This window comes from Cygnus atratus, chromosome 1 (genome assembly GCF_013377495.2).
Source record: "Cygnus atratus isolate AKBS03 ecotype Queensland, Australia chromosome 1, CAtr_DNAZoo_HiC_assembly, whole genome shotgun sequence".
NCBI classification, from domain to species: domain Eukaryota; kingdom Metazoa; phylum Chordata; class Aves; order Anseriformes; family Anatidae; genus Cygnus; species Cygnus atratus.
Window position 1 is genome coordinate 89,788,107 of NC_066362.1, and position 144,179 is coordinate 89,932,285.

The following is a 144,179-nucleotide window of genomic DNA, read 5'->3' on the forward strand; positions in this document are numbered from 1 at the left end:
TTTCTAGGCAAGGGGTAATGCAGAAGTGAGAAATGTACAGTGCTGTAGTTATGTGGAAAGGAATAGAGGCTGTATGAGCTAAACCCTGCCAGAAAAATTCTGGCATCATAATCCTTAATGTTGTCTTGGATGGCATTTGAAAACAACAGAAAATAATTGGGGTTGAAAACAGAGTGAAGTGTACTTTCCACCTGCCCCATGCTGCTTCTTGTCTCTCAGTCTACTCCTTGAAAAATGCCCTCACCTAACCAGAAGTACTACAAAGAAACTTCAAAAGCCAAAAAAAACCCACAAACAACAATCCACAACTTGTTGCAGGGCAGAAACAGAGGGATGTGTTTGGGCACAGCCTGTGGTTTTTTAAATCTTATCAAGTGATCTATATATGGGGGTTTTGAAAGTTTGAAAGAGGGCACTGGATCTCTCAGTTCTACCCCAGCACCAACCACGAGGTCAACCCAGAGACACCTTGGTCCCAGGGCCAGAGACCCCTCTGCTCACCCACACCAGGGCATCTGTAAGTCAGAGGCCATCCTGAGGGATATAGACGTTGCTTTCTTGGTTATCAACAGAGTCTTTTCCCAGGCTCCCACCAATCACATCTAACAGCAGCAGCCCACAGCCAAAGAAGCCAAATATTAGTCTTTGGAAGTAATATCTTCTAAAGGGTAGAGGCAACAGATGTCCTTGTGTTACAGTTCTAATATAAATATCAAGCCCATTGCTTCTGTTGCCAGGCATTTGGATTGTGACTTCAGTTTTCCCACAAAGGGAATGCATAAGCAAAGCACAGATGGGGAAATATTAGTTGAGCTACCAAAAAAGTCACTGCATTCCCTCCTGCCACCCCCCCCCCCCCCCAAAAAAAAAAAAAAAAGCATTTTGGAAAAACACAAATGTGGCTCAAAATTAACTGGTAAGTATATTTAATAATTCAAATAGAGGAAATTTGTAATTAAGATTTTCAAGGATGTAGGCCATGTGGCTTCTGTAATGCCTTTTTTTTTTCTAATCAAAATATACTTTTACATTATTAAATATGACTTGATTCCTAGAATGAAAACTGAACCTAACCTATTCCCACTTTTCTGGACATATCTAGCACTCTGCAGAATCACTCTGCTGACATCTAAGCAGCAACTATTATTTTTACTCCATTCCAAGAGAGGAATGAACCATGTTCCGAATGTTTTCAAGACTAAAAGGAGGATTTTCAACATATTTAAAATTTTTATTTTTTTCTTGCTTTAATAAGAGATTTAAATTCCCTTGTATGCTCAGTCTTCAAATTTATATATGCACTGCTAAAAATCTTCTCAAAGTACGTATTAGAAATTAAAATAATTCAGTTGGAAGGAACCAATGAAGATCATTGAGTCCAACTGACTCACCTTTTCAGGGCTAACCAACAGTTAACACATTATTGAGGGCACTGTCCAAATGTCTCTTGAACACTGACAGGCATGGGGCATCAACCATCTCCCTAGAAAGCCTGTTCCAGTGTTTGACCACCCTCACAGTAAAGAAATATTTCCTAATGCCCATTGTGAACCTGTCCTGGCACAGCTTTGTGCCCTTCCCAGGAATCCTGCCAGTGGTGACCAGGGAGCAGAGGCCAGCACCTCCCTCTGCACTTCCCCACCTCAGGGCATAGCAGAGAGCAGCAGGGTCACCTCTCAGCCTCCTTCTCTCCCAGCTGGACAACCCAAGTGCCCTCAGCCTCTCCTCACACAACATGGCCTCAAGCCCTATTACCAGCTTTGTTGCCCTCCGCTGGATGCCTTCAAATACCTTCACATCCTTTTCATACTGTGGACTGGACTAGGGCAGGCAGCCTGAAACAGCACTGCCCTGTGCATATGATTTTCTTACATTCTACCATATCATTTGCAGCCTCAAGGCCTTCAATGTCTGCTGTTCATACATGGAAAAAAAGTGTTTTACAAGTTCTGTTGCCTTGACCACACAGGGCAAGAAATTCATGGTAAAGCAAAGGAAATTTATAGCTGCAAATTTATAGCCTCAAAGAACGAGTGGAATCAGGAATCCCGGCAAACATGGAAAAGTTTACAAGTAGCAATAAACATTTTTATTTTTTATTTTTTCCAAAAATTAGGATCCTTCAAGCTAGTCTCCGACATATCAAAACTTTTAAGAACTTTCTCAAGATCTGTCAACAAGATGCAATGAAGGCAAACTGAAATACAGAAAGTTACACTTAAACAGAAGAAAAACTTGTTTTACTGTGAGGGTGGCCTGAAAAAACTGTGGAGTGTCCACCTTGGGAGATTAAAAACCTGATTGAACACCATCCTGGACAACCTGCTCTAGTTAACTAAATGATCTATGATTCTATGATCTCCAGATGCTCTTTCCAACCTCAATTTTTCTCTGTATGATTCTGCATAATAGGCAAAATCATATGCACAGTGCGGTACCATTTTAGTCTGCTTGCCTTAGTCCACTGATTCTGGTACAAACAATAGAAATCCACATCTTTCAAAGCTTATTTGAACTGTGGCTCCCACCTTGTTTCTTGAAAAACAGCAAAAAAAAAAAAGCAAGTTTTTCCTTTCAGTTTAGTAAAATCTCACACTCTCAGCCAAAAACATCCATTTATTTTCAGAGTGAATAAAATATATCTATAATTCATTGTGCCAGACTTGGAAAGGGGTAAAGTTTTCAAGTCATCCATGTGACATTTTATTTCACCAATCACTCAAAAAAAAATCTTTGGCTACTCTGTGAGGTTGCTCATGAGCAGATTTATTAATACAAAACATAATACTAAACACTTCTTACATCACCCTTTAAAAACAGCTGGGCCTAATGCACATCCCAGAAGTCAAGCAGTAAATACTGTCTCTTTCTGCTGACTTGAGTCAGTTTTGGATCACTGATCAACTTGACGTTTTCATTTCACAAGAATTTAAGAAAAACAGAGTAAAATGAATCACACTAGGGGGTGTAGATAGTTCCTGAAAGCTATATTTATCAGAATGACAAAGCTCAGCCACTAGCAGCACACTTTACATCTAGATTTCATTCAAAAATGGCCTTCTGTCTGAACATGTCCCTGATAACCTACAGAAGTCAACTGAAAAGACTGTCTGAATGGGTAAAAATTAGGAGGTACTTTTTTTTATTGTTATTATTAAAGATGAAATATCAAAGCCTGGAAAGACACACTAGGTATCTCTTGTCAAATGTTCAGGACAGAAGTCTTACTCCCTTGAAGCCTTGAATCTAAACAACGATTTTATGAGCGTGATTTCAAAATATGTATCAGCACTCTTATTGCAAGTTTATATCTCAGGGCTTGAATCACCAGGAGAAAGGCACCCCAAGAGATTTTAGGGGAAGAAGCTGAAACTTCAGAGGTAATGCCAACTCACTGTGTACTCATGAACAAGAGCAGTAGAAACTAAAAACAAACAAACACACACAGCCCTCCAAAGCCTTTGCTTTCTGTTTCATGGCTTGATTGACTTTGCAGCAGATTAAAGCAATGGCCTGTATGATTGGCAACTTTATCCCATAGAATAAAGTCTTACTCTTTGAGGAGTTGTGTTCCCGATCTTTTTTTTTTTTCCCCACTAAATACCTCTTTTCATTGCAGGATGCTTGACCTGTAGTAGAGTGGAGTAGAAGGGGAGAAATAGAAATGAAGAAGAAACAAACTAGAGATGTCCAAGAACAACTGGCACTATTTGTTCAAGTGGAAGAAAATCATGCTAAATACAGTGTTTAGCAGATAGGATGTGTTCCTATGCATTAAGGAAGTACTCATTACAATGTTTTATTCAAAGATTGAATCCTTTTTATATCAAAACCAGTCTCTTGGCATTGCTCACAAACAATGACTAGATGAAGGCACTAGTGGCCATCAGTCTGATTTCAAAAGCCAGTGAACCATTTCCACCAACTTGCTATGTACATGTTTCAGTAAACTTTCTATTCCATTGGATCACTCTAGCTACTTTTAAGCTACAACTTCTCTATAGATCTTGGAAGACACATTCAAATTGCGTTACAAATGAGGACATACATACATAGGCTTTAGCAGCCCAGCTACTGAGGAGTATAGAAATACATGGTTATTCCACTTACATCAGTATGAAAAGATTTGAGATTCTCCACTAAGAATTTGCTACTCTAATACTCCACCTTTCTGCAGCTGTCTGCAAAGGATAACCCATTTATTGATCACTTCTACACCATCACAGCCAGCATGAGGGTCAAAGGATGAGTTTCTTATCAACAGATGAAACAGTGGCAGCACAAGGAATAAGTCACTTCCATCTTCCCTTGTGGCCCACATGAAAGCACTTAGACACTAGGGAAATCTCTATATAGTGCTCTTGCATGCTTTGACAACTTAGGATATGCAGAGATGATTTCCACCACCACTGCTAAGTAAACATGGAAGGTTTTAATTGCTGTGAAGGAGGTGCAAACTCCCATTTTAAAGAAGAGATATAAAATGCTTGTCTCCAGAAGAACAGTTGGATGATTCCTGGAAATATGTCTGATTCCACCAAAGAGTAAGAAACAATGCTTTTCAGTTCTAATTAAGAGAGAAAAACTACTTTCAATGGCCCAACAGCTAGGACAGGGATCACTCTGTCAAGATGCATCACTGCCTTTATGGGCTTGGAAATAACTTTTAGAGGCCAGAGGAAGGGCACGGGGAAGGCGGGCGCTGTCCAAGGTTCTGCCCGGTGCTCCCCAGCCGCAGGAGCCATACAGCACCAGTGGGCACAGGCAACAAAGGGTTCAACTGCAGACAGAGAAGGAAGCCCGGGAGTCAGACAGTCCTAAAATTAACAGCATTAACTGCCCTCCCTCCCCACACCCAATAGTCTTGCAGAGAGAGCATTCCTCTGCACTGCAGTACTAATCTGCCAAGAATACGCTCTGTTCATCCTCTGTACACAACATACAAACACTTATTCTGCTGGTTCTTGCAACAAAATTAATCATGCAATGCATTATTCTATCCCACTTTTCCATATTCAGTCTGCTTGTGGTCATGGCACCGAGCCTGTTGGAGTTCAAGAAGTGTTTGGACATGTGGTCTGATTTTTGGGTGGTCCTTTATGGACACAGGAGTTGGACTCAATGATCCTTGCGGGTCCCTTCCAACTCAGGATATTCTATGATTCTATGCTTTGTTAACCATCACACAAGATAAGCAGGAAGGGCAGGTGGGGAGGCAATCTTGATCCTTGTTTTCAAAAAAAAGAAATCCCCCCCTGAAAACAAAATGAAGAACACCACACAAATATCCCAGGCCAAAAACAGTCTGCTGATTCAAAGGCTGTGAACAGTTAATACACCATTTTGCCTTGGTCAGGACCCTAGTTTTGCCCCCAGTGGTGCAATGGCTGTGCTTGTGCCTGGCCCAAGGCTCCTTAGGCATCACCTTAGGGCCACTGAACAACTCTACCATTTTTCCCCCAGCTTGGGGTTGTCCTCACATCAAGAGCAGCCTTGCTCCTGTTTCAACTTCAGAGGTGGGTCACTGCTGCTCTCTGTGCCTTTCATCAGGTCACTGAATCAGGATCAGATCATCAGCGGAGAAGCAGATAGCTATAGTTACACTTAATCTTTCAGGAATCCCACTTCACTGTCTAAAGCATCACACTTTCATGAAGAAAACATTCATCCAGCTGAAATGGGCAGCCTACCCATGGAAAGAATTTTCTTGCTCTTCTGTCACATAAAAGCCATTCATGTCATGCTTCAGCATGTGGTTTTGTTCTGCTTCCAAATATTCCCAAAGACATCATTTCACACTCCTCTGCTTTCATCCATCCTCCCTATAATTTCTTCTGCATGACACCTTTCATTCCTTTCCTTCTATAAAGAAATAGAGCCAAATGGCATAAGCCCATTACATAAGACAACAGCCAACACCCCAAAGCATCTGTTATGACCTTCTTTCTGATTTGTCTTCCTCATCAACACCCCTGCGATATTCTCTGGATGACTACATTTTCAGACAAGAGCTATATTACTATCACTTTCCCCTAATGTAATGTCATGAGAACTACCTTGCCACATTGTCAATGGCAATCATTATAACAACAAATTCCAGAAGAATTATTTTGCAACTAAGTTAAATATCTAAAGTAAGAGCAAGTACAAGTGATGAATGCATAAGAGCTGTCAAATCCCTGTAATTAGTACCATATTCAGTGCTAAAAGAAAAGCCTGAAAAGCAGCACTGAATTCTAGAGTTTTATTATTGGGGAATAGGGGAGAGGAAACATCACACAAGAATGACTGACAAAGCTTCTGGGTGCAGTCATTACCTGAAATCTGAAGATTCAAAAATTTTCTTGCAGATTTACTGACAGCATTAGAATACAGGCAGTTTTTATTTCCATTGTAGTCACCTTGCAGAAAAACTCAAAATAATAACATACAATTCTGCCAAAATCAAGCCCAATTTATTTTTCCCCAATCTTCTGTTCCCTTCCCCACATTTAAAGCAAGAGCAAAAGGCCTTTAGCCAAGGCTTGGACATACATGCCCAACCACAAATTACATACTTTTCAGAGATGTACCAGTGAGTAGATAAAACTGTTTTTTTTAATATTTCCCCTAAGATGAACTTAAAGCAACATTTTCATGACTACATATAACCTCTAAACTGTCCAGGAAGTGGGATCCAAAGAAGTAGCAGAGAGAACTCTCCATCTTACAATGAACACAATCCCCAGTGACAAAACCTTTATTCAAAGACACATTTTTTCTCCTGCATAGAGGACTTGGTACAAGTGTGGCTCAGAAGTTAGTCTTTGCTTAAGGTGCAGCCAGACAAATAAATTGAATCACAAGAAAGCTTCACTGGCAGTCTTTACTCCTGTTTCACAATTAAGGCTGTGAAGGGGATGGAAAATCCCCCCTGGGATTGGAAACATTTGTCCATCAGATGCTTGTGCCAGCACAGAGGAAGTTGTGCCAAATGATGATACTGTGAGCACTGGATTCTACCTGCAGTTTGTCTCAAGTATGGGCTGTGTTTCTTTACCCTGCTACAAAGTGCTGTTTTGGCAGCGTCCTAATGGCCTGCAAATTAGGTAAATAATTCCTGTGATAGATAGCCTTAATTTTGAGGACCATCTTTCTGAACTAGAATCATGAGCAGTGAAATTACATAAAAAGAGGGGCTGCCAGCCTAGTCTTCGAGTATCATCATTGTTATTGACTTTTCTATATGGAATATAGAAAAAACCCTACGTGCTTAACACTTCGTACACCAATGCATTTATCAGATGATCAGTTTGAAACATTTTAAATGATTTTCAGGAGTGTCTTCAGTCTGCATGGACTCCTCTGGCTAGCCATTATTGGCTGGAGTTGGGAAATCCATATGCCAGGAAGCAACTAAGTAAGTATATTTAATTAAAAACAATCTTAAAAAGCATAGCTTTTAATAATTAGGATGTTATATAGGAAACTCAAATCCCTCAGGGAGATCAGAAATACCAAAAGCTGCAGCGGTGTTTGTCTGCAAGTCAACCCACAATTAGCCAGATTTAAAGGCTCCGGCTCCATACAAATTGATTGTCCATAAAAAGAATAACAGTTACTTCAGCACTTTTTGCTGTATCCTGAGCTTTGGCAGGTTGAAGAATTATGTCCCCCACAGAGCCACACTGCATGCGAGCACAGAGCCCACGTGGCCAAGTTGCATAGCTCTTTCTCACTCAATACAAATAAAACCACCTTCCTCTCATCTCTCAGCAATTTCTGAGTTCCATTTTTGTAAGCTTTTCAGCTATAATCTATCACTAACCAGAAAGAAACCCTGTAAAACCTGTCATCTCCATCCTTACTAGAAGCTCCTTCCACTCAAACAGCAAATTGATACCAGGACTCATAAGATACCTTTCAGATCAGATCTTTTTAATGAAAATGTGGCCCCCTACAAAAATTACTAGATTCTGTCTCACACTTTTCACCTGCACATTCAGGCCGTAGGCTCATTAGCATAAGGACTTCCTACAGGCTTTCATAACCTGCTAAAACTCCCACTATGCATTATGGCCTTCACATATTAGAGCTGCATAATATTACTAACAGAACATGAAGGGTAATTTACTGACAAATGACTGTAATTGAACACACAATCTACCAACCATGTTCTAACAGAAAAATACGTTCTATATAATGCAGAAATACCATATCAAATTTTAAAGGAGGGAATGAAGTCAGCAAGGCAGAGTTAATGACATCTATTAATTATAGATAGTCCAGACATACTCTTGCCTGGCTTGTTTTTAACTTTCATCAACATAGACTCCAAAAGCTGTGCCTCTGCATGCCACTTCCACTGCGGATTTTCTATCTTCATCATCAGCTAACTTTACTGGAGCCCATTCTGAATCACAGAATCATAGATTCTCCTCTGTTGCAGTACATGTTCTCACCTACCCACTCATGACATGGAATAAAAACGTATGTATATTCATTTACAAGGCAGTATCCTTTTACATATTTGAAGGTTGCTATTGCATTCCCTCTCAGTCAATTCTTCAAGGAGCTTGTGAATGGCCACAAGTTATCCAGACCTCGTCTTCTCATTTTCCCCCTCGAGGCTTCTTCCAATTGATCCTTCTCTTTCTGATGTGTGATGCTGAAATCCAAATGTGTTATGCTGCTTGAAGAGTAAACAGTACTAAGTAGAGAGGCAGATTAACATCAAGCATCTTTACAGGCAATACTTCTAGTTACACTGTGGAGTACACCATCTTTGCTGCAATTAGCACAGGTGAAGGTGCATAGCTACCTAATCTGAGATTGGATCTCACGCTATGAAAAACTAGATTAAAAAAAAAACAACAACTTATCCTCACACTTTAAAAGGACTCTCAGTATTTCAAAAAGCTGATTTATTAATGCTGTCTACTTGATAGGAGACATGACATCCAACAATGAAAACTTCCCAAATTTTATTCCCATTAGTTGTCACACCATTGGGAAGGAGTTATAACATGCATGTCTAATTTTTGAATACTTTTTCTTGCACCTATTTTAAAAGGAAATCCACATCATCAAGCACAACTCTGATTTAACATATCCCTGTAGGCCTCAAAGAAGCATGACTATTGCTTATTTGGCATTTTTGTCTTCAGAAGATGAAGTGGCAAAGACAGGCAGCCACAGCACTTCTAAGCAAAGCAGATTCTATTAAAAAATGGTAGTAATAATAAGAGGGGCAGCAATTAAACTGTGGATAACTGAACTACCTGTATATCCAGAAGGAATGAATCTCAAAAACAAAAAGAACAGAACAAAGACAAAGAGCAGAACAGACCTCATATGTCCCAGCTTCTTAGAAAATTAGAAAAAGACCAAGAAATTTAAAAATATCCAAGTTATTACTATAAGAAATGAAGGCATTTCCATTGACCTATGCCTATCTCTCAGGCACAGCGTCCTCTGGCTTCTTATAGAATTTGCTACTGTACTCAAACAGGACACTGTTTTGCAGTGACTGTAGATCATGCCAGATTCCCACTGCTCCCTCACAAATGCGCCCAGTAACTATCACCTGCTGGAATTTAAAGCCAAGGGTCATCCATGTATTGGACTGCACTTCATCTCAACTTCCAAAATCATCAGAACATAATCCTAACTTCCAAATACATCAGTGCTACCCCTCAAGCTGAAGACAAAGTTATACTTTATGGACTAACAATCTCCCTGTAAAGTAGACTTTCTTCCTCCAAGAAATTGTCTGTAGGGGGAATAGATACCTATGCCACTCCATCCTCCAAGTGCTGGTGAACACCAAGTTCATTTATTCCTGTCATGTTTTCAGGTATATTTTTCATCATGGTTCCTCCAGCATGTTAAAACCCTTCCTCTTGCTCGAATTCACTAGATAGATTACTGTGAGCCAAAGCTTTAAGAAAAACTCCAAAATCATTGTGAGAATATGTATTGACTTTTCACTTTGGAACAGAGGCTTTTTTATTTTTTTTGGTTTCTTGTTTTTTATGTTTGATTCAGTCATTCATCTCATCTGGCTACAGAAGAATTATTCAATGTCTACTTATAAATTCTAACAAATCTGTGAATAATTCATGCCATGGAGGAGACCAAATTACCACCTACCTGCACCTGTGAATGCCAAGGGATTAATAATCAGTTATAAAGTCCCTTTTCTCTTATACTGCATACCTGTAGCACCAAATAACACGCTCGATCAATGTGGCTGTCAACTTTGTCAAGTGAAACAGATGTATCACTGGAAGGTAGAATTCTTATATAGATTAAAGAAAATGAACAAGAAGGCCACCCTAGATCACCTCACCCCAGACGGAGGTCAGCATCTCATTTCATAGCAGAGGAGCACACGCTTACCTCACAGCTTTGGCACACAAGTCCACCTCTGCATTGGGGAGTTGGTGGGAGGACAATTCCTTTGTGCCTTAGGTAAACACCTGCTTTGTAGACCAAGAAGAGAGTTTTATATCCTAGTGGCCCCTCCAACTATGGAGCCTCAAGCTCCATACTCAACCCATGGAGATTTAATCCATGGAGTATGACCTACAGAACACGGGTCTTGGCTGGGTTTGTGTGTGAAACACCCATTTGCACTAGCAGTGTAATTATTATATTTTGGCAACGGCTGTTCCCTTTTGCAGAATCAGTGTTCAAAAGCCAACTAAGATGCTCACGCCCCTCCTGGGGGGGATGTTAGTGTCCCCCATCACTGAAGAATGATGCTCCTGGGACCTACCTCAAGCTTAGAGACTGCCACCGTGGAGAGGAGTGACACTTGGTCCTGCTCCCATTGGCTCCCCAAAAAGCCAATGACACTGGACAGCATGGTATGGGATTTATCCCACCTCAGCCTGCTACACATCTCTGAAAGCAAGCTGCTTCTCACCACAGGACAGCCAAGTGCTTCCCTCCAGATCCTCACCAGCTTCATATGCTGCTTATCCAGCAGTAGCAGTCAGGCCCCTGGATACTCCAAAGCCTACAAGAGCTAAGGCAGAACAAAGACATGAATCAGTTATCAGCCATGCAGGCCAAGAAGTAACAACTACATCTTAAGTATGAGCTCCCCAGGTCAACTCCAAAGTGAGGCCTGAAGCAACAGTCATGAAGAACACAATCTAAACCTGCTCCCCCCCCCATACTGGTATGCCATTGAAGAGCCATGGGAGCTTTCTGTACTATTTCCAACCTCTTTTCTCTTCCTGTCTGGTGGCTAGGTGATAGCTTGCTGTTATGCCTCCAGTGCTGCTAGCCTTTACTGAAACTCGAAGCTGTGAGCACTGTCACACTGAGTGGTTCCACTCACTGGTAACATGAGCAATATTTTTCTGGGGAGTGGACAGAAAACACAAATCTGAGCACTTATAAACATTTAACAAATTTTTCTTTTCCTAAAATTTCAAAAACCTTTCTTCTCCAATGTACTATGAAGAAAAAAATTTATATTAAGATTTTAGGAGTCAACATGAAATATATTTAACTGCAAGCACCAAGAAAATATCCATATGTATAAAAATACAATCCCAACTTTAGTTTTTTGCTTATCAGCCAATACATTATCATGTCTTTAGGTTATATATTTCTACTTGTTCCTTTTTGGTTTGAGGTTTTATTGTTGTTATTGTTTTGTTTACACCCTATGGATAAAGAAACCCCCAAATCCAAGATCAGATATTGAGAATATAAAGACTATTAGTTTCTAAATACTTGCAAGGTAAAGCAACCACCTTTCACCCCCTACGGCCTTCAGTAGGGATCATCAATTTCAGTTAAGTGTCTCAGTGAAAACCAGAAAAGCTATAAAGCATAAAACTAAGCTTCTCCAAAAAGTTTAATGCATTATTTTGCATCCAATTAACACAACAGGTAAGCTTTCATTGCTGTTTAGGAATCACCACAATATGTAGCTAAAAATTGTTTGATACAGTTGACTGATTACTCAGGTACCCAATACCCAGCACCAGCTATGCAGGGTCTAAATCATCCTAAAACATTGCAGCTATTTTAATTTGTTTACAGTAGTGCTTTCAGGAGAAAGACATGGTCTGGAGTTACAATACTCTCAAGAAGGTCAGAAACAGTGGAGACTGCATTGGTTGAGTCTCCTTCGCAATTCCTTACAATCTTATTGCACTGTTGCACCTAGTCTCAGTTGACTTTGATTAAATTTGTGGTTAGCACTATTTTATGCCAGCTTTGCAGCACCCTCCCAATTCCGTAACATTGCTGAAACTACCCAGCTGGAAAAAACTTACCAAGAAAGTACTGGGAACATTAAAGAATCAGGCCTTTAGCGCTTCCCCTCCTTGCAAATGGTATGAAGCAAATCAACTGTGAACTAAACTAGAAGCAGAAATTGGCATGGATTATACAAGCTATCTCAACTGAATATTTTTTCCCCTCATCATATCCCTGCTTTACCTAATGAAGGAAAATTCTTTCAGACAGCTGTTATTTCTTTTGGCATCTTTCATACATCACCAGAAACACCTCCCACTGGGTTTCTCAGGAGATTGCTAAAATAACCTAAGTAATACAGTGCAAGCATTCTATCATTAGTCATCAGGATTAAGATCATTCTGGCTTTGTCTATTTTTCTCCGTGTTTTCTTTCAGTGCATCAGCACAGTCCTGTGTTTTTCTGTGAACACAATCATTCTTCAATTCTTGTAGTACCTATGTGACAAGTTATTGCACTCAAAACCTTATTATGGGCAAAAGGGGAAATACTTCATTTAGAAAGCCAAGAATTTATTGTTAGACTAATTAAAATCTTAACAGCCTAACTAAAATACAATAAACTGTTATTACAGTTCAGTTACAACGATACTAACCTTCAGAGTCCAAATTACCTAAATAATTCAATGCACTTCTCAGTAATACAGTTAAGGACTGCTATACAAAAGCATTTTCTGGTGTTATGTTCTCCCTTCCCCTGCTCCTCCAGCTCCCAAGTATGGCAGTAAGTCATCCTCAAGAGTTAGCTGTGGGGATATGTTCTCCCTTCCCCTGCTCCTCCAGCTCCCAAGTATGGCAGTAAGTCATCCTCAAGAGTTAGCTGTGGGGAACACAACTTGCCAGCATCCTGAGTCCTTTGCCAGGAGGAGCACAATGCTTCTGACTGTTGTGTTGTTTTCATTTTCCTCCCTTTTATATTGTTGTATTTCTTCTTTCTATCTCCAGGACCTATACTCAAGTATTCTTACACGCTTTTTTAACAGTTTTACTCCTTAATCTTTCTTTGTTTAGGTAGAACTCAATATTATATCCTGACTTGCCATACATATGGAACTTCTTAAATGTTTGATACCTGTTCTTTTTCTTTGTTACCACTAAAACTGGCTTTGTTAAGCTCTGCAGTTCTTTAACCAAGTACATCTGAGTTGCTGATAGCTCTGAGGCTTCCAGAACCATCCTCTGACCTGTCATCTCCCTGTGCCTCTGCTTCCCTACACCACATCCTGCATCCTCTTTGGTGGCATCTCCTATTACACCACTACTACATTCCTCCATGCCACATTACACCATAGCCATAAATATTCCATTAATAACTATTTGTTATATGTGTCAATATAAAATAATGGTATTCCCACATGCTTATACAAAACTAAGCAAGAGCTTAGTAGTAGAGCTCCTATGAAGGGAGCAGCCTTGCAAAGCAAGTGGGCTATAATGATCAAGAGACCCCAGTCTTGCAGAAGACTAACTCAAGTCTCAGTGCCATCAAGTTTTGTGCAGTTGCAGCTGCTGAAAAATAGCATGCACTTCTGTGTTGCTTCCAGTCCCACAAGACCAATTACATCACTTCACAGGCAAAACAAATGTTTGAGAGCTAATTAAAAGATGATTTGGAAAAAAAAAAAAATACAGATTCAGCTATAAATGGATGTGAATGCACTGAGCGCTTCAATTAGCAACACTTGTTCCAGAGAATCACTGGGTTCATTTCTACAAACATAGGTCAGATTCAAAGTGATGGAGATCTTGCATTTAGCAGCTGGAAATGGGGAAATTGTGCCCCTTAGAAGTAGGTGTTCTGGAAACACCAAACATGGGACAGTCAGACATACGAATGTACACCTATTAGCCTTGTTAGTCAGCCAATTACTCGTTTTCTCTGCTGTTGGCTGGATTTATAATGCTGGAAGTGTCTAAGTATTTATCATGTGTGTTCATTACGACAAGGTTTTATCTACTGAAATTTTATCACCTTGTTGAGGCCACACTTTGCACAACTTTTCAACCAAATTTCAGTCAAAATTGCCATCATTTGTGTTGAAATGTACCAGGAAAAATTGAATTGCAACTTTAGTAGACTATAAAACAAAAGTTAGCGCCTCTTTTCAAGCATCTCCTCAATGTCCATCTCCAAGTATGAGTGGGAGGGGAAGCAGATGGTCTTGTTTGCTCTCCTGAATAGCCAGGTGCTTCCTGGGCAATAGTTGAAGTCTGGAAAGTACTTGCAGATTTCTCTTTTGCCTAAACTAACTGGCTGTCACACAGACTAAATATAGCGAATCTTAATCTACTAGGCTGTGAAAAAAAAGTCAAGTCCCGACAGCACAAGCCAAATAAAATAGTGGATTTTTTTTTTTATTATTATAACATAGTTTAGAGAATCAGATGTTAGCACCTTCTGGCAGAGAAAAATATGCATGTTCAGGCAAAACCAATCTTTCATACATATTGAATATGCACAGTAGAGTACTTGGTGCAACCCACAGAAGTCTAACTTGAGAAAGCACATACTTGCCTACAGCTATCTTTTGAGATCTTCGAAGAAAGAAGAAAGCCATTGAAGAACAAATCCTACGCCCAGCAGGGTTTGCACTGCTATAACCTCATGTCAATTACAACTGAGCACAACTTGTAGAATAATGAAGATTGTAAGGAAAAAAAAACAAAAACCTCTACTGTTGTATACATTCACAAAGCCAGAACTGTTTTGAGATAAGCCTATTACCCTTAATCCAAATTCTACTCAAATGAAGTTTTCCTCATTCAATTTTCTCTATTAGAGGCAACCCAACTCTTTTCACAGGACTGTTGAGATGGTAAAAAGTCACTAAAAATCATCTAGTCAATCCCTCTACTCAAGCATGGTCAGTTACAGCAGATTGCCCAGGACTATGTCCAGCCAGGTTTTGAACATCTCCAAGAATGGAGACTCTACAACCTCTTTGGTCAACCTGTTTCAGTATTCAACCACATTCACAGTAAAATAAAAAAGGGTTTTCTTATGGAACTGGGTGGAATTTTCACGTCTTCTGCCTTTTGTCCTGCCACCAGGCATCATTGAGAAGAGTCTGGCTCTCTTTTACTCCCCATCAGGTATTTATACAAATTGATGAGATCTTCCCAGAGCTTTCTCTTCTCCTGGCTGAACAGTCCCAGCTCTCTCAGCCTCTTCTCATCTGAAAGATGCTCCAATCCTTTAGACATCTTTGTCACCCTTTCCTGAGTTTGCTCCAATACGTTAGGGTAGACATGACTCCAGACGCAGGCTCAGTAGTGCTAAGCAGAGAAGGTTCACCTACCTCAACCTTGTCTACAACCTGCCTTCCAGCAGTCTGTGATTTAAACCTATGCACACACATTAGCATAGAGACATGGTCATTACTGTAAGCACTTTCAGTGATCACGCATGCCCAGAAGATGTGCAAGTGTCACATCTACCATGAGTGGATCAGCAGTTATGCTGTGCTATAACTGACACATGTTGATTGTCCTTCAGACATTCTGTATGATTTCCTTTCCTAAAAAGGATGGCATAAGGAGCAGCTGAAATCCTCCTTTCAACAAGTCCAAGAACACTCAGCTGTTTGCATGCCTGGATTACATACAATAATAGAATATAATAGTTCAGTTGGAAGGGACCTTCAAAGATCCTGTAGTCCAACTGTATTAACTCTGAAGAGGTCAGGCAAGTTAAAACATTATTGAGGATGTTATCCAACTGCCTCTTGAATACTGACAGGCAAGGGGCATCAACTATCTCTCTAGGAAGCTCGTTCCAGAGTTTGACCACCCTTGCAGTAAATTTTTTTCAGTGTCCACTCTGAACACAACACCCTCCCTACCCCAGCATGGCTTTGTGCCCTTCGTACACATCCTGCCATCTGTGACCAGGAGCAGAGAGCAGCACCTCCCTCCCCGCTTCCCCCTCCTCAGGACATAGCAGAGAGCAGTGGGGTCACCTCTCAGCCTCCTTCTCTCCAGACCAGACAACCCAAGTGCCCTCAGCCTCTCCTCAGAGGACATGCCTTCCAGCTCTCTTACCAGCTCTGTTGCCCTCTGGCCACTCTCAAGGACCTTAACATCCTTTTTATACTGTGGAAACCAGAACTGCACACAGTATTCAGTGCCAAATATAGCAGGAACCCTCTTGCTGCAGAACGTAGAATATAACTTCTTGCTTCAGAAACTGAGAGCATGTCTTGAAATTTCTAGCTGCACTACCTTGAGCCTCAACCTGGGAACCTGTGAGGGCCCACATTACAGCCAGACGCCTCCCTGCCTGGTACGGCCTTATGTCTACACTATGCTTAGTGCTTCAGGCTCAGACACAACAGCAGGCTGACAACATCCATTGCTGACAAAGAACAAAAAAAAGAACAATTATTCATTTTAACATGCACTTCCATCCCTTCCTCACCCTAACAGCCTCCAAATACTTCCCTAGTAATTTTTTTTCCAATTTTTATGGAGTCTTTGCTGATTCACAAGGGTGGAGGAGGCAAGTAATGGGGAAAACACACATGCTGTGATACGAAAAGAGACCTTAGTGTGAACAACCCAGCTGGAAAAAGCTAACTACAGCAACCTTATGAGACAGCTTGATCTTAAGTTTCCAGTCAAGCTGTGTGGGCCCTCCCACACACAGACACTACATACCCCCCAGGACCTCTTGCAATCAAGCTACAATCCGTCACATGCTGTGGTCCCGATCCCATGGTGCATGACCAACATGCACAAAGCTCAACAGTAGTCCTTATTTTAGCAGTTCCTGAGGGGAAAAAAAAAGTGCTCTCTACATCCTGGTTATGTTGAGCCACAGAAAAGCAAGGTGGAACATTGAGTGGCTTCCTGCTAATGAGCCAACGTTTCCAAAGTGGGCTCAGACAGATGCTGCTATAAAAGTACTGTAATTCCACATTATCGGCCCCTGGTGGAAATGAAGCAATGAATAAGACAGCTGCTTAACAGTGATCCAAGAAAGAAAATTATGATTAACATTTGTCTTATTGCCTTAACATCTTCCTTTTTCCTTTACAAGACAGCGTGTGCTGAAAGTAACACTCAAAGAAAATTTTGTATTAAATCTTCTCTATCTACAATGCTAAACATCACCTACAGCGAACAAATGTTTCTGACTTACAGGGGCACATGGCTATCCAATGAGTATCTTCTGTCTTCCTTCAGTGGAGCTCTGTTGTCAAAATTACTCCCTTTCTACCCACAAGTCCTTTGATCCTTTAACTTCGTATTATACCCATAGCATTTTTTCCATGGTCTAGAACAGCTTGGCAAGAGTTATCACCATTCCTCAACTCCCTCATACAGCCCACTGGTTTGCATAACGTGCCATGAAATAGCTACAATAAAACATCAACCCACTTGGAATACAACCCGTGGGCTGAGTGAGGAAACCTCCCATTGCTTTAGTGTCCAGGGCCCCGCTTCATCTGCTGTTTATAGTCACACACAGCACTTTCTTAATCAAGTCATCATCTACACTGGTGCCACAAGTTTTTCAGACAGTATGCTCTACCATTTAGAAGTGGCAACCTCTGAGCACCAGCCAGCTAATTGTACTCTGTGGTATCCTCCACAGCACCCACATTGATGTACTTAGATCATGCTCCTATTCACCAGTTGTTACAGAGAAACACCCTCTTTCTGGAAACAGGTTTACTTTAGACTGATTCATCTAGGATCCTGCTCATTTTTAAAAAATTTTTTTCAGATGCTATGTCTGAGGGAGGAAAGGCTTGGAAACAGCTTGGAAATAGCACTCTCAAGCAGTAGAAATGGAAGCACAAGTTCAGGAAAGCTCCGTTCTCTAGGTGAAGCTTAGAGGAACGCATCTTTCTTCCAGCACTCAAAGAACCATTGTTTTGTCAAATACTTACCTTAGAGTATTTTCTTGAAGCAGGGTGACTGCTTTGAGCTATCTCTGAGTGAGGCTGCACAAACTCTGGGCCCACGCAAGGCAACCTGAGCTAACACACACTCAAAGTCAAGTTTTTCAACAGCCACATTTCTCTTGCAGAGCCATACAAGCAAAACTGTTAAGGTACTGTCTGGTAACATTTTTACTTGCCAAGAACGTTTCAGATGTACACTTCTTTAGTGCATTAAAGTTTTGATTACTTTCTGATGTGGACTTTTCATACTTTTTTTTAAGTAAGTCCTAAATTTACATGGAAACTCATCTTCCACATTACTTTCTTGTCCTTTACAAAGTTGTAGCATATATGCATCCCTTTAAGAACTTAAAGCTGAAGTATTGACAGAAGTATTGGCTGTATGAACTCTACTGCAACTACAAGGCACTCAGGACATACTCCATTTTTTTTCCTCCATTATAACACTTACAGAACTATCAGCAGAGTACCTTGCACAAGGAATAAAGGACAGAACTTAAGAGCTGAAGGCATGACTCCAGAAGAGAGTTGGAAACCATCTTATATCTTTCATATATAGTGATGTAGAGGGGATTCCTAATACATTAAGCCAACAAGATACAAGAAGTTGTATAAGTGCATACTCAGGTGAATGCAGTAGAGAACATGCAGTAGAGAATACATTTAAAAAAAATCACAACAGCTCAAATTTTTAAGTGGGGGCACACAAAGCTCAGGAAAACACACATACACTGGGAGTTGTTAAATCACCAAACAAATTAGAAGCAGAACTCCTCTTGAAATTATTCCTGAAAACAAGGTTTCTCTGTGCTATTTATATAGCACCTAGCAAGCTGTCTCTATTCCAATGATTTCCAATGATGCCAGAGGTTGACAGACAGTAACAATATCCAAAGGAACTGTGCAATTAACTTTAAAAGCCATTTATTCATGCAGTTTCAAGAAAAAGGTTTCCATATCAGGTCCTCCACTTTTCTCCAAGACATTAAAGAACCAAAGGCAGCATCTGGATCCAGACAACCCCCTCACTTAAATAAAAAGTGAAAGCACAGTTAATAGATATAGCATTTTTTACATGTATTGATTTCTGTAATGTTGGGTCAGGTTGACAAATAGTGGGTTTGTTAAAGCTGTGCATTTCTCATGTTATAGCCTCTGGCTCCTTATTGCTTGTGCAGGGACACAGTAGTTATAGTCCTTCCACCACTATTTTTACCAGCTGGCACAGCAGCTCAGCTGTTCCTTCTCTGTAAACCAACTTACACTTGGATTTTTGTTTCTTCCAGGCTTTTGACTTCAATTTTTGTAGCTAGCACTTCTTACTTCCCTCTTAGTAAGAGGCTATTGTGTGTTTTGTGAAAGAACTATCAGCAGCCTCAGTCATTTGTGACCTACAACAACTAAGACATCTGTCTATACCTGGACCTTGTCACTGTGACACTATGGAGAGTTATCCAGATGTAGCACTACTTCTGAACTTCTAAGCCATGCCAAAGCCAGTGATGCCTCCTATACATTGCCTTTGCTCATGGCTGTACAACAAGATAACTGGATACATGCTCTGAGGTTGCAACATCTCAAATAAGCCTTTGTGACCCCTTCTACTAATGGTAAAAATGAAACAGAAGGAAAAGAGCAAAGAGAAAGTGAAGATTTTTAAGAAGCCAATCTGACCTTCAGCATAAAAAAAAATCACATACAGCAAGTGGACAAACCCTGACACTAATGTATATTACACAGGTAAAACGTGCTTGGTAAGAAGACACTTGTTAGATTCATCACTGTAAAGGGCAACGATAGGATTTTACTGACATTTTCGTACTGCACATGATTTCTATTACCATTCCCCATGTATTCCAATGGCTGTGCTAGCAATGCCCTTGGTAACGGGCTTCAAATTGTCCACTTTCTTTTTACCTCCTGTATTTAGATTTGTTTACATCTCTTGATCTGACTACTGGTCTGACTCGTCAATTGTCATTAACATATTATAACTAATCAGCATCTCCCAATTAGAGACAATAACCTCTGAATAAGACCAGTTTACTGGAATCCTTTTTGAGCCAGTCAGCAATAGCCATTAGAAAAAAAAAGCTTTACAGTGTCTAATTTAGTATTATTGATCTGAAAATGCAAGAGAGAAAGCACCGCTGGAAAACTTCCTGGAGATTATGTCAATATGCACTGGGTATTAATACAATCATTTTGAAGAAGCCAGACACAAAGACTCATCCCTTTCAAGATGTGCCTGGACTTTGGAATGACTTGTTATGATTTCTCTATCATTATTTACAGTAACTGAAACTTATCTTCCTTCCCCAGAAATTAATTCAAAGGTTTTACAGGAAAACTCATCCCAGCCTGAGCAACAGTTCACTGAATGGTTTCTCCGTGTCCAGTTCTGTTTGACTTCACAACGACATAGGCAACCACACGTATGAGCAATCAGATCTACAGTTTTGGCAAGTTTCCCTACACCGCCATTTGCTCCTGATATAGCTTCAGGATAGGGATCTGTCAAAGCAGCTTCTGGGCTTCGCTGCCATATCGCATGTGCCTGACAGACTGTGACAAGATTGAAGCGACACACAACACCAATGGAAGCTGTGGCATTTTGGGAGAGGCAGCAGCCTCCAGCTTTGAGCATGCTCTGAGCACAGGTTAGCCAGGAGCCCTGGCTTCGTTCAGAAGCAAGGCACTGCTGGTCACCTGCTGAGTGGCATTTTGCCTCTGAGACAGGATTTTCCAATTTCCAGTGCTGCCTACAGGCATGCTTCACTTGTAATTTGGCAAGGCAAAGATACCTGGCACACCAAAAAGGCCACTAACTACAGGTAGAAACTGTATTCGGATGCTGTTATGCCACTATTTTTTTTTCTGATTTCCAGTTCTACCAGGGAATGATTTTTTAGCTCAAATGGAAAGTATATCAACTTATCTTTTTAGATCAAGATTATTCAAATGGACTTAGACCATAATCGTATGAAGAACCCTCTATTTGCCAGCCCAGCATATAAGCAGTACCTTCAGAGTGTCAATGGAACTTAACTGACGGTATCACCTTTCCCAACAAGGCAGGAATCCTTTCGAAAAAACTGCAGGAAATATGAAGTAATCTGTCTTTTGACAGTTGCCATTTGACAAGGTTGACTATTAATGCCCTCATTTCTACTCCTACTCATGTAACAGAACGTGCCACAAACCTGCTTACACACTGTAGCTTCATCCACAAGCGCGCCAGGCACTCTAACAGCACAGCAACCCTGGCCTATCCCCAGCCCACCACTGTGGGCTGTCAGCCTGCAGACCGGCCTGCCTCAAACCTATGTCGTGAGATCACTGGAGTTTCAAACACATGCAACGGTCAGCCACGCTCAAATGACAACATGAAAACAATGAGAACATCGAGCCTGGTGTTCCTCCTCTTGATTTCTCTCCCCTGAGCCCCTCCAAACTACACCATTTAAGCTCTCATCTTCCTCTTGCCTTGGATGGTACTACAGAGCTCAGCATGAGGGAAATGAAAAGAAGGCACAGCTCATTCTTGGACCTACCTTACTATAAAATAGAGGAACAGGCCACAAAACACTACTCATTAGATCATCCACCAGGACCTCTTCCTGATGGTTTCACGCAGCAGTGTCACTTCCGTGAGAGGCTGTACACTTGGCTGTTTTGGGAGAATCACTATCCTTAGGGACTTAACGCATTTTAAAAAAATTCTCCTTCCTTGGAAATGGAAACAGAACAGACATGGCTGGCTCACAAGGACAACACATCACATTAACATTAGAAAATAGCAGGATCTGGAACTGACATTTAGGCTATTTAAATAATGCTTAAATGACAAAAAGAAAGAACAAAGCCAGAAATACAGTAAATGCATCTATATCAAGACAAACTTGCAGAAAACTAGAAAGCAGGTTCAGAGTTTAGACCAAAAACCTCTGGGGAAACCACTTAGTACAAAAGCACCAGAGAGCAGGATTCCCAACATCAGCAATTTTATCCCCAAAGGCTTTCCCATTACCCAGTATATCCCCAGAACCAGCCACAGGGTATTTTCATATGTCAGGCTTGTTCTTTCACGGCCATTCCTTTCCTGGCATTTCTACATAATTATTGTAATCACTCTACAAGAATATTGATGCACATGAATTTATCAGTGCCTTGGCCTCCTACGCTTGCCCAACTGCTATTTCCATTCTGACCCCAAGTCTGTCGCTCTTCTGTGCCAAATTTTCTGCTTGTTTTACTCAGCTTCCAAATCTAATTAAGAGGCCAAAGGGGGGGGGGGGGGAGGGGGAAGGAGGACTTTCTCTTCCATAACATCCTCTTTCCCAGGAAGAGGATGCTGCTGGCTATGGAGAGTCTGAGCATTTTCTCAGACTGAACAAAGACAGCTTTCCTTGATGAATACGTGACAGCACAGGATTTCAAATGAGCAAGTAGGTGCTGGAAGTGAATAAATAATTCAGTGGGAGAGATGACAAGTGTGCTGTTCACCTAAGATTTATTTAAATTAAAAAAATAAAAAGGCTCACTGGAGATTATAGGGAAACTTTTTGAAGGACAGCTAATTCACACTTCTAAAACATTGCACGGTTGCCATGGGTATCACCCATGGGGTCCACCATATCCTACACGCTAGCAATCACATATTGGGTTCCCTTGATTTAGCAGACTTCTGCTAAGCTTTAGGAGAGATAATGACTGTTACAGATTCAAGCCTACACAAATCAAAATAATAGATTTGTTTCTTTGGTAGGGAAGGAGATTTTAAATCAAGCTCCGAGGTAGCAGGCTCACGTTCAAACCCAACATCTACACAGACAATGCATTATCTGGTGACACTATTGTCCTCTAAAGCACTTTTCTGTAATTTCCAGTGAGCCTTTAACAGCTTCTTCATGGAGAATAAATCTGATCCACCAACACATGCTTAGCTTTTCTGCCACCCACCCTCTGAGAGGAAAGGAATGAAAACTTCTGAAAGGGTTCAGAACTGCCCACAGAAACTTGGTATTTCTCCATTTCTTTTTTTTTTTTTTCTAACCCTCTTCTGATTGCACTTAGTACGAGGCCTGGCATTTCTTGGCCAGATTCTGTCTTGCGTACAGCAACATAGAACCTGACAAACTACCACATCAATGACATTTCTGTACTTTGAGAGGCAGACCTGTTTTTAGCTCTACTCCATACGTCTGTAATTCTTTATTCTCTGATTCTAACAGATTAATTCCTGCCAGCTTAACTAGCTGAATTTAACTCTGTAGATATTTATTGCTCAAGCCCATGTTCTATTTCCTTCTTTGAGTAATTACTGGTCTCCCTGGAAGAAAGATTTTGTGGACCAGACATTCCACTGACAGTTAGTTAATTTGGGTCTGCTCTTTGTCAAGACAGCAGCAGTGAACTCTCTGCATTTATCCTATTGAGATGATTTTACTAAGTGTATCTTTTAATTCTTGGGTGAATATGAATATCAGGCCTAAGTTTTAATGGCTAGAGATTTCAGACTGAACATACCTAATACAGCCAAACAGAAGACTGATGCCAGACAGGTGATCCATCTTGCCTACTATGCCCATTCCTACCTAAACACCCTCATTAATGCCCAGTGAATGGATTGAGCAGTCAGGTGGCTGCAGTGCAAGTCTTTAAGCCAGCTGAAAGATAACTGCCCCCCCCAAAGCAAGCGTAACTAGACTGGAGTTGATTCATCGGTCAGACTCCTGACAGCAAGTAAGATGAACAGTTGGATTTGCTGTGTGTTGGAAGTAGCAGCTGGGAGACTAGTACAGCCTCTTTCAAAAACCAGCATCTATACCAAGAACTTAAAACTTTAACTTCTTATGGTGCCAAGTCACCAAATGGAGAGGAAGTTTACAGCTTCTTGTAGCAAAGGCTTGAGGTCTGGTCAGTGAAATAAAACCAATGATGCCTTGCATGAAAAAGCAACAAAACATGACAGTGATAAATGAACAAGTTGGATTGGCAAGAATATAACCTGATTAAGTTTGCCTTTTTTTTTTTTTCAGGGATAGGGATGGTGGTGAGAGCAGGAGGAGATATGAAAAAAGCTGAGTAAAGCAGGAGAATGAAAGAATCTATAACAAGCTGGTTAGCTACAGGAAGAAGTAAGAGTTAATTTCCATCTAAGCAGTTGACATCAAGCAGAAGCATTGGAGAAAAGACTTAAATCCTTAGTAGTCCCATGGAGGTGATCACAACTGTAGTCAAGAAATACGTGATGAATTCTGTATTACAAAAATGGCATCTTTTAAAAATGGATTAAATAGCACCTTTTTTCTCCTCAGTCAAAATAAACGTAGATATTTTGTCAAAAATGCAGCATCTGTAAACAGGATACTAATGGGTGAGCATCAGAACTCAAACATCCACTTCATTATAGAGACAAAGACCTCAGTGCTTCAGATTCAAGCTTATTAACAGACCACCTGAGTAGCTTTCTTCTAAGAAGTTTTCTTATTTTTCAAGAAAAAACGGTAAGGAAACACTGATTATAGTCAAATTAAGATGTAAAATGACTATAATTATGCCAAGAACAAAAAGTAATTATCTGTTAACAGGAGGGAAAAATCATCTTTACCTGACAGTATTTATGACTCCACTTGTTTCTGTGAGCAACTTCTTTCTGCTAATACAGACTAACCCAGTCCTGGTTTTCCTGCCTGCTAGTACAAGTCTACTTGGTTTTGAGAACAATCTTTTAGGAACTTATGATGCAAGGCCAAATCTAAGGGATTCCTGAGAACTTTCAGTTCACATTTCTGTGAGCCTGCTACCTGCCTGAACTGCTTTGAGACAAGGTGTAGCATCAGGGTAAGAGATGGAGGAAATCCAGGATCTCTCTGGTGTGTTAATGCAATTGTTTTATCCTCAAGAAGTCACAGTGGTACAAGCATCCCAGACAAGACAACAGCAGTGACAGCATCTTGCCATTGTTATCATTATCACATGAGGCTGTAGGACTTCTTTTGGATGAGGTTGTGTTCAACATTTCCATTACCTCACCTAGAACAGCTAATTTCTCATTTTCAACTCAGAGCTCTTCTGACAGCGTCAATGTGGTATCAGCAACTGGGGATATGCTTCCCAGCACTTCCACCTTGGTTGGAACCCTCAGATTTATTTGATGGTCAATAGAACCATTCAATCCTTCCAACCCACTGTTCAGCACAGGTGCACTGCAGTTTCCCCATTTCCTTATATCCATTTTCATAACATGCTGGTTTGACTTCTGTTACTGTTCTTTCTTTATCCATAAGCAGCTGCCTTTTGCAGATTTCCTCTTCGGTTATTTACTTATCTGCATTCACATGTAGTGGCTATGACTGAACTACCCCCAAAGTCTTTCTGTGACTCCACTCTCCACTGGTTTTTCCCTCAATCCCGAGCACCATCCTTCCTTGTGGTGTACCAGAAATTGCTGCTCTAATATTTGAGCTCATTGCTACAGATGATAAGTGACAGCAATCCTGAGCAAATGATCTTCCCTTGGCAGGGCTCCCTTCAGCACTATTTCAACAACTGGGTAAAAAAAAAGACAACTAGTAGAAATAGGCATTTGCTGTTCCTTATTTCAAGGTCAAAGCAATTTATTAGAAGCAGGATGACCTGCAATTTGGAGGATCTGCTGCTCCACAGATGCCATCTCTCCTCATGCGCCCCGTGGCTGCGCTTCACTACAAATGCACTATTTTTCAAGCACTAATATGATGAACAGTCTTGAGAGCAGCATTTTCCTCCCCTGGTTCAAACTGCTGGTTAATCCAGTCCAGTAACCTCACTACAATGACAGCCAGGCCTTCCCCTTGCAGAAAAGGGCAGGAGCACAACAGGTTTGCCACCTGAGACCCATCACTCTGCACACACAGGACCCAGGGCTCCCAGCTGCGGCCTAGCAGTACCACACATAGCAGGCCTACCCTTCCTGTTAAATACACTCCCCCCTGCCCCCCCCCCGCCCCATTACCACAGTCCAGCCAAGGCACCCGCTCAAGATGCTCTTCAGAAGGCTGTCCTCCTCCTTAAGGTTCAAGGGCTGCCCACAGCAGCCTTATCTGCAGGTCCACAGCAGCCTCCAGCATCCCACTACACATAGTTTCCCTTCCTCACCCACCCAAGGAGAGGGGGAACACAGCCAAGCCCCCTCATTAGTGCCCTGCTTTCCTCCTCAGAGCCATCAGAGAGCTGAGACAGGTCAGCTGTACTTGTAGCAGCACACGCAGCTGGAGAGCAGACAGATCTCATTAGGCATTTACAAATCCACCTTCTGAATTGGAAATGAAGCTTCAAGCACCTAAAGCAGCTGCTAAAATGCACTTTTGACAAGTGTGGGTAAACTCTTAGTTTATCCTGCACCTGGAAGAGCCTTACTCATGTCCCTCTTGACATGCCATGGCACTGTGAAAGACTTCTCACAGGTCTGATTAGTGGGAACTCTAAATTATTCAGAAATGCTAATTTCCCAATTCTTCCACATTGCAAAGCTACTGATTAGCATTTTTTACTGAGGTGCAGGGGATTTGACTAGGCCCAGCCAAGCACGACAAGTGCCTTTTTAGATTTATACCCAGAAAGAAAACATTCCTGGATCCTTTTAAGAAAGATTGTGTCTTCCTTTCAAAGGAGTCTCCAAACATTAGGTAACACAGGCTCTCTGCCCTTTTTGGCCCTGACTGATGAGGTTCCACATTGAGATGCACACAGTACACTGAAAGGGCATCCAATTCCTTTCTGATAGATACAATACTAATGTGCAGTTTATGGCATCTCCCACCTTCCTCTTCTCTCAGCCATCAGAGCCAGGAATGACACCTCTCATGCTGAATTGCTATATCCTTAGCAACTATAACTTTTTCAAATTGAAAACAACTTGATCTCTTTACCTCCTTCTCCAGCCTTTTGAGATTTCCACCATGCCCTTGATATGAGACTGATCAGTGACTTCATGCTAATAAGATTTAAAACCTTTAGAAGTCACACTTCATAAGCAGTTCCCCATACTAGTTGAATTTCTTTATGCATTTTCAGAACTGTTTTTCTTCCTTTCTTGTGAAGTAATGCCTCTATTTAAACATCTTAAAGGCTGCTGCTTAATATTACTCTTTTTCAAGCAGCTCAGAACAGGAAGACAGGACTATGGATTTCCTAGCCAAAACTGAATATGGTAAACAAGAAAGAGAGAGACATATAAAAAAAACAAAAACAAAAACACCATTGCAATCAAAGTTCCTTTCATTGAAATATTACATCTAGACCAATAACAAAGTATCAATGAAAGAACAGTTTTTACACACCTTCAGCTAAACAGTTTGTGACCCAAACTCATGCATGCACGTTTCTGGGCAAAATTGGACCTTTCCCCACACCTGTAAAAAAGGCAGAAGTCAGATGTGTCAGTTCACGCATAACTAGCTGGGCATCTGCATCATTGGTTACACACATTTCATGACCTAAACTTCCATTTGCCACAGTTGATCAGCCAGCGCTATAGCATATTCAAGGAAATACTGGTTCCCTGAAAATGCCCATTTGAATTTAATGGTAACTGTCCTGTGTCCCAGGGGTATCATCAGTGCTACAGTTGGATTTCTACAATTAATTAGTTCATCGTCTGCCCTTGATGATTACATGGCACTTCTCCATAGCAACATTGATTTGTGGAGCTTAGTTTCATAAAAAGAAACCCACAAACCCTCAGATTTCAAATTATCTGCCAACAGCAGCAGTGAGAGTGCTCAGGCTGCAATTTTTAGAAGACAGTAGCTGTTTGCCTAACTTCTGCTGTGCTTGAGCAATTCGCAGATTTTGTATTGACCAGTGCTTAGCTGGCCTTCTGCTAGTGGGCTTGTAGCTGATTAGTCACATGGTGACTCATTTCAAGCTTGCTAGAAAAGCATCTGAAATGAATGGCATGGGCTTGATAACAATCCAGGTTCCAGCCTCACTTAAACAGAGCTGGGTTGCTGTGGAGGTGCCGGTTATTCCTCATCATGCTACAACATGCTGTGTTTGTTTTTAAGTTTTCCCCTATGCCTGGTTTAATCATGCTTCTGGAACCTCCTACTTTGTAGTAATAAGAAACAGTAGCACCTAAGCCTTAAGATCTTCCAACATAGAAAACAGCCTAAGACATTCTGTACATTTTGTGAAGCACATTCAAGATATCTAATAACTCACCCAGCAGTGAAACACTGACACTTCAGAGCTGCAGAGCGATATGTGCTTATAAGCAGATGCTAAAACAGCCACCAAGTAACAACAAAATAAAGAAGAACTACCATGACTACACTTGGGCTGGAAAGATTTTTTGATGTTCAAGAAGTTTTAAGTTGCAAGTACCTTCTCATTCTTCAGTGAATCAGGGAAATATTGCTATTTTATAAGTTGGCAAGGCCTCAGGACAGTCAACTAGTAAGATGAGAGTACTTAATGGGGATTCCAAAGCAAATACCTGAAAAATAAGGAAATCCAAAATACCGGAACAACCCCAAATACCAATTTCAAACCCTATTTCACCCTCCTTGTACAGGGATGCTTCAACACTGGAATTAATAATGCTTACTCAGTCTTGCCCCAGCCTGGCTCTCAACACCCCCTAATGAAGTTTTTCTGCTCTGTGAAGTTAGCTGGTGCAGGGACAGAAACCTTGCTTTCTCCCCCCAACGCAGTTTAATGAGGGTACTGAGTTCTCTCCCTCATCTAGCAAACACCTTAATCTTTATATGAAGCAACATATCTCCATCAAGCGAATAATGATTTCAGAGCAGTCCTTGGCCTTGAGGCTCCTCTCTGACACTGCACCTTCTACCATAGACCCCATGAGCCTCACACAGAAGATGGGAGAAAGAACAGGTGACCATCTAGCAGACACAAGCAGAATTTGGAAGCCTTTGACTCTTCCCACCATCACATCAGAGCAACTTAAACCACAGCAGAGCACTGACAGCACCCATATCCAGCCCCCCTATCCCTGACAGTGTGAGTCACAGAAACCTGCAGACCTGTGCAATGCTGGATAACCCCTGTTCTTCAATGTATCTACATCTACTGCAGAAAATGCTAGCAACAATGGGAAGGAAAGCTCACTTGATTCCTCTCCATGCACTGTTAACAGCAGAGCTGTGTGAGTGAGTTACAGTACTATAGGGTTTCATTTTCTGTTATATGCTACTTAAATAACATCTCATCCAATGACACCATTGTTGTTAAAACCATTAGCTTCACATCCCTGTTGTTAGCGAACACCAAGTATTTATATCAGACACAAATAATTATTATTATTTTAAATCACAGGTCACTACTCACCACACAGCAGCACCCTTGTGAAGACCACAAAAGAGTAACAAGTAGCAGGTGGGAGCAAACAAGCAATTACATTCCCAGCAACACCTGCCTTAAATTTGAGGTGCTCTGTTCAACTAGCAGCTTACCAACCAGTGACACAAGCAATGCCCGAGAAGTTTAGAGCTCTAATTGCTAGGATTTCAAGTGCAATAGCAGTCCTTTCTTCAGGACTTCCGGGCCACTCTGATGTAATTAATTTCATCCTAATGCCTCAGTGTTCATATTATGTATCCTCCTTCAACAAAAATAGCATTTCAAGTAGTTGAAGCCAGGTTAATTATCCTGCCAGCCCCTAGGAACATGTACAATGCCACCGCATGTGACCAAGGAACTACATGCTGCTAAGGAACCACATGCTGTTTCCCATGTGTCTGAATGTAGGAAAAAAGCAACTCTTCTACAGTTTAACAACACTACTACCTTGGATATAGATATTGGGTGTGAGATTTGATGGGGGCTATTTGGTAAGTAATTTAAAAGCCTAAGCATTCAGGACAAAGTAGGAGAGAAGGTGGCTCAGAAGCTATTTGTCTCTTACAGTGGTTACATCCAATAGATAAGCATTACCAGCAAAGAGCACAATTTTTAATCCAGCACACTGAAGTACAAGGGAGAACTACAGGCATTGCGTATAGATGCACTCAGAGGATAACAGACACCAGAAAGGACAACTGCAAACTGACAGCAAATTCATCATAAGAGTAACTAGCGTGGATTTACCAAATACACCTGTAACCTGGAAATCAAGAGGTCCCTAGCCAATAGTTATCAGTGGCTTAGTCTTTCAATTAAAGCTATGGGCACAAAACAGCTTTACAGATGAAACAATGTCAGTCTGTGAATCTAAGAGCAACTAGATGTGACAGCAGGGAAAGTTATTTTCACAGCCTGATATATCCTGTTACTCTTACATTAAAGTAATATGTCCCAGAAGATTTCACTGGGGCATTTTTTACATGCCCACCTCCCCCAGTCAAATGTTTCAGAGTTCAAGCATTTGTTAAAACAGGGAAGTGGCTTTTAATCAACATATTACTTAAAATAGAAAGACAAAAGCATTTGAACTCTCTGGTAAGTGTGGCCACTACTTATATTTTCTACAGATAAAGCTATGACTACAAAAAAAAATCAAAGTTGTAATAAACATTTTGTAAAGCTTGAGAGGCACATAGTATAACAATCCTAAAGCAAAAAAGTAGCCTCTCTGCATTTATACCTTGGTTAATTCAGCAGACATCTTGATTTTGCTGCTGTCCATTCAGACAGCATTTTCCCCAGGTTCATAAAAATTACCTGATCTTCCAATATAGGTCTGTTTGTACATTATGATATTTAACCACTGATATAGAACTAATTGTCATTTTCCACCACTTACCATTATTATTTACAAGCTTCTTTGCATTGTCAGTTTTAGGCAAGCCTTAGTGAAGTTTGGCAGCTGCAGTCTTCCAAGTGTGAGCATTGCAAATGTGATGGAAGTTTCTACTACAGATTGTACTGAGATGCTAACCCTAAACAGCAAACAGCATTTAGGAACTTTCCTCATATGTCAAATCAAAAGAGTCTTCTGTTTCCAGAAACTGCAGAGTGAATCAACAGCTAAGAAAAAATACAAGAAGCACAATTTAAAGTGATATAGTTCTGAAGTAGATCATGTTTTCCCCCTTAAAGTGTTTCTGAAGCTAATAATTCATAATTTGTTACCAAATCCCACTATGCTGCTACCTGGGGCTGTTTTCTTTGAGGGGAGGATGAGGAGAAGGTGAGGTGGTGTGTGTTTAACACATTATTTCTTTTTCTTCTTAAATAAATTACACTTGTTACATATGAAGAGGTAGATCAGTCTTTATTCTGAAAAATAGCAAACTGTCTTCTTTTCAGTCATAACCCTTGGCCCTTCATATGGCTTCCCTTTTCCACAAAGCCTTAATCTGAGTGCTCCACTGATTCAGAGGGCAAAATCCATCTGTGGTTTAATCCAGTACAGATTGCATGAAATTCTTCCAGCAGACAAGGACACTTGCAGGACCGCAGAACTCACTGTGCCAGGCTGCCGTGTCTTTCAGATACCTTCCCCTTCCACCTCTGAACACAGCAGTTGGGCAGATCCCAGGATTCTGTGAGCAAAATGATTTTGTCATACAAGGAGCTGTACATACCTAACAAGTTACAGACACCTTCCTGAAAACTGGAGACACCAGTCCTATAAAAAGTGCTAGTTACAAATCAATTATCCAATACAAACCTGTGATAAAGGGAAATGAATTGTTAGATTCATAAATCAGTATCATTACAAGAAGTTATCCTGTTAGAGATGTGACAAAGACCCATACTATGTGATGACACACTAAAGTGATTTTGTCCTTACAAAGAATTTGTGAACAAACAGGAACAATATAGTGTGACTGCATCTTTGCTCCTTTATCTCCTATTTATTTTTTTGAAAATTAAATGTCTCAGCTAGAGAGGTCTCTGGAGTTAATTAAGTAGTTTTAAAGGCACAAAGAAAATAAGCTCATCTCCAGCTGCACCTACCACAGTTGTCTGGCTTGCAGGTAACCTTTGATTCATTACCATGGCAGCAAAGTGTGTCGCTTGCAATGTGACAGCAAGAAAACCGCAAATCCAGTGTAAACCAACACACAAAGCAACTTTTCCCCTTTATGAGAACCAACTCATTTTTTTAAAGTCAAGGTCAAAGTTTATGACAACTACATATCTTAACTATAGGCATGGTACACATGTTAAACCAAGTATATAATAGGATTCAATTCCTCAGCTACAGAAACTTAACTCAATTGTTGTCTTCAGAAAATGCAGGAACGGAGACAAAGCAGAGAGCAAGAGCTGGCCTCTGCAGAAGAGGATCTGGGAGTCCTGGTGAATAACAACTTGCATCAGCAGCATGCTCTTGCAGCAATGAAAGTAACTACCAATGGGGCTTTGTAACTACGAGTGTAGCCAGCAGGTCAAGGGAGATGATTGCTTCCCTATTTTTAGTGTTTGTGAGGCCTCACAGTGTACTGTCCAGCCTTAACCCTCCCAGTACAAGACAGATGTTGCTGAACTGGGACAATTCCTAGGGAGAGCCATGGAGAGATCAGGGGCTGTAGCACATCATGCACAGTGAACAGCTGAGGGCCCTGGGGCTGTTCAGATAGGAGTCGAGTCTGAAGGGTGTGGGAAGCTACCTGCTGTCTTCAGCTACTTAACAGGGGTGGGTGTTACAGCAAAGACTGAGCCAAGCTCTTCTCAGAGGTGTCTTCACTGTGCAGGAGGCAACAGAGAAGTTAGAGCAAGTGTTGTTCAACTAAGTTTTTCCCTATGATAGTAGTCATATACCAGGAAAGGTTGTACAGAGCTTGGAAAATCTCCATCCTCGAAGTTGCTCAAAGTTCATCTGGACAAGGCTCTGGGTAATCTGATACAACTCTGAGGCAAGTGGTAAATTGGACTAGATAATCTCCAGACATCCCTCCCAATTTAAATTATTCACGTAGTTTTCAAACCTGGGAACCTGGTAATCAGGAGGGTTTCTCCCTCCATTTAAATCATTACAGATTTTATAAATGCCTTTACAATATTAATTACAATAATTACAATATTAAGAATTAAAATGTACAACTTGAAAACAGATTCCACTGATCTGTTCTTTTTTTTTTCTAGGTCTTCCAGCTTTAAACCATCATTTTTTTTTTTAGCAACATTTTGAAGTAACAAAATCTCTGAAGCTTCCATTGCACTTACAGAGGTCCAAGAGACTAAAACTTCACACTACCACCATCAATCACCTGTTTGTTTTCTTGTATCTGGAAAATATAGATAAAAATTAGTTACTTGACAGAGAGAAGAGGGTCATGAAATCTATTAAGCAGTTGCAGAGAAACGGAAGCCCTATGAAGAAAATGTTTTTCTTCTCTCTGCTTAGCATGACAACATGCCTGTCAACTTCAAACAGCTTCTTTGAGTAGAAATTAGGTTGCCCCTGGCAAACCCACACTCAGACCCTTATCAAAAATCGCAGCTGTAACATCAGATAACTCTATTCAGAAAGACTGCAGAGGGAAGGCCACCCTACTGCAGTGGCTGCAAGGTTCCCCCGCTGCTATTCCAACACCAGGGCCTAGAACAGAAACCAAGCAAGTAAAGCTGGATGTGACCCTTATATCTCACATGTCCACAACTTCACTTCATATGGATCCAGTGCATGGTGAAATGGCTGGACTCAGTACCATAAACACATTTAGCTGGGTCATCAGTAACACAGGCCACGAAGACATCATTCATGGATCTCTGTGACATTTCTGACTTGTGAGATGAAGCAAGTACACTGTTCAAGCTGAAGTAGCACACTTCCCTCCCACCCATCCCTCTGAAAACACTCTAGTAACATACTAACCGAAAATACCTGCTGCCCTATCAATTTTGTGTGGAAACTAGGCTGACTCACAGCTACTATACCTGTGACAGACAGAAACTGCTGAGCATATTTCAATGCACAAAGTCTGTTGCGATATCATCTTCAGCTACTGAAGGCACCCCATTCTGATGCGACAAGACTCGTTCTCTTTCCTCAGTTCACCCTTGCATCCTAAGGCGCACATCACACAATCAAGCGGCGAGAAGTGGCATCATGAACAGATGTATAATTACGGAGACATCTATTCTCTGTCTAGACTATTACTTTCATTTATCACCAAAAGTCCACTGAAACGAAATTCAGAGACATGTCTGACTTATTACGAAACGTCACAGCTGAATACATTTCTGAGACACAGCTATTAAAGGGAAAAATGAATGAGTGACAATCCTGACGAAGAACAAATCTGAAACTGAACAGAAATAAAACAAACTTGTTGCTGGTTCCAGGACATTGTCTTGTAGTCTGATATGCAGAATTTGAGCAAGATCCTGACTGAGATGCACCAATACTTCACTTGCCAATTAAACTGTACATCTTTAGATTTCACAAAGGCTAGAAGAAAGTTTAGGCTCTCTTGTACAAGCTTAACAACAGATTACTTCAAGGCACATTAGAATTTCACCTGTGTTTTTTTCTTTTAAAGGTTGACAGTCTGGGATATAAAGTGTTTTAGGTTCTTTGGTCCCAAGCAGCTTCACAGTACATGCACTGTTCTCTTAAATAACTCATAAGCAAAAAGCAGGGAAAAGCTCTTCTCAGAGACCAAAGCCATTAACTTCAAGTTGTGAGCGGCTGTCAAGACTTGTGTAGTCCAAGTGTAGTCCTAACACTTTCTGTTACTCAGTGTATCTTGTAACTGAACACACAAATAGAAAACCCCTCCGTAGTTATACCAGACAATCAACAAACCATGAGGTAGCACTGACCACGTACCTGGCAGTAACCGTCAGCTTTTTGCAACTGCACAGGCCTACCGGAAAGACACCACAATTTTGTCCTAATATTTATTGTTTCAACTAAAGATGAGAAAAAACAGGTAGAGCAACTAGCTCCATATGTTCGCTTAATGTTTTACAAACAAAAAGCATTTTAGTAACAGCGAAGCATGTCACAGATGGGAACATAAAAAGCTACCTTTGGTAACTTCTTGTCTGTATCACAGATTTCAGTTTGGGGACTAGGCACAAGATAAAATTGTTGGTAGGGAAAATCCAGAAGACAGAGCAAACAACTATTAATTACTAATGCACCAAGAACTCAGAGTTAAACATATTACATTTCATATTACATTTAAGCTGAATTTCACCTCTTATCTTTTGACCAGTTTATTTCAAATAGTGACTTTCCCGATTTCCAGCCTTACAGAAGAGCTGGCCTTGTTTTGTGGGTCTGTATAGATATCTAGAAGTTTCCCCTCATCTGCACCTAGAAAACAAGCACACACTTGTTAGTATTAGAGGTCAACATGCTTGAAAAAAACTCAAGGCTGTCTTAGTCTGTTAATTTACAGGATTGATAGGAACACTCAGTAATTAAGACAATTATTTTAAAGTTATTTGAAAGGTTTCAAGAATACCTCTAATGAAGCGTGTCCAATTATATTTTAATTATTTACCGATACTAATCAGGATGAGATACTGAGATACAAGCTCTAGTAGAACTGAAGCAATCCTGAGAGAGGAAGTGCTATCCAGATGTACAGTAATTCCCAACAATCACTACCCTCTTTAGCATCACTTCACTACTCCAGTGAAGGGTAGTGGCACTTCAAAGAGAGCCTCAAATTGGGTTTTTGACTGTTGTGTGGACATATGCATCAGCTTCCTATTTGGTCAGTTTTGCTTTTCTCCCCTACCCCTTTTCTTGTCCTTTGGCACAAAATATGGCAGTATCTTCACCAAAAAAAAAATCAGGTACACCAATAAGTACAAATCAACTGTCATCCCAAAATCAATGGTTACTACACACCCAATCAAGAATCAACAAGTGATTTACACGCTCACACATTATCCCACTTAAATGCATACAACAAATGCAATTGTAAAATGCACAGATATATAGATAATTCAGAGCTCAGTAAATGGACTGCAGGCTCAAAGTTTAGTTCTCATCAAATACCATAACCCTCCTGTTAAATACAACAACTGTTGGCAGGACATCTCGCTTCAGCATCCAACACCACAGGTATTCAAAAGCAGTACTACTAGAAAAAGTCACATGCTGCACATACAGAACCAGAGAAAGAAACATGAAGAAATATATCATGCCAAGAAAATGGGTACATTTAATCTTAAATCTAAACATATAAAAACTTACATCTCATATGTTTATTCAAATCAAAATCCGAATACATTTAAAGATATACAAAAATAAAAAGACATTTTCTACACCTTAAAAAAGCAGATCAAACTCACTTCTACGTGTGCAATCTTCTGTGCAATCCTAATTAGCATTCTCCTGTTATCTTCAGAGAATTCTATGCAAAAATACCCTCCCCCCAACATCTAGCCACACTTAAGACTGTAGGCAACATTTCAGAAGACTTAATACTCTAAATGTCCCTGAATATATTACAAAAAAAAATCCTCTCACAGGTAACAATTACAGTAATACATTGCCTTAACTACTTTAGGGCAAAGTACATGCTGATGGAGAGCTTACAATTCAAACTTTTGACAAACATTTTGTTGTTTTGAGCAACATAGGCAGACTACATTTTTTTTTAAGCTAATCCTACATTTTTAGAAATATTTTTTAGAAATAACTAGAAAATGGACTTTTTTGCCAACATTCTCCCTCCCTTTCTCCTTCATCCCCATCTCAACTCCTCAAAACAAAATGCATCTGCAATTAAGAAAAAGGAAGTAGAATAATGTCTAAACTCAAGTTTTTTTTTTCATGTCATCATAATAGGAAGTTACTAGCTTTTCAGTATCATATTCAACTAATGAATTTACTGTAATCATTACTACAACAGCAGTTTTGAACCTCCCTGTAATGCACTTTCAACATTTTTTGCATTAAGTCTTGCTCAATAATATTGGTCTAATTACCAGAAGCAAGCTTACATTGGAAACAGTTTTGGGGTGTACAAGCCCTTCGTCAGGTCTCAAATACAGCAGCAGGCCTCAAAGTTGAAAAGAGCTGCTCAGAATTTAAATGAACATGCTCATCAGTCCACAAGAGAACAGCCAAAGAAAGCTCCCAAGAAACAGGTTCTTCCCAAAATTTTGCTTTGTCATACCTTCAGCTGTCAGCTTCACCCACATATAAAAGCAAGTTGCTTAGCAAGATAACAGTTAATGCCTGATTAGTGCCCAGAAAACGGGCATCTAAGCCATCAGCTTCTAGCTACTGCCTGTACCAAACTACAAGCGTTTACCTAACCCTATCATAGTGATGTCATTAACATTACTACAATTGAGATGAATACATATTTTTCTAAAAGCATTCTGCCTGCAGCACATTTAACTGTACAAGGTTTCAATTCTATTGCTTCTGCAATGGGGAGTCTTCTGTCTCAAAAATCAAATCATGTCTGCAGGAAAAAACACCGATATTACAGACATTATGTTCAATCTGTAACAAGTTAGTTCAGTGTGAAGTAGCCATACTTCATGTTTTGTCTTAAAGTCATCTGACCAAATCCTTACTCTGTACATGTGTACGTTTCTCCAAAGCAATTTCAGTCAGCATCTTATTTCTTGCTGCCTTAAACTTCAAGATTGTCCCATGAGCTCATTTTGGCATTGGTAAATGTATATATATATTTTTTTCTTTTTACTTGCTGAGTATTTTACTCTGAAAGAAAATTTACTTTAAGATCCTGAGCATGTTTTTCAACCATTACTCACACTCATAAGACTTGATCTGGAACACCTAGCACTGGTAACATGAGTACATTCACCAGTTATTTTACAGTACTGTTTAAGATGAAAGTACAGCACTGAAAACTACTTGAAGACTACTGAAGCTTTCCTTTTCTTGTCAAGACATAAGAATGTGTCACGGCAATAGTTTTATCACAAATTGAGAAGAAACCAAAGAACATGAAATACATTTATTGACAAGCGAGAGCAAACTCTGAAAAACTTAACTGAGAAAATGGCTAAATAGTCGTGAGTTTTATCAGTCTAAATCTACTTCCTGCAACTAAATTTCATGTAGACCTACTCTGAAACTATAACCAGAAAGTACATCAACTGACAGCCAGGATGAAAATAACATGGAACACAAAATTCCTGATATAAGAAAAATTATGTCTGTTTTTGCAAGGTGGGAAGACACCCAACATGTTATGAAACAGTAAATCAGTACTTGAGAGGTAGTCTAGTTGCTCATTTGACTGGGAGAGGTAGAGGTAGTGGAGAAATCAATTGCTAAGGCCAGTCAAAATAATTATCCCAGGCTTTCCAAGATGCAAAAAAACTGACTGATGGCCTATGACTACTTAGATCACCTGGAATTCAGTTCTCCTGCTGGCCTTTTACTCATTTTTACATAGGCAATTTTATAACATCTGTTTATTTATAACATCTGTTTAGGGAGAGAATACTCACTGATAACTGGGGCAACAGCCTAACCACACTCGGTCATGGGTCAACCTAACAAACTGTAGTATATACATCTTAAGGCTATGAAGGTTAATAAAGCTAGGTCGCACTCCTCGTTCGGCAGGCTGATGTTGTACTGTAACTACTAAAAGAAATACATACCAATGCTAGAATCAAGTTAAGTCACAAATTCCATAGGGTTTACTTACACAAAATTGCTATGCAATTTGCTTCCACAAGAAAAAAAAAAATAATCTTTTAGAGATGAAAGCCAACAAACCATATTGGTTGTATGGTCAACGAGTATGAAAAAACTCATATCTTAAAATTAGCATCTGCATGTGGAATCATACATAATGCTCCCTTGGATTGATGTAGACTCTCCCAGGCCCCAAGCTTTGAGGGTGTCTGCTGCTCCAATTTTTGTAATACGTGTGCTGATAAACAGGATATATATGCTGAAGACTCTGTTGTTCCTGTAGCTCTTCAGCTTCGCAGGTAAGTTGCTTTCCATTCATGACTTTCTAAGCACATACAAGAAATAAACAGTTTCATATTTCATGTATAGAACCCACAATTCCCATTCTTGTTAAACCTTTGATGAAAATGAAAGGTCTATAATCTCCAAAATAATCCTAGGTATAAAGAAACATGAACTTGAAAATTCCAATCACTAAGACTATTATACTGCAAATGTTAATAACTACTCAAAGTTGACCTCGTAACTTCTGCTTCAAAGTTAGAATTTAACTCAAATCTAAAAAGCAAAACAGACTATCAAAGTGTCTGTCAGCACTTCTGTGCTTTGTTATTTTATTCAACAAGAACTTTAAAGTTCTAGTGATTATGTGATTAAATTAGTCAGCAAAACTATTTAGGAAATACAGTATTTTCAAGTCCTATTGACTCATTCAACTTAATGGACAGCAAACCCACACATCCAACAGTTATTGACTTGGACAGACAAGTATTTTGTTCTTCGTACTATAAAACATCCTCACACTTATTTTAAGAAAGTGGAGTAAATCAGTTTTGCTTAGGAATTCAAGCCATCTTATTTACCATGTGCTGCAAGTTCCCAGTCTCTCTCTCTCCACACTGGCTTTGCAAAGCAAAATGTTCTTTCTGAAAGAAAAGTTAGTGGAAGCAAGTCAAAACTGCAGAACAGGTTTATTTTACACAAATACACTACTCATCACAAAAACGCATTCGGCATTTTCAAGTGTCTTAACTGACCACCTTTTAGAACACCCCTTACGAGCTAATCTCTGGTGTGAAGAAAAATGCTGTTGTCAACATACTAGTGTTATTTTCATGAATTTTACTTTGACTTTAAATATTAGCATATTTGAGTGAGATTAAGAAGCTTTTTAAATTTATGACATTGACTTTAGACAAGTCACACTTAAAACCAAGTCAAATCCAAAGTATAGTACAAGACTTCACAATCATCATTATCATCATATGGATAAATACAGTTCGATATTGCACAGAAGTATTTAACTGAGAAGGAATTTAATTGGATACTACTAACAGTAAAAGGGGATAACGTTGTTTTCTCCATTTGATGAAATTAAGTATTTCTTAATTTGATAAAAATTAAATAAAGCTGTTCCTTCTGAAAAAAATACGAATTTCTAAAGGCAATATCCAAAGCAAAAGTGCTTGTTATTTGATGCCTTCTACTTACAGAAGTAAGTCAATTCACTTATTTGGTTATTTGCCTTTGACTGGATTCCAAAGAACAGTTCCATGAGCAGAATCAATGTAGTTTTTACAGATCTCTTACTTTTCTAAACTTATTAGCACTACATGGCTATTATAGTAACAAAGAAGTCTTAAAGCTGACTCCAATCTACTGATCAAGCAGTACTCCAATCAAGCAGTAGATACTGATTAAGCAATACTATCCTACCCCAACAGTGTATCTGTAGTCTATTTCATGTCTTCAGGAAACTCAGTAATGAACACAGAGGTTCTCTGATAGCAGACAGAGCAGAGAACAAAGACTATCTGCATCTACTACATTTCATAAGCGAACTGAAACTATGTACATGGGCTGTGTCAGCTTTATGCGCCAATAGATTTAGCCCAAACATAAAGACCAAACACCGATGTTCCCAAGAGTGTGACTGATGCTGCCGTGCTCTGATCTAAGTGCTTGTGCTAAAACTAGAACAAAAGCATATCAATAAAATTACAAGTACATAAAAAGCTAAAACACAGATGTTATCCCTGTCCATCAGAATATTCAGTAAGGAACAAGTAGTAATGGATTAAGTTCAAGACTGAAGAAAAAACTTAGTGATAGAAAACAGTATTTTAGAAAGTTTCTGTATCTTGTCAACTCTATTGCTTTTGGAACATCTATGACTATTAGCACTACTGATACTGTAAGAAAGACATTGTGGCTTATTTAGGGTATGCATTACATATTGATGGCAACCAGAACCCATACTGAAGTACACAAATACTCCATAACCAACTACACTGAAATAATCCAACTTCAATGAAGTAATACCAGATGGAAATCCCCCTCACTGCAAACACTTGAAGAAAAATGAGCTAACTACAGCTAACTTATCTATGATTAATGTATCGTTAACATAGACAGAGAGAAACCAGTATTTATTGTTATATTCTGTTGTTAGAAAATCAGCATTACTGGCATATATAGAGCAGCATACATACTGTGCTCTTGAAAGTAAGCTAGAAAAGTATGGCAGGAAGGCACTTCCAGAGTTCATCCAGATGTCTGGTTTAAGTATAATCACCTTTCCAGCCTGAACAGTGGTTGTAAATGCTATTCAAAGATATGCTAGACAACAAGCAAGATGATAAGCTGCCTGGGAAAATTATTTCTCTTCTTTTCTATTAGCTCACAGAAAAATCTCATTTCTGTAGATTTTTGTCTTAATGAAAGGAGAGAGAACAGATTTTTTCTATTCTTCAGAACGGTTCTTCACTTGGTAGGTGAACACTTGTTCTTCAATATTTCTTTCAGAATGGCCAACTGTTTCCTTCAGTCATGACTTATGCTGCTCCAAGCATCAATTTTAAACATGGCTAAAGCACCCTGCATAACTTCTGATATTCTCAGTGTTTGAAGTGTAAGTTTGCTCCAATCTCAGAAGACAAACTACTGATAAATTCAGCAGCTGCTAAAAAACAAGAACAGATTTTATCTGAGCAATTTAACACACCAATCCAACAGGAGAAAAGAGGCATCTGTGTTTTGCTTGGGTCTCACCTAAGCAGGATCTTAGGACTTGTACTATTCAAATCATGATGTAATATCAGCATTTCGAGTAGTTAGTTCACCAAACCTTCATCCCCAAATTTAAACCTTACTCAGTCAAGCTCAAGATCTCCAATCCATTCTACTCTGTCAGTCATTTTCTATCTAAACAAAGAATCAATTCACTAAAAATAATGTAAACTTAATGGTTTTTGTTTTGTTGTTGTTTTGTTGTATTAGTTCCTGATAGCACTGTGGGAAGAATACAGAACAGTAACTATCTGTCCACTCCAGACCTTCAAGCATACGAGAGAGTAACTCTTCTCCCCTTTCTTTGTCAGCAGTGAAAAAAGTTTGATCAAGTAATAGTTTAAAGCCCTGTTCAACAGAAATAAATATTTTTCCTCAATACCAAGTGCAATGTCTAAAAATTGTATTGGTTAAATCTTTAAATTAAACAGGTCTTTTTTTTTTTCATTTTGTTTTCCAATTCAGAAACTACTGTCTCAAAGTACAATACTAATAATCACTGCATCTCTATGTTAAAAAGAAAGCTAAGGTAAAAGTTGCCAGTTCTACATTTAAAGACTTGCTTTAAGCAACACAGAGGACAGCGCCAAGCATGACAACATTCCACTCCTGTAAAAAGACAAGTCAAAATCTTGTTCTACTCTAACAGTCTACTCTAACACATTATGAACGAGTAAGAATATAAGAACATGTGGTTCAAGCACAGAACCATATAGCAAAGTAACAGCTTGTAATCATTCAAGATGACCTCTACACTAATTGGACATTTACATCTTAAACTGGAGCCAAGTGAAGGATCTCAGGAAACCAATGTTTCCTAAGGAACAACCAAGTCTTCAAACTGACAAAAGTGAGGAGTGTTTTTCTTCCAATTAAAACTTCATAATTTGAATGTCAGCTTATTCCAATGTCATAAATCTTCATGAATCTAATGTCTTGTTTCACTGTTTTTTGCTGCAAACTTGATATTTCCAAGTGTTGCTTTTCTTCTCCTATCTCCTTCCTAATGCTTTACTTTATGCATTTCAGTGTTTCCCAAGAGCACTGAATTTTACTTTCAACATGCTTCTTCTCAAACAGTCCTTTAAAAGGCTCAACCAATTATCTCAACAACCTCTTCATCTTACATTTTCTCATCCTTTCCAATTCACAAATCCCATTATAAATATGTCCTATCTACTCCCCATGTCTAAGAGATCTCATTTATAGGAATCCATCCCACAGAGTATATCATTGTCTTCATACATTCAAGGTCCATTAATAAAAAGTCAAGCCTCATTCTAGTCCCTATCAGGTTAATGTTTCCTTCCTGTTTTAAGATCCTTCATCAATATGGATGAGTTAATCTGCACACATTTTATGCTTCCTTCTACTCGATCCTGTTTGCCTAAACAACTTTGCAGTCTAAAGCAGTTTATAATAACGCTTCCTTTTCCATCAAGGAAGAGAAATTCCTACCTGTATTAAGATCATTAGGAAAACAAGTAGAAGAGTGCAGGAGCGCCATGAATGAATCAATATCAAGTGCCATAAATGAATCAGTATTTTCCTCTATTCAAGACTACTTTTTGCATATGGTCTAGAAATATCATTCAATAAAGGGGTGTTGCATAGCCTTATGTTTTTAACTAAGCTACTACAAGTTCACTTTTTTCCTGTTTTGGAAAGGAATACTTGTATTACCATTGAAGGGCTTTACCATTTGACAGGATAGTTTGCTTATAGATGTTAGGTGTTTGAAGTTTCAAGACTCAAGTCAGTCTTTTCTGGGCTAGAATTACCTACTTGACTGTATTTCCTTTCTCTGCTTTTCTTTCTGCTGCTACAAAAAAAAGTCCAAATAATTTGAGTGTTTCAAGAATCCTGAATATTCATGCATTACATTATATAAAATCACAGTTGAAGTATTATTATTTTTTCCATTTTCTTTGGAAAGGCTTGTCAAGCATGACATAATTCAATTTTTTCCCATAATATCAAAGAGCTCCTGTCTCAGTCATGTTTCTAAACAAGTCAACTTGGCTTCTTAGAAATATATTCCTTTGCAATATATTCTATGAAATAGTTAAGTAACTTGAATAATCAAATCATTTGCCTGGATTAGTGCCCCCCCTCCCACTCCTTTTATTAATATTATGCAACAGAGAAATTCCTCTTCAAGCTACTGGAATTCTTCCATTGCTCAACTTCTTGACTTGCCTCAAAACTCAGTTGCCAAGCAAAGATTGTGCCCTCACCAAGAATATAACCCTCAGGCTGCTCACTGCTCTTTCACATTGCATGTAAAAAGCAGTTCTGAGTAAACAAACAGTATTTCCATGACAATGATTAGGAAAAAAAGCATGAAAGCAAGAGCTCAGAGATAGACAGTTTTCACAGTAAAAGCTATTTACATGGTCATTTTTATATTTGTTCTGTTTCCTGTCTCTTTGATTTAGCCTACACCCTCACTCTTTTAGGGCCTTTTTTCCTCTCAATTGTTACATGAGTCACAGGAAAATGTAAGTTGGTATCCACAAATATCAGTATAAAAAATTAGGAGTGTTCAGTTACAACGTACTTCTACTTATGTGTTGAATGCTCAACATTAGTACAAACACCAACTACACTTAAAGCTTCCAAGTCTGAAAGAGTTACTATGAAAACATTTGTTTTCCACTATTATCAAATGCGTGTAACACTCCCCTTCCTTTTAATACCAACACTCATATGCTCACATATGCATTAAGATCTACTTAAAAATTGACTACTGCACACAAATGGGAGCATTTCAGCTTATTCAGTTACATCTGAAATAATTCACATGACCATAAAAACTACTGTGCTCTACTTGAGCACTAACTGTATCAACGATTAAAAATATTGCACACTACATGTATCAACAGAATCAGATTAAATTGCATTGCTCCTCAGCTACTGTAAACATGTAAAAGGTACCATTTAAGTTCATTCTCCTTTAGCTTTACTTTGTGCTTTTGTGCAGCTTATTTCTGCTCAGATTTAACGTGATCATCTGTTGCTGTTTTCAATACGGCAACGCTTCACCTGCTTTTCTTTTCAGCATAGCTATAAGCTTGTATCTGAACTATTTGGAAAGAAGCCTACCAACATGCTTCTCACTTCTGTCTAGACACTGCAGTTCAAACGGCATTTAGAACATAATTTACATGGCCACTACAGACACTTAGCCAAACAGGACAAGGCAGACACACTAAGTTGCTTCTCCTCCCTCTTTATAGCTATTCAAGTGTTGGCTTATTATGACAAAACAATACAACCAATCACTTCTTGACTAAAGGTAGTATTTTGACACTTACGTCTATTAGATTAAGCAGAAGCACTTGCCTCAAGCGTAACAGACAGTACGTGTGTATGGATAGTATCATTAGCAGATAGGAAGACAGCCTCCAGCTCCAGTTCTTTTCAGTTTTACAAAATTCCACAGAAGAAAAACAAAACAGGTATAATAACAATGTTATGCCAACATCCATTAGTTCTAAATAAAGAATAGTTAACATGTAGCTTGAAAGAGAATTTGATGTCTTCTCCGTTTCCCAAAACAACTTAGGAAGTATTTATCCAGCTTGAGGGAAATGAGTATTCAATTGAATCTGGTTTTGGTATTCAGTTTGTAAAATGCATTTAGATAAAACACTTTCTTCTTTGTTCAACAAAGATTACAGCCAACTTCAGCTTTTCTTAGTTCCCAAGTAGTCACTAACAGAAGCCACAGCAAGCAAAACCAGAGAGAATTCAAAGACAGTTCAGAAAAAGAAACCATGAACTTCAGCACTGGATATGTGGAGAGCAGACTTCAGGCTGCTCAGTGAATAGTTAGTAAGGGCCCCTGCAAAACTGCTTTTGAAGATAATGGGGTACAGCAGTGCTGGTCATTTTTTAAGTACCACCGCCTAAGAGAACAGGCAACAGCAATTCTAAAATGTGAGAAGTCAAGCAGGCATGGCAGAAGGGTGGCTTGGCTGAGCAGGGCTCTTCTTCTAGAGCTTAGGCAGAAAAAAGCATATGGCTGCTGGAAGCGAGGTCAGGTGACATGGGAAGAACTGCAGGGATGCTGTTTGCCTTTGTAGGGAGAAATTTTGTATGGCCAAAGCTCAATTAGAGTAGAAGCTGGACAGTACCGTGATGGACAATAAAAAGGGCTTGTTAAAAATATCTTAAGAGCAAAAGAAAAGCAAAAGGATGGAGAAAACACAGGCCCGTTACTTCATGTGGACAGTCACCTCACAAACAGGAACATAAAAAAAGCAGAGACATTTCATGCCTTCTTTTCCTCTGTCTTCAACACTAGCCATGGGCTCTGGGACTCCGGGTGCCCTGAGTTTGAGGACTGACTGCAGAACAATAAATTCCCAGCCAACCTCAATGTTGTGTGGGATCTGCTGTTCCACCTGGATGCATACAAGTCTGGGGAGCCCCTTGGGATTCAGCCTAGGGTACTCAGAGCTGTCTGATATCATCATGAGACCTCTTAATTCTTCTTCCATGGTCTTGGGAATCTGGAGAGGTCCCAGTTGACTAGAAGCTGACAAATATCGTTACAATTTTCAAGGACAAGAAAGATTACCCTGGTAATTACAGGCCTCTCAGTCTCACTTCAGTGCCTGGTAAAATTACAGAGAAGATTATTTTGGGAGCTACTGAAAAAACACCTGAAGGACAATGCAGTCACTGATCTTAACCAAAATGAGTTCATGACAGGGAAGGTCCTAACAAACTTACTTTCCTTTTAAGACAAGGTCACTCATCTAGCTGACCAAGGGAAGCCAGTTGATGTAACTTTGGATTTCAGTGAAACTTTCAATATTGCTTATCACGGTATCCTTCTGGAGAAAATGTCCAGCATACAGCTAGATAAAAACGTAACACGAAGGATGAACAGTTGTCTGAGGGCTCAGGCTCAATAAGTTATAGAAAGTGGGGTTGCATGAGGCTGATGACCAGTCACTAGTGTTGTTCCGCAGGGCTCCATTTTAGGATCAGTTCTCTAATGTTTTCACAAATGACTTGGATGTAGGACTAGAAGGTGCTTTAACCAAGTTTGCAGATGATACTATATTGGGAAGAGCTGCTGACATTCAAGATGCCTTGCAAAGACATCTTGACAAATTAGAGGGATGGGCAATCTACAATAATATTAAGTTCAAGAGTAAGTGCCAGATTCTGCACCTGGAAAAGGGGAACCCTGTGTATATGTACAGACTAGGGGATGAGAGGCTGGAGAACAGTCCAAATAGAAAGGAATCTGAGGATTTTGGTCAACAGCAAGGTAAACACAAGCCAGCAGTGTGCCCTGGCAGCCAGGAGGACCAACCTTATCCTGGGGTGCATCAAGCACAGTATTTTTGCTAGCTGGTCAAGGGAGTCATTGTTACACTCAACTCTGCACTGGTGTGGCATCACTTTGAGCACTGTGGGTGGTTTTGACCACCACAGTATAAAGAAAACATAAAACTATTAGAGCGTCCAAAAGAGGGCTACAGAGATGGGAAGGGTCTAGAGGAATGGCTGAGGTCCCTTATTTTTGTTCAGCCCAGAGCAGAGCAGGCTGAGGGGAGGCCTCATGGCGGCCTGCAGCTCCCTCATGAGGGGAGCGGAGGGGCAGGCACTGAGCTCTGCTCTCTGGGGACAGCGACAGGACCCGAGGGAACGGGAGTGGCATGGGGCTGGGACAGGGGAGGATCAGGCTGGGTGATAGGAAGAGGTTCTGCACCCAGAGGGTGGTTGGGCACTGGGACAGGCTCCTCAGGGCAGTGGTCACAGCACCGAGCCTGAGGGAGTTCAAGAAGTGTTTAGACAACACTCTCAGACACATGGTTTGATTTTTGGGTGGTCCTGTGCGAAGCCAAGAGCTGGACTTGATCCTTGCAGGTCCCTTCCAACTTAGGATATTCTGTGACTCTGAGATGCTTCCGAGTATCCCTGTAAAGGATAGCAAATTGCATTTCTTTCTGTTGTCTTTTTAACATTTGACAGCACTGTAGATGTACAACTACCTTACAATAGTACATACCTTCTGATTCAGTAAGCAAGATAATATTTTACCATAATATTTCAAGCATAGGACTGTATTAGCAGAAGTATGCTCCATTACTATTGCATTCACTAACTATGGTAATGCCAGAAGAGTTACTCCATAGTTAGCACAAGTATCAAACCCGAAGAACAAAAAACATTGCTTCCTTTGTGTCATCTTAGGTGTTACACTGCCTTCAAAAGCAGAAGACAACAATCTATTACACTTTTCGTCAATTACAATTTTTGTACATTCATAATATTAGAATCATCCAACTTCTAATAATAGTAGTGGGTCTTAGTTTCCTACTTCACTCAGGAACAAAACTAGCAACTGTTACTCAACATAATACCTGTAACACAATAATATTTTCATGCACTAATTGCTTTAAGAAGAGAAAAGGTTTTATTGTCAGCTTATATTTGGTAAGCTTTAGTAGCCAACAACCCCCTGAAGAAAATCTACAGAAGTATCTTCAGTGCTTTTAAGAAAATCTGTAACTAAGATCTCCACATCAGGTTACAACCAACCAACCACTAAACACCCAGCAGAAAACACATGCCAATCTTGTCTGAACAGCATTATTTTAGATCACATTAAGCTACCTATGCAAATGCACTAAAAATTCAAGTAATTGTCACAGAGCTAGTATAGAATATTTTGGTGCTGATGAAGGTATACTATATAAAAAAATATAAAAAAAGATAATTGCAGACAATTATTTAGCAGCCCTCACTAAGAATCAAAAAAGCATATTAAGTAAACCATGGAGCCAGAATTCCAATGTATTCCAACCAGTCCAACCACAATAACTTAAAAGAATGGCAATTGTTACCAGCAAAGATCACTATGCTGAAGTCTCTTGTTAAGTCTACCAAATATATCTGTTCCCAAAATGAAAAGCCTTTTATAAAGCTATGTATATTCTCTTAATCGCCATAATTTCAAATACCACTTCAACATCAAGAACAGCTGACTGTCAAACACTATTAAAGATACAAAAGAGATCTATTCACCAGTTGTCCAACCTTTAAGGATCCCATTAACACCAAGAACATAAGATCCAGATATCACATAGGTAGAGAAACCTTTTGGTTGTGAGTTAACAAATGAAAGCCTTGGTACTTTACCAGGAAGGCAAAATGAGACTGAAGTAACTCAATAGTTATCACTTCTACCTCTACTTATATATAACCCCTTACTCACCTGAAGCATAGCTTCTTTCTGTGGTACAGAGAATACTCTCTCCTCACAGGAAGATGGTTTTTGAGTGGGTGGAAGATCAATCCTATATTAAAATAGAACAAAGTATGACATACCATGTTTGTGAAGTCCAGTTGAAGGGTCATATATGTTTCTCCAGCTGCAAAGTCATCCAATGCTTACTTTCAAGAACACCCATTTCGGTCAGCAATAACCCAACTGTGGAACATTGTAATAACCTATCCACCACTGGAAATAATTCAACCAAGCACTTTTTGTAGGAGAGAACTGCCTTCCCACCCTCCATCTAAGTAGGATAGGGACTGCTGTAAGTGATAGGTAACTATCATCATTTTTATGTTATGAAATAGAGCTTGAGGAACGTTTACCCATACAAGTTTTCTTCAAAAAGCCTTACTAACAATTACATCCAAGACTTCTGTTATGAGCTCAGTGAAAGCAAATGGCTATAGAATACAAATGTGTAAATCTCTTCATATAAATATGCTTCAGCTACAGAATTTGAGAAACCAACATGAAAACAGTATTACTTCTAATAATGTTAGAAATTACTTAGTTCTAAGAAAAACACCTGACTTATTTTCCTAACTCAAGACATTCAAGTGCTGTAAGTTACTTTATGCTGAATGCTTTATTTTATTCAACTCTTCATTAAGCATTCAGGGAGATGACAGACATTTTCATTTCTTATTCCGTTTCAGCGTTAATTGTATATAGCATATTTGAAGGGACTTGTATTTACAAATATTCTAAGCCACTGTCACTTTTTATGCATGCTTTATGCACTCTCCAAACACGGTCTAGACATCAGCTACATTACCTGACAAAATCTGTTTAGACTGTTTGCTTGTTTCTGTTTGACCATATCAGAAGCTTAAAACTCAAGTGCATGTCAGCATCAGAAACTTGAACAGCCAACCAACACGCCAGAAAGCACATTAAGTCACTTGTTTCTAACCATGCAAGTCAGAGTGCTTGCTTCATTTCACACACATAGCAGGATAAATCCTACTGGACCTTTACTTCTGCAAAGCATGGCTAGTTTACTTTGATATTAAACCTACGGTTATGATAAACTAGTACCGGCAAAGTCAAGATAGGCCTCTCCCCATCCTCCTGTTTCAACTACAAGCAATTACAACAAAAAGCATAAAGCTAAAATCAACATATTAAGAATATGTACCACCTCTGAACCCAGTCTTAGCTTCTTCATTTATTTTTCAGAAATGCAAGCGATATCACATTTGACTACCTTGAAAATACAGCCCTGAAATTATGATAGCTATACAGTTTTTAAGGCAACTCAGTCATGTAAATTCCAATAAAACTATATTCTGTAAGTTGTTTTCAAATATAAAAAAATCCAATGCATACTTACACTTTGTCAAGATAAGATGGCCTTTTTTTCCTTGGGGTCAGCAGCACTGTCACAAAGATGGTAATGATAAAAAGAGCAAGGACTGCTCCAATCACAGCCCCTGCTACAGCAACAGAAGATGTCTGCTTATATGGCACATCTGCAATGTGATAGCACAGATTACACCTTTATGAAGTTCATGCACTTTCTATGCTCAAGTAAGCTATTTCACTGTCGCTCTGAGATGTCTCTTCCTTCCATCACCGAACAACAAAGCTTCTTCTTGCGCTAGCATTTGTAATCTTGGCTCCAGCCATCCATTTAAAAAATTGGTTAAATTAAGGGAGCTCATAAATCATTAATATCGATTCAAACATTTCATTGGATTCCATTGGCTACATTTAATGATTTTTAACTGCATGCTCTAATTTTCGTTTTCAAGGCAAAATGAAGTTACAGAACACATACTTTGCACTTACGTGAACGAACAAAGTGTTAGTTCAAAAAAGCTAGAAAACCATGGCTTCTTCAAAAGAGCTAGGAAACTATGGCTTTACCTGCAACCTGTCTTTAAAGTCACTTAACTCTGCACAAAGGAAAAAAATGAATCAAGGAAAGATATGCTACGAGGAGCAATGAACACAGAACTTACTAATACGTGGCTCGCTTAAAGCAACTCTTAAGACTACCTATCATCTCTAGCACTTAGCACTTAAAGCTATTGAGAAACATTCCTTTTGAAGTAAACTTTAACAAAGAATAAAAACTGTCTTGTGAAAGATGCATTTTTCATTTGAGCTCACTGGTGTCAAATCCTACATTTAACAACTCCCATATTGGATTAACACACTTGTCAGTCTTCAAAGATCACCCATTTCACTATGCTAGGAACCTAGTAAGTTTTAAACTAGTAAGTTTTAAATCTTATATAAGGCTAAGCATGAAACCTGCTAGCATACTTTAATTCAGTATTTGTCTGTTTCAAACTTGCACCAGGCTTTTTCAAACTTGCACCAGGCTTATCAAGAAGTTGCACAACAGGAGTAATTCACATCAGCTTCACCAAGACTGTTACCTGTGAAATGCAGGTAACAAACAAAAATAAGTGTTCTGGTGTATATTCATTATTGTGTCAGAAAGCTAACAGCACTAGAGTTTGAAGTTAACACAGCTCTATGCTTGTAACACATTTTTAAACACAGCATACTTTAGTTATGTCCCCTCAGAAATAATCATACTGTTTCTCTGAACACTGCATACCCCTCCTCCGTTTAGTCTCTTACCACAAGAGATTTTAGGAGCCTTTCAGCTATATATCCTACTCTAGCATCCAGAAACAAAGCAACTATCTAAGCTGTTTTATTAATTACTCTTACTTCAAATACCTGTTCCGACTGTAAACTGGACTAATTTTTTTTCCATCCCTCACTTTTTAAAGAGTACCTCATCCCCAATCTGAAAAAGGGATTCCTGTCCTCTTCTAGTATATGAAAGACCCTGTAGCAATACTCCCCTGAAATCACTCACATGTTCAAGTAGCCACTCACATGTTCAAGTAGCAGGTAAAATCTGTATTGAACAGCTTTTTTTTTTTTAATAGCTTCGTTAATTTATGACTTGATCCCTTAGTTTTAACCAACCTGTTCCAGAAGGCCAGTATCATATACCATTTTAGGTGACAACAATTTTGTTTTTACCATACATCTTTCCTGATATGAACTTGACTTGTTAACTTGCCCATCAGATACCAGTCTATACACAGAAGAACCCTAATTCCACTCTTCTCATGAGGAATAGGCATGTCAAATAGTTAACAGGGCACTTAACTACTGTATTTTAATTGGCTTTTAACTGGCTTAGGTTTAGTTTACATTGGGTTCCATCTTGCTTAGGTAAGAAAGCGGCTGGTAACTAACACACAGCCCTAGGTCCAGAATTCATAAAGATGCCGCTTTCGTCTTTCAACTGAAGTTGCCAGCAGAGGTACCTGCCTGCTTACAGGAACTGAAGTGCAATTATCAGGGTGCTCACTTAAATTGCTTTTTGAATTGCTCTGGCAAAGAAGTAGGCACACAGATTTTCACTCTAACCAGATGAAGAATCAGAAACCCGGAGTACTGTGCCAAGCTTAACAAGCTAAAGAGTACCTAAGCTGTATGGTGCAAGCAACATAGCTATTTAATGACCAGTTGGTCATAAGTAGATGAAAATTGATTCATTAAATATATACAGTTCAAGCAGAACTACAGCAGCTGAGAACAGGGGATTTTTTTTAATATTTTGAATTCTAGATAGTGTATCCTTCATGCTTAAACTGCATTTGTTTGGATAGCAACTACCGCTGTTCACGATTCCTAAAGTTCATCCACTTACATCATTTCTAAAGCCACTCATTTTATAAGGTAAGGATCTTCAGGAAGAGATGTTCAGAAGACCCTTTTAACAGCTTCATTACTGCAGCTCCTTCTAGCCATTTTCTTATACTTGTTTACCTTCACTTTTAATGATGTCTGTCAAACTTCAGTTTTTAACACTACCTACGTTTGAGAATGTAACAAATTTTTATTCACACAAGAGCCATTTGTACTTACAATCAATTTTTTTTTTTTTTTACAGCAGACAATGTACAAAACATTGCAACACTTGTAAGCCCTATATCTATTATCAGCTTCAACTCAAACATTTCAACTTCTTAACCCATTGGAATTAAATATATGTATTTCTTAAACAGCAAAAACAAAAAACAGAAACAAACTCCGCAGAGACAAGCAAGATATCCCATGTGGATAACAGGTTTATGGTTTTGTTTGTTTCCAAGTAACACCATCTTTTAAAGATGATATATCAAGTATTTTTATTTGAAGAGAGGTATAATCTCTTTATTCCAGAAAGAATTTGGATCAGAACCTTCAGCTAGAAACTTCACTCCTTTCCTCAAGTTTGCTCTCAAGCTACTGATACACACTATCATTTACTATTGTTTTTGAGACTTTGGTTAATTATGTATCAGTAATCCATTAATCAAAATGTGAACTTAAGTTCTTTAGGGAAGTTACTTTCCATTTGAATTTCAAATAAAGCTGTTGTTTTAATCTTTTCTGAAGACATGCAGTCATATGCAATCACAGTGTATTGTCTACAACACTTAATACAACTACTTTTGTCAAGCTCTAAATGCTGTAAGCTACTGAAAATCACGAGGACAGAAGAAACTCCAGCAAGATCCAGCAAGAAATTCCACTCACGAAGCAGTCATAAATATGCAGCCCATTTCATTTTGAATGTAGTGAAGGTTTTGCCCTTCTCAGGTTCCAAATCTCTATAGCCAGATCAGTTTCTTTTCTTCATGCTAAGCATTTGAAGATAACACTTGAACACCATTCTTTTTAATTCTGAGTTTATCATTTTTCTACAATTCATCTAATCCTATTTCAGCCCAATTTCTCTTTGTAGTCAGACTTAGTTTGGTGCAACCACTCAAGACAAAGAGCTACTTCAGATGTCAAATGAGATGTCCTACATACAATGTAATTTTAAAGAACAAGCACATTGTTAAAACGCTGAATTATTTGCAGGCAAAACAAATCCACTGCTGTACAGAGACTGCACAGTTTACCTAAACTGCTGTTTCTTAAATTTTAAATTCTGTAGTTGCATCATTGCATAGTAGGTTTTCAGTACATGAAGCAGCAATGCACACATCCACTTCCCTATTAATAATCTCAAGTTCCAGTTACCCTCTTCAAAGCAAGCCATGTAACTTATGCAGAAGTAGGGTAGAACGTCTGTTTTGACTTCTGGTCGTAAAAACTCAAGCACGAGTTTTGACACTTTTTAGCACACTTCATGTTTAATGGCATCCTGGAAAATGTTTAAGTTGGCTTTTGCCTTCAGCTTAGAAATTCATTGGAGTTTTCTTACTAGTTATGTCCAGTTCTCCAGCTTTCAAATTCAATGTTGCGATCCCTATAACACCTCAGAAAGCGGTCTTAAATTTTACTCTGTACTTGCAAGAAGGAGTCTTAAGTTCACTAATGACTTGACATCCTGACAAGTACAGGCCTAACAAAATACCATACTGTATACGTACACACAAGCTTTTAGAAATCAATGACTAAAAAAATAAATTTCTTATTCAAAGACAAGCCTTTTACTGGTTTATACTTACTCTTCAAAATCTTGCTCATAGATAAGTTACTTTCAGTGCAATGACTTCTTAAACACAGTTACAAGAAGGCTCATTAAAATGCTAAGAGGTATTCATTTTTGTGCAGAAAAACTAAGAATAAAGCTTTGATTCCACTGTAACTCATTTTAACTGGTACAGGATTTGCTATATAGAAGCATTAAGTTTACCATAGATAGTATCTAGATGTATAGTATCTAGATGTGGCTATTTGATTTACTAGATCTGAAAAGTACATGTCCCAAAATACCCGATCACTATCTTATGTGAACTTTTTTTTTTTTTGAATCAGAGACCCAAGGCAGTCACTTTTTATTCTTAAACAATTTTGAGTGGTAAGTTTAATTTAGCTTTTTCTTTAACCTCTGACATAAACCAATATAAGCACTCTGCATTAAAAATCAATCTTAAACAGTAGTACAGCATTGGGAAAATAAGCAGCTCAAATACATTTTCCCCGGATTAAATATTTGCATGTCAAGTCACAATATAAAAACCTTCAAAAAAAATCAGTTTCAAAAAGTTTATTCCTCCTCATGTTTAAGTATAAACAATCTGAAAGTGATCAGCCAATGAAATGAATTGTAGATACAAGTTTAGTTTTCAGTGGTTACTACACATACCACTCCCTCCGGGATATTACCGAGCCATCTATGTGAGAAACAAAGTCTTCTTCATTGTCATCATAACATTCACCACCCATATATTTCATCCCCAATGTTCCACCTTCATAGTAATCCATTGGTCTTTCATAACGTTCCTGGTACCTGTTAATATTGTCTAGATTGTTCCACTCTGGTTTTTCAGGGTCTTCTAAATAATCTTTAGATATTAAGCTGTTCATTGGATGCTTTATTTCCTTTTTTATACTGTCAGGGTAAGAATCCACATCATCTGACTGAAGAACATCTATTTGAGACTCTTTCTGCATATCTGATGGTGGAATGTAGTTCTTAGCAAAGTAGTCACCACGGAACGTCCGTCTTCTCCTATAGCAGATAATTCCAACCAGAACACTGACAAGTATGAGGAAGAGGGCCCCACCCACCGCACTACCGATGACAGTACCCCAAGTGTCTTCCTGCATTGCTGGCAAGGATGATGTTGGAAAATCTATTATTCTAGGTTCTGTTGCTAAACCTGTGATGCCATCAGTCGAAGGATGCCAGGGAACCGTGGGCAGTCGAGTGGTAGTAGTAGGAGGATCTAATGAAAAGAGCAAAGAGGTAGACAAGACACAGAAAAGGCACAGAATGTCAATGCAAGCTAAATCAGTTAAGGGTTTATAAGAAAGCAAAGTTGATGGGTACGTCCTACAAGAATAGTTTTTCATTCTCAAGTTCACATTACTACAGAAAATGTATTACACTTTGTACAGGCTTTGGACCAGCTTCAGTATATTGTTTTTAGTTATGTTGCAACAGCATAGGAAAGTTCCTTGATGAATTTCAAAAAAGGTCATGTATAAGTAGTCATCTGGCCCTCCTCAAAGTAAGCAGATGCCACTTTTCTGATCGTGTATGTTCACCATCCATAGTTCATGTTTAGCTCCATCATGGAGAAATGCTGTCTATTAAATAAAACCCAAGCAGACTCCTACCTTTCCAGACAGCAATTTGGAATACCGGATCAAATTGATTGATTATGCCATAGAGTAAATTACTCCACAAACTCCTCCTTCAGAAATTGTTTAGGACACTGAGTATTATAAGAATGAAAAACTATGTGTTGTGTGCTCAGTCAGCAGGACATGAACGACTGATTTTAAGCTATTCTCTCCAAAAACCATGTTGCATTAATACATCTTATTCAGCCTCACCTTAGGTTTAGTGAATGAAGCATAATTAAAAATACAATGTATTAGTTTCAAAATAACGCTATCATTAAGCAAGGAGCTTTCAGGGTTTAAAATTAAGAATGGAACATTTGAGTAAAAATGGTATCTTGCATTCCCCTAAAGGCAATTTGATCCCTCATGCACAAAGGAAATTCCATATTACTTCCATAAAACAGAATATCAATTGATTTCATGTCAGATTATGCAAGTAAGCAAGAGATTGCCAGATACCGAGCTTCTTCACTACTCAGCTTTCTCCTTTGTTCTTTAGATCTACTGGAGAAGATGCGTGCATCTGTATTGAAGACAAGGTTGCAAGTGATGGGCTGATGACAGATGCTTCCTGAGATTATCCCAATCAACTTCAGTGTGATATGCAACACCAGTTTCTACCTCAGTGCTGCACTGACTACAAAGATCTTTGCTTCACCCAATGCAAGGTAGTTGTTAAATTAAATCAGTGAATCAACATACTTTAAACATGTTATTATAGTTTGAATCTTTTAGAGAGAATATTACAGACAGCCAGGTAGATCACTAAGTTGTGTTATTATTTAAATGCCTATAAGCAAGATTCATTGAAGTACTACTATCATATTAGAGAGTAGAGAGGCACCCTGAATTTACCACCACAGAATAAAACAGGTCAAACTGGAGATTTGTTAGGCTTCCAGTTATGTGACAAATCTTAAGCTGAAAAAATCCATAGATATTTGTAATCTTACTATTCAGAGATGGTCATACAGTTCTCTCAAACTAGACAGAATTGCCACATTTGTCATCATCACTGCAAATCATACTTCAGACTGCAAAACTCATTTGAATTTAACATTTTAAGCTTGACAGAAGTTTTATACAGGTTTTCAAAGCACAAAATTTTATTACCTGATTATGTAAAAGAAGTGGTGATTTGTTAGGGAGGTATACATAAATGAAATTAATTTGACAGAAGACAGGAAACTGAACAAGGAAGATGCACTACCAAAATGAACAAGAGGAATTCAGATTATGATTTTAGTAAAAATGGATTTAAAGTGTATTTCATAATTTAAACAAAGAAGTAGAGATTAAGAAATCCAAATTTACCAGGGTTCCCATGTCCTATAAATCCAAAGGTCAAGAAGTTATTCAAGCCTCTCTTCCTTGAAAATGTACTTGCTTTAGATACAAGATTTGTTAGCTTAGCATACAATTTCAGGCAGCACCACCGACATTTATTTCCAGGATATAGATGTACACACAGATATATATATATATATATATATATACACACACACACACACACACACACACACACTTTTAACTGGCTTTGTATTTCTTCATCTACCTCCCTTTGGTACCAAGGTTTTATGTCTTACCCTCCACATTCTCAGCATAAAATACACATTCACAATTAGGTAGCAATATCACCTTGCAAAGTTCAATTGCCACATGTGAAACAACAGCAGCAATTACACTTATTATTATAAATATCAGTTTAAGAAAGCCTTTCCTTTAAAATATAGTTCATCTACTAGTTGTCAGGTTGGCCAACTGTATCATCTACAAACACTAATTAGCATATTGATCTTCAACTCACTACATATATACAATAAATTCAGCATTTATTTATATGCATTCCTAAAGCATATAATCATTAATACTTCTGTCATTTGTGTCAATATCTTTTATTGTTGGAGAATGACAATATTAAAACCAGCTCTCCTTGTTTATAAAGCTAATCAGAAGAACAGGTGAAGTTACCTGCTTATTTCAACCTGAACTTTCTGAGGGAAAATTAAATTCCCCCCCCCCACCCCCTGACTCCCCCCTCACTTCCTGCACTAGGGAAGTTTCCCAAATAGAAAATGCAATGAACCTTGCTATTCCTTTTCCCTAAATCTACTCCATAGCATTTCAGACATGTTTTGCTAATGTTATCTCCAAATAAAGACAACTCCCCTATGCTAAAAAATAGCCGAAACGGACCATGTCCTCTGAAAGCAGCCAATCAGCTGTTTTCATTATAGTAACATTTCAGGTCATCACCAGTATTTGTTTCTTAGCTTTCTTAATGTTTTCTACAAGAAGTCAGAATGTAGAATGCACCATTTTGACTTGAAGTTAATTGTTTTAGATAGCAATTTGTTTAAAAGCATCATTCCCTACCCATTTTTCCCCTTAACCTCTTAACTTATGACATAATGTTTAATATTATCTTATCTCTTTCACTGATGTAAGCTTCTGTTATTGTGCAAACCATAACAACATACCAAATTAAACATGCAGGCCAGGCAGCTGAAAGCAGAAATTCTGAAAAAAGTTATCTTTAGGTTAAGCATGTCTTGATTTCTGATTGTCTCTTACTGTGGGGCCCTGTTCATATCCCTGAGATAAGCATGCTGTACTAATAAGGATAAGTGAAGAAGCACAGAAATATTCTTCTACGATTATATAGCTACTATCCTCATTAAAATAAAATAGGAGTCATAACTGATTAAACTAGAAGAACACAAAAGCTTTTCTGCTATGGTAGAATAAATCCACCCATTCCCTTGGCACATAAACCAGAGCTGTTTGTCTTTTCATTTCAAAGCCTTTGTTCATTTTCTACTATGGAAAGTGAGATTTTGAGATTTGTTCTTTACATCAAGCGAAGCTCTGGTAGCTTTACAAAAACATATACTGGTACAGTATACTTAGTTTCTACTCTATTACTTCTTTCCCCCAGATATTTCCTATGACAATCAGTACCAGCTTTCAACAGTAGTTTTACTCTACTTCCGTCACATAATTTCACTCCTCCCTTCAGTGAAGGTTCCTGATACAGTTTTCCCAGCTCTTGAAGTACAAGCAACTTATCCGAGGCAGATTAAATCCACAATTAAGTTTAGTAGAAATATCCAACTGTATGATTCATCTCATATCCCCGTTGAGATCTGCCCTTCCCAATCTCCCTGCAATATTTCCGTGTTCAAATGTTCAGGACCTATCCTCTCTTCCCCAGAAGTTCAAAGCCGGTATAAGTTAAGCCTCAAAAGACATATGAGTAAGTAAATGGATGGGCCTTCTTTAGAAAGAGACAGAAAACCATCTTCAACAATTTCAGTTAAGCCCTATCTCAGTATCAACAAGCATACCACTGTAAAAATCAGCTACAGAACACAGTATCTTTCGACTGCAAACCAGTTCATATGTTGTCCTATCTGAAGCCCTTCAGGAGTACAGTGACCAACTGTATAATAAGGATAAGGTAAGATTAAATTCAATACTGGCAGACATACCTTTCAGCTAAAAGTTGTCACTTAGGCATCACTGAAAACGTTTTCAAGTGGAACGTAATTTGGCCTAATTGTGTATTAACAGTAACAGTCATAGGCTGCATAGTTTCAAATAGCACAATACAGTCTAGCTCTCCTTGTTAGAAAGAGACCCTACACAATTCAAGACCCCACATTTCCACTCGCACACCCCTTTCTTAGCCTTGCACAAGAGGATGACTTGGTCTCAACTATAATTGCAAGTCAGTTGTCTTGCACATACCTACTGCTCTGCAGTTCTAATTCTAGAAGTGAGACTGTGCGCCTGTACATGTATTACATGCATGTTTGAAGAGAATTATCCTTAGCTGTTCCTTCACCCACTGTTATTGCTAAATTTCCCTTACATGCTAAGTACCTAAACATTAGAGTACCTGACAGCTCTGTGTAGCCGGGCATCATAGAAAAAGCCCCTTCTCTGAACTGCCGAAAAGCTTACCATTCAACAGCCTTACTACAGCAGGGGAAGTAGCCTTCCTATGAAATATTTCTATTTTCTGAATGTCTGAGAATGTTTTTCAAAGTTAGCACTGTTTCTCCAACCATTGTGACTCCAGAGATCAGGTAGTGGGTAATGACAATGTAACCCTCTCCCTAGTCCTGTATACACAGCTCTACATCGGATTAAGGATTCAAGATTTCCCTTGGATTATCTTCAGTTTGTTTCCCCTTCCCAACTTGGAAAGGATAGATACAAAGATGATGTGAGACTGGCCTCAAAACAACTGATCATTTCTTTAATCAGACTCAATCATTCATTCTTCAAGGTTGAACATACTTTGGCAGTTTCAACCTTGGGTTTCCACAGAAAATGGAACATTTTGCCTTTTTTATGGTACACAGGAAAAGCCTGCCATCATGAACATTACCTGAATACCCCTTTCAGGTTGGAGGTTAAGACCTGTCTGGACGCCTACCTGTGCAACCTGGCCTTTGGCAGAGGAGTTGTACCCAATGATCTCTGTGAATCTGTGATATTCAGAAACAATGTTCTAAGTCCGAAGTCTGTTATATCAGATAGCATAAAAGCTCAGTTAGAAGAGAGGTTCTTGAGATATTCTACGTAAGAGAACAAAAAAGCTCATGATTTCCAGTTAACAATGCATTTCATTTCTGCCTGACAAATTAGGAGCAACGAATTCACTAGCCTTCATCCCACTTTAGTAGGATTAGGCGGGATCAGTCCCACATCTTCAAGCAGCGCCAGTGACTGCCTTTGTCTCTACCTGCTCTGGTGGTGTTGGTCATCTGCCTGCTGTTGTGAGCACATAGCTCTAAATGAGTTGGTAAATTCTTCCCACTTTTGTTTGAAATATATTTATTTTTACAGAATACAAGAATATTTGTACTCACAACACTCCCTGAAAGAAGAGGTCTATACAGGAAGAAAAAGCAAAAACAATGAACAAGCTGTTATGTTAATCCTTACAATATCCATCTTACAAGAAGGCAGCTCTGAATTTACAAGTCAGATCATCTTACAACTGCTAGGATTGCTGGCTAACAAAGTCTGGCTTTACTTTCAAAAAAAAACAGTCTTTTCTGAAGGCAGAGAAGATGACAAAGGAAGCAAATATGCTCCTATATCAATGCAAGTCTCACAGGTCACTTCTCTCTTTCCCAGGTGGAGAAAAACAAGGCCACAGCAGCAAAAGTGAGGCAGCAGAGAGCCAGGAAAATATAAGATTTGATTCCTTGTGTAAGCCACTGAGCAAATCTGTATTACACGGTTTGTCTGCTTGGCAAATCCAGCTGACAGCTAGTTTTGGAAAACTTTAACTTTTGGAATAAATTGGGAACTTCAACACTTGATCCCCTCTGAATCCCGAGAGGCATTACTCTTTCTGAACAAGTACATGAAGTAATAAGTTTACATCACCAAAACAATATACTAAGATATCTGTGCCTCTAAACAGTTATTAAAACACCTGTAGCTTTAAGTAACATTTCACTATTTCCCTATCCATCTAAAGACTTACTACTAACTTGAACTAAAACCTGGTCAATCATTTAATCCCTGTCAACTACTGTTATAGCTACCCATTTGACTTAGAGTATTAAGATAATTAAGATAAAGGTCAAAAGGAAAACAGTATTTTATAATACCTTTTTGGTCTCAACACGCATTAGCATTATAATATATTTTTGCTCAGGTTTTATTCCAATCCTGACACATTTCAAATTAATAGTTATTTATTTTCCAAAGCATTTAAATAGCTTTACAGCTACCAACACCATGACTGTTCAGTAACGCTAACTTCGTAAGTTTTCTTAGACAGGTTTGTAATTAAGATTTAAAAGATGGTGTGATCATATAGCTTGCCTGCTAGTTTCCAAATTTCATTTAATATTTTTGCATAATATTTTTAAATAAGGCTTTATACAGTGGGAAACAGCTAAGATACAAAAATAAGCTAATGTAATGATTGTTGCAGTCTTACGTGGTTTGAGTGACACGGATAACACTCATAGGAGTGCATGTTCACCATTACTAGACAATACCTGATCAGTTAAGTTGAGTATAAAGTTGGTAAGCAGTTTAAGTTTACTATTTGCCTTACTTTCTTATACTCTTAGCATCAGTCTGTTCCTTACATAGGAGCCAAAATGATAATTACATAACAATGGATATTTATTTCATATTCATTTACCTGTCCTACACCATTTTAAGTGCATCTCATTTAATGAGACAGTCAACACTGAACAGCTATAGTCTTAGAGTCAGTTAAAAGGTATTAATATTCATTTCTGAAAACAATACAGGTGCTACACTTTGTGAATACCTCAACTCATTTTAATCACACCTCCCATATACTGGCATTTAACAATGCTTTTACTCATTTTGTTACTCTACGTAGCTTAGGGAAGACTGCCAAGTGCTAGATACTTGTCTCAGTATTAAACTAATGTGTATGACTCATGTGAGCATTAGTTGCACTGGTGTGGTGCCAGATTGTCTTTGTCTGAAAGTCACCCATATTTTCTTAGATGTTCATGATGATATACACACAAGATTAACATGATGAAGCTTTCAAAACAAAGTTGATTTCAATTGATTACCTGTTATTACCGATTCCTATAATGTGTAGAGCCATAGCCCTTTATGAACTATCTAGCTACTGTTCAGTTTTGGATCTCCCTAAGAACAGCTAAGTATTTGCAATAAAGTTACTCCAAGAAAATAAAGTTATTGAACAAAGCTGAAAAGAAGCATGCATATCAAGAGCACCCATAAATCCACATCAGTAAAGAAATTACCACAGCTTAATTATCTTTGCTGTAAACTAGTCTAAGTTATATTGTACTTACCATAAGCTAGAACATAAGCTTTCAACTGTAATGCATTTCTACTTTTTCAAAAACTTGATCATTTTATGAAACCTTGACAATTCAGACTTAGCCCATTTCAGTCTGTTAGCAAAGGCTGCAAATGTAATTTGAATGATAGCCTTACGTTTTCATGCATAAGCATCATGAAAAGACTGACAGCAGATCGTATTCATAAAACTGACAACTTGAAGAATGATGGATTTGAAGTAAGTTCGCCCTTCTTTAAGGTTAGAACAGGGCTGAGGACATAGCTAAACTTCAAAAATACATTAAATATTTGAATGTTACACTCCAGAAGGATATTTCACCATATTTAATGATGCTTTTTTAGTTTGTCTGACTCAGTACTTCTTACAGTACAACAGTCTTTAATTGCTTTTAGACCATTACACACCCATGAGTTAAAATTTATGTAACTTAAGTTCTGTTTACAACTAATTCTACTGCCTCATAGTATTTAGAAATTTCCAGTAAACTAGCTCATTAGCTACTTAATTAGAACATACTAATTTTCTGCAATGGCTCTCAGCATGGTTATGTTAGTATGAGTAACTGAAACTGTCCCTTCTTCTATGCATGCAAGCATCTACCAAATAAGAATTGTGATTGACATGGCTTCAAGCATTCCGTATCTCCAGTTTTAGTCTTAAGTTTTCATTCTCATATCCATCTGAGTTTTCATACTTAGTTTTAGGTGTCTTCAGAGTAAGATCACGTGATTGCTTTCATGCATCATGTAACTGGTCAACTTGCACTCTGATGCTATTTTATATTGTAGAAGTAACATCAACTTACTGAACAGCTTGCAAGACCACACAAGAGAATGAAACAGAAATTTGTCTTATTTCCTTGAGAAGTAATAGTGTATTAGCACTTGATGATTTAGCTAGGTAGTAGTTAATTTAGGTAGTCTGTCACGGAAATTTGGAGTGTTGTTTTCTTTAAACATTTGTACAAGACTATTTGCATATACCTTGCTAAGTTACAGTTTTTTCTCAACAAAACTATCATAGTAAAACATTATATAGATGCACAGATGTTTTCCAACAGCACAGGTGCTAAACAAATGCACAAGTTTGCCACATTATACAAAGCTCATCAAATAGATGTTCTGTATGAGATACTTAGCTTTATGATTATTGGATACCTGCATCCTGAGAAAAGCAAACGACCAGTTAAGGGACTGCAATGCACACATAACTTAAGTTTCCTTGAAGGAAATCTGACTTCGCTAAAGCTGGTCATTCCTCTCCCACTAATAACTGCTGTTTTGATTATTATAGACAAGGTACTGTTTATTGTAGTATGTCTTGCCAAAACAGGTTAAGATTGGAAAAACAAAGTTCACCTACCAAGAAGTAGGTAACACTCTCAAGAGCTCTATGGAGACAACCTCAACCACAATAACTTGCGCTGTATGCTGCCGTTATGAAGAGTCAGTTTATTCCCAAGTTTTGCTGTAGGTCTGAACTCTGTATTTCTACTTCACTTTCATATAATGGAAAGGCTCACTCTATGCATCAACTGGCTCTTCAGTTTGCTATTTCAACTACTGACAGAAGTCAAAGTTAACACACTGTTGTTGCCAAGATGTAAGACTTACCTGATATGTAGATAGTCTTCTGATCACTTCTCTGACCAAGGGCATTAGTCACCTTACAGATATAAGTCCCAGTGTAGTTGTAAGTCAATGGGCTGGTAAACTGCAGAGTGTTGTTGACAGACAGCAGTCCTTCAGGCCATTGTCCATCCAACCTAAAATGAAACAGTTGGCCATACTTCAGCTGCAAGTCTTCAAGACTGAATTATTAATTTAACTGGGTTAAATGCTATTTGAAGTAAGCTGAAGTGAACTTGCACTGAACACTGATATTCTCAATAGGCCTTCACTGGATGTTCTCAGTCTGAGTATTTAGCATTTTAAGTTCTGTGTCAAGTCCTTTAAGCATCAAATCTGCTGGCAATAGTAAAACATCTACCTATTAACACTACTTTAAGTTCCTTCAGGTTCTTTTTGAGAATTTTTTTTTTTTTTTAATCTAAATCAAGCTGTAAAGACCATTAGTTCACCAAGGTGAACTTAAATTACTGTCAGGATTATCTATTTTCCAGACAGTTCAGCAGTCACAAAGAATATTTCTGGCAGTGCAAGATGAAGTTACAGGATAATTTCACTAGCATTTGTCAGCAGGAGTTCAAGCAGTTTCTTTCCTCTCAACCTGTCTTTTCTTACCCCCACCCCCACCCCATCACTTTCCCTTCTAAATTACAGCACTGCAACTGGATTTGATGCTTAGCAATGCATTTAGGAAAACAACTGGCTAGAAAAAAATTTTTCCTTACCTTTTGTAAACCTACTACTTACCTGAAACATTCTGCACAAGGTAACAGTAACAACTGTGTAATGACAATAGAAGGGGAAAGGGCAGAGGGACTGGAACTTTTTTTTAACATAGCTGCCAACTACCTACTGAAACCCCTGTATAGTTTAATGCCTATACCACCACTGCATTTTATTTTGCTTTTGTCTAGTGATCTGTTAAAAGCTAACAAGGACTAACTTAATATTCAAACAGGTGATCACCAGGTCTCCATACCATGGAAGCAGATTTTTGCTAAATGTTAAGTTGTATGAAAACACAAGAGCCACTCCAACACTACACTAGATATTCCATCAGCCTTTAGAGCCTTCCTTAACTTTCTTGGTTATTGCCCAGAACTGCTGGACAACATCAGCCATATGAAGCTGTGATTAACCTTGAAGCTTGATTAACCTTGTACTTCATAATATCAGTTATGTATTTCAAAGAAGATTATTAAACAGTGTTTGAAAGTTATATTGTAATGTTTAAATTTCCATATAAACAGCGTTTTTAAATCTTGTTTACCATGAGCATTTTACAATCCTAGCAAGTACAGTCATCTTCGCTTCCAACAGACCAAGCTTCCAGAACTACTAGAACAGTAAAAGAACTGTTATCATTTGCAAGTCAGTAAGTCAGTAAGATAGTACAGTTTCAATACATCTAGTTTCCATTTCCTTAAACATTCAAGCTTCCTTTCTTTCACACGGATTTCCCCTCCTCCCCCCCAAAGTTCCTCATTCATCAGTATTACAACTGCTTGGGTGGATTTTGTTTAAGCAAAGAGGTACACCCACTTGACTCCAGAAAGTTAAGCTTCTCTTGTAAAATTTGGTTCACATTAGCCTTAGGAAGTTTAATAGTGACTTCCAAAGCTTCAAGTGTTTAAGCGTTGAGTGTATTTTTACTGAAATTAGAATTGTATTGATCAGTTCCTATATGGATCTCCAAGTTCAAATAAAAGAAGTGAGAGGCTATAGTTCATCTGAAGAAACAAGCCGTATTGCTTTTGATAGCCTTGCATGCTTCTTTGAACACAAATTTCTTTGTCATTATTTCCATCACACTAAGTTCCAAATTAAGCAACGGGATGGCAGACTACTATAGCATATAGGTAAAGCATACATTTTAGTCTACCTATTTTAGGTGTAACCATACCATTACAACTAGTGTTAGCTGCAATACTGACTTAAGATTCCTATGCCCGCATCTAGGATAGAGTCAGTTATAGAAATGTTTTGGTTTCCTGTCAGACTGCCATCTTATCAAGACCACATTTTCCAACCACGTTATGACTGCTTCTGTAGGCTATTATAACTACCATTGGGAAAGCGGGGAAATGGATTACAACTTTAGACCAGTAAATATTCCTGTGATTTTACCAACAAAAGCACTGTAATATTGTGACTTACAAATTCATACCGTCCTCATGGAAGTTATTCCTTTAGTGCCAACACTGGTACCAAATCAACTTAAAGTAGCTGGCTTTCTTTCATAGTACAGATTTTTATTTGTTTGCTTTTTTGTCGTCTCGTGTCTCTTGCCCCACATACATACGTGACTTCAAAAAGCTACACAGAAAGTTTGAGTAGAGCCATCCAATCCTTACATTCATGTAATGAAGCTGTTATTTAAGAATCTCTACGCAATTTTGTTTATTCATTCTAGAGACAAAGCCTAGTTTACATTAAGTTGAACACTGCTTGAAAAACATGACAAGTTCCATAATTCAGAAAGTAGGAGTTGCCATCTCAACTGTAGTTTACAGATTTTAAAATGCAGATACTGAGAAGTGTCTATAATCTTCAAGTAATAATAAAACAGAACTAATGAAGTAATTGGATCCCTACTAGATGTATCATGCTTTGTGTATTATACTGCAACATACAGTTTATTCTAAAGCACTCTTCAGATAAAATCCTTCCAAGTTAATGACAAACTCTTCCAGGCTGGTAAACTTACAGGATATCCACCCACCCATATTCACACGTAAACCTCTTGTACCCCATTTTTAATGGAGACTTGGTAAGACAATTACATCTCAATACAAGTCACAATCATTTTCTTCAGTTTTTTTTTTTAACTAAGAGTTTATACCACCAGTATCATGTGGCATGCCCCGTTTTATAAATATTTACCTGGTCCACATCAATTCCATAGGTAATGGATTTGCATCAGCATTACACCTGAGCTGAACATTCTCTCTTCCGATGAACCAGTTACCATCATAGCCAGTTACTGAAACTTCTGGGGCATCTGCCAAAAAAGATATAACCCATCAATAACCACAGTATTTTCTTTAAACAAGCTCTGTATAACAATCGTTTTGGTGGAACAGAAGGTAGTGGTCTTAATTTTTAAATAAAAAACAGAGGAAAAACAGTTCCGAGCTATAGCATGATATGCAGCAGTAGATAAAGTGGGGAACAGTAGAGTTGTTAGAACTGGTGCAACTGTCCCACTGCATTTTCCATAAACAGCATTTGAGTGCAATGAAAGATCTTCAGAAGAGAAGAATCAGTTCAATGTTCTTCGGTAATTTAGAGCTACTTCTCACTAACAAGATATAGGTAAGAGATCAGAACAGTGTTTTGAGAAGCAAAGTAAAGTAATTACGAAAAAAAGGTCACAGATGCCAATTGAAAAGGTTAGCAGTCATCCACTGGCATTGTAATGTGGCAGGATATCGTTATGGCTCTGAAGAGCAAGAAGGTCACTTCAGATATGCCAGAGACACCTAGCTGAAATATTCAGAAAACCACATGAAGAACCACCACTAAGACTACATATAGTTGGTATAAGCTCCTACAGCCAAAGCGCAGGAATATTCCCAAAAGCTGCGAGTAGAAGGGAAAAATCAAGACTAGAGGAAAAAAAGTATCTGCTCTGCTCACTTGCTGCTGTGTTGCTTAGTATATGGTAGTGTTACAAGTTCTGAAACATGGCCTAGCACTACATTTCACATATTTTAGTATCAACCTGACCCATTTTCAAATATATAACTTCAATCTCATTCACTGTTAGAAGCAGAGGGAACTGGACATCTTTACCTGCATTTCTGTTTCCTCAACATCACTTCAATCTAGAACTTCAATTCAATACTGAAAATAAAAACTAGTACTAATCACTGCTTAGTACCCAAATGACTGATTTCTCAATTGTGAGAACAGAAAAGATGTTTGTACATATTTGGCAATAACCAAATGTTGATCCTTTAGAAGTTCAAAAGTATTAATCTTCCAAGTATTAACGTTCACATGCAGGAAAGTTGTCTCAAGTCCTAACCAGCATCGTAACTTCCAAAAGGAGAGAAATGAAGTACAGCTCCAAATGCCATCTCAGTTCAAAGCAGTATGCTTAAATGAACTAAGCTTCACTAAACAGAAAGAGTAACAAACCCACAATAGGTTTTCATCACACTGAAATAGCCAGGTTTGTTTTTTCTAGGCATTCCATTTCTTCTAATGAATTGACAAGCTTATGTGATTTAGGAACTTTAAAGCAGCACAAAGCTGAAACAAGATTATCAAAAGAAGAAACTGAACGTAACTCATTTTGGTCACACATTCATTGCTTAATAGAATACTGATCACATGCCTAAAGCTTACTTGCCTTAACACGTTTTATAAAGGAAGAGTTATAAGCCATCTTACTTCATATTCAGGTGTTTTAAAGATGCAAATTCATTAAACAAGCCTGGTACAGATTTGAATTATATGAGCAACAACTGTTAACACTATATTATATTTATGTTTCCTTATGCAAATTAGACTGGAAAAAGCTTAACATTTAATTTGAAAGTAACTTAATCCCCATGAACCATACTTTCCATTTGTCTTCATAACCACAAATCCTCATTAGAACTCTTTTTAATACTACTGAAATCACAGAACACTAAATAGTTTACATATCAACTTAGTTATTTTGTCTGTAATCTTTGTTATATTAAATACAAACATGAATAGGAAGTTCACCCATGAGTCAGTATCCAAAACAAATAGTGGAAGCAATAGTATTCTAGTTTTCTGACTAGACTTATTTAAAATTAAAACAGACCCCAGACTCCTACTCCTTGCTGATCTACCTATTGTCACGTCATTTTCTTTACGGTTTTCTTTTTCCAGAAGCTGTAACTGCTCATCTCCCTGTGGAAGGTATGCACTGATAAAGAATGTGGTTATAATACATAAATCAAGTAGCAACTACTCTAAAGTATACTTACACTGTATATCCAACACATGAGAGTATCTTATCTCCTTTTCCAAAGCTGGGTGCTTCACAATACAAGTTATACGTCTTCCTCTTGCAAATCGTGTAGGGACAATATTATACTGACTTACAACTGTCACTGTTTCATTTGGAAACAAAGTAGAGCTGGATTCCATTTCACCAAGACCTCCTTCCCAGTCAATCTCTGCAGCAGGTTTTCCAGTGGCTGCTGTACAAATTGCTGCTGTTGTTTGATTTGCACCATCTATTAGAGGGTTTGGTCCTTTTGTTAAGCTCACAACAGGTTCAACTAGGGAAGGGATAAAAAGTAAGTTTAAGCAACGACAACATTTCCAGAAGTGTCGGTATATACAAGAATTAAGCAGACATCTAAACCATTTGAAAAGCCCATGCTAATCAGGTGTCCTGGAAACAAATAACGTCAGCTATCAAGGGTGAAAGCTGTACAATAGTTTGGCCCACTGATACAAACTCACCTTTGCCCACCCACTGAAGCTTAAGGTTGTTCACTCACTGTTTAATATGGGGACAGGAAATTCCAGAGTGGTTAGGTTCAAAACACCACCTACAGTGCTTCATTTCCAGTGTCTGACAGATTAGCATATTAGATTGAAAATGTGCTGTTAATTTATAGAACGCTTGGGTTCTGCTGCACTTTGAAGTTTTATACTTAAACTATTTATCTATACTGTCAGTTTGTATCATTTGAAAGTTACTGGTCTGGGGTTAGAAAACTGACTTAAGAGTTTAAGCTTCATTCAGTTGGTCATTGCAATAGTACAAATGGATTCCAAGCTAAAAAGAAATGCAGTCAGGAATTACCTTTAAAAATGCATTTTAATATATGTACATACACAATCATTATGTTGATTATATACACAAATGTGCAAAAATATACCTGTCAAAAACTTATGCATTTAAGTTTAATGCAAACTTTAAATCTATATAAAATATATAAAGGCATTAAAATTGACATATAGACTGTCATTAGCTACAGATGTAAAAAACTTGACCCCAATACATTGGGCAACACTCAAGAAAAAAAACTCTACTCAAAGAACCTGACTTCCTTGTAAGCCTATTGCTTACTCCCAAGTTTAGAGCATGCTTGTTCTCAAGGTTAGGTTCCTTATGCACAGACCACTGCATTCTGAAAAGCCTTTAAAAAGGACTCCTTCCTGTTCCAGCAGTCTCTTCCAGCCCCATAAGACTCATCCACCAGTGATTGCCTAAGTCAGCCAGACCATCTGCTGTTTCTGACGCAAACTAAGATTTTGGTGTTTTGGACGGTCTGTTTCAATATCCAATACTGGCACATATGGGTTTCCCAGTAGCATACTAGCCTATTACAAGACCCTTGTCTTGTGATGCAATTAAACAATCTGAGCCCTCTGAAGTGAAGCCATCAGTATGTACTACAATGCTTCACAATCTACGTCAGTGGACCAGCCCTCAATAATTACAGGCCACTGGCAACTCTTGCCCCTTGCATATTTCAATATCCTTTAAGAAATACTGTGAACTAGACCTCTGCTTCTTACAAAAAAAAAAAAGCTAGCCTGCATGTTTTAAAACACAGAGCAGAGTTCACAAGAGCTGCCAGTATACTTCACCAAGCAACAATACCTGCAAGAGGCAACTAACTAATATGCTATTTCAGCTTGAGTGAGTTCAGTTTTAGGATCAGTTTGTCTGCCTTCTGCTCACTCTATACCACTCTTCAGTCACTGAAGTTGGTTTATTTGTTCAATTACATTAAAAAGAAAGGCAACTACTGAATGGAAAACCTTATAAAAAATCTGTTCTCTCCTACGCTTAGGATATATCTAGTGCTTGAAGAATATACCTTATAAATTGAGAGTTATTTGTCTTGGGGAGGAAACATTTAGAATGAATTGCTTTCTACTGTTTTTCTGAATGCCTACCCCTTTGTGATTTGTTAGTGACCCGACCATAAATAAGCCAACAGCAGGGTTATTCCATCAAGTACTACATCTACGGTTTTCAATTTGAACCATCTACCACAGAGCGTCTTTCAGAGTTTGATACTGCATACTCCAACACTACCAACAACTGAAGTGTTCTGTAATAAGCTTGGATATTCAAACTGATGTACATATGAAGCATTCCATTGTCTGAAATAGCTTTCAAAACCTAGCATAGATATCTCAACATTTTTAAAGTTTTACTATTTGGCAAACAATTTAATTTCCCTGATTTTACATAAGCATTACTCTCTCACCCTCCCCAAACCACCAGTAGTAACCTCTTCAATAGCTTTTGTAGAGGCTTTATCAGTAGCACTACTAAAACACAGAAGTAAACACCCAAAGTTACACTTATGTCTCACAAGCGTAAGGATACTTACTTTTGAGGTACCACCCACTAACCTCCCCCCAACCTCCAAGATTTCCATCACTACAAAAAAAACAGCTTAGCAGCTAGCATTAGCTTTTCACATCAGGACTTCCAGACATATTTTGAGCTAGAAGTAAAACCTTCAAATATTCTATTTCTTTGAACTTTCCTCAAAGATACAAATACACAGCTCCAGAGTTTTCCCCTCTACCCATTTATGAAGGAATACAAGGCTCAATTACAAGTCTTAACAAGCATAATTGAGATCTCCAGATCCAAAACAGACTACTCAGTATGCTGTTTCACTTACCATGCTTGTTACAGGAAGTTGTCTTCAAATATTAGGTGCCAGAAATGAGGATACATGCTTGTTTTAAAAGCTTAGTTTCTCCTCATTTTTATCATCATTTGAAGGAAAAAGTTAATTTAACATCCCTGAGTAACATCTGATATTTGTGAGATGGCCCAGCTTCAGTTGATCATTAGTCTTACACTCATCAGAAAGACACCAACTTCTACTATTCAAAAGTTATTCAACTACATAAAATACACATTTCTAGACTGAAGTGTTTTGGTGCTTTACTGTTTTATATTTCATAAGTATACGGCTTCTACTGTCGTATCTTCCTATAAATCATGGCTCTTGGACTACAACCAACCACAAGATAACCAAATAGCCACCTAACTCACTTTTATATCCTTAACAATTACTTCACCCCAGCAACTGAAGCAAAAACCAGCAACAGATAGCCAAATACTAATTGTATAACTTTTCTGGTTGTTTTATTCATGGATTAAGGAAAACATCTTGTGAATGAATCCTTAATTACAAGGGTTTGTTTGCTGTCATCGCCCAATCCTGCCTTTCACTGAAAGCTTTTTTCCTCCAGCATAGCTTTTATATACACAAGCAGCAGTCCACTTTTACCCCAGGACCATTAAGTGTGTGCTGTATGAGTAAGGGAATTGCACTACTTTCATTGCTCAGTGTTAACAGCGAAGAGGACATGACGTGGAATAGATTGGGATAACATTACAGAAGCTGCTTCAACCATCAGTTAAAACATTACATCCTGATCAAATGAAAACAAGAGGGTGGGGACAATACTTGCTGGGGAAATAAAAAGACCAGTCCTACAAATACCCAAAAGCAGAACAGGTCTGGTTCCGCAGTGGAAGGACAGTGGCAGCTTCCCCCAGTCCCCTTAAATAATCAGGAGAATAGGTAATCTCTATTCCTTAAGTGTATCAAAAGGTCAGTGCACATGGGCTATCTTGTTCATGTATCTTAGGAGAACAGTCATGCAAATCTGAAGCAGTTTCAAGTTTTAGTTACATTTGAGTTATAAGAGGTAGAAATAGTTGACCTAGGAAAGCTAGACATGCAGCTGTTTAGAAACCATGAACTAACTTGCACATACTGATTCACTACTATTTTACTGAAACTATTCCAGCCTCACCTTACATGCTTATGGACTATGAGATCTCATTACCCAAGTTCTTACACCTTACAGGAAGGAAACGATGCATCTAGAAAAAGAATAGCCTCTAATCACATTGCATTGAATTTCCAGGCTTCAAAAACGTTTAGTGTATTTCTAACTTTAACTACTTCATGAGCCTTTTTCAGCAGCTTGTGTTTTAAAATTTTTTCTTCTACCACTGAGCACCAGAGGTCTGGATGGAAATGGCAAGATTACAATGCCAACAGTATTATTTTCCTTTAACATGAAATTCACTGTGACACCGGGAATTATCAGTCCCTTTTCATCACAGGTGACATGTACTTCTATAACTTTTTCCAAAAACAGTATTTCTACTCTTCATTACCTCTCCCTCTCAAAACTAGTAACCTTATCCTTCTGTATAACAAGGAATCTGGCCTCCTAATGAACCCTTTGGCATTGATTTTTCTATATCAGTTAGTTTACTAATTTTTTATCGACTTTTCCTTACACCTGTATCCTGTGTTTCAAAAAACACAGTTAAAACTGTCTGACGAGGATCCATTCTGTGTACCAACATGCATCTTCCTTTAAATTCTCACTGTAAAAATCTGCACAATAGTGTGTATGGGATCAGTTCAGGGGAACAGACCTAAATTCACCATCACCAGCTCATTTGCTTCACAAGTTTTAAATCCTGTCTTGCATCGTTAAGTGCTAGCCTCTTGAAGAAGAAGATCTACTTTACCATTACCCAGGCTTAGAAATCTCGCTTAGCAAGACAGTAGGAGTAAAACCAAACCAAGTACTTAAATAGTCATATACAGCATTCAATGGAACAACAACATAGAGGTATGTTATCCCCTACAAGCTACCCTGTTGTATACCATATCTTCTTTCTTCAAAGACTATATTTGCTCGTTTAGTCAGTATCTTGGTAAAGAAACAGGCAGTTCGACATAACTTTTTAAGCTAGGGCAAAAAAAAAGTAACTTTGAAGAACCAAGATCTTAGACAAGATTAATTTACCTGTTTGACCCAAAAAGCATTTGCATGTCTTCATCATTATAGCCTCTGCTTTTACAGTGCACTTCCTCTTAAGAAGGCACAAAATACTAAGCTAACTGGGAATAAGAAAGTCAGCACGTGTGGTAACTCTCAATTTAAAGAGTGTAAGATAGGTCCTGAAGTGCCATCGATATACTGTGGTAAAACACACAACACTTTATCCTGTAGTTTTTTTCCCTCCATTTGTTTTCAGTGTCTCTGCTATACAGCATACAAGCACCTACTACACCATGGAGTTAAATGTACCCACTACGCATATTAAGGCAAATGCTTCCTTGCTAAATAAGATCCAAGAGTAGAAAAAGGAGACACTGATTGGATGGGAAATAATCAGCTTCAGCCCCAGGACATGAACTTCCCTCACTTATGGGAGAGATTTTTAGAATAAGGGAAAACCACAGTCCAGATAAAGCTGAGTAAGTCACACCAGGTTTTTGGGTTTTGATTGGAGCTATTCCATGCCTTAAGACTAAGCTTGTGGTTGCTGAGCTCAGGCTACTACAGCTCAAGAATTACTCTGTTACACGCATATTCTGAAGACCAGGCTGAATAGTATTACTCCCCTATTACTTTTACTACTTAACTCTAGATGTCAGTGCAGGAAAGAGTTCCCAGAAGGACAGAAGAACACTGAGACAGAGCAAGCCCAACAGAGTTATCCAGCTCTGCATGCAAGCCAAGCACCTGCTAACCAGGATGGAAAGGCAAGTTGTTTTAAGAACAACAATTTGAAGAAAAATACCTAGAAAGATGCCTAGAAAGACTGTCTTGTGACAGGAGACTCCACCCTCCCCCCCCCCACTCCTATCCACTTAGAGAGCTGTACCTAGTCTTTTGTGGTAGACGAACTACTCTCAAACATGCATATTTGTCACTGTTTTTAGTATGAGATGCATCCTTGCAAAGAATTGGACAAGTTTTAAAATTCAGAGGTAGGTACCACGTCACTGACAGGCTTACAGCTATCAGCAACCATCTACATCAACCATGAAAAAAGGCATTAACAAGATGACTGTATACCTGACATCTTACTTGATCTATTCGAACTAATTTTTGGTAATAGATAGCTCAAACACATTGCAGTGCTATCTTTTCAAATGCTAAACAATGAACACACAAGACATACATTTGCTTTCCAAGTTCCAGGGTCTCCCTACATTTTTCAGGAACCTAAGATTTGAAGGACAAAATGGCCAACTATTAGGAAGGTCTGAAAATATCCCAGAAATAAGGACTGACCAGAAGAGATGAGGGATACCAGTAAGAACCTCCCACTGTATACCAATGAAATTGAACCCTGAAGCCCAGAGATTTTAAGTAGCCATGGTCATTACTGCTTGTAATACAGACGGTATAGGGGTGGAAGAGAGAACCACAAGGCCACGTGCTTTGTATCACACAGAACTTCTTTGAAGTTAGTTGTTTCAAATTGGATCAAGTCACTTGCTTTGATGCATTTGTTTTGCCCCACCTTGTGGTGAAAAATACAGTTCACATACCACACTAAAGCCATCTGACTTACGTTGAATGGAATTCTACTACTGTGGAAGAGATCAGAGACCAAGAATATCCTAAAACACACATTTACTTACAAAAATAGAAGGGCAGCTCTGCTGAACAAAATAGCACTTAACTACTTGCAGCAGATGCAGAAACAACTTATTTTAAAATCAAATATTAGAAAGAACAGTTAAGTAATTAGGTTTTAAAGTTTTATGATAGTGATCATTTTATTTCATACCGTACAACTACCCAAGTCAGCCTAGAATTCAGTACTAGTCCTTCTGACAGCATTCCAATACAAAACCATCAAGAGGGACAAAAAGTAGTTTAATTAAATTAAATAAGGAATTTTATTTACGCTTCACATTATAGCTATCCATAACTAGGCAAGGATTTAAAATCCCTCTCTTCCCACAGTTCCCAACAGTAGTCTAGACAGCTCTGCTTTTATACTGCATAGGTAACATTGCCAACCCCAAGCAACTACATTAGCTTCCCGTATTATCAGCAAACTTGCAAGGGAATGTAGGCCAAGTGGTGGCTAACACTGCCTTCAACAGCTTCACAGCACACATGCAAGTCCCTAGTATCAGCACTGCCAGGTTAAAATTCTGAAGACCTGTCCGAGATGTCTAAAAAGGATTTCTAAGAAGGATCAGGACAATCAAATCAAAGTGTAAGTTCTAAAAAAATCAAGGCTCTAAAGACAACTTATCAATGAAGCTGTTAATATCAAGATACCTGTTCTGAAAGAGTAGCAAGTATATTTTTGCGTTGCCAGGGGGTTAAAGAGTAAAATGCAACATCGAAGTCTGCAGAGTTTTGCTAACAAGTTAGTGCTATTAATTCCATTTCCTTTCATGAATGTTACTTACCTAGTACTGTTACAGTTATTGATGACTGTGCATTTCCAAGTGGGAATGTAACTGCCTTGCAAATATATTCTCCTGCATCAGAAAAGCTTACATTTTTCAGGATGATTGTTGCATCGGTGAGCGAGTAGTTTTTAAATGACACTCTTCCTTGGTATTTTCCTTGAATAGAAATTCCATATTCAGGGTGATGAACAGCAATTGTCTCTGAAATTTTACCGTGCATCTTCTCCCAGGAAACTTGTGTTATTGTTTCATTTACATCAATTATGCATTTCAGTGCAACCTTCTTCCCCCAAACTGCTGTCACATGTGGATCAACAACTGGTCCAGCTAAGGTACCTAAAAACAAAACAATCATTAGTTTGTACACAAGAAGGTTATGCCTCCAAGTCTTCACATTAAGCCTTCTTCATCAGTTAGATTGCCTTTTACAAAGAAGTCCTACTTCTTCTGAGGAACCATATTCTAGCTGATTCACAGCAATGTACAAACACATATTGCTCTTACAAAAGAGATGCTTCAAGTAGCAACCAAACTAGATGTAGATCTATCATTCTTCAAAGAACACTAGGATCAATATGCAACGTTCTATAATGACAACCTGATGATCATATAACTGGTGCATCCATCTTTTTGGCAAGTGAACTAGGTATCAGATGATATCTAGATCCAGAGCAACAGGTAAAAAAAATAAAGAACTGGTTATTTCTAAACTTTAAATGATCTCTGTTAGGAGTCTTTTGATGAGAAATATATAAGTTAAGCCTCCTACCAGTCATAAATCAATTTTTTTTTTTTAGTGTGTACAGGTCACAGCAAAACCTGCCTCAAACTACTCCATCTCCAACACTGACCATCAACTTAAGAACTCAGGTTTAGCTTCAGTACCCCCTAGTTTCCAGTGAAGACATACCATCAGATAAACTTCCTGCTATAGTGCTGTCTCTTCATACTATATCTTTCCTCTGTATTAACACAGTAAAAACGCAAGAGTAGGGATGTTTACTCTTCACTTAAGATTCAATTTACTTCTATTCAAGACCTAAAATATTTTCCACAGTAGAAGTCTTATTCTGAGGTCAGCATTTTGCACTACCCCCTTCCAAGACAGGAAATCCACTAGACCAAGAAGTTTGTACCTGTTCATTAAACCACAAGTTCACAGCTTCTTCAGTGAAACAGATGTTCCAATAACTTCAATCATTCATTCTCCAATTAAGCTAACAATAAAAAAAGGTCTTAAAAAGGTCTTAAAGGTCTTAAAAAAATCAAGGTCTTAATCCACGCTGCATTTATTTTTACTGTGCTTAAGTTTTCAAGGTACTATTTCAACTGCTCTGATTTTTTCTTCAGTTGTCCAATTGGTACTTGAGCCGTTACTTATAAAATTCACCTGGGAACAGGACTTAGGTCCAAATTTTAGTAGCACAGCTTTCACATACATGAAGAGGTCATTCAACTGGAGACATTCAACTGGAGACATGAACCATATTTTTGGTCAGAAAGTCTCCGGAGAAAAAAAAATGTTTTCAGGAAAAATTCTCAATATACCTTTACATGAGTCCCTTGTTGAAAGCTTTACATTTCCCATCAATTGATTTTTCAGTGCTCAAACCATAACTAAGTCACTGAAGTCACTTAAACGAGTAATTTAAAGATCCAGATAAAGATTTAGTCTGTACAGAACTCCTGACTAATGCCAGTAGTATGAAAACACGAAGTAGCACAAATAAATCCAACTAAGGAGAACTTCATACCAAGACGCCTGATAGACCAGTAGGGGCTAGTAAGGGGAAAAAGGCCAGAAAACAAAAATAGGTGTAGTCAAAGAACACTTGCTAGCCTCTTCACACTTCTGCAACTAATATGTATTGAGACAGACACTCAAAATAAGGCAGCTATCTAAACACTTGATTGAAACAGGCAAAGTTCTGCCCAAATTTAGTCTCCACTTGCCATTGCTACATTTAAGCATGAGGTGGAGTGTTCCTTAGAAAAGCTAACTATTGCTTTCTACTTCACATATAAATAAGGTTCACAAGTTTTATTTGTGACATTTTCAATTATACAATGTACTGTGTTTCACAATGTTCATAATGTACACATTCTATGATGTTATAGACGCAACAGAATGATTTTTGTTCAGAAATCACCAATTGAGAATGTTAGGCCTATACAAAGTCTTCATCTGTACCAAACATTGATAGAATGATCAGCTGTATGAACTGCAACCAACTACTACTAAGTACAGAAAAGCCTTACAATCTTACACAACAGCAGCTTTGACTTCTGGGAAGGCAACAAACTGAATAGGAAAGTCATTCTACTTAGTAGCACAGCAAGTAATTTGTTTCCTTTTAAATTAGGGTTTTTCTTTTTGAAAAGTCCAATTCCAATAGTTACAGGCATCAGCTACATGAAGATAACCAAAGCACATTAAAAAATTTCAATACTCAACTAACAATTATTCCTGTTTTCTTCAGTTGTGAAAATCAAATCTTTTTCACTATGGAATACATTTAACAGCTCATTTGTGCCGTGAGACCATTGTGTTATTTCTTACGTAGACTGCATGGATATTTTCATCAGTCCAACTTTGTTGTTGCTACTTTTAAAGATTTACAGGCTGGAGTGAACAGGCCTCAAATACACCTGCTGCAGCTATATAACATTCATCAGCTACATTTTGTTCTTCATATACCTTTTCCATCACAGGAAACAGAGCCAACAGAACATTAAACCAAGTTTTACAAATTTATCTTTTCTTTGGAATTTGAATGTATCAGGAGACAAGATCAACTCACCTGTGTGTGTCATTTAACTTGCAGTTACACATTGTTTGCATAAAAGTAAATACAGGGGGCAGGAGATGCATAAAGGAAATTAATCTACTGTTAGCAAAGGATTAGCAGAATTATCCATAGTAATTTCGGGGATGGTGAAGTAAGTGGATGGTATTGGCTGTGTTTAATACAGGCTCTGAGGAGCCTCCCTCAAGTATATAGCAAGGCTTGTGAAAAGTCGAGTAAACCTAGTAGCTGCACTCTTTTAGTATTTAGAAAAACAAAAACACTGGGAAAAGAGCTCCTGAAGAAGCTGCCAGTACCTAGAACAAGTAGAAGCAGTAATGTTTAAGAAATCACTTGTCAACTGCAACCGCTAACTTACACCAAGAGTAGGAGCAAACACCTGCCCTACTTTTCTATAATGTCTCACAAAATTAGAAAAATTGCAGTTCCAAATGCTTGTACACCTTACACGTAAGTATGCAGATTCTTATCCAGGCACATTAAAAACAAAAGCTACAAACTCCTGTAAATATCAACTATTCTTTCCTGACGCTGATCAGTTCAGTATTTTCTCCTCACCACTCCGGAGTTTCCTGTGCACCTCACCTTTCAATCTCAAACCCAGAAATGGTTGTTCTATCTACACAGCTATAAAATTTGGGGAATTTGTGAAGCTTTGTTTTGTCAAACAGCATATAGAAGTCTGTCAACTACATGACCAATATCACTTCAGAAGCACTACTATCCTTAAGTATCCTTCGAAACAACCTCTGAGTAGCAACCAGAAAATTTCAGGATTCAGTCAGTCTACACAACAGCTTTCTCACACTAGTAGCTCTTCCAAAAATGTAAACCACTTGCTGCAGATATAGCTTCCATTATACAGGGGCTATTAACCTTATTGAAAGGTTACTCACTCATTCTTTGTATTCATCACCAATTTTTCAGCATCAGCATGAGGCTTAAGCCATAATTCATCTCCCAAAGCAACCCAAAACAAGCACACAAACAGAGAATATACACTAGACAGAACTTTAAAAGATCAAAATACCAGTGCCAGGCAATCATGGAAAACAAGTTGTCCTGGTTTGGGCTGGGATAATGTTCTTCAGAGTTGCTGATATGGCGCTATATTTTGGATTTAGGATAAGGATAAAAATAAAGTTGATAGTTCTTTTAGTTGTTGCTGAGCATTGTTATTCTATAAAGAATAATTTAGGCTTGATGGGACCTCTGAAAGTCATTTGAAAGTCATTTAGTCAATGAAAGCAAGAGCAATTTTGAACAGCTTGCTCACACCTGTCTGGTCATCTTCTGTGTTTCCACTAATAGAGATTTCACGAGACACCTGAGATTTTCTTTTTCCAGATTCTCCTTAACACAATGCTCAAGGGTCATCTAATACCGAGTCTTTTCTGCCTATTTCCATGTATATTAGCAAACAGCACAGTATTCTACTATCACTGCAAATGCTCATTCTCACTTCAACTGCAACCACTCATCTTACAATCAAATATCAACACAAAATCATTTTCGCCACACTCCATGTTTTCACAACTGAGAATACTAAGTAGGCCAACAGGCTTTCTTCCCTTATAACACAAGGTTTCATTCATTACAAACCAGCAACCTAAGACTCAATTTTGCATGATTTTAGGAACATATCTAGTAACTACTACTGCATGAACTAACCATATAGTTGCACTGAATGTCTTGAACCTCTCTTACTAGAAAACTGTTACAAGAAAAAGTATTTAATAATCTTGTTAGGCTTCAAGTGCTAGGTCAGAACAGAGCAAGACATACAAGCTATGACTGTGTGAAATGTGTTGCTCCAAACTAAATAACTCACACAAGAAAGCAAGACTTGAGTTACTTCATGGGGAGGAAGATGTTACATACAGGCAATTCTGTACTTCAACCACTGATAGTTTCCTCAAACAATGGTACACTTCTATTCATTTAATTGCCAAGATTTAAATTCTTACAATAGCTTTTAGAAGGCACTGATGTTTGGAAACATTAAGTTATATCATGCAGAACTTTTCCAAAGGCAGTGACTGTGGATGACTTAACTGCAAGTCCATACATCAAACACCTTTCTTCATTTCCTACTTTGTTCCATAAAGCAGTTATGATCCATTTATGATACTGTGGGCACACATTTAATGCTTAGTACTGAAAGACAAGTAGTAGTGGATAAAGAAAATTAAAAACCATAGATTCTGTCCTTGTTATTCAGTAACTTAAAGTTCTGGTCCACCTCACCTCCACTTGCCAGTGTTTTTATGACTGATGGCAGGTCTACACTCTCCTGCCAACAGTACTCTCCTTCCCACTACTTCCTCCCCATCCCCAAACCAAAAAAGCTCACATTGTTTTCACAACACAGCTTAAGTAGTCTACAGTAGCCTTTTCTGAAGCTCATTGTTCTGCAGCTCCTGCAGTTGGGTCCTATTTCAGTTTGGTGTTTGAAACCAAAACCACCTTCAAGTACATTTCTTGCTTTTGCATTAAGTTCTGATTGTAATGCCACCTTTATCCTAGTACCGTTCAGGACATTAGCCTGAATAATGCCAGAAATTAAATGTTTTTTCAACAAAACCTATGTTTTGTTGAAATAAAATTTAAGCTGTACCCTGAAAGATCTCAGAAAAGTTCATGTTCTAATACAAGGCTTTTTGTATGTTGAGCGCTACTTATCTGGACATACATACTATATGAAACTACTACTTACAGTTTGATTAACCAAAGGTAGTAAAGTCATGAGCTTTTAGTTGATGAGGTTCTACTGCCTACTAACAAGCAACTTGTGTTAACTACAAGAGCTCAGGCTTGTTGCTGCCTCAAGGATTTCTGCACACTTCTGACTCCCATTGAAGTCACCTGTTCCTCAATTCTAATTCAAGGAGAACCGTTTTACACACATTATTGCCAAAGAGAACAACTCAAACTCTCAGGGGCTCTTATTGTTCCCCTTAAATGTTTCCAGAAGGAATTAAAACAAAGCACACATAATGAAAACAGTTTATTGAAGCCATCTGAAAGATCCTCATGTTTAAAGTGTTACACTTCGACTACAGAGTTTGTTAAATATATGAGTAGGCTGCTTTTCCAAACAGCACAGGTAAAGGTAATGTAAGCCACGACTTAGCAAAGCTTATCAGAATTGATAAATCTGCTCTGTTTCAGTTCCTTCTACACCCAGAGAAGACTTTTTAGAAAAACCACTTGGATAGCTCTTAGCTCCATCCTGTAACCTTCACATCTACATGCCTACTACTCTGTCCCTCCTACAGTCAAGTGAAAACCACATCTTCCATTTGCAGAACTCTCTCTGGTTTTAGCCTTCAGCTAAGTTGCCGTTATTTAACTACTTATGGTTGCTGAACTAACTGTTCAAACTATGAAGTTGATTACTAAGCTGGTACTCAGAGCTCTCTAGTAAAGGAACCTGGAGTCATGAAGACTATTTCCTTGGACACAAATATTTCCATTCAAGAGCTTGTTTTGCTTGAAGACTATAGCTGAATAATAACTAAGTCACAAATCTACTTCAAAATCTGCTTTTAAAAGTTTATAATGCACAAGACACTTTACAACCACGTTATTCATCTCCTTAATTGATGGAAGATATCCACTTTGGATACATTGTTTTAATAAAGCTCAACTATCCTCCTCTTGAAATAGAGGACCTTCTTTGCACACAATAGTGGAATCCTTGTTTACCATCACTTTCAACTTCTGTGAAATAAACAGTTAGTATTCACTTACTAAGTGCGTAAATTTACTTGTAAACTCTCAGATCAAAAACACCATCAAGAACTTTTCATATATTTTCATTTATATTTAACAAAGCTGTTGCAGATCTATCTTTTCTGCTTGCTCACTTAGAGGTTGTCTGAAGGTAGTTGACACTACCAGGCATCTTCTACTGGTGAATTACAATAATTACTGAGTTAACGCATTGCGAAGTCACACCCAATCCTATTATTTTTTAAAGCTTTGAACCTGACTATATCATTCAGTTTGGACAGATGTTTCAGAACTCCTTGCCTACACCAGTCAGCTACTACAGCTCTGAGCCTGTTTCATACACAGCTATGGTAGTTGCATGTAGACACCAACAGTTTCCCAAATTGGTACAGTCCCTCTCTATTTCCAATTTTACCAGCATAGAGAACTTATAAAAAGCAGTCATTTAGTACTCTTGGCTCTGCACTTGCTCCAAGATGTCTCAAGATAAAATAGCATCACAGTTAGAGCTACGGACTTGACTCCTTTGTGGATGCAGGGATGGAAAGCATAAGCAGCTTGTTCCAATACCTCCATTGAAATACCTTCCAGGGGAACATGTTTTTTTGGCCCTGTGAGTTGACATCTCTTTCTTCGAATGAACTGTATCTCTCTTCATCCTTCCAATCATCTTTCGCATTACCACAGTTTAAATTGACACCAGATTTCGAGGCCTGGTATTGCAAATGCCTGTCAGTCCAAGCTAGTTGCATTTGTTTATTTTGAGGTAAAGACTAAAGTTTCACCTTGGTTTAAACAATCAACATTTTCTTTTTAAAATAACATTTACATTGGGTTCACTAACTCCCCAGTTTTAGACTGTTCCAATAATCTGATTTAAAACAGCAAGGCACTTAGCATTGTCATTTCACTCATCAAAAAGCACTTTAAAGATGAAATAAGAGGAAAAATCCCTAAAACTTGCTATGTTTTTTTTTTAATAAACAAAACACGGGACTATCAAATGTTGCCATGATAACAGAAGCGGTTCGCTGGTAATTCTTAATCAAAATTCTCATTAGTTGAAAAGAGATAGGGTCACAAAAACAGTGACCTTATTGCAGCAAAGCACTCATGCTATGAAAACAGAGTTTAGTCTCCACATGACCAACTTGGTTATTCACTGCAATAAACAGAATATTCAGAAATCTTTCTATAGGGAATGGTCATACATGTCTAATTACAATAGCAATCCATTTTCATTATCCATTATAGAACTGTGCCTACTTAGCAGTCCACCACTAACTAGTAAGGAAGAGGGACCACATGGCCACTTCCTACCCACTTATTTTGCACTAGCTGTCAACTGTTTCCACAAGACAATAGAGCCAAACAGCACAAGACCAGAAAAAAACAAGTTTTCCCCCACATCAGCAAGTTACTCAGCTTCTGGGTGTACCCTGCTTCAGTGCTAACACATGGAGCAGCTAAGGAGAAGAGTTCCAATCAAAGCGGAGCAGAACAAGAACATCCCATTTTGGTGGCAGCAAGTTGCTATGTCAGCACAACTTCCCACAGAAGAGTTTTAAGGTCAGGCTAAACATCATTACCTCAGTTTAATTTCAGCTGGCATCAGAAAGATAAGTATCATTCTTCTAGCCCTTCCTCCTCCTGCATCAGTGCTTATCAGGTGCCTTTGAGAGCTCACCCTACAAAATAATCACTTGATTTCTTCCTGAATTATCCTTCTGAGTTGGGTTCTCCCCTGTTAGTCAGTTACAAGTGGCAATGCAACAGAGACAGCAATAGCACAGCCACCCAGTCTGGTGGCATTTTCAGATTTGTTTAGCTAGAGAATAAAATCACTTAAGGACACATCAGAAAGCAGCCCTCAAACCACCACTTGAGGCTTTATAAAAATATATTCTTAAATTACTAGGAAGCAGTCAGTGTGCGTCTTCAGCAGAGAGCACAATTAAATTACTGTGTCAAGAAAAGATCACAACCAAGGAACAGAACAGACTCACGTAGCTCAAAATGCTTCAACATTAGCTTCCAATTAGAATTGCTAGCCAAGTCCTTAGGAGAAAACTGCACTTAAATCAGAGAGCAAGTATTATAGCATATTCCTCCTTTGTGATCACCTGCCTGGTCACAATCCCCAGCTCAAGCAGAATTCTAGTTTGTAAATCAAATTTTTTGGGGGGAGGTAGGTAATGAGAAACAAACAGAAGTTACCTTCTATAACATTTAGGTTTACTAACTCAGCTCAACTTTCCCTTTTAGGTAAATTATTTCTTTTTTTTTTTTTTTAATAAAACAAAGAAGGCAAGGAAACTAAGTATAACACTTCTGTCTTTGAAGAGCAATTCTTAAAACCTTGTTCAGTTTTTATTGCAACAGTATCACAGGCATGGAAAAGTCTATCAGAAGACAGTCTTGATAATTAGGAATAACAATTGAACAGTCTTTGGCTAAAGCAAGAGAAATCCTGTTGGCCTTATTCTGCATTACAGAGTAACAGAATCACAGAGTGGCTGAGGTGGGAAGAGACCTCTGGAGATCATCTAGTCCATCTCCCTGGCCAAGCAGGGTCACCTGTAACCCATTGTGCAGCCTCACATCCAGGCAGGTGTTGAACATCTCCAGAGAAGGAGACTCCACAGCCTCTCCGGGCAACCTGTTCCAGTGCTCCATCACCTTCACAGTAAAGAAGTGTTTTCTCATATTAATCTGGAACTTCCTGGGTGGCTGTTTGTGCCCGTTGCCTCTTATCACTGCGCACCACTGAAAAAGTCTGGCCCCATCATCTTGGTACTCTCCCTTCAGATATTTATACACATCCATTAGATGTCTTTTCAGTCTTCTGTTCTCTAAGCTAAACAGGCCCAGCCCTCTTAGCCTCTCCTTGTATAATATTAGCTAGCTATCAGTCTTTTTTTTTTATCCCCTCCCCCCCCTCAAATTTTACTAGTGTTCCAAGGACCCAACCCTTTGAATCAAGAGGTCAACTCGACCAGATTCCAGGAGAAAACCAGGAACGTTACAAAAACAATTCTGCAATGACATGTTCCTAGATTTATCCCACAGCACTGATATATTAGCCCCTCTGTGGCTGCTCACAAACTTTCTTCTCTTTGAAATATAGCTATTAACTTCTGAACATTCACTTGTTCCACCTGTAACCGGACCAAAACTAAGCTCCAGACTTAATTCCAAAAGAGAAACAGCAATTACATTTACAAAAGCAAATGTAACCCTTCTGTCCATTAAATGCAAACTTTGCTCATGGGAAGCAAGAAAAAGTATTAGCAAGTGCTCTTTTACTCCAGTGCAACACTAAGTAAAAATATATATTCAGCTCAGAGTTCAGCATTAACATAGCTTGATCCCAACTCCTGCACTAAAACTTCCAAGGTCCATATGTCTGAGCCCTTATGCTTATTTCACAATGCTGTTTCCTCCACATGTAACTAGAGCCGAAGCACAAGCTAACACTACCTCCACATACAGCAAAGACAGTACATACTCTGCTTCTTACCATGCTCCAAAGACCTTCAGCAACAGGCAGTAGAAAATTAAATGCAATCTAAGACAAGAGGAAAAAATTTTTTAAAGAAGGTTAGGCTCATGATTCAAATTGAGTAGTCAAGGACAATCTCAGAAAGCCAGTTTTATAAGGTTAAAGCTTTAAATCCAACTACTCAGAGAGAATGTTTACAAAGCCTTAGCAACTTAAAAACTTCCTCTGGAATTTCAACTTAAACCATGTTAGCATCACTGTGTTTTACATGTTCTTGAATTATAATCTTCTACACATGTTAACACACGGCAAATTAAAATACTTGTGTTTACCCCAATACTAAGCATTCAGATGTTTACAAGACATGTTGAACTAATGAGTGAAGTGATCTATAAGGCAGCTGAAAATTGTTCTGCAAACATTCCAATCCCCAGTTTAAACAGACAAACCTCTCAATCCCAACCCCTTTAAAAAAGAGCAAGCAAGACAACAAGGTGCTCTTTTTCCAGGAATTGGGTCAGGCTCAAAAGCAGGACTAGAGGAGAACATATCTTCAGTCTTACTCCTTCCAACACTAGTAGTAGTATACAAGATAGCTACAGATACATATACCACTTCCACCCAGAAGCACAAAATGCTTCCTATTCCTCTTTAAATGTATTTACCCCGAAATATCAAATGAATAGGTATTGATATACTTAAAGAAAAGCAAGGGAGATCAACAGGCAGTTGCTCAAGTTACCACTCAAACCTTTTGAAGGGAAGGTTTGTTTAAAAGTTCAAAATGATCTTCAAAGTCTTTCGAAACATAACGAGTAAATAGTCCTGACACACCGAGCTGGAAGAAAAGGCTAAAGTCCTCCTATGTGGCACCCAGTTTAAGTACTTAACAAAAATAGCTAGCTAACAGATACAGCAGGAGGTCAAAAGGAGCGCTGTGCTTCTGTTCTGCATCTTTGTTGAGCTGCTAACTGCATTATAGACAGAAAAAGAAGTTATACATAAGTCTTTCCCAGTCAGCCTGAAAAACAAAGGAAAACTTCAAGTTCTAATGGGACCAAATTAGAACAGTAGTCAGTATGAACCAGTACCAGATACAGGACACTACCAAACTGGTTAGAGAACAATGAAGGTTCTCAAAGTCACACGAAGTTTAAGTAGATGTTGATTATATTTCAACAATTCAAGGTCCCAGTCTAGAATACACCAGCAAAGAGAGAAGCTCGGTTCTAAGCCAACATCAGTAAGGTTGCATCTGGAGTTGTTCAACTGCAATACTGTACTTCACATACTAGCCACCTAGGGAATCTAGGTTTGAAAGAAAACAAAGCATGCTCAAAGGCCTTAAATATGGTCCACAAGGAAGGACTGGAAGAAGTCATCTTTATTCTCAGATATGACACCCCAGTAAAGGTCCTGATTTACATATACTACCAAGTACAACCACGTAAGAACCCTTCTGAGTATGCCTGTAGATGTTAAGCAGTAAATCACCAAGACCATCTCTGTAGCCTCACCTTTCAAAAATTGTTGAATAAGATGCTGCAAACATGAAGGACCTTTGATGAAGAAGGTAGTTCCATACTGAGATTTTTTCCCTTCACTCCCCATGACATGGCAACCTAATAGCTTAATTTGTCATAATAGGGAAACTGCATTTCTGCTCCCACAAGGGAAGTGATTAACAACAGCAGACTACAGTGGAAGCATAGGAAACAGCAAGAGAAAAGACTCAGGACAGTCATTTACTCCTAATACTTTCAGGTGGCCCAACCCTAACCTGACCTGTCAGTTTAATTCACTACTGTTTTTTCAGTACTGACCCATCTCCCATTGGCATCACAAGCTTTCTGCAACCACAGCATCCTCTGGCAACAAGTACCAACAGTCTTGCCATCAGTTCTAAAAACATCTGTGCTTGCACCTTCACCCCTTTTAGCTTCATTTGAGGAGCCCCTACTTTTTGCACTGTAAGAGTCTACACATTGTGTGCACACACATTTTAGACATAGCTCATGATTACATTGATGCCACCATACCCCTTCCTCTCCTCTCCCTCCTCCTAACAAATCAACTCTTTTCCTCAACTGAGAATTCTTTGCAGGCCACATATACAAGCCCACTTCCATACCATTGATCCTTGTCGCCCTCCTCTGATTTACTCAACCCGAGTTTTTTTTTTGTTGTTGTTTCAGTTTGGTTTTAAGATCAAGGAAGCAGAACTGAACACAGCATCTGAAGTATGGACAGACAACCTACTTACATATAAGCACATAACATGCTAAGTTCCCCCCTCCCCAACTGCAAAACTTGACTTGCCCCATATACTCTTTTAATAGGTCGGCTCCCTGAAAAAGGAACAGACCATTATGTACTCAAGATTTGGTCTCTAAGTACACAAATAGTTCAGAAGACACAGATATCTAAGTTAGTCCTCTCCTCCACAAAGAAGGCCTCATATACAAACATCTACACTAGTCAGATTGTTTTAATAATCAACCACTGTTTTGTAAGGTAATCTACCTTTATGCATATGGAACTTGTTGTTGCTGATAGCATGTTGAACAAGGTTTCTTACTCCAGAAAAAACACTAAACACAAGATTCTGCTCTCCACCAGCACCACCCAGAACTGTAGCTTTCACCACATGAATTCTCCCCAGAACAAGGTTTAGCAAGACCACAGTAACTACTAACTGAAGGTTTGGTCAGGTAAATACCCTCCTCACACTTCCTTTGAGAGGTCAAACCTCTCTCCTCCTTAGAAGATATTTAACGTTATTACAATACCTGCCAACTTTTTTTTTTATGGGAAGAGGAAAGGGGCTGTAGCAATAAGTATCACACGTCTGAAGAGTTATAGCCCATCACTCCTCCTTTATTTCAAGATCAGGAAATTATCAATGACTTTGCAGTGTAACCTACTCCACCTAGCCACGAACTTGCTAAAATGGGGGATGTTATTCCAGGATACACACTTATACTTAAATCTAACAAACAACCTCCCTTCCAAGTTACATAGCTGTTGTCTCAGCACTACCATATAATAAACTTGCCATTACCTACACAGAAATACAAGGCAACTGCAATCAGAACCCAAAATGAAATACACAGTCATCACTAAGGTTTTATCATTGCTGTTCGCTGCCTTTGACTGTAAGCTAAGACGACACTATCCTGCTACACAGTTATAACTAACACACTGCCATAGTAATTGCAATGGTAACTGCAATGCCCATCTTGCTAGATAAATAAAGAAACTAGTGTCTATTCCTGAGTATAAATTGCACCAACACGTTCTTCACCTGTTGCAGACTTAATCTGTCAGAACCAAGGCATGCAGAATGTCCACGTCCCAGGAAGCACTATTTATCGGTATCATCTCCTAGAGGAAATGCATGCACCAAGTCCATGGCATCTCGAGGGTCTTCAACAAATCATCTCTGACAGAGATGAGTTGTTGTCTTCATTTCCAGACAAGATACCTACCAGTTACCACAGACACAACAGAATTCCCAAGTACAGGTTTCTTTGTAATACATAGTTCACTGGCAAAGTCAAATAAGCTGTAGTATTGATATAAGAGAATAATGATATCATGTAGGTACAAAGGACCACAGGAAGCCACCTAGTCCTGCTCAAAGTAGGTCTGGTTATATCCTCCTGCATGGAGCCTCAACCAATCAAGTTTTGCGTATTGCCATAAAATTGCAGTCCTCAGCCAATTTGGGAACCCTCTCCAGTGTCTCATCTGCCTCAGAGAGGCATTCTTCCCTCCTTACATTGACCTGGAATTTCCCACAGTCCAGCTTACATATATTTCTTATATATTTCTTGTGCTGCACCTCTGAGGCTCCTGGCTCAGTCTTCTTGGCACATTCCCCTCAGGTAGCTGCAGGCAGCAGGGCTCCCTCCCCTCCTCCAGGCTGAACAAGCCCAGCTCCGTCAGTCTCTCCTACACTCTTGCTCCAGCCAGCGAGCACCATGGCCTGCCACAGGGCTCACTCTGGTACCTCAGCACCTTCGCTGTACTCACAAGTCCTGAGCTAAGCACTGTGCTCCAGTGCCAGAGGCAAAAAATCACTTCCCTTGACTTGCAGTCATGCTCGACAGCCCAGGACGTGGTTGTCTTGCTTTGCCGTGGGGGCAAACTGCTGACACATGCTGTATTTATTGTTCCCCGGGACCCCACATCTGTGCCTGCCAGGCTACCTTTGAGGAGCACTGGACCACAGCCCATGCTATTGCATGTTTTTTCCAGTCCAGATGTGGGACTTGGCACTTGCCATTGCTGAGCTCTGTGAGGTTGCAGTCAGCCCATTTCTCCAGCACACTGAGGTCCAAAGTAGCACTCCTGCCTTCTCCTGTAAATGGTACCCTGGGTTGGCATCTTCTGCAAACTTGCAGTAAACACTATCCTGTCTTCAAAGACAGGAAATTACATTTGCCCCAATACCAGTTAAGCCACCAGCTGGACACGGCTTAACTGAATACCACCCTTCAAGCCACTCCCAACCACCTTCTTGGCCACCACGTGCCTAAAAAGGCACGGAGGAGGGTTTGGTCTACAGTCTTTCCAGGGACTGAGACAAGACTGATCAGACTGTAGTTTTCAGTCTTCCTTACCTCAAGATGGATGTGATATTGTTTTTTCCACTTGCCAGGAACCTCCTCAACTCACAAAGAGTTTTCAAAGGCAACAGCAAGCAGTGACATAAACCAGCTCACTCAGCACCCTCAGAAGCAGACTTTTTGGTCCATGGTCTCAAATACATGCAATGACCTAAATATTCTTGAATATTATTTTTCTCTACAGTGGGTAATGCTACATGTCAACAACTCTACTAGTAGACTCAAGGAACTAGGAGACCAGAGGGCAGGACTCGCCAGTGAAAACCGAAACAAGATGTATTGTACATCTTGCTTTTTCCTCCCATATCCTTCCTCACTAAGTCCTCAACCCCACTGACCAGCAGGCACACATACCCTTTAATTTTTCTTTTGTTGCCAGTATAGTCATAGCAGCCCTTCCTGTCATCCTTTAGTAATTCCAGCTACACCAAGCTTGAGCTCTCCTTGTTCTGCACCTGTGCTCTCAGGAACTGCCTCCATGTTCCTTCTGCTTCAACCTTCCGTGGACTTGGCTTGTTTTGCTGAGCCTCAGCCATGAGTTCTCCTTTCTTCCAACAGGTCTGACAGACTATCAGCACTGATTTCCATCACATCGCAGCAGCCATTTCTTGTAGTTTGCAGCTTTTTTTTTTCCCCTTGAAGACAGTCAGCTGTCCTCAGATCATTTGCTCACTAGAGCAGTTTCCCCATGAGAACATGACAAGCACGTTTCTGAATAAGGTGAAGTCATCTCTCCCACAGTCCAGGATTATGACTATCAAGGCTGTTTAGTCCTCCCAGGATTTCAAACTTAGATCTCAAAACCACTGAAGTCAAGGCTGCCATTGACTGTTACAGCCAGTTCTTCATATATCTAACTACAGAATCTTGTGTAGTCAGCCCATGTTCACCTCCAACAACAAATTGACTTGAGTATATCCCAAGCACCTCCTGGATGGTTTGTGTGACACCACAATACTCTTTCAGCACGGATGTGCAATTCAGCCTGTTTGTTTGCCATGCTGGATGCACTTGCACATAGGCAGTACAGATAAGATTCCCATTTGTGCTGCCTTGACAACAGGAGTCAAAAAGCATCTCCCACCATGTCCCCTTTAGACACTTGTTCATCATTCCTCATGTTTTCACTTCGGCTTACAGAGAAGTGTGGGAGTATTCCAACATACTTGAAGCCCTCCTCAGAAGTTAACCAATCCGTTGGAAAAGAAACTCCCACCTTAATCTCCCAGATAGACCTAATCTCTGCCTCAGCAATCCTTGTTCCTCATGGAAAACAGTGGTCAGAGAAGTCAAAGCCCAATCTGCAACACCAGCCATGCAGCCAGGTGCTGACCTGCTAGATGCATTCACTGTTAACCCAAGTCTTTTTCCTTCATTCAGAAAGGCAACTAGTTTGTGGTCTCTGCACTTGCATCCTTCACTCTTGCCCTCACAGTTCTTTAGTCACTCTTAAAAATGCTTAGGGTTACCATCCTTGGTGGCTGCAAGGATATCTGCAAAGAGTAGACACTTAAAGATAAGTTACTCTCTCCACTACAACCTGGATCCAAAGGGGAAACATCTGAAGACTTCACATCAGGTCAGCAGATGGGGTGCCTCAAAGACCCAGAGTAAACTCTCTGGTAACTATTCCCTCCCTTTTCTTTCCAAGGGCACTAGGTCTTTTGCACACAACAGGAGACTATTAAGATGCACAGAACAAAGTGCAAACACACAATGAAACCACTAAGCAATTTTCATGTCTTCCATCTGATGATTAAAACTGCTAAGACCACAGTTTCAGTTACAACTCCATCAGGACAAACCCCAGCTAGCAAGTTAATAAGCTTCCTTAAACATGAGAAAAGCTGTCACAACACCTTTCAGTTGACATTTCTGTGAAGGTCAGTCAAGTTCCCACTACGCTGACAGGCCTAGTCAGTACTAATGGAGATGGCAACATGGGACACCTGGAGATCGCCAGCAGCATTTGGTGTTGATAGAGCGCACAGTCCTTACAGAAAGTTTAAGCATAAACTAGCAGAAAAGTTTCTACAGACAAGAAATCTGAGTTTAAGATAAGCACCCAAGCATTCTTTTTTTTCTATGAAACTGATTTTAAGGAAGAAACTGTGTCCTTGTAAACATACAGCAACAGCTTTAAGCATTCAGCATTCCCTGTCCCCACAAGTATACCTCCCACACAGATTACAGAACTGCTAAAAAACTTCTGAGGAACACTAGTGTGCAATGTTTTTCTAAATGAAGGGATGAAACTCACAACCCCCAGGAAAGCTCCGATTCCCTCAAGCATGAGGCTACTCCTCCAGTCCTTCCCTTTCTATACAGGGTCTTGTCCTCTCTCAGCTATTAGGCATATTCTAGAGACTTCTCCTGCTGTAAACCTCAGTTATGTTGTAATTTGCACTACAGATAGCAACAAAGTCACAAGTCCAGGAAGGCGGCTAAGCATTAGCTTTGCATTTCCATTTACTTGTACAGTTGGAATGCTATCTGTCAATAATTAACAACTGCAGCCATACCACGCAATACAGAGTGACCACATTCTGTCAGCAGCAAATCATGAAATATGATGACAAAATCTCAGCTGTCCATTGCAAGATCTGATGAATTTTAAGTTACATTACAGAGTTACAGGGATGTGTGCTGCTCCCTGCATTGCTGACACTGCAGCGGAGGGCAGCATTGCAAATCATTTCAGCAAGTTAACCCTTTTTTGTCAAGGATCTGCATCAGGACAGTAAGTCTGTTACTGATAGCGAAGCACAAGAAAGTTTTATAATAGCTGCTATTTTTACTGCCAAAATCCATTTTCCATATTTGTCACACTACCAGCATTGTGCTGTATCAGCTGTGTGCTGTAAGAGACTGGTCTCACTGGCTACATATTGAACTAACAGAAATTCTTAAGTTATTATTTATTGTAGGGGTTAACAACAAGAACCAGTTTTCAAGCAAGTTTTTAATCATTCTTAATCTAGAAGTCAAACCACTTTATAGGACAACCTTCACTTCTGTTTAAGCTTGAAACATCTAAGTAGTTCTACATTTCTTCCACAGCTAGCAACTACTAGCTATGCTAGCTCTTGCCTATCCATGCACAAAAGATGAGGCTCATTTTGACTGGAAGGAACTTCTGTAGGGTATCCAATCCAATCCCCAACCTAAAGCAGGACCAACTCTGGAGTCAGATCATGTTGCTCAGGGTCCTACCATCACCTAGTTCTGAATATCTTCAAGGACAGAAGCTCTACAACATGTTTCAGTGCTCCATTTGCCTTGTAGGAAGAAGCATTCTTAACACATTACTGGAATTTCCCTTGATGCAGCTTGTGTCTGTTCCTCTTCCCCTTTCTCTGGGGACCTCTAAGGAGATCCAGTCTTCATTTTCTCTCACCCTTTAAGTCACTGTAGCCAGGAATCTGGATTCCCCAGAACTGTGTGGCCATGCCTTCACCTTTTACCCCACAAAGGTGTGCTGCTGACCCACAAGGACCCCTAGCTTCTCTCCTGTAAAGGTTTTTGTTTTCTCCAGTTCACACCACATCGCTGCTGCTGCATGGGGTCATTCTGCCCAAGGAAGATCTGACATTTGCCTTGGTTGAATTTCATGATGTTTAAGCCTGCAGACCTCTGACTCAATTAGCCCTAGCCTCCCGAATATCCACTACCCCTCCCAATACAATACCATCCACAAGCTTAACGGCAGTTTGTTACTGATTTGTATGAATGATTGGTGTGAAGACAGACCGTCCCAGTACAGATCCCTGCAGAAACCTACCAGTAACAAGCCTCCAGCTGGACTTTGGACAGCTGATCCAAACCTCCTAAGGCCAGCTGCACACACAGCTTTTTTTTTAAACTCACTTTAGTCCACTTACTTAAACCGTATCTCATCAGTTTGGCTACAAGGACATTTTCAGAAATCTTGTTGAAAAATTGTTGAAGCCTTACTACTGTCATACTAAGTAACGCTGTTGGTCCTTTGCCCATAGCCACATCCTATGAATTCACAGAAATCACTTCAGGATCTCTTTTCAGACCAGCCTCAAATTGTGGAGACAACACAACTCATTTTTCTCACTCTACATTACTTACATATTTGCAGCCACATCAGTTTAACACACCTGAACTGTGCCTCCTGAGTCTCAGGAAACACAGCACCAGACTAGCTCTCAAAATTTATCAACCAAGAGAACTTTTGTTAACATTTCCAGAGTCCCACAGTTTTCACCTCTTTAAAAGAGAATACTCTCAGTAGTATTCTTATATGATCTTATATGAAGCTTACATAAAATTTCTTCTACACCTGAGTACACTCACATTTCTCAGGAGGTAATGTACACTATTAGATGTTTATGCGAAACCACTGACGTGTCAACTTCAATAATCAAGACACTTCACTATAGTCAAAAGCCTGTTTTACGGCCATTGAACTGAAGTTGCCTTAGACACATAAGCCATGTCCAGAAGCTTGAGCTATCTCCGATACCATCAAATGCCAAAATGCAGCTATGCAGAATGCCACCTAAACTTAGTATGCTCCTTCCTGTACAGGATATCCTGAACAAATTGGTATATAGCACTTCCTAGCTACCAGAAGCAGGCTGTTTTATGCTACCTCAGCTACCAACACCACATTGCAACAGTATGTGCTCCGATCTTGTAGGAAGTGATTAATGGTATGATTACAACCATCCAATTCCCATGTTTGTTTTCTTTAGCTATAGAGATAAATGCTACGGTACCTTAATGAAGTCATAACAATATTGTTCCTGTTTCAAGGAAATCTACCTTAGGAAGTCACAAGTGCACTGAAGTGTTTAAAGCACAGAAGTGGCACCACTGGAGAAGGGCTGTTTGGTCAGTTTTTATAGTACGAACACCAACCATCAGAAGCACATTCAGACACAGAATTAAGCTTCCCAGGCTTCACTGACCTCTAGTAATCATTTTTAGCAGAGTTGATAAAGCATATTTTTATTGTTGCAAAGGCTGATAGGAAGGTAGGAGAAATCAAAGGGCCATATGAGGAAGTCTCATTTAAGTAACTGAAAAAAAGAAACAGATTAACACAAGTCAAAAGTCAGTTCATCCGTTATCATGAAGAAGTTTCTTGCATTTGATGCCATTTACCTTATACTTGATTAAGGCAAGTACTGTTCCACCAGATCAAGTACACTGAAGAGAAATCAAGCAAAGCCGGTTACTTTGAAAAATAACCTCAGTTTTTCCCAGTTCTACCTCCAACAGCCATTCATCCAATCGGGTGTTCAGAAGCATACCTGTCTCAGCAATAATTATTTTCCAGCTTAATCACATGCAACATTGTATTCCAATTAAAGCAGCAACAGAAGTAGACAAAGACAGCCCACATAGAACTAGATTAAGAAATTAAGCCAAACTCTAGGTTGTAATCCTCTGACTCAAGGCTACGGAAGACAACAGGTCAGAAAGCAAGAAGTTCATCAAGCTAGTTCAGCTCATTGCCTCCACTCATCTTTATGCACATCCAACATGGAAACCTATTTGACTAGCCTTTATTTACCCTTCAGTACCTTTCTTGGCCACAGATTGCAACTGGGAGAACTTTAAATTCTGCACTTGCTACTACATTACAGTGATACTGCTAACATGCTAGGCATTTAGAACAGTCACTTAAGGAAAATACCCTGTCAGTTCAAACTAACCACAGGAAGATACTGAGGACAAGCTTAAACACTGTCATTTTTAGTAACAGACTCATTGAAAAGAGGAAAATGATGATCTCCTGTATCTTAAAAGAAAATCTCATATAGGAAGAACAAAAACAGCAAGAACCATCTACTGCTGCAAGTAATTCTAATACTCCACTCAGCTCTAGACAAACTAGACTTGACTGGGTTTCATGTGGCCGAGGCGAAGCCATGCTATTTAATTTTATGTACTGCAGTATTCGAATGGTTTTTACTTCCATATTGTACTTGAGAAAGCTCAAAAAACACAAAAATATTGAACAGAAGAACACAGAAGTGATTGAAGAGGTGAGTCTGGAAGCTTATTACTTTTCAGTACCTGAACTCATAGGGACCTTTTTGCTATCTTGCAGATGTACAACTTCATCAGATCAGTTTCCCACACTCAGGCAGACACAGGTAGGACAGAAGACAGAGACCCAGGTTTCGGCTCTTCAGAAGTACTTTATTCTTCCCGATATTTTTGTTCTGCTAGTAACTCATTGACAGAGACTTATTTATCAGTTGACATTTGAAACAGTCCCAAGTCTAAAAGTTAATTAGCTGAAAGGAATTAGATGGAGAACAATAACTTGAAGTACTCATCTGTTTGACAGCACGAGAAAGTTTTGTTTTTAAACTATGACTTGGAATTTATTGTGCTATGCCTTAAAGCTCTTTAACACAAGACTGAGTACTAAGTCATATAGCAACCCCTGGCCTTGCTTTCCCAAAGTCAAGGTAAATACTGGCCATGAGTCCCCTCTGGAGTCTTACTTGTACTTATCTATACCACATTTTAACCAGCTCTTTCACACTTGCATTGCCCCCCACACACATCCAGGGGAGCAAGATGAGCTCTCAACCAAGAACTTTTTCATCTCTCCTTCATTTGTAGACTGGAAACAATCACTTTCCCCATTGTTATCTTTTACTGCTTATTTTGCTTTTTAAATACTTTAACTATTCCCTTCCATTTTACCTATGTTCAGCTTTTCCCACCTTCTCCTTTTTAACTATTTCTGGGATTTCTTCCCAGACTTACTGGTACTCTTTCCTACACAACCTTTCTGCTTTCTAAGAAGGAGTCAAGAGTATGGCTGTTAAGCAGTAAATGGATTGTTAAAGTTTGATCGATGCATTCCATGCCTAATCCAATAATTCATCATTCTCTCAACAAAAAAATATATTATTTCACTTCCAATGGTTATGGTCTCTGAGGCACTGAATGCAACTGTCCTCCAAATTAGCACCTTGAAAAAAAAAAAAACAGGTTTAGATAAGCTAATCCTAAAAAAAAAAAAAACAAAACAAAACCCCTCTTCCCCCTCAAGAGAGGAAAAAAAAACAAAACATGACATAATGAAATAAGTAACAGTAGTTAAGTAATTGCATCTAGAGCTATTTTTCAAGTGTATTTAGGAAAATCTGGCCAGTGAGTATCCTTTGAAAAGTTCCTAAGAAAACTCCTCACAAGAGCTTCTGAATTAGTATCTGTATGCTACTAAGTTTAATGGTCATCAGAAGAAACCATACAAGTAGCACTGACTCCACACAATATGGCCATTCAAAGCTGTAAACAAGATGTCACATTACAAATACAGAGTTAAGAAAAAGCGATGGGTTACTACACAGCTCATCTTTGAGGAGTAATGTACCAGGACTACAACACCTGCACGCAATGCAACTGACATGAGCTCCCTCACTTCACTGCCAACTTGCCTAGTCAGTCAGTAGCCATGGATTATGGTGCAAACCAGGTCTGCACACAGGAGAAACTCAAGGTTGCCCTCAGTCCCAAGACAGAGGTGAGGACTACTTCCACGGCAACAACACAGTCTAAAATGGGGCAGCAGGCTGTTGGCAATCAGCGAGATTAATCTGCACCAGTCTGTACAGCAGGTATACTGCCCTACTTGCATTCACTACTGACTTTGAAACAAAGCACTGAGACTTAAACTTGAGATTGTAGGGCTCCTAACTGAGCTTTTCAACAGGCCCTAGAAATGTTCCTCATCAGTCCCACACATGGCTGGCTGATACAGCATATCCCTGGCTCCTTCTCCCAGCAAATGCATTTACATCCGTGATGTTGCATACCTTGAAAGCTTCGACTACCAACATCTAGAAGGTAATCAGCTGATTTAGATGCTCTGCAGAGACAGCACACTTTTGCTTCTCCTGCTGTAGAACAGTCCTGCTTTCCAGTATCATCCTGGGAGCCATACTACATAAAGGGGGTGGAAAAAGAAAAATCTACACCGATCATATATCTGAAAGAGACACATGGCACTGCAGTCTTACAAGAAATAAATTCTGCCTGAGTCCTCTTTTGCTCAAGATAAAACATTCACATTCCATGACATAAGACTATGTTATTTAAGACAGCAATAAAGAGAGGAACACATTGTTTAGATCAAGAAACAGCTCCATCTTTACATAGCATAAGTGGCTAACAAGTCACCACGATTTTTTATAATACCTAAAGTATTCAGATCTCAGCACCTCAAGGTAACATTATATTTCACTTCCATATGTATACAGGTGTTCTTGCACAACAGAAGCCAAAATGTTACAGCAATCATGAAGTTTAGTACGAATGAAACCTAAGGATGCCAATTAACACTGATGAATATAAAACCTACCACCTTTCACCCTCTCCATGCAAGTTTTATAACCACTTCCATCAGCTAGAGCAACTCAGCCACTATTTTTATTTACATGTTACATTGCATGTTAAAAAAGTCCTGTCCAATATTTAAATAGCAGTCAAGAACAAGCCTATACAATATATTTTATTAACTGTAGATGCTAACATTGTAGTTAGCCTGTATTTATTTTACATGAGCACCACAGTTTAACAGTGATCTTAAACACAAGAGACCTACCGCAATGAAACAGAATGAAGAACTGTTCCAAAACTGTAGACTATTTATTATTTTGAGTTAAATTGAAGTATGAGCTGGACAAACCTCTGGTTTCATTTTTTGCTGATTAACAAACAATCCATGTTTAACTCTTCATCTGTCAGAGGTTACTGTTATGTCTTCCAGTGCAGTTGCTCTGTTTCCCCACACAGATGCTCCACACACTGCTGTACCAGCCACATAACATACCAGTATTTCACTCTCCTCAAGTACTGAAATCCCTTCTACTCCTCCTCTTACTATCATCTTATTGAGTCTCCTAAAGCCTTTTCTAAGTGCATTTCTCTCCCTACCATCTTCTGAAAACGCATATTCAGACAGGAATTCCTAAGCCATTATCACTGTCCTTTTTCCTCCCTGTACACAAAAGGCTTGTATTGTCTTTCCAGTGCCCAGCTGTACTTCCTCTTCCCCCACGTAGTAATCTTGTTTGTTTGGCCTCATATTTTTGTCATGACTTAGCCTGAAAGTCATAATAAAATCCCCAGTCAACTAGACTGTTCTGGTCAATAGTTACACAGGAATTTCCTTAGCTTTATTCACAGTATCACTTCTGTATATGCTACACTGCATACTTGTATTTGTACAGTTTTCACACCTTTATAACCCAACCCATGTAGCTGTCCTTCCATCTCCACTACACTGTGGTGTTCTGTACTGCAGATTGTTTTAGTAGACTGTTTCTACCCCTCTGAATTTAAAAGGCTATGTCACACATATGCTTCTTTTTTTCTTGTTTTATAAAGAAGCTAAGCATAACCAACAACTCAAATTGCAAAATATATCTTCCCCTCAACAAAGTCACTGAAAAACACAGTGTACATTGTTCCTTTCTAGTCACCTTAAAATTCTGCCTGGTTTCTCTTTAATTCATGCTTACACTCCGAAAACAACATCATTATGAAAACTAATTGTGTACTGAAATTATGACCAGTTCATCATCCCATAGCTCACAAGTCCACCTACTCAGCATAGCTGAAAAATACTTGACAATACATACACTATTTCATGGATCAAGAGTTAAGGTAATGTTTGCTACACATGCCATACGTTTCCCCTACTTCCAAACTACACTAATTTTGATTGTATAAGCTTAGTACATACTTCATTGTATCGAGTGGTGTTTGATGGATAAGTAACTGGTAGAATTAATTGTACACATAATCTGAACTTGATAGCCCCATTTTACTGAAAAAAGCAGTATTTATTAACATAGCTCTGTCTTGATTCAAAAAAATCCAGAGGTTGCTGTTACTTTAGATTTCACATATGTTTTCTCTTCCTTCCCACTTCAGCTTTTTTGGGGTAATATTTCTCTGAGGAATTACAGATCAAATAAATCATCATTTCTAGCTGTCAGTCAAAAATGATTGAGTAAAGGTTTGATTTTATATTGAAGGTTTTCTGCTAGGGTTTTCTGGTGGCGCTGTTTTCAATTCTTCCTTTTGCTAGCATTATCAGCACTGACCAGCCAGCAGGAAAAACGGTGATGAAAAGTAATCAGCAGTCTTGGGTACTGTCAACATCTAATCACTCTCAGAACATATTTATGTGAGATGACACCAGCATTATTAAAAGCTACAGCCACTGTATATACATGTGTGTTCCCCCCCACACACACACACACTTATCTTTGACAGTTCCAGAGATAAGGAAAACAACTGTGGGAAATTTCAGGGCCAGGAAGAGAGTTAACTGAGCACTAAGATACTGACCAAAAACTCTTTTCCCCTGCTCCTGACCTCACAGTCCAGGAGTCATTTGTACTTTAAGATTTCCCCATTTTGTGCTTAGATTACACTTCAAAACTTCTGGCAGATGTTCTCAAGTGTTATCGGTCAAGTTCACATATGCCAAAAGCAATCTGGGAAGACTGACATCTGATTTACGCTCATCAAGACTGAAATAGAAAGCCACCACATGACACAGCACACGGATGCTCTGAACTTCGTTGTTACTATTATCTTTATATTTAGATGTAAAAATAGCTTAGCAAGGTTATGTCAAGTCTTGAACTACAAATTATTCACCTCTAAAGAGAAGCAATCTGAACCCTTTGTTTGATCCTGAGTGAGAAGTGTGCTACCACAGCAAGTTTGCCAACCCCACGTAAACTAAGTCTTCAAACCTTAGTTTTCAACTGTAACACCTCCTTAATCGTGAAGGATTCATTTTCACCAATTGTAAAGCCAAACTCTGCCTAATCAGTGTTTGTTATTGCCTAAGAGCTCCAAAGCCTTATGTGTGGAAATTAACTGCCGGATGAATTTACAAGGGGACGAAACTAGGTCTTCAACACTTCCTGCAGCGCTCAGCCAAGGAGCCGCAGAGAACACACACTAAGGCAATCGACCTTGTTTCAGCTGCTTTAACAGCGGCTTAGTTTAACGGCCGACAAACCGTCAAAAATAACAGTAACGCCATCAGTGCAGCCGCCCCTCCGCAGGGACAGGGGGCACGCCGGCCGTCCCGAGGCGGCTCCGTTTCGGCAGGCGCACGTTGCGCGGCTCCAGCGGGCAATAACCATCTTCCTGAGAGCCGCATCGTTGCCAGAGGGGGGAGACTATCACATGCAGGAGCGCAGCCTCGCAGCAAGCGGCTCGCTCCGTGCGGGAGCGCTTCCCCGCTCCCCTACCGCCGCCCCCCGCAGCCTGCCCACCCCCGGAGCCCCCGAGCCGTGGCCCCGGGAGGAGCAGGAAGGGCTCGGCGCTCCCTCACACCCGGCACACGGCGGCGGGACGGGGGCTGCCAGCACGCCCCCAGAAGGGGCGGAAGGAGGCGAGGGAAGCCCCGGGCAGGCCCGGGACACTCCCGCAGCCCCGGCCCAACTTCCCCGGCCCGCGGCCGCCCCCCCCACTAACAGAACTAACGGCACTAACGGTCCGCACCACAGCCCAACGGCTGCGAGCGCCGCGCCCCCTCTCTCCTCTCCCCCCTTCCCGCGAAGTTTCCCCGCCGCTCCCCCCGGCCTTACCGCAGCACAGGCGGGACACCAGCAGCCCCAGCAGCCCCAGCCCCGGCCCGCCGGGCGCCGCCGAGCCCAAACGCCGCCACCGCCGCCGCCAGGAGGCACCGGCCGCGGGGAAAAGTTCCCCGCGGGCTGCGGGAGCGGGAGCAGCAGCAGCGGCGGCCGCGGCCCCGGCCATACTCCGGGCTCGGCTCCCAGGCACTACGCTCCGTGCCCGGCTCGCTGCCCGGCTCCGGCTCCGTCCCGCTGCCACCGCCCCGCTCCCGGCTCCGGCCGCGTTTAGCAGCGAGCAGGGAGGCGCCGCGCCCGACTCCCCGCCCTCCGCCGAGCGGGCCGCACCACCCGCTGAGGGGGGGGGGGAGAAAGGGAGGGAGGCGTGCGCCGCGCCCCCCAGTCCCCGCCCCCGCCGTACCCCTCCCTCCCCGCGCCTCCCCCCCCTCGGGCAAATCGTCTCGCCCCCCCGTCCCCACTCCGGGTAAATCCAAACCCAACGGGGGGGTTCCCCGTGGCAACGCGGCGAGTGAAGCTGAGGGGGAGCGGGGGAGGGGGGGGGGGGGGGGGAACCACGGCATCCTCGCCCCCCCCCCCAACTGTGGGGCTGTTGGTATGTGCCGCCCCGCCCACTCCCCCCAGCCCCGCCCGCCCGGCCCGGGCCGGGGGCGCCGCGGCCCCCCGCCCCCTCGCCCCCTCCCGCCCCAGGGGAGGCAGGGACCCACTGAGGGGCCCAGAGCAGGGGCTGGGACACCCCGGGCCACAGGGCACGTGTGTCCATCTCGGGTGCTCTGTGCTTAGAAGAGTGACTGAAAAATACTCAATATACCATGAATATACCACGAATATACCATGAACATACCATGAATATACCACCAATATACCATAAACCATGAACATACCATGAATATACCACCAATATATCATATACCATGAATATACCATGTATACACCACCGATATACCATATACCACCATGAAGATACCATGTATATACCGCCAACATACCATGGGTTGTGATGCCATGCTGGGATACCCGCTGGTTAGGGGTTCCCCGATCAGCCCACGTTCTCCACACGGCAGTGCAATACTCACTAACTTCCCTCCATGCTGGGCACCAAAAGCAGCTCTCTCCCAGCCGTGCACGGCTAAGCTTATCAGAGGCTCGCAATGTTCATCCAGTCTTCAGCTACTCCAAATGTTTTCTAATTAGCTGCCTTCATTAACTTTTAGCTGTGGAACTAAACCAAAGTCAGGCAAAGAGTTCCTAAGGGCAAACTTAGCCATGATGGGTGTTTTACATTTGCCGCCATTTTGGAGGGCCATCAAACGTAACTGAGAGGACTCTAAAAGTTTTGTCAAATCTCTTCCATTCCATAAATCTAACCCTCAGACGATACAAAACTCTTCCCTTCCCAGTTTGCTCTGGGACAGGGAATCAGTGTTGCTCAGGTGGTGCATAGGATCTTGTCCCAAACTGCATAAACAACTTTTGGGGACAGTTTGTTCAGAGGAAAAAGGGGTATGCAGTGGCATGGTCTTCCCGCTCTGTTGATACTCTCAAAGCCTGACCCTTTACTCTGTGGTGCAATTTTTGCCATTTTGATTCCACGGAAATCTATATATCACCCCATGCCAATAAATCTGGATAAATGTAAGACTGAATTAATCATGAGAGTCCAAATTTATTTATACTTAGAGCCTTTAAAATGGGAAAATTGATGAGCATAGCGGTAAGAGAATATTTTAATATGGCTTTGCTGTTGTAACATTCCAGGCAGATGTATTAATTGTGCGTAATTATTCCATTTCCCCATATAGACGAGTCCTATATAGATAAATCCCCCTTCTACTTAAGAGTTGAAGCAAATTACATCTCATAATTACATTTACACCAAGTTCAAGGCAGTCTTTAGCTGGACTGGAAGTATAATGGGGCCATAGCGTAATTGAGAGTGCAACCCTTAAAATCCTATTTGTGACAACTATAATCAAATTGTCATATGCTATATTATTTTCAGTTCTTCTCATTCCCAAATAACAAAAGGCATTAATTGCATTAAAATGAAATGTTTTGAAGGTCTGGCACCAAAATATGTGCAACTATGCACCCGTGCTAAGGAAGCAAATGCGGTTTGTCATATTTAAAGCTGTGCCCAGTCTGTAGGTAACATCTTCTAGTGCCAAGTTCAGTGCTGTTGCAGGCAGGCATCCTGGAGACTATGTGATAGAAAAGGAAATTTGACTTCATGGTATCAAGGCTAAATTTGGCTCTCCGATGCTTACAACACTCCTGAAGGTATGATGCTCCAAACAATGAATCCCACATAATATTGAGCAAGTATATATAGGACACACTGGCTCAGTTTTTGTAATTCCATTGTTACAGGCATATTTTTCCATAAAAAGATGTGTTTTTTTTTTTCCAGAGTTGGCAGCAGTCCTGTTTGAACGCATCTTTGAGCTGCAGAGCTACAAAAGCCTGTGCTCTCCTTCCCGCCCGCATTTTCCTCCCCCTCTGGCCATTGTCCGCCCACCTGCCCTTCCCCCCCGTGAAAAAAAGCCCTTCCCCTTAATTTCAGCTTGGGGTTTTTGGCAATCCTTCACTTTGCAGTTCTTAACCCTTTTGGTCATTTGAAAACAAAGTTCTGAAGCAGTGTGAAATTAACTTATATGCATAACATTTGAAGTGACGGCACAAATTCCCACTGGAATGAAGGGCCATTCACTGCAGTGGGAATTTGTAAATAGATTTGTAACAGAACAATGCGCTTTTCTGAAAACTCACTTTCATTCGCATGGATGGGATGGGCCTCCCTAGCAATGTTTCTGCACCACCACCCATTATGACCTTTTAAAATAAAAATACAGTGAAACAGCCCGAAAGAAAAGCTGCCTTTTTCCACACACTCTCAGCCAGACGAGACGATCATACCACTGTTAGGTAGAGTTTCTGTGACTTGCTGACAGGTGCTTACATTTCTGCAGTGAGTGAAATCCTCGCTGCATCTTTCCTTCAGCTGAAGTCGGAGTCGTCATGTCTCTGTCCATGCTCCAGCAAAACTGCAACCAGAGTTAATATTGCTGTATGGAGAAAGGTGCCTGTCCGATTCCTTCTTGAGGAAGCCATGGAAAAGCATCTCTGTGGGCTGTGCAGGCGTGATTGACACCGATTCCAGCAGGGCCAAGGATGCAAAGAAACGTGGGCTGCATATTTATCTGCATGCGCCTCCTGTCCCTGCGGTGGGCTCGGTGCTCTGATTGTCTGTGAACTTGTATGCGAAGGGCTCAGACAACTCCTCGCCATGCACAAAGTTTGCTTTATTGCTGGCAAAGTATGTTTTTAATAGAGTTGGATACACTTAGGAATCTTTGGGTAAAGGATGCTTTACCACCATGACTCTTACTAAGAAACGACTAAGATTAGAAGTATGTCATTAAGTTGGATTGTTCTTATTTTTTTCCAAGCTTTTTGCATACAATATGATGCAAAATGATCTGGCTTGTCATCTCTTAGAAAAATCTATCACAATATTTTGATTTAAATCATAAGCTAGCCTAGCCAAGAATAACATGCATACAGTTGCATGGTATATGATATTTTTTAAAATCCATTTGCCAAATATTTTATTTATTAAAGATGACATTTAAATCTTGTTTCAATCAAAGACTGTCCCTTTAATGAGAAATTTGAGCGGCTCACTGCCTCTTTATTGCAAAGCGTGATTAAGAAAACTTTGGTTCTCTTGCACACAGAGCAGCCCCGCTCTCATGTGTTTGTGCAAGATCCTTGATGTGTCTCAGCAAAGTCCCAGAGCTCATGTTTTCTTTCACAAAGCAGTAATGCAGTCACCAACAATAGTCATCCCCAACCTTACGTTTCATACCTGTGGTCAGAAGTATATATCATCCCCTCTTCAATTAAATGGAGAGCCCTATCGTCTCAGCCAAGAGGTTTAGGAGTCCCAGCCAAGCAAGTAAATTCCTTATGCATTTCTGACAGGCAAAAAATAGTAGGCAAGGAAATGTCATGGTTTGCAGTAGGATCTCTGTGATTACCACTTACCTCTCTGAAAAAGAGGACAGAAAACTCAAGGATTCCTCTTGGAAGGACATTTGCAAGCCAGACAATGCTTCCTCTGTTTTCTCTCTGCTCTGCTTCCCTTTACAGTAGTCTTGTGCCCTCTTTCTGTATGCTTGTTTTCTGTACTTCCTCGCTTCCTCTTTAACTATTTAGGTATACTTACAGAGAGTTGTGATATTTTACACTAATAAATACAAAAACACCCTTGGTTTGTATGTATCTGCATGAACAAATGCAGTTTTTGCATTTTATTGTAAAAACAATTGCATTTCTCTCTAGGCACAGGCAAAAGATATTTAAGATGATCAAAAAGGTCTCTGTTGTGGCCACAGCGATGCCCCAGCCGCAGCTCCGTGGTCTCATCACTTTCCCCATGCAGAAGAGAGCTGCTGGCCTGCCTCCACGGGGCCGAGCTCCTTCCAGCCCTGCCTGGTGTGAGGTGTTGGAGGAAGAGCCCGGGGCTGTGGCCCAAGGCGGTCCTGATGCTGTGCTGTTCTTCCCATCCCTCTAGATGTTTCACTCATGGCTAAAGGAATGTCCTGTTCTACAGAGTCAAAAAGAACAAAGATAAGCTCCTGAAAAAATAATAATAGCCAAGTGAAGTCACAACTTCATAGTGCCTGCCTACCTGTCACGGCAATCTTTTCATTGTCTCTGTTCACTGACGTGATCCCAGCTCTGGCAAGAGCTTATTTCTTGATTCAAGGAAAAGGCGGTTTTAACATTCATTTTAAGCGGATCCTTTATTCATTTTTAGTATCATTATTGTTACACCAGCTTTACTTAATTATGAGAGAAGAAGCAGGCTTACAATTCCCCAGAGAAACTTGCTGTTTTTTCTTCTTAGACTTACAGTCTTTGTCTTCTCAGCTGCTCCTCCCTTAGTCTTTTAATTTTCCTTGAGAGTGCTTATACTTAGCCTTAGAAGTAAGCACATTTTGGGGGAGATTTTAACTGCTATAAGTGGTGTAATCTTATTACTTTCCTTTTCTTCTTTTCGATTGTCTTTTCCTCTCTGCATTGATTGTTAAATGCTGCAGGTATTCCTCAGGATGAGGAATGGAGTATGCAAACCCAAAGATTGTGCCTGCATGTGTCCTAGGAACACAGCTTGGATATGTAATATATGAAAGACAAATCAAGGTAAAGTCACAAGGCAACTGCAGTAACACACCATATTCCTGCTGCTTACATCCACATTTTGTACTTGAAACCATATTAACTTCTGTGAATTCAAAGACCTGTGAAAGACTGAAATATGCCATGGTTCAATGAGAAAAAATCACCGTATCATACCTGCAGGTTTCTGCTGTCTTAAGCCAGTGTACCTTGTGGTTTCTGTGATACTTTTGAATGTCTGTCCAAATTAGTGTTGACCTGAAACTAAATGAAGGCTTCAGTCTCTGAATGATTTTTAAGCGCATTTTAAATCCTTTGCAGATCAAGCCTTTTAAAACTTTGAGTGGGAAAGAGAAATGTGTATTAATTTTAGACAGCTATTTTTGCACTTGTACATGCATAATTGAATTCAGAATTTGCCCGTCTGCCTTCAACCTGAAAAGAGTAGCCTAGAATGTGCCTACATGCTTTTAATCCTTTGAAAAAGATTTGTAAACTGAAGAAACCTTATTAAACTTTAAAAACTAGCCTCTGTGCACTGAGTGCTTCATTTCTATACAGCTTTGTAATAAATGCCCTTGTAAGCATACTAATCTCCATATAATATAATGTAATATAATATAATATAATATAATATTAACATAACAATATTAACATAACATAACATATGTAATCTATAATAATATAAGGTCTGCTTAACATGAGCAAGCATGTCTCAAGGTGTGCCTTTGAACCAAGAGAAGTACACTGGTCCATATAGAAAATGCTACTGAAGTCTTTGTCTACATAAATATCTTGCACCACTTAAATTATTCCCATGTAGAAAAGAAAGATGCATTTATAGGGGTATGAATACCCTTTTTCCTGTAAGGAAAAAGTGTCTTTATTGATGATAACATCTAAATTGTGTTTATATAACACTTTTACCTAGAAATCTCATGATCAAAACTGTTATATAACAACAAAAAATCTATGTAGATTAAGGGCTCATAAACAGTGGATTTTTTCTTTGTTGGTCCAGCGAAAATATCAGGGAAAAAAGAAAAAAAGAAAAAGAAAAAGAAAAAGAAAAAGAAAAAGAAAAAGAAAGAAAAATTTAATTTGTGCCAAAAAAAAAAATGCTCAATTTTTTTGGCTTTTATAAGCATTTCTGACCCCTTCAAAGTAGGTCAATTTCTAAACAAAAGCACCCTTTAAATGTGAAGTATCGATGTTTCATTTTGGAAATATTTACTGTCTCATTGTTTCAGTTCTCCAGAACTAGACATTCTGCCATTTGCTGGAAACTATCCCAAATTCTCAAATGTTTTCAGATTCTGCAAAAATGAGGTTTGGAGTAATATTATTTTGTCAGGAGTGGGATGGGAGGAGGCAAGGGTACCTCTACACTACACTGTACTAAAGAGTTCACAAGGCCTTGGATTTTTTTTCCTTGAATTTATTGTAATCCATTCAGAGAGGATTAAGTAACCCAAAACAGGCCACCCTGCAATGGAAATTCAGAAGTGCTATTTTAAGCTTACACTAAAAAATCAGTTTGCAGGAATATTTTATGTGAGGTGTACAACATAGAGAGACCTGACTTTCTTAGGATTTGATTCTTTAAGAGCCACAACTGAGGAATAATACAGGCTTAACTGGTAAACTGCAGATGTGTAACTTTAGGTAGGAGAAGAATCTAATTAAAAGAAAGGAAACTTGCTCTTTGTTGTATGTCCCTGTAAATATCTTGCTAAACAAGGGCTATAAAACATATTTCTCCTTCCCACAAGCTCACACCTGCTAATACACCTCTTAAAATGAGCTGCATCTTCAATAATAACCTTCAGCAGTGAGTTCTGAGATCTAATTATATGTTTAATTATATATTTTCTGTCAGCTCATTTACATCCAACTACATTCAACAGCATGTCAGCTGGGATCAATTCTTCAACAGTGATTTTATTATAGTTTCTATATAATCTTAGTTTGGTATATCCACCCTGTTCCCACCCTTGAGCATATGGTGTCTCTTTTTTTATGCAGCTGAATTAGAGAAAAGCATCAGCATTAAATGTGAATCTTTTGGCTTTTGATGGCTGCCAATCCTAGAGTTGTTTGCAAATGTTTTTGATATCATTTTCACTTCTGTACCACAAGTGCTTTGTTAACATCTGCCCTGCAGCAGATGATCACTTTTATTTACTGATTTATTCGTGTATCTATATTTTGGTGTGAAAACACTCTTAACTCTTGGGCTTTAATCTGTGGAAGGAATATAATGTAACGAAACACAGCTATGCTTTGCACTTGAAAGGAAAAATACCAATATTTCTTTGTTTTTCAAGGTAATTCTAGATATAACAGGTAGGATAGTGATAATAAATTTAGGTCTTTATTGAAATTCTCCCTCCGTTGGCTAAAGAGCCATGCTTTCTCTCACGTATGTAGTCTGTCAAATGTTCTTGGAGGATCTTTTTGCACCAGCTGCTATCCTGTTTCACTTTTTGCTTCAGATTAGCTCTTTAAACGTTTTGATGAACACAAAGAACGATGCCAACTTGTAACTGACAAATCCTGTTTTTCAGATTTTTCTTCCAGAGTTGCCCAGTCGTGCAGAACCACAACAGAGGCTGTGTTCACTATGGCCTCAGCAAGAGCTTTAAGTCTCATAATCTTATGCTTTTCCAAGGCTAGAAACAAGTGTGTGGAATTGTATGATTTTCTGTTAGTCTCTTCATATGTTAGCTCTTTATAGTTAGATGAATGACACAAATGTGCTAGTATTTATGTCTTGGTTGTGTAAATGACTGCCTGTGGTTGAGGAAGGACAGCATCCAGTCCATGAGTTGTGTTTTCAGTGAAGTCTCCATGTTCCCACCAAAGACTGTGCCATTTGCCTTTAGCCTTGAGTGGGCTGGGTTTTTCACTTCATTGTTTCAAGCTGAAATGACCATTTTATATTAGTTTTAGAGACACTTTCATTTAATAGCTATGTTTTTCCTCTGCTTGCAAATCCATAAAATGGAACTCATGGTAAATAAGATAGATACAGAGAAGTATTAGATTGTTCCAATCACACATAACCCCCACCTCTGAGTCTGACTCTTTTGAATATTTCAGAAATTGACAGTTTTCCATGAGGTGAATAATGGTACAATGCTTTAGAAAGGTTTTACAAGCATGGGTTTTAAATAAGCTAAGTTTTAAATAAATAGTTGTGATTACATGAGTAATGTCGCGATTCTAACAGATACTGCGAGAATGGGGGTGTTCAAGAATAAATGCCAACTTAAAAATTAGCCCAAATAAACATATATAATTTCAATGAGATTAGAAAACAGTTTGCATTATGCAAGCAGAGACAGTTTTACTTGGACAGAAAATGTTCACACTTTGATAGCACAAAATGTTTACCCAATAGTAATCAAATTTTCCATGGATCCTTGGCTGAGACTAATCTAAAATACTCAGTCCCGAATCTGATAGCCATTTTTAGCCTGCATCATTTATTGGTTCTAGCACTTCAATTTCCCATGATTACCCCTCATTAAGGCTGTAAGCTCTCAGACAGAAGAAAAAGAGTCTCTAAAATCAGAATGACTTACATTCTTACTGATAACGCTCACCTTAGTAATCCTAGAAATGCCTATGAAAAGTGACTTAACCGAGGAACCATTTCACTTGTAAGGGTATACATCCTGTCTAAGAACTGGGATATTGTCATTTGGGTGGGTTGTATGAGAAGTGAAGGTGGCTTTGGTGCTGTCTCTGCCTGTTCTGTAGATAAGTGGAAGATATTGCTCTCTCTCATATGTGTGGAAAGCAGTATAAATTATAGACTGTGCAACTCCTTCCCAGAAAAAAAATGCTCTAGTACTTAATGTTGGTGTGTTATAAGCAAAGACTTATGCCCTTAATTTATAATAATAAATATTTATTTCCATGTCCCTGTCCAGTAATACATAAGTATATCTTTTGAGAGTTAAGGGCACAGAGTTAGAACACTAGGTAATTTATGCTTTTCTTGTTATGTATTACTAGAGGAACATTTTTTGTGTTCTAAGCAAAATAGAATTACAACTGAAACCCAGTCATCATTCTAATATGTGGCATTTATTTACCTATGTACGGACACATTTATCTAAATAGGTCTGTAAGTTGCAAGTTTTCTTGTGAATGACCTGATCCTGCAAAGACTTATGCATACTCTTTATTTTATAAGGTTAGTGAGACCAGGACAGCGTCACTCACACATGTAGAGTTCGGTCCATGTGTTAATCATAGTAATGGAGAAGCACTGATCTGTGTTAGTTAGAGTGAGTTGGGAAATTAAAAAAAAAAAACTGCATATTTTTTTAAATCAGAAAACGTAGGTGAGTTTAAATCAAATCTCCCAATGTGAGTATATGTGCTAGCTTGAAAAAGGCTGAAATTTCCAATGAGAGAGATCTGTAAGAAAAGTTAGCTAGATGTAAAACCACTGAAGTCACTGGAGTATTCACATGAGGATTCACATGAGGGTTTGCTACTTGAGACCCACATGCAGACTCTAGCTAGGGCAAAAAAGGCACTTGAGCCTGGGTGGTGAAGGAATGTGGAAAACAAGGGGCTGGAAGGCTGGCCTTTAGAGGCAGCTGTCTACCACTCACCACTGTTAAGTGTAGACATGTAGTAGAGAGCTTGACAAATGCCTACTAGGTTACGTCCATGAAAGAGAAATACTGTTTCTTATTCATCTGTTATGACTATGTCTATTGTTCCTGCTCCATTTTAAAGTGAATATTTTTACATCCTTTATTGTTATAACAGCAGGGATAGATAACTTTTTTTCTTTCAGTTACTGGAAAAGTCACTGAAAGTAGTTGTAAAGTGACCGAAATTGCTCACACCATTGAGTGTAATTTGGCAAATACTTACGACTGAAAAAATATGGAAGCAGTATAAAAAGACCTGAAATGTGTCATTTCAGAAACACCAACTGCTTATTTTGACATTTTTTAATGAATCATTTTGGCTTTTCTTTTCCATTGCAAACAACATTTCTCATTAGTGAGTTGTATGTATCTTTTAAAGAAGAAAGAATAAGAGGTACATACTCTGAGAACAAAATACAACATTTACATGAAAAACACACAAAATTCCATTTTGATTTCAATGGAACGGGAGTTTTTTTCCCTTATTTTTTAGTGTTATAAAAATACATAATTTGCTCTTCTGCATTATTAATGACTGTAGGTGTTAGTAACTCAATGTATGCACCTCAATTTAGATCTAGTTGCATTTTGGAAAGAAAACAAACAAACAAACAAAGAGAACTGTGTGTCAATGCCACTGTACATTTTTTCAGTGCTCATAGGCAACACAAAGAAGTAAAGGTGCTACACCGTGTGTAAATGCATGACAAGCCTAATGAGTTCCTGAGAGCTGAAGTATGTTAGCACAAGAGCTCTGAAGAGGCCTGCCTTAATTCACTCCATCCTTTGTAAGATGTGCAGAGGATGTCACAGCTTTGCAGGAACAACTGTCATAGTAAGGACCTCATCAAAAGTCCACAGGGTTCATTGCAAAACTGGCTTAAACTCATACGGTATATATGGTTATAAGGGAAGGCGTGGGCTTATTTATTTCCTCGAGTCTTGGAGATCTGCTGAAGAAGCAGAATGGAATAGATACAGGAGCAGAAAGCCTGATGTGCTCAGAAGTGAATCTCTGAAAGACGTGTTTGAAACACACCAGAGCCCACTTTAGAGCTTTGGCATGGAAGCATAACACGCAGATCTCATAAATTGGGCAAAGAAGAGTTAAGATGCATGGCACAATTCCAGGGTATACAAGTGTTAAGTATTAAAGAAGCTGTGCTGATGCAGAAGAAAAAAAGAAAAAGGGGTTGGAGCATGTTCTTTCACTTTTTTTTTTTTTTTTTTCTGAAATGATGTAAAGCGGATCCAGTGGAACTCCACCAAGCATCTGTTGGCTTCTGGAGGAGCACGGAAATCCTCTCTACAGAATTCTCCCCATGAAATGGTGGTGTTCAGGGACCTTGCATCAAGCCCTGGTGCAGAATGGCTGCGTTCCCCCTTTCAGCCAAGAGACACCACACTGCGAAGTTCAAACTCTCTCTCCTATATTACATCTGAAATATAACAGTTTTGTAACTGCTTATGCAAGCTCCTTTATGAGTTGAAATGCCTCTGTATCCCCCTGGGTTATTGGGAGTGAATTGAACTTTGCATGTGCCAACTTTTTCACATTTGTGTGAAAGGAAAACCAAGGGGACTAGTCCTAATCCCTCAGAGCTAAATAAATATTTACCAAGTTTAATTCTGCCATCATTTCTTGGCCAACGCTAAGTACAATGTGACTGCAGGACTGATGAAAATATACAAACTGCTAATCTGCTCATTTTTTCTCCATTTTCAAATGTACCATAGAATCCACTTTCATGGCATACTTTGATTTTGTATTTCTCCCTTTCCAGGTGAAATAGCCATTTTTTGGTCACTTGTGATGTTGTCATTTCTCATATATGTTTCTGAAATATAACGCCCAGTTTTGCCATTTAGATTGCCTTTATGTAAAAATACAGTAGAAATTTACTGCTGCAGCAGCTGCTTTCTGAGTGTGTCAGGCAGCCAGCTATCTTCTGCAAAACTGTTCCAGTTCTAGAGCTCCAAACTAAGCACAGATCACTCCAAACAAGAATATGAACATTCAAAACCAGCTCTCCTGCTAGCATAAAGAACAACTTTGGTGTTCTCCATAGAGGGTTCAACTGATAGCCAGAACCATTCAGAGTAGATCCTAATGGTATTAAAATATCTAAGTCTACATAAATGTGTAATTTTCTGATATCTCATATGAGCAAAATTCACAAACTTATTGAAGTACCAGGGAAAAATGATTTTTTATTGTTCACCTCCATGCAGGATTACTGTAATCTGGACCTTTATGTGAGGATGACAAATAAAATCCCTGTGTTGTAAAATGTAGCACCTTATGTTGACCAGTGTCAGACTTTTGCAAACAAAAGAGATTCGTGCCTCTTTCCTTCCTTTGGCTCCAAACTATTTCAAAAGTCAGCTGCAGGCCTTAGATGTACTCCTCGGGGTAATTAATGGATCAAACGCCAGCTACACAGCAGATCCCATTTCAGCCTTTGAATAGCTGGGACAGCTACTTCCTCTGGGGGTGAAGCGGGGCACTGAGCTAGAGAAACTGCATTCTCCCACCTATGGGACTATTTCCCTACAGCACATCCAGCTGCCACTAGGAAGCCTTGCTAAGGTGCTTGTCAATGCCATCGTAGTTTATGGATAACCTTCTTTTGGAGGATATGGCTTTATCAATGTCATGTACCAGGTGGTAACTTCTAACAAAAAAATCAGTAATTTAACAAAGCAGTGTCATTCCCCCTCCCTCCCCCCCCCCCCCATCTTTCCAGGAAAAAAGAAAAATCAATAACAAACAAACAAACAAACAAAAAACTAAGGCCACTATATTATCACATGGACTCTACATAAAGACCCCAAAGGTATTACACCTATGGACACCTAGAGGAAGTGTCTTGTATCATATATGAGGTGTTTGTGGACTTTAAAATAATGAGGGGATTCATCTAATGAAAAGTAAATATATTTTCCCCATCCTCAATTTTCTCGATGGATGCTGAACAGGAAAAAGCATTTCTGTGGTGGAGTTCATCTCATCATGATGTGGACATCTGAAGTAGGGTGGATGAACACACCCTTAATAGTGTCTGCTTCTTACTTGGAAAATTAGAAAGCCTGAACTATCTTAGTTGCAGGCATTTGCATTATAGGCATACAAATTAGGGAAAGGGAAGGCTTGCCCTTGTGAATATATTTTGGACTAAGACATCATAATTTATGCAAGTCATTTACATATGAAGTTTGTATCTTTTTTTTAAGAACAAATATGCCTCTGAGCAGACATTATGTGACTGGAGGCAGACAAGTGCCTTCTGTACAAGTGCGAAAAGGAGAGAGAAAAGTGTTTGAGCATACTTCAAGTAAAAGCTGGCACAATGACTTACAAGACAAAAGGAAGAGGCATTGAACACTGTGACTGAACTTTGTTACTACTCTATTTGGTCACTAGTACATACCTGCAATATTGACTGCATTACAGGGCCAGTTGCAGGTACCATGCGTGTTACCCAACCTGAGCTCAGGACAGCTCTGGAAAGAACAATGCAGGATTTTGTTCAGTATTGTTCTCAGCGCTACTCCGCACCGGAGCACTAACTCCGCTAACATTGCCAAAAGCGACTTCTGTTTTCTCAGCTGTAAAAGAAATGCAGTAAGTCTACCTTTTGTAAGCTGTGATCTCGCTTACTTATTTCCACTTAACTACAGTTAGACTCCTGGCAGATTTTTCTTTCTTTTCTGTCCCCCGAGAGCATATCATCAGTGCCAAGGGAAGCTGTTGAGACCGACAATTTCACGGACTACACAAGAAGTGACTAACAGCCTGATGTTGAAACCTCGGAGGCTCTAATAGCAATCAGTCTTCTTTCCATGCTCTGACATGAATCCCAAACATAACTGTATCTATGCAGCATTTGTATACGCATCTTTTAAAACGACACACCTTCAGGGGGTTGGGCTCTAAAGCACACAAGAGTTTGTTTGGATGTTGATGTAAGGGATGCTATCTGCTGGTTCTATTCTCTCCACGTTTATAAAGACATAAGCATACACATGGGTGACTTAAGGTCTGAAATCACTCCTTCCTGACATTTGCCCTTAACTGATTACAAAAATGGCACTACAAACCCATTCTCCACTCTAATAATTCTCCCTTCTGAGGCATCCATCTCAAATTTGAAATCTCATGCCTTTTAATTTTTTTTCCTGTTCTCTGGCACCCCACTAGGGAAGTAACTTACAAAACATACCCCTACATTTTTAATTCATGTGACAAACCCTTTAGTTCCAGTGGAGTGTGAAGCTCAGGAAAGATTAACATTTTGGAGACCTACACACACTGACATACAATCACAGTCATTTTTACTGATCTCCTACTAATTTATTTTCCAGCTTAGTGCTGTACATAAAGACTGCTGGCATGACACTGGGTTGTAGTTCCTGAACCTGAGCCATGTAACACACTTGTTTGGTTATCATGAAAACTTCATATCAATATCAAACAGTACTGATTCAGTATCAACTGACTTCACTGACTGTTTTAAAATCTTTTCTAGATTTGCCAGAAGGGAACATTTCGCCCATTTTACCACAATTAAGATTTATGTTGAGATGAACAGTGAAATGTCTTGACATTTTGATAGAGTGCAACCATGTTCTATTGAACAAAAGCTAACTACCAAAGAAAATAATAGAGAGTAAAACAGTAATAATAAAAAGCCTCACCAAACTAAAATCAAACCTGTTGAGGTTTCACAGGTGTTCAAGTCCTCATCAATCTTCCTGGGATGAGATCAACTTTGCAGTGTTAAAACCATGGCATTTAGAAGGGTTGGCATGGCTGCGCTGTTTTAAAAGAGGAAGTAAAATGTAAAAACCCAATGGAAAATCTGGAAGGACTTCAACTTCTGAAATAGTATTTGACCTGAATATTGAGATTTATACTTGCAATTAATTTATTAAGTACTTTTGTGGTCATTGGTGAACGGAGGCTTGAGTTCTTTGAGCAAGCTTCTCTGGAAAGTGTGGCTATTTGAATGGAAAAGATCTCCTGTTGCCATGATTAATAATTAATTAAATATTGGCTCAGAAAATGTCTTGGTTGGACTTTTATAGCTGCTTAAGTATGCTCTGAAATCTTTTATCCCATTACTAATTCTGGTCACTGCTTACTCATGAGACTAACAGGTAGACCTAGCCAAAAAAAAAAAAAAAAAAAGATATTTAAATAGATGTCATATTCCCCTCAGAATAAATCGCCTCGGCTAAATCAGTATCTTGATGAGGTATGCTAAAATCATTCTGTTACATGCACCACCCAAGATGCTTATTTTTGTTATTGCAGTTTGGGTCATTATACGTCATGCATAGCAGCTAAAATCTTTATTATTTTAATGATATTATTTTTCAAAACAATTTTTTAATGATCTCTTACTGTTCAAAGTACTGACCTATCGAATTACAAAATTCCACACAAAGATGGTAAGCAAAAATAAGAAAGTATTTAACCATAAATACTAAGATGAATACTTGTGTATGAACTCTGAGTCTGATTTATGTTCCTCATGATGAAGTAGTATGTGGCCAAATTACAAAATTATGAATTTGAAAATGAAATTCAGTGTCTAGTACTGCTTAACGGCCATATGTTTGAGAGAACTCAGTTTTCGCTCCCTTCAGAATCCTTGTGCTGAAAAGCCAGACCTAAAAAGAAATTGCAGGTATTAGAGTCTCAGATATTTATCATACTTCTGAGATGACGTTGATATAATTTCAAACCTACATCAGTAATAAGCATAATAGCTATCTCAGATTTTTGAGTTATATCCAAAATGTAATTTACATTGCCATCACCATCAATTATATCACAGTTCTGTCTAGGACTTCAGTATAAGTGCAGGAAATATAAGTGCACACTCAAGCACTCTGTAGAAAAATAATTTATTATCTCGCCATTTGCTGAGCCCCAGGAGAGGTACAAAACAGTGTGCGGTGCGCAGCTGCAATCGTATTTGCAATATTTCCTGTGACATGGAAGCATGGGAGTCGGTGGCAGGTCCCATCACAGTGGTGCTGGTGGGGAGGTGCAGGTGCCCAACACCCAAGGGCCCAAAGAAAGGCAAAGCTCAAAACTCCATGCTTTGAAATCCTTACAAGCTGCAATTTTTGGAACCAAGCAAAGTGGAGAGATCTAGAACCTCATCCCTACAACAGACCATATATTTGAAGCACTCCTACAACTTGCTATGGGCACAGAGAAGACAGTGGTTCACCCCATGCCACCAGTTATCATTCCAATGATGTATGTTGCAGAACTGGTGCCTGGGAAAGCAAACCTCTTACGTAAATTATTTGAGTGAAGGAAACCAGTTCTGTTTTTGCCATTAGGTGTAGTGAGAATAGGTTTTCATGATTAAACTTTCTTTTCCATCTTCCTATGGGGTGGGGCACAAGGTGACACAGAATAAGAAAAAATATAACTAAAAGGTATAAGAAAAAAAAAAATGTGTAAATTTTTGTCTCCTAGAGGTTGGGGGGAAGGATGCTACACTTGATGCATGTACACCCATATGCACATTTATTTACACAGAAAATGTTGATTTAATTCGAGATTTCTCTTTCACCTAGCAACATTTGTATATAATTCTCCCATTTTTTAGTATCCATGTCATTGTAATACCATGCTAATTCATACTTGGTCTCTGTATTATGAGTCACTTCATTACATCCTACTGAAAAGCAAGACTGACCCATGTTTTCATTCCCATGACTGAAATTGCTTTGAAATCTGCACGCAGACTGCTCATTCTCTGCTTGCTTGTGTGTCCTCAAACTCCTACTAAAGTAGATTTCTATAAAATGCCCATTGTATCCTCTGTGCCCACACAACATTGTACCAATATTACTCAAGTATTACAGACATCTTTTGTGGACGCATATGTACAGACCTCTAGGAATTTCTGATCTTTGTCTTCTGTTGCAATTTGAGCCTGTACAAGTTTGTCTGACATGTGAACTGTGCAAAATCTTTTCTGAGCTTTTTTTTAAGCTCTGGTTTTGTCCACGGGAATGCATGGCATTTTCTTACTTCAAATGGGAAGATGTTTGTTATAACAAGGACAGAAAAGCACAAGCTAATAACTTAGTAAAGGAATGTTAGTTAAGACAACTAGCTAGTTAGGAGACAGATCTCCTTCACGTTTACCAGTCTTCAGTGTAAATCATAGAATAATAAAGATAGAACACAAACATTACAATAATAATAATAATAAAAAAAGTCTTTTCAGATACACGGTCTGCTCTGTTTTACTGACACCATAGTTTTTCATTCCAGTAAACTTCATCGTGTCTGAAGTGATTTAATAAATCAGTGAATATACTTTCTTCATAGCAGGACAAACCTAGATGTGATTAGAACATGAGGTATATAGCTCTAACTGATTTCTCCATAAATCACTATGTTGCCAGTGATTAATATGATTTGCATTTTCAGTGATTTCTTGGATTTTATCATATGGTGCTGGCAATAAGTTAAAACAAGAAGCTGATGCGATGATCTGTGAAATTGCACAGAACAGCATACCCAGACTGTTGTACTGTACAGATTGCTGCAGGAAGAAGGAATAGAGCGGGCTTATTCCCTAAGAACAGTTTCAGGAATTTTTTCACCCCTTCAAAAGACATGCTCCTCCCCTAGATAATTCTTATTGCTTTTATTTTGAGTCCAGCAATTTAATACTTTATTAGCTATGCATAGAGGAAAATATCACTGATCTTCCAGGAAAGCTACAGGACATTCTGTCATATTTTGAATCTTCATGTAAAAAGACAAAGCTGTCTGAATACCTATGGTTAAGAATTTGTAAGCAAACATTTCATTTTGCTTTGATGCAAAACTATTATATAATTTGAAAACAGGCAATGCTCCTTGTCTTTAGCTGCATTATTAAAGTAGATTATTAAAATACTTCAACATTAAAACAAGGGACCTGATTCTGTGAATTGCATACCCTTTCCACCAGGGAACTGACAGAATCCGGATCCAAATTAAGATATTCATGTCATTTCCCATTCGCTGCATGTTTCCTGCTATGTTAGCAGGAACTGTCCCAAAGAACATTCACTGGAATATCTACAGAAGAGTTTAGTTATATGATTGCTGATCGCTTTCAGTAAACACTGCTGTTGTACAGTAGAAATCCTGTAAAGCTAGGATAAAAGCTTTGAAGATAAGAAAGATTACCATGTAAATGCCATTATTTGAAGAGGAAGAATTAAATGTACTACCAAGAAAACCTTTAAAGATTGTTTTATGTGCATATAAAAAGAGAAAGTGCCAGGATCAGCGGGTACTCAGCTATCTGAGCTTTTACATATTGATTCAGGTGGTAGATACAGGCTTAGATTCCCAGTTATAGTCACTTCAACTTAGATTCCTCTTCAGTGTGAAACAGTGTAGTTTTTCTGGAATAAGTGATACTACATTGAAATGTACAGCAAATGCCTTCTTCTCTCCCTCTTCCTCTGCTTCAATCCCCACTCTCCTCTGTTCAGACCATTTTCTGGGTGGCTCTTTTTAGAAATGCACTCATTAAGAAAAATGAGTATCAAGAGTAATAGACTTTATAGGATACTGTAACTCTCAAATATGAAGAAGCTAACTTCATCCTAATAAATCATATATCTAGCAGAATAATGATCAGACTGGATTTTTCTTCCAGTCTTGCTGAGAATTGAAAGATTCAATATATTTTCAATTAAAAGCAGACAAATGGAAGTCCAGATCATGCTTGCAATTCTCTCTTGCCTCAAATTGGAGGAGATAACAGGTATGATAGAACTGTGATAACAGGTATGCTAGAACTGGAATTTTACCTTTAAAGTACAGCAGAAGTCAGAAATTAAATTCCAGCTTGCAGCTCAGAGCTCAGTCCCCACCAGTATCTAGAAGGAGGGCAGACCTATCTGAGTGATCCCCCTCAGCTATTGCTGAAAAAATTATTTGCAAAAAAGACATTCTAATTCAGAAAAGGATTTATCATCAGAAGCAGAAAAACTTCTTCATGTCTTCATCATCCCACAACCGAGACAGCTAGATGTAGCAACTATAAGACTGAAGTTGTGAGTTATAAATAGGTAAATCAAGTTTGTTCTTTAGTTATAATTGTGGCATAGTTGGGTTGCAGGGCTGTGCCTGTATGCACACTGAGTGCTCTCAAATCATGAATTCCTTGGGTGTTAAGGAGTATCCCAACCATCTCATTGTAGATGAGATAACGGATTGGCTCGAGACAATGAAGCAACTTGAAACAAGGTGATTGACTGGCAAATTAATTGTTACAAGAGCCCATTGGATGGGAATATTTCTTCTAGAAATTGCCCCCAGAGCAACTCCTGCTGTGTCTAGTCTAATTTATATGCCCAATTGTGTTTATTAACATTTTGGATGGAGTGTCCCAAAGCGTCCCTGCTGCAGAAGTAATCAGACTGTACATAGATAAGGCATTTGTAAATAGTCAATAGAAATCATTCCTCCAGAAATGGCCATGTAGGACAGCCTGAAGTCTCTAGCTAGGACATTTAAGAGATTTTTTTAAATGTACTTAAGGCGTATGAGTAGGGATGAATTATTCATCACTACTGGGCTGGTCAAATAGGACTATGGCCTGCTGGATTGCAAGACCTGAGCAAAACAGTGGTTTGAGGGGTCTCCCCTGATCCTGTTGCAGATGCAGCTCCAAAGACTCTTGCAACAGACACCTCCATTACCACTGGACAGTGACTGAGTGCCCTGCTTGGAAGATTTGGTTCTTCCTGCAAGCCTGGCCCTGCCGAGTTTCCAGTACTTTTTTTTTTTTTTCCTCTTACTAAACACTTTATCCAATGCTCTGTCTTATGCTCTGTCTATGCATTAGTCCAGGTCTGAATAAAGAAGAAAAGAGATGATTTTCTGAAGTCTTCTAGCCAGGAAAGGCTAAGAAATCTGAAACAAGCATGGCTTGCAGCAGCACAGAAAGCAGCATGAGCGATCTTAAATCAGAGCTCCTCTGTTGCTTCTCTGCCTGCTCGGCTGCTTCCCTTCTCCCTCCCCTCCCACCGCCATGTCCCATTTCCAGAGTGCAATTCCAACAAACCCAACAAAAGCCCTCCCAACAAAGCCCTGCCTGCTGAGGTGACTTTGGAACCAACCATAAAGAAACGTGATTTGATTACACAGGATCCACTGGCTCGTAAATCTCAGACTTTACTCACTGAACAACTTCCCCATCTTAACATTTCCTTAGCTACTCTGATCTCTGAAGGCTTGGGATCCTTTTACTTAAGGAGCTAAGTTGTCTAGAGATGTATATCTGTAATGAAATCCGTTCTCAGTCTTCAAAATGAAGACACAAATGTGCTGTTTAATGCAACACAAAGCAGGGTTTTTCATTAAAGGAAAGAAAAGGTAAAAAGTTGAGAAGCTTAGGCAGTGAACACAGAAAAGAGATCCTAAGGCACAGCTGCTCTCAAACAAGCCTGATCTTTTGGTGCTCAGCACACACAGGTCCGAGTTGTAATGCCTGCGGCACGTGCTGCCTCTCTCAGGAGCCTTGCTACTGCAATTGCAGGCATTTGTAAAGAAGCACTGTGTGTGCTTTTTCACAACCAGGGGCAGAGTAGGCCGCCCTTGTAGATGGTGATTACAGGTTATGCAAAGCTGCATTTGTCAAGTAATTTGGGACCTTATGAAGTGCTGTTAAAGTCTACTTGAGGGCCATACTTTCCTTTCAGAGCAATCTCCAAAACACAGAAATATCAAATAGCCAAAATCAATAACAGGAATTGTTCTTCACAGAAACTGCAGCTTTGCAGAGATTAGCTCAGTTTGGCCTCTTTTTTTTTTCTTTTTTCTTTTTTTTTTTTTTTCCTGTGGGTATCGTAATACTGCAGTATATTACAGTGCTGAAAAGGTGACTGAAACTGAGAAGATTAAAACATCAGCATCCAGGCTGAATCCTGAGAAATACCACACATCTAAACATCTCATTTACTCCCTCTAGAAATATCTGTAGCCCCTGTGGGTTGTCCTGGACTTCAGTGCATTGTGTCGCTATGGGGAGAGGAGTCAACAGAAAGCTAGAAGGCTTGCTCTTTGGTCTGCTGGAATCTGTGGGCATGCTGCTTTTGAAGACATAGGAGTTCTGGCACTTATTGTAAGAGGAAGTAGAGCAATCATGAACTGTGGACCTAGGTCACAGGAGGAGCTCAAAGGAGACGCCAGACAGACATGAAGTAAAAGCAGTAGTGCTTCCTCTTGACCAGCTTTAGACACCGACACCATCTGTACTGGGGACATAGTAAAGTAATTGACATCATCTTCCAACAGTGATTTAAATTAAAAAGGAACTGAGGAATAAAATAGAAACAGAGTTTAAAAAAAAAAAAAAAGCTGGAGGAAAAATCAGAGGACCTGTGGACCTGATTTCCAGTCACGTGCAGACTCCATTCCTTTACAGTGTAAAAGGTCCTCAGAGCAAACAAGAGTTCAGAGTGAACAATGCATGCATCACAGCTCATGTGAAATATCTGAGAGCTGGTCATATGGTCTTCTCTGGCCAATTTAATAAACAGTGAACTACAGAATTCTTGGCATGCAAAGTAACACCATCTGTTCTCAAAGCATGGATCCTTGTCGCGGAGAAGGGAGCTGCTGTTGTTTTTCATGGGAAGGTAGTTGCCTCACCATAGGTGAGACTAATGGTGAGTTCTCAGAGTATCAAGTACAGTTAATTGTTTTATTATTCTCTTCACTGTTCCTCTTCTGATAAGCCCCAGAAGTTATTTACAGTTTAAATCATTCCAAGGTCGCTGGTTATTACAGTAGGAGAACACATTGTCAGGCAATGCAGATTACATGGCTTGGCTGCACGTTTTTACAAGTAAATAGAAATTTCTCCAGGTTGCTGTCCTGTATGGGACAGATTCATTAAAGGGAATGCTGGACCAAAATTCCTATGGGCAAGGGGTCATGAGCTGAATTCAGTAGCAGTATAAATAAAGTAGCATGTTTTCTTGGAGGACGCCTGCATTTATTCCATCTCAGCCCTGTTGAAAAAATCCTTTCCTACCACTACTCAAGTACGTATCTATTCTTGGGTACCGACGTAATATTTTGTAAAAGAAGTCCTTGACTACATTGACTCCCAAACATCTCCTCATTTGTCTGATCACCGTCAATTCTTCCTCTAACATCTCTCCTGACAATCTGTGCTGCACAAAAGTCAGAGAGAAATTTTGGCTCGCAAAGATCTCCTGAGCCTCAGGGATCTGTATGCTTCCTCCCGGCCACGTGGATGGACACCAGCCTGTCCGTACAGGCCACCATCAGTGCCTGCAGATTTCCTCCTCTCCCCCTGTTCACATCGGGTCTGACTCCAGCACTTTCTGTTTCTCACCTCATCAGGGTCATGTTCCTGGAACATACTTCATCTGCGCCAGTGGTGTAAAGCAGGCCACTTAATTTTTAGCTCTGTTTCCTATGGAAACCGGATAATGTAATTCCACCGCATTTTTCCCTCCATTGAGTAGATTTGAACTAGCCAGCCAATTTCAATAACCTTTGATAGAGAGGTACAGGTTTAAAAGATAGTTCAGTTCCTACAAATTTAAAGAAAATAAGTGGTCAGAGAGGTGAACAAGAGCCTTTTTGTGTCTTTTTATGGTAAATGTTACCATTAAAGCTCCCATCTTTTTATGTACCTGAGAATGCACACATCAGAGAGTGTGATAAATGCATGCCCATGGCAGAAATTTCACCTTGAGCTCAGAATGAAAAAGCCAGAGACAATCAACCACAAGTAAACTCTTCACAGAGAATGAAGGTTCATGAGGCTGGTGCTTGTGGGATATCCCATGTGAGGAATTGCTCACTGGGGGCTCTCTTCTACCTCTGTGAGTTGCATCTGATGTAAATAACAGTGAATAAATGTAAAGGCTGCGAGACAGCCAGCCCTATGTAAATGCTGATAACAACAGAACAATAGCTACTGCTGAAATGTATCAGTTCTCAAGTGTTTTAGTAAACCAGCTGCCAAGGCCTGGGCAGACTCCTGCTAATATGGCTCAGTGCTGCAGTCAGTACTGATGTGGTGTGAGTGAGTGGGACTTGTTTTGCCACCTAGAGTATCAGAGGGGCTGTGCATAATATTTTTTTTTTTAAGTGTTCAGAAATGTACCAATTGCTATGGTATCAATTGCACTAGAAGATTATCAAGAGCCTTCTATCCTGAAGTTTTTAGCAAAATAATTAAAGATTTGAACCCCCACGAGTCCAAAAATTCTTTATTGTTTAATACCATAATCTTCTTTGTTATAAATAAAGGGTCTAGTCATACAAAATAATCCAAAGCCTTTTGCAATGCATAATCCAGTGAAAAGACTCTGGTTTTAGTTCAGAGTTGGCTAAGCTATTTGTAGCAGGTAGGGACAATAGCAGGATTTTATAGCAGTCAGCAGTCTGAAAGATCCTCTGATAGAAATCTGTGAAGGAGAGCAGTAGTTCACTGTCTAGGGAGGACTTAGTGAAAGGCAAGTTGTTCCCATTTGTGTATTTAACAAGAATCATCTCTGGAATGAGGGGTTTTTAGGCTTCATGACAGGAACTGCAACTCCGTGTCCAATTTGCACCTGCATTTACTTGAGCTTAAATACAAATAAAATCCCAAATCATCATAACAGCAGCAACTGAGGATGCAGCGCAGATAAACCAGGGAAGGGATGACAATTGTCATTAGTATTCATGCGTTTGTTTTGCCAAATCACCACTTTTAAAATAAGGGTGGAAGGTCAAATGGAGATTTTTAATTGGACAAAGAACTTCAGTGCTGCCTTACACTGGTGAAATGAAATTCAAAGGTTTTCCAGGCACTAATGTTTTAATTAATCCAACGGAAATCCTTGGATGATGAGAAACAGTTTCAGAGCGGACCTCAGGGATTGCCTTGTGTAAATCGTAGGACTAACCCAGGGGCTGGTCTGTGGGTATCATGTCCTGGCTCACCGCCTCTTCAGCTGCTACTTAAACTCTTCCTGCAGCTCCTAAAGCTGAAGGATGCTCAGCTTGGCTGCGGATGCACTTGTGTGGACAATGTCTCTATCAAAAGCCTCTATCAGCTATTTACATGACAGTCCTCTCTGCTCTCCAGACCTCTTTGTTCTCCGAGTGCTCGGCACTTTTGTCAGGCCCTTTCTCCAAGAGATGTTCAAATGCTGATACGCAAAAGCAATATGTTAATCTGGACCTTTAAGGGCTCACAGAAGATGTGCCTAGATGCAGCGACTCCAGTGTGAGCCGAAGGCTGCCAGCTTTGCACTGATTAAATCCATCAAGAGCAATAAGGCAGCTCTGCAGCTGGCTTCATAACTCCCATAAGGTCCTTTATGGTGTTTCTAGGAACCTGTAAGTAAGGTTGCTTACGTCCCCAGCATGCCTGCTGTTGACTTCAACTGGTTGAATACTCTTGGGTGACTTTCAGACTGTCTGGTCACTATTAAAATGTGTTGAAGTGGACACTGCTCTCAGATGAAACTTAGAAGCACCTATAAAAAGAGCTTCATAAACTTCTGCAACTTGGGGTTTTGCCATTGATGTGAAAAATTGCATGAGTCAAGAAGGAGTTATAATCTAATTTTTCTCACAAATAGATGCATCATAGGTTTTTAACAAGTGAAAGTTTAATGGATAGAATAAATTAATAGCAGTTGTCTCAGGCGAATTAAATTATATATCCTCTGCTTGGTGTGTTTTTAATCTTTTCACTAAATTTGTCAATGATTCAATATTATAAAAGACTTCTGCCTTCTGATTCGAAGGGAAACCTACAAGACTGTTAGTTTTCCAGAGTAGCAAAAATAAAATGAAGTTCAGGAAACAAAATAACCATTTCATTTACTCTCTGAGCTGTTTGTACCTTGCTTGTAGATAGACAAACAAAAGAATATTTAAAGGAATATACAGAAGAGAAGCAAAGTGGGCAGTCCTAGGAATTGTCATGGATTTTCCTCCCAGGGTCACAAACACCACAAACTCTGAACAAGTGAAAACAACAAATGAAATGTTGTTGGACTGTGTTTTTCTCCAGAACTTTTTTTCTAAACTCTTCAGGCACCAAGGCTACAACAGCAGATTTTGTGGCCAAACTTTTCATACTTGGCTGACGACTTGGCATCTGGGCTCCTAAATCCATATTTTGGCAGCTGACTGGGAGCTGACACAGCACCAATAAACCTCACTGAAGCCACTGCCTTTGAAAACCAGTCCTCCTTTATTTCTGTGCTGAAAATGGATTTAAGAGCCTTCGTTTAAGCACCTACGATTGAAAACATTGTCTAAAGGTTTTACATTAACCATAGATTAAACAGAACTATCAGCTAGCAACAAAATAAACCAAAGTCATTCCCTTCCCTGACTAATGTGGCTTTTTCTCACTTACGAAAGATCGATTCCTTGTTTTGCATGTGCCCCCTAAGCAGTTCATGTGTTTTCGGAGCCTGGGCTTGTTTTCCGCCTTCACTTTTCACAGTGGTGTTGAAGCTGTGCCATCAAGAGATCAGTGAGGGCTTATGCGCTCAGTGGCAAAGACAGGCAAGTAGAATACTGCATTTTTTTATTTTTGTATTTTATTTTTTCAATCCTCCTGCCTTGGCATCAGTGTAGCAGCTTTTTCATACCCCCATTTGCCTGCATTCCTGTGGACAGCATACTACAACCAGAAACCACTTTCCTTCCTTCTTTACCTCAGTCCAGAAAAACTCACCTTAGCTTTTCCTTTTCTCTCTCTTTAACCAGTATTAACTTATGATGATACTTCCTCAATTTTTTGCTTCACTTAGCATTTCCTTTGTGTTATATCCCAGGAACATGAACCTCTAAACTACATCTTGCTTTAATTCTATTACACTTACTTCTTAACACATGTGATCCTAATTCAGTACCCTTATTTTTGGAACTTCCTAACTTTCCCATGCAACTCATTAGATGTCATTCATCACTTTCTGACCCATTTTTATTTCCCTTTTTTTATCCTTCTTTCCCCATTAAGAGAAAAAAGCAAGAAAAAAAAGAAAAAGAAAAAGAAACAGGGAGACAGAGAGAGAGAGAAAATTTCAATCAAATAAGACCATCATTTATTTTCTATTAAGTCACCATGTGAAGTGGTCAACAGAAAAATGTCTGCATTAAGTGTTGGAAGCATATTGCAACATTCACGCAGTTGAAGTGGTATGTTTGCCTTGCAGGTGTCTGATTTTAACATTTGCTTTAGGTAGGGAAGACAAACAGAAAGCTGTGTGTGAAAATGAGAATAAAAAGCACCTTTTCCTTTAAAGTCTCATCCTGTCATGAATGCTAAATGCCAGTTTCCTTCTGAAAGCAAGCTTGGAACAGGCAGACAGCCATTTCAGAGAGCTGCACGCTTCGTGGCAGCAGCAAAACTAGGAAAGTTCCCTGCAGCTCGAAACAGAATAACAAAACCTCTATCTGTCTATGTTTACATTAATGTGATGATGAAAACAGCCTGTGCCACCTTTAGCTTGCAAGACAACATGCCTTTTCCACTCCCCACAGAAAACAATACAAGGAATGAAGCAGCAACACCAGAGCAAACAAAAAAAAACCCCAAAGCATGGGGAAATGACTGAGTGAAACTCTCAGAAGTACCCAAGGATTGTTTCAGCAGAGAAACACATGTTGAGTACGGTGACACGTGAAGAAACTGGCTAAAGACCAAGCTGGTGCCTGTCTTCTCTATTTTCTCCTGAGAGCTGCAGGGAGCAAACATCTTTCTGGTGGCAGAAATACTTACCCTGAGGGCAGCAATAAATTAGGCATCCAGCGCAAGAACTGCTACAGGACATCCCCAAGGCAAAGAACTGCTACAAAGCATTCCTCCGTCATTTCCCTAACTGCTAATGAGTAATTACCCCTTTCTACCCCTTTGCCCTGGTGGGCAAGGCCCCCGCAGGAGGCTGCAGCCTGGCACAGGCTCTCCAGCAGCGGGAGAGATGGGGCAAGATCTTTCCTCTTGGAAACAGCTGCCTGGGAAATGGTCTCCAAAGCGAGCCACACAATGAAACAGAACCACGCTTCCCCTCTCACAGTTATTTTTCCGAGTCATGCAGATCCATCAGCTTTATGTTGGAAAGCCTCTCGATGGTCGCCGGAGGTGGTACAGTGCTGATGTGCCTCCACGCCAAATATGCAGAGAGAATTCCTACTGTGAAAAAAAAAATGGGCTGAGGAGAGAACAAAGGAGCACACAAATGTACTCCTAATGAAAATATAAACCCCACAAGTCTGTGGGCTGATATGTTGGAATCATATTGATTCGACAAGTTCCTGCTGTCAGCAAGAATGAAAGAGAAGTCCGCCAAGTGGCATGTGTATGTGCTTACAAACAATTTTTTTAAAACCCCGTTAGATTGCCTCAGGCTTCTGTTCTAAGGACAGCAATGTTTTTAGCCCAAAACAAGTCCAAAAGCTTTGGCAGAAGGGATCAACTTAATAGCTTCACAACTTGCAACTGCACTTAACAACTGCTAAACATATCCAGCAATTTCAGTCATGGACAGAAGGACCTTGGCCTCTTTGCTCAGTGGGTCGCTTGGCCTGTGAAGACTTACAGTTCCGGTTCCTAGGGTTCATTTAGGGGTTTTCACTCATACCTGTTTTTCCTTGCTGAATCGAAACTTGTTACCTCGATTTCTTAACAAAACTCATAATCTTGATCCAAAACTCAGCTATGTGGATCATTACCAAACTGTTTAGTTGAGTCGTGAAATGTAATTCTTTCACCTTAAAGCTATTGAAGTCTAAATTTCAGAAAAAAAGCCATAGTTCTGTGATCAGCTTAAGCTGCCATACATGAACCCTGCAGCTGGTAAAAGAAATCCTGCTCTGCTCCCAGCTTAGGTGGTGATTTTGACACTCAGATTCAGCATTCACAGCTCTGCTGTTCTGGGGCAAGGAGTCTGAGTCTGAAGCCTGTTCAGGACATGGCCTTGGGTTCAATGATGCTGAGACTTAGTGACTTCACAAAATTTCAGATGGGAAAGCAGACGTAGGGGAGGACAAGATGAAACCTCTCAGATTTGGATTCAGTTCAGAATCCACTTCAGATGGCAAACGATACAGAACTTTGGCTCTCCATGAAACTATGGTGCCCAGTAATATCCCTTTGTATGTATTTATATTCATTTATTATTTTGAAAGGTTTTTTTACATTCCCCACTGATGTAATTTGTGTTCAAAATCTGCTGTGATATTGACACAGCCAAAAGGAATTTCCCTGGGTTCAAAGTTCAAGTATAAATCCCCTCTCCAACTTCAGAAGTGAGAGGTAAAGTCTCACAAAATTTAGAAAACCCTGTAATGGCTGGTTTTGTTAATATTCATCTAAGCATCTCAATGAAGCCAGCAGGAACCTTGGCTCCTGGTCAGTGTCTGTATTTATAAGCATATAAATACTTCCCAAGCTTACGGAAGGAAAAGTGAGGAGTGCTGTTTTTCAGATGTCTCTGCAAAAGCCTCACCGGCCTCACAACCAAAACAGACTTTGTCAGTACCACTGGTTTAATAGAAACTAAACATTTTGTGGCTGTTTAGCCTTTGCTAAGCTGGATTTTAGATCTCTTTTGGGCTTGCTATGAAAAAACTAGCAAAATGAACAACAGGCACAGCAAGTGTTAAATAGCTAAGCATTATTTCCTCTGATAAACAAGCTTTATATAAGGAAATAGTAACATATACACTTACTAGAGCTCATGGAATGGGATGTGCATTTGGATGCCAAAAGCAAGTCACTGGAAATGACAAGTCGGCATTAATTACTCTTGTTAGCATACTGAGCACATCTAATACCTTTTACAACACAAACAGAAAAATGAGAAATTAAGTAACACTAGATGGAACCTGATAATCCATTACATTTATATAACATTTTTTTTTCCCTGAACACACATTGCATTAGAGATTTATAGGTCAAACATACGCTGCTTTACAACCCTCTGCTCATGACTCCTGTATGTCCTGTTTAACCACTCAGAGCATCTCCCTCCACTGCTGGATTTCCAGGTGGCCCAGAGCTACCACCCTTCTGCAAGACTGTTTTTCTGTCACCAGATTTTTGGGCACTTCTGAATGGGATGTCACCAGCAAGGCTAGATGCACTCCTTTCAGCTGTGAGGGGCTGATATCAGCAGGTCAGGGACCATTCCAATGCACTCGGGTCAAGACCAGTTTCTGGATGGTGCAGGTCAAAAAGTTGTTAGGTTCAAACCATTTTCCCCTTCCTGTTATTCTATCTTCAGTACTTTGTAACTGGTACGGAGGAGTTATCTGCTCAATTTGCCTATCTCTTGTCCCCAAACTAATAAGTACAGCTCATTTTTACTGTTGGCACTGTTATTATACATCACGTTAGAGGATGCTGAATAGTAAATTGTGTATATATGAACAATGCATGACTGCCTGAAATGGACAGTCCATACATGCTTCTGGACTGGCCCGACAGATAATTCTACTTTGTCAGCTGGCAACTGCTGCCCTGAAAGCAGGACCTTATCTGATAGTTGTTGCTGAACGCTCAGTCAGTTAGTGGGTGCTGCTACATCAAAGTGGATTAAAGAGGAGAAAATCTAAGGTTTGCTGCTAGGAATGGAGTTGAGCAACAGCAGTAAAGATGGAATAGACCAAGAGAAAATGGATGCAAAGCTCTGAAACACTGAGCAACAAGCTGGCCAGGCACACTGTGCAAGAATTAGCAGGCATGCCAGTGTTACAGCCAGGATGTGTAGAAACTGTATATTTTTCCAAGGGGATTAAGATAAAATAGCATAGTTAAGATAAGACCTTGTAATATTTGAAGTTTTCCTGAAAGAAAACACCCATGAGATGTTGCTTTGCAGCTAATAAGGGTTATGAACCCTACAGGTATCTCTGATAAAACACCACCACCGAAAACGAAGTATGCCTGTGCGGCTGGGTTCCTGGTATTACTTTATTGTTGGGTAAAGGACACCTCCAAAAGCACACTGCTTTCTACTGCCAAATTAAGGTCTCAATTCAATACTGACTCAGGGAAATGTGACACCTGCTGAAGCAAAAAGACTCTATAACATGCATTCATATAGATCTCCCATCCAAGCTTGCATCCTGCCCTAGGCTGCCAGTCTTTGAGATCATAGCCCATCTCACCACGAGGCACAGACAAAACTATGGCAAAGCTTAATGCTGCTGCACACAGCAAATGAATCGCACACTTTGGTCATCTGAGTGGGCTGAAAAAGTTCTGTTACGTGAAGATATGGATCTCATTCTTCTGAACAAAGCAAACTATTTAATGAAAAACTGACGTTTTCTTAATATAAATGAGTAAGCACAGTAATTCGCACTTATGTAACTTTTCATCTCCTCCAAGGCTCAGAACTTCTTAACAATGAAAGGTTATTATTACTTTTTTCTTTACTTATATTTTAAAGGAAAAACTGAAGCACTTGTTATTGATTTGCACAAAGAGTTGAGTCAGGACTCAGGTCAGTCTCCTGCTCTCCTTCTTGTACATTGCTTCATCCTCCTCGCTACCACTTTAATAGTTTATTGTTCACTTTCGTTGTTTTCATAGAGAGGATAAGTTTAGAGCAGTTGCAGAATAAATTGTTATTTCATTGTATGGATTTATCCTGCAAGCTTCAGAATGTAAAAATAATTTCTGTACTATCCGGTATATTTAATATATAAATACTTAGGACCAGCTTCATCAGAACTGGCACATGATGAACCAAGAACATGGTTACACATATTTTTCTTTCAACATCAGTACTGGTATACGTAACTCTCACTTTTCTTCTCTCCTTTAATTCTTTCATGGCACTCTATTTTTTAATCTGGTTCACTGCACAGTTGTTGACACACAATGGAGGGAGTGGGATGGAGAGAGGGTGGGGCAGTGGGCAACAAGAACTGCCCTGGCCAGCTTTGTTGCTGAAAAAGAAATCCATGAATATATCAGTGAATTTGGTGTGTCCTAGACTTAGTGAACATAAAACAAGCATTCATTTTAAATGCTGAACCTGGCTATCTCAAAGGTTTGATAAAAGCATATAAAGTCTTTATCTTTAGGTCACCGGTTCAAATCACAAGGTCTGAGGTCCGTTTCTTAGTGGAAGAGTGCTAATAGCACTGATTTTCACTCTCCTCTGTGCACTTACTAAGGAGGCAGCAGCACAGGGAATGCATTATCCGCTCTGCCCTGGAGGCGGGTCAAGACTGAGCACATTGGCAGGTCTGTGTGTAGGATGCTGTTGCTCGCTTTGTCCCTGCTGAATAACTAGGAAATTAATCCCTTCGGTAGTGAATGTGACACCTTCCAACACCACAAATTCTCAGAGGCAGATGGAGGGAAAGAATGCAAAGTGCATGTGTATAGATTCACGTTGAATAAATCAAAAGCCCCTCAGAAGCAGTTTGTATCGGACAGGCATAAAACTGGTGCAACCCAGAGTCATGCCACCTTTTAATTGATTGATAAGAATATGTAGTAAAACCATTGCAAATGTCTGACTTTTAATTGGCACATAAAGTTTTATGAAACTGGATCATCGCATAAACAGTAATAGCATGCAAAAAACTGCAACAAACACACCAACTACAGCTCAATAGTAATTTTGACAGACCATATTTCATATGAACCTCTTTACTACTGATATCCTTCATGAACTTATATTGGAAATAAAGGCCATTAAATTGCAGTCAACCCATGAAATTATGACTACAAACATTCATTATTTTATGAAGCAGCCTATTGACATTCCTTAGCCTGCAGAAAGAATTATGAACTCTTGTTACACTAATACACCGTAGCTTGGATTTAGATTATAAATTCATCACTGTGTTCATAAACTTCTGCTAGTGTTTCATTGCTTATGTGTAAAATATGCATACATTTACCAAGCTCGCTAGAATCACCAATGGATAGAAATGATTATGTTAAAATGCCAGGGCTTGACATTCATTCAGGTGCAAAAACTGAGCTGTAGCTCTGCTGAAGAAGGATTACAGGACTGTATAAGACAAAGCATATTTTTCACTGTGTTAACCAACATACAGTATGACACTGTACACCTATGTCTGGTAAGTCCATCTATAGTCTTGTGGGTCTTATTCATGGGTCAGCTATCCCTTAGGGCTGAGAACTAGAAAGCGAAACTTATATTCAAAACATTTTCTTTAGACACTCATGTAGCTACGCTGGCAAAGCCTCACTACCTAGATCAGGCAGTTAGGAGATGCTAACTGTTGGCCTAATTTCTCTGGCAGCTCCCCAAATTATATAAAGATCTTTTCTTTTGGAACAACTGTCCAAAATAATGTTTTTTTTTTTTTTTTTGCTGGCATCGTGATATCAAGCAGAAGATGCCCTTTTTCTGCATGGCTTGAGTGTAACAGCAGAACTTTCTGCACGTAGACCTAGCCTAACCTAAAGTACAGTAGGGAATGTGGATGTAGAGGACTAACCAAAGCCTAGATTGGATTTAATTTACTTATACATTCTTTGTCTTGCTTTTAAGTTTTTCTAGTCAGTGGTTTCCACTGTTTTCTTTGGCTATCTATCTCACAGCTTTACTTGACTAAAGGAGCAGGAAGTTGTTCCTGATTTCTTAGCTTAATTTTTCTTCTTCTTTCCATCCTTCAGCAGTTCCTTGGTCTCCTTGGTTTCAGCCTGTGAATACCTGAAGGTCTCTCAAGTTGGTGATGTTAGGCTTTCCACAGTTCTCACATTGGTACGTAAATAAATAGGTTTGAAATATTCTGCATAAAAAGAAGAATGACAAGCAGGTCAAAGAAAGTGATTCTCCTCCTTGACTCTGGTCTCGTGAGACCCCATCTAGAATATTTTGTTCAGTTCTGGGGCCCCCAGCACAAGAAGGACATGGACCCATTGAAGAGAGTCCAGAGGAGGGCAATGGGACGACCAGAGGGCTGGAGCACCTCTCCTATGAAGACAGGCTGAGGGAGCTGGGGTTGTTCAGCCTGGAGAAGAGAAGTCTCCGGGGAGACCTTACAGTGGCCTGCCAGTACCTAAAGGGGGCCTACAGGAAAGCTGGGGAGGGACTCTTTGTCAGGGAGTGTAGGGAGGGGACAAGGGGGTTTGGCTTTAAACTAAAAGAGGGAAGGTTTCGATCAGTTCTAAGGAAGAAATTCTTTCCAATGAGGGTGATGAGGCACTGGCACAGGTTGCCCAGAGAAGCTTTGGATGCCCCATCCCTGGAGGTGTTCAAGGCCAGGCTGGATGGGGCTCTGGGCAACCTGGTCTGGCGGGAGGTGTCCCTGCCCATGGTAGGGGGTTGGAACCAGGTGGGCTTTAAAGTCCCTTCCAACCCAAACTATTCTGTGGTTCTATGATTCTATGATTCATAAGTGTAAAGACAGGGAAAGTCCAAAAGATCCTAAAGATTCACACTGGCTCTAGGGATAACCTTGAGGAGATCTAAAGAAGGAAGCAAACAGTAATGCAAGTTATGCCAGCACTGAGATTTCCTCTCCACATTCCCCCCTAAAATAAATAAATAAATAAAAACAAAAACCTATTTTTGGAGCTTGTGAGTACACCCAGAAGCAGTCCTTAACTTTACCCCTTTAGAGAAAACTATTATGTCCTGTCGTACACTTTATCACTGAATGGCAAGAGATGGTGCTGACCACTGTTAAGCATTTTCCTGTTCTGTAAGTTATTGATTTTGCTTTTCACCATACAAAATCTCCAGTGAAGTATACTTAGAAGAATTGTTTTGGATGAGTAATTTCCTTGCCACACTCTTGCTGCAAACAGATGGATTATTGGTGATGTACAGTAGTAAAACACTTCTCTCATCTTGGAGTTTTGCAAGACGACATATGTGCTTATGCAGATAACAAAAGACAGGACATTATTCCAAATGTGCTGAAGACATCTTTGATATGAACTGATAAATTAGTCCTGATACGAGCAAACAGAACACCAGTCCAAACAGAGATATTCAATTACATGAGATTTTCATTTGTCGATACACTCTGACAGATCCATTTTATATGCCGATATCTTTTCAAAATGGGATTGGACATTACTGACAGCATGAATGACATCAAAATATTTTTCTGATTTGTGTTGTTTACTTGGTCTATATAAGTCCTGTAAATTTTCAGAGTTACACATCTGCTAATTTTGGAAATGTATTTGTATAACACTTGTTTTTCAGGCTGTTAATCTGAGACATTAAAACATAATTGTTAATCTGCTTGGGAGATTTCTACATAGCATGTATTTGGATGAGGAACACAATGTGATCTGTGCATGGATAAAAATTGCTGCCTCTTTCAGGGTGGAGATGAACAATATTCCCCCTCATTCAACTCTGCCCGTCTGCCCCAGCACAGTTCAGCTTCTCCTTCCCAAGGATTGCCGTGTAGCACCACAGGAACATTGCTGTGCACAAACATTCGGAAATAAGCACCATGAATAACAGCCCCAGGGGGACGCTGGCTGCTGGGCCCAGAGAGAAGGGGGGGTTTTCACCTGGACATGCTGGAAACACTTTTAGGTTCAGGTAACAGCCAGTAGAAATTTGTAAATAACATTCAAAATGTTTCTCCTGGGCATTTAAATGAAAAAACTAGGTGATGTAAGCATTTGGGACAAATGTAATTGTGGATCGCATGGGTGAAAAACAGAATAAAAGTAAAGGGAATATTTTGGCAAAGGAAACTTTTGAGATTTGTTGAATAATTCACTGTAGAGTCAAAGATATTCCACAGACTTAATACAGGGGATTTGGGTAGATCTCTAGAGTATCTGCGAATATTTCCACGCAGAACCATGCACACAGATTGAACCTCATAATCTGAGCAGCCAGGCATGAACCCTCTCTTAATCCTTCCAGTGGTCTGAGCTAAACCCCACTAAAAGGCAGCATATGACTGGGTTCAGTGTGGCTCTGTGACCCACCCTGTCCCACTGCTCAGGCAAGCACACTTGCATGTCCTTTACATAAGGGTAGGGCAAGGACCTTTCTGCCAGCAAAACACAACATTGTTTTATTCCCAGGTGTTACAAACAAGTGCCAAAAGACTCCTCTTAAGAATAATGCCCCATGTACCAGGCCAATGTTTAGATACCAAGGTTTTGCCCACTGTTCTGGATTTTGCTTTAAACTGACCCTGAACCTTCCTCTCCAAGAAAATTACCCTTTTTGTTTGAATGAGGTATCCTCCTCACATTCCAATTTATTTTGTGATCAAATATTCCTCTTTCAATTTTAATTTTTTATTTCTTTCTACTCTCCTGTCAAAGAATGTAGTTTGTGTGCTACTTGGAAGGACCTGTTTTTCTCTCTTTCTTTGCATCTCTGTTTAAAGACATGCTGTCTCTTATACTTGTGCTTGGATGACTTTCTCCTCAAGCTGCAAATGTAAGTCCAGCAATATTAAAAGGACTGCACACTTGACAGGTAAAGCATTTTACTAGTCAATATTTGATATATGAAGCCTTTGAGTGGTAACTATATATGACCCCTTCTTCCCCAATGTAGGATCACTGGCATAGTGCTACTGGCTTACTACAGGAAATGTAGAATCCTGTGTTGTTTTTGATGTACAATTTTCTCAGCAGTAACTGGGGCTAAAGAAAGTTTTCTTCTCCTGGGAATCACTTTCAGCTATTTGTGCAAAGTATGCTACATGTTAACAAAATATAATTATGGTGTTGACATAAAGATATTTTCAATTAATTTCTGTTTTCTTCAGAAAACAAAACAAAACACCACACCCTTATATTTCTGTTAAGGTCTAAGTCAGCATTTCAGGTTTGCAAGTAAACAGAAATTTCAGAATATCAGCAACACAAAGTACTTGCGCAGCAGGGAGACCCCTGGAGCCTGGGGCCGAGGTGGGTAGCTGGATGTGCCAGCAGCGGTGCCAAGCACACACTGCCATGGCTGGGATGCTCCCCAGGGCACTGTAGCAGGGTACCTGGCAGGGCCAGCCCAAGTGGGTGACATCTGAGGTGGCTGATGGAAACAGCAGGCTGGAAATTGCTTCTTTCCCTAGGAAAACCATCAACTTAAACAAGCGATGGATAAATTTGGTGATGCTACTTTTGCAGAATTATTCTCAGCTGCTTCGTTAATCAGGAATGGAGCTCATTTTTTCGTCTTCACTTATTAGTTACTCAGTCGTATAACATAAACTGGAGGTGAATTTGCTGTCTCCATAGTTTGGCTTCCAAGATGTTAATATTTTGAAATTTTGTGGTGAGAACCTATGTTCGTGTTTGTTTGGGAGGTATGTGCTAGGTTGGGAAATATATCCTTCAAACAGACAATAACTTAACCAGAATCAGAAACATATGTATTTTTTTGCCCCAAGTTAGCCATGTGTTTGGGGGGATGTGTGTGTATATTTCAAAAACTGTCATAAAACATTATAACTGATTTCCTTCTAATATGTTTAAAACATTTTCTTATGCTGTGTAAACTTGCCTATAAGAACAACAAGGCTTCTGGTGAGATAGCTGTTTTCCCAAATACAGAAATTAAAAAAAAAAAAAAAAAGAAAAAGAAAAAGAATTATCCTCCACTGGAATCAGAAAGCAAAAGCATATGTGTATACTTCATCCAGAAAATATTGTGCTGTGGTCATTAGAAGATGGCTGACATTAGAGTTACAAAGTGGATCCCAAGATGTGCTCAGGGAAGATGTACCTGTATCACTAAAAAACAGAACAAAAAGAACACCTCCCTTTTCAGTAAGGACAGGTGCAGAAAGCTTGTTTGGATATAACAGGGCAGAAATAGGCTGATGACTTCCTGCTCTTCATCTTAAAACTAATAAAATGAAAATGTTTCTTTGTTTGCTCTTGTCTGGAAGTTTCAAAGCTTCATTGTTGAAAGGAAAGCAGTGCTGAAGAGATTTGGGATAGGATTATTTTATTCCTGGCAGTGTTTGCAGCTTCCTTCCTCCCTTCCTCCCTTCCTTCCTCCCTTCCTCCCTTCCTCCCTTCCTTCCTCCCTTCCTTCCTTCCTTCCTTCCTCTTTTTCTTTCTTTCTTTCTTTCTTTCTTTCTTTCTTTCTTTCTTTCTTTCTTTCTCTTTCTCTTTCTTTCTTTTTCTTTCTTTCTTTCTTTCTTTCTTTCTTTCTTTCTTTCTTTCTCTATCTTTCTTTTGTTAAAAATTGAGATTTAATACCACTAATTTACTTTTGCTATTATTCCTCTTCCAGCACAATGAGATGCATTGGATTTGGCAACCTGGACAAACACCAAATCCTTAATTTTTTGCATTTTTAAATTTTTGAATGTGCTGGCAGCCCTCTCTAATGAAAAGATGCTACTTTATTTTCCACTTAAGGCTTATGCTTATTTTTTTCTTTCTGTCACTCTCTCTTTCGTTTTTCCTGGAGTGACACATAAGCCAAAGTTTCTGTTGATATACAAACAATATATACTGCAAAGAATTATGTGAAAATATTTCTATCAGGAAAAGAAGAAATAGGTTATCTGATTATTTTTATTGCAGCATGTAAACAAATGCTAGTAAAAAATAAAAGTACGTAGGGTGAAGGGTTAGGTGCTTTATGAGAGTGCTCCTCTGAACTCTGCTGACAAAAAAAACATCGCAGCTCCATTTCTATCTGCTTCCTAAAGCCTTCAAGCAGCTCCTCACGAACAGGCTTACAGTTTGAGCTCATCTCATAGCTTAAACATGCTGACATTGACAAATACTTAACAGTACAGCTTAATTTGGCTAAATGGAATATCATGCCCGTTTTCACTTTAAAATGCAGCTTAGTGTATTATACTTCTACAGCTGACTTCATATCCAAGCAGACCATTAAAAGGCTAGGGAGATACAGAGACAGACTGAGAGAGTTAGCTGTACCTTTTGTGTAGAGGTGAGAGGCTGTGAACAAAAAGTGGGTTTCCAAAAGAAAAAGTAAGAAAAAAAAAAAAAAAAGGAAGACAATGGGTATTTTGTTGTTGTTGGTTTGTTTGTTTTGTGTGTTTGTTTTCCTCTGGCTTTGACAAGGAATGATCTATTGCCATTTAATTGCTAGCTGTTTTAAAAGTGCTGATGTAACACCTTGTACTTCAACACTATATCATGTAATCACTGGAAATAAATATTGCAGTCCTATTCTTGACAAAATGCTGATTTTATTTATTTGAAAGTTGGCTACCTTACTTGGCATAATGAATGATATTTAACTGAACTCTAGATATTTCAACTTTAAACTTCCAGGTTTTCTTAGGCCTCCTACAAGTAACATATACTATTAATTTGTGATAATATATAAATGTTCAATAATAGATAGTGCTTCCTTGATTATTGATGAAAAATGTGAGTTAGAGCTCATAACTATGCTAATACTTTTGCAAATTGTCAGGTTAACAATTCCTAGAGGAAAAAAGTTCTTTTCAATAAGTCCCCCCACCCCCCCACCCCCTTTCTGGTAATGCTGACTCTTTAAAATTCACTAATCTATACCACAGTGTTTCACAGTACCATCTATTAAACACATGACTGTTACAAAAAACAGTATTTTTTCGGTCCATGATTTTCTTGGTAACTTTGAAACTGAATAATTCTCTTCTTAAATGGAAAAGAGTGATTTTATCCAAATCATGAGAGTTAAATATTTTCAAGCTCTTGTTAACGTATGGTATGAGACCTAACCATAGTGGCCAAGCAGCTACTGGGCATTAGAGTAAGCCAATCTGCACTGTTCAACTGGAAGATTATTGAAGATTATTGTCTGTGCTAGTGAATGCTTCCCTTTGATTCAACTGTAGGATAACAGATGATAGCACTGAAGATATTGGAATTGGTGAAGAATCATCTTTAGAGAGAAGGTAACTACAACCCTCCAAATGGTTTCTGAACCACCATGTACCCATGAACCACCACGTACACCATGAGATCAGTTGATTTCTAGCCTGCGGATGTCTTAAGCAAGGTGTCAGGAAGACAAAACATCATTTTATGTCTTTTTGAGAAGAATGAGGAACACTGGTAAACTTGTTTTAGTGGTTGAAGAGAAGATGATTGTCAGTGGCTACAGGAAAGAGTTTCAATATACAAGTTTACTTCTGTAAAAAGAAAAAAGAGTTATATCGTCAGAAGAAGCTTTATCATTTCAGTTGAGGATAACTTTTTATTGGCCATAAGGGAAGAGATGAATGGGATATAGAGATAAGATTATAATTAGATTACACCTGGTTAGCAGTGGCAATATGAAGAGGATTCTGGTGGTGCTGATTTACTCTCACTCTGAGTAACAGACACACAGTTTTACCATATTAAGTTTTTCTTATCCTCTTTTTGGGCATGGTTTTGATCACACAGAGTAAAACTGGATAGTAATTTTCCTTGCAGCTGATAAAGACAAAATGTATACTTAACCCATTTATCCCCTTGCTACTGCATTGATGAGACAGATTTCTTAGAAACCTGGCTTGGTCAGAGTCAAGTGGAAGTCAGCACTGCAATGTCTAAGTGCATGAACATATAAGCTCATACCACTATAAGCTACAAAGCATATTGCTATTATCTATATACATCCTAGGAGTATGATCAGAAAGCAATACAAATGATCTTTCATCTGTAAACTTGTAATATGCCTTAATATTTCTCCCTAAAATTATCATCCTAATCCCATCTCACATTTCAGCGTTCAGGAGTTATTCCCACCAATGTGTTTTAAGAAAAACACAACATTGCACATGCCTACAATGGACTGCGGAAAAAGAAAACAAATATTTTCCCTTTCAGGCTTGTAATATAAGACACGTGTAAATATATCCAAATACAGTATAATTGACCACTGATGTGAGTGCAGAATGAGGGACTGGTGTCATATGGATATACCTGGCTATGCCAGTTCTACAGCAAATTCACTGTGCTTACAGCAGTGAAGAGAGGGCACTGGAGTCTGTTCCCAGAGCAGGTTCCCAGGATCCTCCATGAGTTATAAGCCTGATTTACCACATCTACTGATGCTATATAAGACATGCCTAGCTTCCTGCAATCATAGTTTGTTTGATTTTACTCTGTAGACCTGAATTCCTTTTGGGTAGGAAGGCTTGTAACAGGAAAAAAAGTGACTCACTCTTTCTCCCAGAATGGAGACCTTTTTTTTCCACCGTTGAGAACTGTGGCTCATTTGTTTGAAAGAGATGAAAAGCAATTGGTTTCTTATCACACTTCTCAAATGTGAGAGTAAATTATAGTGAGGTGCAACTTCAGTTATATAAAACTTTAACTAAAAATTTGCCTCTTTTTTTTGTTACTGTTAATTATTAATAGTATGCACCTGGAAAATAGAGAACTGCCTGCCAATTTAAATCTTTGTAGTGGTGAAAGAACTTTAGAAGACAGTACATATCTTTGTCCAGGCAGAAAGGGTACCCTGAAGATATCGATGGAAATGAGCCATGAGACAAATGATTATTAAATATAAGGGAGGGATTGTTGGCTCAGGTTGAGCTGTGACTTAGGAGTGCTATTGTACCTGTTACAAGCTGGTCATGGGTAACAGCTAATTCACTGCCTGTTCTAGGACTAGCAGGGCAGTACAGCTCTTGCTTTTGTAACTTTTATTCTTAGAAATCAGCTGCATGACAGATTATATTTATTAATAGAGGAATGTAGTTCTTTGCCAAAAGGCTACTTCAGCAAAAAAAGATAGTAGAAATTTATATGTTATCTTCAACTGTAGACAAGAGCATGGGAATATGATGATACATCCCAAGCATAACCAGAATAAAATGTTCTGTGCAAATATAGTTTTGGTATAGGTAGTAGAAAAACAAACTTCCCAGTGTGGTCTTGGTACATCTGCAAGCATGGAAACGTATATAAAATCACTTTATTTTATTTTATTTTATTTTATTTTATTATTTTATTTTATCCAAATTTATCTATGGCCAGAGAAGGTCATTGTGATAAAGAAGAAATATAACGATGGATAAATTACATGGAAATGAAGTAAAATACAACCATTTTCAATTATGAATCTGTTCCATCATGGTTCAGATTCATTTATAGTTCAATGCGCATGGTATTGGGCCATGGTACTGGCTTTGGTACA

General features: G+C 39.3%; 1 protein-coding gene across 2 annotated transcripts; it reads right to left on the bottom strand.

The window, feature by feature from the left end:
- Positions 1-35,199: 35,199 nt before the first annotated feature.
- Positions 35,200-103,505, bottom strand: NECTIN3 (nectin cell adhesion molecule 3). Of its 2 annotated transcripts, XM_035540513.2 has the most exons (10): positions 103,192-103,505; positions 76,899-77,237; positions 69,642-69,938; positions 67,558-67,675; positions 64,660-64,811; positions 50,426-50,564; positions 49,030-49,111; positions 39,584-39,646; positions 38,875-39,045; positions 35,200-35,393 (listed from the first exon to the last, which is right to left on the bottom strand). In XM_035540513.2, the coding sequence occupies exons 1-10, from the start codon at positions 103,361-103,363 to the stop codon at positions 35,370-35,372; spliced, it is 1,557 nt and encodes a 518-aa protein (XP_035396406.1). In that variant the 5' UTR covers positions 103,364-103,505; the 3' UTR covers positions 35,200-35,369. The 2 variants fall into 2 exon arrangements, with proteins under 2 accessions (XP_035396406.1, XP_035396408.1); XM_035540515.2 differs by lacking the exons at positions 35,200-35,393; positions 38,875-39,045; positions 39,584-39,646 and adding an exon at positions 47,676-47,729.
- Positions 103,506-144,179: the final 40,674 nt, after the last annotated feature.

What these genes read in the sequence shown, in the direction of transcription:
- NECTIN3 (XM_035540513.2), bottom strand. Translation starts at nt 103,363, where the DNA reads ATGGCCGGGGCCGCGGCCGCCGCTGCTGCTGCTCCCGCTCCCGCAGCC. An exon ending in GGTGTCCCGCCTGTGCTGCG is followed by an intron (nt 77,238 to 103,191) that starts GTAAGGCCGGGG and finishes TTTTGTTTTTAG; the next exon opens with GTACCTTAGCTGGACCAGTT. An exon ending in TCATGTGTTGGATATACAGT is followed by an intron (nt 67,676 to 69,641) that starts GTAAGTATACTT and finishes CTTTTTTGGCAG; the next exon opens with ATGCCCCAGAAGTTTCAGTA.